This window comes from Nyctibius grandis, chromosome 29, assembly GCF_013368605.1.
Source record: "Nyctibius grandis isolate bNycGra1 chromosome 29, bNycGra1.pri, whole genome shotgun sequence".
Taxonomy (NCBI): Eukaryota; Metazoa; Chordata; class Aves; order Nyctibiiformes; family Nyctibiidae; genus Nyctibius; species Nyctibius grandis.
The window spans coordinates 4,567,911-4,712,089 of record NC_090686.1 but is presented as its reverse complement, the minus strand read 5'-3'; the positions used below and the strand labels follow the sequence as shown (position 1 = coordinate 4,712,089).

At 43.6% G+C, this 144,179-nt stretch overlaps 1 protein-coding gene across 1 annotated transcript; it reads right to left on the bottom strand.

Moving 5' to 3' along the window:
* Window positions 1-47,276: 47,276 nt before the first annotated feature.
* On the bottom strand, window positions 47,277-132,081 carry FBLN2 (fibulin 2). The gene is made up of 17 exons (XM_068419862.1): window positions 132,049-132,081; window positions 124,064-125,526; window positions 82,421-82,532; window positions 78,150-78,279; window positions 73,484-73,670; window positions 72,591-72,797; window positions 70,107-70,220; window positions 69,559-69,660; window positions 62,269-62,403; window positions 59,969-60,106; window positions 59,512-59,655; window positions 55,728-55,856; window positions 55,085-55,210; window positions 54,324-54,440; window positions 53,376-53,504; window positions 49,086-49,209; window positions 47,277-48,218 (listed from the first exon to the last, which is right to left on the bottom strand). Exons 2-17 carry the CDS (start codon window positions 125,442-125,444, stop codon window positions 47,861-47,863), a joined length of 3,633 nt encoding a protein of 1,210 aa, XP_068275963.1. The 5' UTR covers window positions 125,445-125,526; window positions 132,049-132,081; the 3' UTR covers window positions 47,277-47,860.
* Window positions 132,082-144,179: the final 12,098 nt, after the last annotated feature.

The following is a 144,179-nucleotide window of genomic DNA, read 5'->3' as shown; positions in this document are numbered from 1 at the left end:
ATCAGATTTTAATACAATACCCCCTGGACTCTTCACATCACTCCTGGTTTTGAGCCTTTATTTTCATGAAAACCAGGAAAGCCACTGCCTTCTAAGTGTAAACTGAGATCCTCTCTTAGTAGCAGGAATCCATTGGTTATGATCCTCAGAAAACAAAGTATCTAGAGAGTTTCAGCCAGACCTGTGATTTTTCTTACTAAGTGATGGAAAGTTCACATTTAAACAGCAGCCGTGCTGCTTTGCCATATAGCTCTGCTACAAGAACTGCCCGTGAGCCTTTATCGGTCAGCGTGTTAGGTCCCCCTGAGTCCAGAAACCTGTCAGGATAAGGAGACAGTGCCCCTGCCCATCACATCAGCTTAAAAATTAACAAGTCAAACCTTCTTCCCCTGTCCCCAGCATTAACCTGTGTCATAAATCCATAAGCTGGTTTCTAAATAATAAAGATAGTTAAAATACTCTGTCATTTTTTAAACCTCTAAATCACATTTTCAAGTCCTTATAACACCATGAAATCTCTAACTCTCAAAATACCCAATTTCCTATGATTAAAAAAAATTCAAATGCAAAGAGAGCAGTCCATGTTAGTTTGTTCCTTGCCATTAGGGACACTTTACCTGCTGAGAAGGAGTTTAAATAAGAAAAAAGCCTGCATCGTTCCCTGAGCCACAGCAAGTAGATTAATGGTAATTTTTTTCTACACCAGTAGTATGGGACCTTCGTCCCACTTCATCAAAGCCTGGGAGAGTACTGATTTTGTTCTGCAGAATAATGGGGGTGAAAGAGAGTCTCTTCCATTGGAAGCTTATGAGCTTATTGCTCATACTACCCAGCACTGTGCAGCTCTCTGAAAAACAAAATGCCACAGTAGCATTCAGCCTACGTCAATACTTAAGTAGGATGTGGATACAAACTGTTCCTCTGCTGACCAGGTGGCATTAAACACCCTCCACATCCATATGTTCTTACTTAGTGCACAAAACAAACCAATTTAGTGTGGAGGCCCCATGCCCTGGTTTTCCTTCCAGCTTCTGCCACTCACTTTCCATTCGAAGCCTAAGCAAATATCTTAGTGGAGTTTTAGTATCTAAGGCTAAAATTACGAACCACTCCTTTCCCCTGCATATTAGCTGCCTCAATTCCACAGCTACTGCGTTTTTTTACGTTAAAGCTCCCTGGAGTTTCATGTCAGATGGTAAAAACTGAAGTGACCGCAACAAAGGGCCGAGACAGAGGCTTGCAGCTCTAATGCAGCAACAGGAGATGGGATGAAGTTATGAACGTGACTTTGAGAAGCAGACAGACATAAAAATTCTTGTGCCCAGAGCTTGTTCTAATGAAACAGGCCATCATTTCTGCTCATCGTATGGAAAACAAACATGCACCTAATGAATGGTTGAATAGACAGTCTGTATAGAAACCAGAAATACGTTTCTGGGGTTAACACAGCTTTTCCCTTCAAAAGGGAATGACCAAGCCTTAGCCACCCCTGCCTGCCCAAGAAGTCCCAACGTTACCAAACATATTCCCAATTCCACAGGTGAAAGCAGGTTTTCTGCACAGACAACAGATACCTGGAATGAGACTGATTTCACAGTTATAATTGATATAATACGAACAAGTAAGCACAAAGCACACATGAAATATAACAGAGGCATGGCAACAGATACCCAAAAGGAGTTAGAGTCCTATATACCTTTGGAGCATAACTGTTGATACGTGGAGGGCACTCCAACACCACGGTGATGGACAGTACTAAAACAAAAAATTCTTGAAAGAGGTCAAAATCTGTTCTTGTTTTACCTTCTATTTCTGAATACTTCACTTTCAAACAACTGAATTACACTATGCAAGATTTCCTCCATGACAGCACACCGAGCCGGTTCAGCTGAAGTCTTGCTTAGGCCCACACCACAAAGACTTGAAATCCATGAGTTCAGCTTTCCTCTCAGTGTCACCAGAGTAACTGGAATAATAAAGGGAGTTTCTCTGATCTCACACAACTGACTACAAAGGGAGGGTGGCCTTTGGCTCTAGCTGAGAACATTAGAACATTTTGATTGATCCTTGTGAGCCATTAGGAAATGCCATCAGTACCTGCGTACCGACCCAATTGTTGTTTTGGGTAAACTTCTGTTGTGCCCGGAACCAAGATTATACAATATACAATAAGAAACAGAGAACAGGGCACCAGCTTCCCATTCCTGTCCCACCACATGACACACTTTTTTCCAAAGGGAATGTTTAAACATTCTCTATTTAATGTTTAATCACAGATGTGCAGAAAAAGGGAAGGAAAAAAGGGAATTAATGATTATATTACTAAAATTAGTTATAACCATCTGCAAAATTATTGCCATCATTTACCATGGTAAGTGGACATGGAGAGGGAGATTGAAGCCATTTTTAGTAATTTTTAATAATTGTTAATAATAATCTACATTATTATTATTATTGTGACAAACTTCCAAAAAGCTGTGCTGATCTTTAATATTAGTTCCTCCAGATGATCAGAATACTTATTTTCTTAATATAATAGTAAAAACCTATAATCTGTGCAGTTCTCACAAACTATAAGTGTTCTGCCAGCTACTGAACTGATAATTCTCTTCTAGTTCGTTAGTGAATCTTCTCACTCCTTCAATCAGAATGTCTCGGGTTCATTTCCCATCACTTGGTATTACGAAAAACAGCCTGGCATTTAGTCAAACTAGGACAGCTTTACTGATAAAGCCAGAGGGGGAAGCAAATAATTTGTCAAATCTCGCTACTCCTAAACATAAAGAGCACTGCAAATCAATACACGGAAGTGTTCTCAGTTTGATTCCGCCTGCAGAGAGGAAAGGGCAGCTCCGTGTTCACTGTCTCCATGCTAATTGAGTGAGAGTGCATTCTCCATCATATCTGCTTCTTACCAGAAAGGAAACGTGCAAGATACTGTGTGAAACTCAAGGGGGGAAAAAGGAGAATTAAGAAAAGATTTTTGGAATTGCACCTTCTTTAGGTGAACATCCCCCCATAGCTGACTACACATCATCTGCTGGATGAAGTAGAATTCAACAGTTTCCCATCAACAAATCCTGCTAAACTTAAATTTCATATCAAAGTATCTATAAGTAGGCTAGGAAAATACAAATCCACGGTGATACCTTGAGCTGCATTTATCTGTTTTCCTTGTTATCATTTGACCTGGCTATTATTTTGTGACATCTGTATTTTTGGAAACAAATACTCAAACCGTGCATGCACTCCATTTGCCAAATTAATGCTCAAGACTCCAAATCTTTTCTAATGTCATTCATCAAAAAGTTTATTTTATTTTTGTGAAAATTTGTATTTGTTACTACAGTGTCTAGCCTACCTGAACTTTAACCAACCTATGTGCTAACACTACAGCCTGGAATGTTTACCCACCTCCCAACATTGAAGTGGTCAATTAAAATATGCCCAAAGACTACGCTGAGAGCCCTCGTGTTTGTGAAAGGGCAGTGAAGGAGGTAAGCTGCTTGCAACTCCGTCGCTAGCAGATTGGCACAACTTGTTTAGGTTTGTTGGCAAGTCAGTAGTTATCTGAAAGAGTTCCATTTTACACTTCCCAGGAATACTGACACCGAGAATACTACTGCAACGTTATGACCGTTGTATCTAGATTTATTTTCATCTAAAACTATGCAGTGAAGAAATCTGACTTTCATGCACTTTTGCTTCCCCTCGATGTCTCAGGGCTGACACTCATTATCAAAAAGGAGCACAAGTACATTCTTTCTTGTGACGACGGCCTACAGGAAAAACAGCATATATTTTGCTCAACCCCTTTGTATATCTCACATGGGTTTCATGCTTTCCAGGCATGTACAAATCCTGCGTACAGACCTCTGTCTGGCTGAAGATTTAAGATGCTCATGCCTCCTCTTTGTGATTGGTTAACCTTTACACCAAAGGCTCATTTCTCAACTGCTCCAGATAGTTTGCCTCCCTCCCCTTAAGCTACTCAGTGCTACCCTCCTATTTCTTTTCATCTTGGGCTGGCTCCTAAGTTGTAGGACAGCAGCCACAGCCTCTCCTGCCGGCCCCGGCCTGGCTGAGGGCAGGACGCTGCATTCCCAGGACTCCATTCCCAGCACGGGGACTTGTATCACCAGATACCTTTTGAAAGATCGACGCAGGATTAGGCGGGTTTGTATTCCTTTTGCATTAGTTCACTCAGCCTACAGCCGGTTCTGCGGCCAGGGTTATGTAACTGGAAATGGGCAGCCTGCCTGAACAAGACAGTGCTTATCCAGGAGAGGCAGGATCTACACAATCTTTCAACATTGAGAATAAGCCAAATTAACACAAGCCCTTTATCTCTCATGTTTATGGACTCTGCTGTTACCCTAAAGCTTCAGCAATAACAGTGTTACGTTTCTATCTTTTAGTACGTGTTGAAAACATGTACACGAGCTAGGGAAGCAGTGTGCATATATGAAATCCATTTCACTGGTTCAAATGTTAAAACTGCTGTACAAACCGCCATGTCTTTGCCCCAGATCCTTTGTTGTAGCAGTGTGCAATATATCAGAGCTTATCGCCTTTGACACGACAAAGAATCTCCCACTGCCAGCATTCTCAGCTCACAACCAGCCAATTAATTCTCATTCCACCATCAGGGCAAGTACTCCAGAGTTAATAACACACTAAGGAACACCTTCTTAAGGAAATTCTCCCTTTCTGGGATGTTTACACTCGTATTCTGAGAGGTGAAAAAAACCCGAACACCTTTTTCTCTAAAAGAGAGTGCATGAAATAAATAGAAGGATCAGAGACACACGGTCTAGTTCTTTTTAAAGCAAACAATAGGAATGAGAATTACAGCAATTCTTTAAGCACCTTAATACCCTGGAGCTGGCTGAACGTAAGCTGCTGTCTAGAAGGTAAGGGTATCAGTATGGCATGATGACTGACGTAGTAAGTCCCATATCTACACAGCTCTACACCCAAGATGGCTGATCTTTGGTCTGTTTGAAGAGCAGAAATACAGCTGTGTGCAGGTACCCAGACATACCATGAAAATTAAATGCCTGTTCAGATGTCAAGTTGTTTTTTACGATCCACTACAAGAACAAGAGACTGCAGATGAGTCTCTCTGAGACTAGGAATAACTACATAGAACAGTACCTATGCTTCATTTCAGAGTAGACACACAGCTGAACACCAGCACTAGATTCAACTAGATCCAAAAAGGATACAGCAGTGTAGAAAGTTAGATCCCCAGAGTGAAAACCAAAACTCTAAGCTGGGTTCACAGATTCTGTATGTGGTACAGGAGCTTAAAAATTCACTGTCCAAACTCAGCCAGCAATTGAGCGGGAAGTTGCCTAAAGTCATGCTTGGTTCATAGTTACTGATAACAGCGCAATAAACACTCATCTCAGCATGTCTTAAATCCCAGCTCTCCCACAACACGTAAGATTTGCACTGAAGTGAGGGTATCCACTTAAAAAAACACTCCAGAACTTTCTACACATAAAAACGCCTACCCCTTTATCCTCAAAAACCTGAACATGACACTTTGTTGAAAGTGGAGGTGGAAATGCAAGTGGGTAGACCACTCATGCCAGCCATGATTCTGCTCCAGTCTCCGCTTCTCAATCACAGCACCATGCCCTAACCACCACCTGGCAGCTTATTCTGAGTGGTCACTCACCTCCCTTCTGCTAGAGCCAGAGCATTATTCAACAATGACTTTACCGAGACAGCAAGGGACTATGAGTGCATAGCGCAGGGATTAGAGCACTTACCTGTGAGGGAAGAGTCCTGTGATCTGAACTCTGTCTCCACGGCTCCTGCTATGTTTGATACTTAGCACTGTAAAAGGACAGAACTAGTGCTGGGAGCGGGGAACTGAAATCTCTCCTCCTAAATGACTTGTTTAAGAGTCATGCTCACTCCTTCCCCTCTATCTGGCCTAACGAAAATTATTTACTACAGAGTTCAGCAGGAGTGGTGAGGATTGCCCGTGCCCAGACTAGTCTGGCAGTTTAAGCATTCTCCTTCAAGGTGGGAGTTGAGGATGTTAATGCAACCAGACAGAGGAGGGAATTCTGTATCTCTCAAGTTCCTGACAAATCCCCTAGGACATTGAATAGCAGGCTGCAGAGCAACAAACTTTAAAAAAAAAAATACCTGTTGCTCTTGCATTTCTGCAGGAAGCCTGCTCCTGTCTGTGCCACAGAACACCTAAATTGTCCAGGTCATGTTTCCTATTTAAGATGATATTTTCTTGAACATGACAATGACATTGGCAGTAACACTTAGGATAGATGCTGTTTTCTAGGGCAGAAATGGATTATCAAATCATTTAAATCATAGTTGAAAATGATTTTTTGGAACACAAAATCACTCAGTTTCACCTACGCAAGACTAATCTCTTAAGACTGAATGTTGCTTGCCTTCAGCCTTGACCAAAGAAACTTTTTGTTGCAGCATTGCACGTTGGTGGAAATGTCTGGTAGGTGGAACTGAGACATCAAATGGCTGCTTGGAGCTGCATAAAGACACTGAACATTGAGACTTATGTTATAAGGTAAGAGAAGTGGTTTAGTGGGCACAGTGCAGATGAAGCTGCCAAAGAGCTATATTTAAGACCGCTTCATTAAATGTTTTTCCAGCATCATCTGTTGTATATTAATTGTATGGAGACATTTCGTATTCCAGATCGGTAATTCTCTCCCCCCTGAGTTCAAGTCCTCCCAAGACATGAGAATGGTAAGGTTTACATTGAAGTGGGAATGAGTGATATGGATCTAGATAGTACCAGGTATAACTACCTAGAAATACATTTTTTCAAACAGAATAGGTCAATTAATATGAAAGTATTTACCACATCAGTGTACTGATCTAACCAATGTATAACAACGGAGTGCAGTATGGCATAAAGACACGTACCTTACAAAACTGTCTCCTTTCTGAAGCCATATATGACACAGCATCCCAAGCAGAGACTCTATAAAGAAAAACGATGCTCATTTACCTCATGTCAGTAAAATTATTACCCATGTTATATTTAGCTAACAGACAAAAAAGTTACAGGGCGTGAGCAGACTTTTGCGGGAACATCCTTTGGCAGCTCATTCACTGACAGACATTGACTGTGGCCTTGGGAGGGGAAGGCTGCGAGATTAGCTTTTTCCTCCTGGCGGGAGGGAGGCCTGTTGCCCTGCTGATTGCAACAGAGGCAGAATAAATGACGTTAGAAGAGGTTGGGGGGGCATTAATACATGCCAGGAGGTATCACATTCACATACACCAGACGAGGATTGGGTAAGAGTCATGGATGGCTCACCTTATCTCTTCAGAACTATAAATCACTTCTTTCCTGCCTGCTTGACCTCTTCTGTCCTACTTTGCATTCGGGAAGTGCTAATACTCTTCACGCACCCATGCCCAGTGTGTGAAGGGTACGCAGAAAAGAGCTCCTACAACTTTGCTCTGGCAGTGCAAGCTACGACATAGTCCTCTGTGTGACTGTTAACATTATCTGCACTACACACAGACATCTGGGGTGAAACATATTGAACAGAGGAAGGGAGAAGAGATGATATGTGAGATGTAAACAAACATCAATGGATTCATCAGTCCTAATTACCTAACTGAAAGATACAATATTCTCCTATTCAGTTACAATCAAAGAGAAACTATTTGGGGGCAGGGGTGTGGGGGGAAAAGTTCTGGGCTTTTTTTTTTTTTTTTCCTTTTTTTTTAAAAAAAAAAATCAGGAATTTAAAGGTGTCTCTCATGCTTTCAGATACTAGATTGTTTCTGGCTGAGCATAATCACTTCCAACTGCATTCCGATCTGATAAAGTGAGATAATGTACCCGCATCTCTAGTCAATGTTTCTTTTCCCGGAGCACTGTAATGCAGCCCTTTGTCTTAATCGATACATCGCAAAGACACATCACAGTTCCAGTTACTGAGGAATTACAGGTGACATTTTTCATCTCCAGTTTATGTATTCAAGAGAGGAGCAAATGACGCACACCACAGGCCAGATTGACTAGCTGCTGTTGCACAGCATGGGCATGGACTGATTATAAAACTCCAACTCACAAGCCTCTGCAGCACAGCCCTACAGAATACCTGCCAAAGCAGCACAAGCAGGCAACAAAAAGCAATCATTTATTTAAATGAGAAGTAATCACTCCTTTGAACAGTGTTTCACACAAGTGTGTATGTGTGTCTAGAGTAACATATATGTATACACACTGAATTGGGGACATATAATTGTTGCTAAAATAAAGAAAACTAGCCTTGCTCCTGCAAAGCCATGTTAAAGTCCCACATCTGCAAGAAAACTCCCTTCCTGTCCTTTTGCAATCAGCTGACAGAGTTGGTTGGCTGCTTGTTCAGCTAGTGATTGCCATTCACAGGAGCACACAGCAGTCTTGGTCCTGTTCAAAATGAATGTTTTCTTTATAACAAAAAAGTTTTTACCTTAGTCTTTAGCAAAAAGGAGAAAAAGCGCTTTCACCTGAGACCTGGACCTTACGACACATGGGGTTGCTATCTCTGCTGTCAGATTCAATGCTACAGTGTAGAGCACTCTTAGGGAACCAGTTATTCATGCCCCCAGGCAGGTCTCTGGAGCCCTGAAAATGGCTCAGGGTTAAGTAAAAGGATTGGGCAACATCCCAGCAACAATATACCCGGCTTCCCCAGGAGCACTGGGTTCCCATTGTTTCCTAGCAGTATTTTCCATTTGCTTCCTAAGTGTTTACATCTCTTGTACCCAGCAGGCTCTTCAGGATACCCAAGTAATAGAGAACACTCATCAGGAAGTCTCAGAGCATGGAGGGTGAAAGACTACAATGGCTTTGAGAGACAAACTGGGCCAAGATATGCAGTGCCCAAAGCTCGTAATCTGCCTGCAATTAAGATACTACTTACGCAAATAAGCACGTCCAGTCTGGAGGACTTAAGATGTAACTGCCTGAGAGGAGTCGTCAAGAAGGGAACCTTAAAGAAAGATTCTGGATGCAACTGCTGCAGGTGAACCCGCGCAGATGAACTGCTGGGAAAGGGCTGCTTTGTCTCATGTTAAGCTATCCTGGACTAACAAAGCCAGATGTTTTCTTCACTGGTAGAGATTTACATCCCGTGATGGAGCTGAACCCAGTGGTTTAATTTTTTACTTCCTTTCAGTGCAACTGAGGAATTTCTCAGAACACTAACTTTTCTCACAAAAGCCTGTAGGTAAATAATTTGCAGCATTTCTCCAATAAATACATGTGGAGTATGCCTTCCTGTCCACACTTATGTCCAGTGGTAACATTTGGGGAACTCCTTCGGGTCCGAGTTCACGGTCAAGAAAGGGAAGGATGAAGACCACCCTTATGATAACTTTAAAAGAGATTCTGAAAAGCATAAATGGAGCCACTTGGCCCCACTCTCTAACTGCCATTTGCCCTTCTGCAAGCTTTCCCCCATGAAGATCAGGCTGCCCCTGAAAAACTGATGAGGAGAATTCACAGTGGGGGTGTTTGACAGCAGCTTCCACCGCCAAGTGAACACACTTCCAAGGGTGATGGCCAGGACCTGGGCAAAGGAAGGAAGCACTCACAACACAGCCAGTCTCCCAGAGTCCAGCACATCTGGTTTCACAAGACAGGTAGTTAGGGAGATCAAACACACCCTGCCTTCTGCTGGCCCTCGTGTCCCTCCCAGTGTCCCAACTTTGGAACTTGCCTCAGCGAGGGGATAAACAATTGGTGATCTGATGATGCTGTCTACCAGCTCATGTCAAACACACCTTAGATGCCAAATGAGCTGTAGAACAGAAAACCTTCGAGAGAGAGTAGATCGGTCAAAATTAAAACCAGCACAGACTAGAGCAAATGAAATGGGATTTTAACCCAGGGACAACATGACAATGGACAAGCCCCATCTATAAAGCAGGCTTTGGCAATGAACAGATACCAGCGCTACCGTTTGCAAGGGGATGGTCTGCCGTGTATTACTGCTACTGAGACAAAACAGAAGGGGATCCTGGGGGGAGGGGGTAAAGCAATGTATTATGAAAAGAGGGTAAAACAATAATATTATGGAAATGCATGGCAAAGAGAAATTAAATTACACTGTAATAAAGGAAATTGAATTAATTGTTTTCAACTAGTTATGATTTATTTTTAATGATACAAAAGACAATGATCTTGAATGGAACGTACAATCCCATATATATATCAATGTCCAAGTCCTTTTCACACCCTTTCCTATATTTATAATTAAGAAGGAAGTCTTCTGATGACGTGCCTCAGGAAGAATGAGAAATTACTTAGGTAAGTTAAATAGCAGTTTCAAGTCCTCCTGGAAAACGAATTACGATCAGAGGTCATATTCATCAGTAGGTCTGAACAGAATGAGAAGTTCTTTGGACATATTATCCATGTGTAAATTATCCATGTTTATGTGTAACCAACATACAGCACATAAATAGCAGGTGACTTAAGATGGTGGGTTTCCTGTGAACCGCTTTTACACAGGTACTGAGAATTTGCTTTTAAAGACAATGTCAGAGTGTTATTTTGGTTCCCTGATGAGCAGAGATCCTAAAATAAGAGTATGGCTGCACAGAATGGCAGCTTTGAGTATGTTAATGAAATTAGAGTCTTTAGGGTTTGAATAGTGTCTTCAGATATAAATAAAAAATCGGTACTGGCCTGATGCTGGCCTGAGTGAGGTCAGCAGAATAACTGGCTGAATGCTGTATGTATGCAAATCTCCACCTGCTCTAAACTCAACTGCACTTACCTGGGAGCATCCTCCAAAGGCTCATGACAACTCCTCACTCACAAGATCTGAATGTGGAGCATGCACGTAAATATCACAGCTGTGTACACAGCATAGGTGGGTAGAAGGCTAGATTGTCTTTTAACTGAAACACTCTAAAGCACTTTAATGCTGCAAAAGTGTCACCCAAACTTCACTGTCACTGCTGGTGTGGGTGACTATAAGTCATTATAAGAATCTATATGATTAACTACTCTGTTTTCATCTCTTAACCTCGTACAAAGGTTTGCAATCCAAACGCTTACAATCTGTTTTCCTTTTACTTCTTGGATACTGAATCTTTTACCTGTATGAAGAATTTACTTTGCTGCTCTTAATGCATGCTGAGTTTTGTAAACTACTTAAAGTCTTTTTGAGGACTGCACTTTTCTGGATGAGAGCACAGCCATGTGGGAAGGTTGCTTCTCCCCATAATGAGTAGCTTTACTTCTCTAAATGAGCGTTCTTGGAAAACACAATAAAGCCAAGTTGACCTTGACAGTGTGCATTCCTCAACCTTCCCTTTTTCATACACAGCTCTAAAGATCCACTCATTTTCTTTTCTAGCCTCCGAGATCTGCCCTTCTCCTGCAGCCACAAACTAAATTATGGTACTATATACCATAGGATATGGTATCTATATGATATGGTATCTATGGTTTCTACATATCATATAAATATTTGGCTCCATATTTGTCTAGAATTTTATTCCTTGTGTACCCAGCTTGCATTTATCCATAAGAGATAACCATTTCCCTTATGTAATAGGTCCTGCAACTCTCACTCTGGAAAAAGGCAACAAGAAAATAATATTTTGACAAATGGAGAAAATGCAACTGAAAGAGCAAACTGCTGGGAACAGGTGGGCCAGAACATCCCTGTTTTTCACCTACATTGTAAGGTACTGCTTTTGACTAGTCCAACCTGAAACAGCCTGGGACTGACCCACCTGAGTTACTGCTTTTCTCCTCATGGCTTCTTGCCAGAGTTGCTGAACCCTCTGATTATAAGAAAGCAAGGAATGGGTGTTCTCTGGGTGGACTCCAGGATGCTGGAAGTAGCTCTTTATCTTGGCCCACACAACTGAATTTGTTGCCCTGCTAGGCATACTGGGAATCAAAAGGTTTGAAGCAGGTCCAGTTCTGCTTCCCCCAAAGATCCAGCGAAAAAAGGCCTGAAGAGTCTTTGAGCTGTCATCATTCACCCACTCCAACCCAGGCTTAACAATACCATTTTGTAAGATAAGCACTAAGCGGGAAGGGCAGGCACTGACAGGGTGGGTTCATGCAGCAGGGTACTGGCAGTCAGGAACAGAGCCCAGCACCTCTCCCAGGTCAATATGCTAAGATTAAGATAGTGGGCATTAATGAACTGAACAGTACCAACGAGTTTCTATTTGTGTTGTTACTGCTGAAACTGACTCTCTGCATTTGACACCTGGAATAGCTTTGAACTTGTATCATTTTGAATGGACAGATTTTTATTCAGTATGAATCTGGGCGAGTAAAGATTGCATAAATGCTGGAGGAAGTGGGCGCACGCAACTGGCTGGTTGTCACCGAGACCACGCGGCGTGTCTGGGTTTGCCTGTCTTGGAGCGACTTGTGAAACCTCTGACGTGACTAGATGTAATCTGGCTTGTTCTGGTGATACACGCTCACAGGTCACATCTTGTGCGTAACACAAGGTGACAGTTTTAAGGAAGCAGGACATATCAGTTATCCCGAATCAGCGGATTTAATTTTTAAAGTTTATAGTGAAAGTTTCCTTTAGAAATACCTCCTTTTTCCCCCTCACTATTTTCATTTGTTAGTGAAAAAATTATGTGCTAGGGTCAGCAGTGTACTTGGCACATGCCTGTTCCAAGGAAAAGGATGAAGCAATTTTACATGCAGCCTCACAACACGAAAAGTACCAGATTACAGCCCAATTCTGACAAGACCTGTAGGGCCATATTCCTCTGAGTCAAGCATCTCTATGGCCAGACTCATTTATGCTAAATTTACACTATTTATAGTTAACACTACAACATTAAAAGCATGGATAAGGTTGAAAAGCGCTCCAGAAACACCAGATGCCTCAGTCCAAGTCCGTGTGTTATGGCAGCTGTTGCACAAGCCAAGGGAAAAAGATCCCACTGGTTTTGGTGGGGTTCTGAGGCGTATGGTTGTGCGACAGCATAAGGCTCCCACTGCCTTTGCCCACTCCCGTCAGGGCAGGACGGTGCCTGCCAGCATACCTTCCCTCAAATCTGTTCGCCTAGGAACTCTTTTAACCATTCAGAAGGTAAATTTATAGCACCTTTTCTCTAAGCTCTTGGCTGCCCGTGGCCCTCTCTCTCCCGCTCCCCAGCCTGGCCCTCCCATCACACAGCCCTGCCCCCCCGCCATTCCCTCTGCTCAACCCAACGTCTGGTCATTACCTTGTGTGCTCCCAGACGAGGCCTCTCATGTCATGTCCCAGCTTCCCTCAGCTGCTCTCCACAGCTCCATGGTGGCTCCTGCCGTGTCTGGTATTCCCTACCCCAGCCCTGCACTGGGCAGGAGTCTCTGGTGGACAGCCCAGAGGAGCCTGTCCCACACTGACCCTCTGCCCCACACTGGGGGGAACACAGCAGCCCCAGTGAGGGGGAAACCCCCACTGAGGAGGGGACACACCACACCACGCTGAGGGGGAACACCCGGCCCCACACTGAGGGGGACAGTCCCCACTGAGAAGGGGACCCACCACACCACACTGAGGGGGAACACACAGCCCTCGCCTGCTTCCCACCACCTGCCCCTTTCCACAGGGCGCCTTTCGGGAAGGGTTTGGAGGACCTTGCCAAACATCCCAACCCACCCGCTGGATCTGCCTCACCCCTTCCTCAGCCCTCCTCCTCCTCCCCCCCCGTGCCGGGCTGCAGGCGCCGTGGCCAGGTTCCCATTTCCCCTCCCCTCACGCACCTCCGCCATTTCTCAGTGCTGGTTCTTCAGCCCCTCATCTCCAGTCCCAGCCTGGGGGGGTGTTTTTGCTTCACTTTCCTCACAAAAAAAGGTTAAAAACCATAGAAAGTATCCAAGAAAAACAACAAAAAAAACCCCCAAACAAGACAAAACAACAACAAAAAAGAGCCAAAACAAACACCAAAATCTCCAAAAAAACCCTATTACAGAAATGCATATTTTGAGGGCTTAAAATCACAGACTTAGGATAAATACGATATTCTCTGTTCCTTCCTTTTAAAAATCTACAAAAGATGGCCATGTGAATGGCAGGCAGGTGACCCATCCTCATCACCGGTAGGGAATTACTGAGAAAACCCTGCAAGGACAGAAGTTAGAGGTGTCAGGCCTCTGCAATAATACTACAAACCACTGGATGTCATTGTTGATGCATAAAAAGCAAAAAATGGTCAGTTACTATTTTAGCTGAAAACGCCTTACTGTTTTAAGAAAAGTTACTGCCCATAGATGACAACACTATTAGAGACGAGTGGCTTACCAAGGACATTTCTCCATCCAGGAGTCCTGACCATGTGTCAGACAATGCAGTGCTTTTGCCACCTCTGTAACCCCACACAGGTCTGGGAACAAAGGCTAAAGAGTTTTGAGTATTTCTGAACTGGCTTAGCTGAATGTGTTCTGGCAAGACTGAGATTATCACTCAGATTTTAGATGGAGGCGGTTATCAGGTAAAAAAGAAACCTGTCTTCCTGGGGTTTGAAATCTCAGGTCTCAGGTACTTAAGAGCAGATTGCCTCTCCTTCCCTAGCTGGGCCCTGTGCCACCTACACCCCCCTCCTGCCATCCCAATCAAACATTTTTTTCATTTGTTTAAATGAGGGTAAGCACATATTCCCCCAGGGATGCAAGTTACATCAGGGACGCTGAGGAAATTATTTTTGATTTCTTCTTTTCTAGAGTACAGCTGAGGAAGGGGACACTTGCAGAAACAAGGTTTCAAAAAGAGCCCAAAACTAAATGGCACATCTATGCCCCAAGGAGCAGAGAAGGAAAAAAAGAAAACAAGGGGGAAAAAAAAGGAAAAACAAAAGTTTCAGGGATAAAATGAGAGACGAATAGTGCTGAGCAGAGAGGCAGGTGAAAGAGTGAAAGCAGACAAAGTGATAAACGCTAGCAACTCCTGTGATGTTTTGACATTGGAAGCAAGGATAAGGTGGCACTTGATGTACCTCATGACAGTGAAATGATCCAAGTAGTAAAGGCTAAGACAGGCATCTCAGTGAGATCAGAATCTACCACCTAGGAGAGAGATCTGCATCTGGAGGCTAGATGTGCTTGGAAAGAGGGACAGGACGATTCCTCTATCTTCCTGATAAAGAATGTGAGGAAAAGGCAGCAGTGGCAGGGAAGGGCAGAAGCAGAGCTTGTGGGGATGGACAGCTCATAGGAGACCAAAGCATGGACCACAGGTCCAAAACAGAGGGGGAGACTGGAGGAAGTGGAGGTCACCTCAAGACAGTCTACAGAGAGAAAAAAGGGTGAGTCAAAATAAGATGATGAATACAGGTGCTTTCCTTCACATACTATCCACCGAGGAGGGGAAAACAGAAGGTATGCCCACAAAAATGGGCATTTTCCTGTACAACTGAAGTGTCCACAGTTACAAATGTCCCAAGCCCCAAAAGCTAAACTGGTATTGACTGTGAATATCTCCATCTAAGAAAAGACACAGTACCATTTGGGGTAACAGGTCTGCTGTTTCTACATAAGAAGGTCCCAAATTGGTTTTAGTTCTCAAGCATGGGGGGCATCCCTGAAGCAATGAAAGTCTATTGCATCATCTAGAAGAGATTCTGAGAGTGGTTAGGTGCACATTGCTTTAATAAGAACTCAAAGCAAAATATTCCTATTAATTGGAGAAAACACATTAAAATTCATTGTGCAGAAAGGGACCAAAGACCTTTCCTATATTTGTTTACACCTATAAGTCACATTAGTGGAACTACACTGATATAAAACTTTTAAAGAGAGAACTGGACTTGTATTTTGGCAGCTTTTTTTCTTTAAGTTAGATTTTTATGGCTTGGCTAATTGTTCCACTTCCTGTTCTCCCCTGAAGAATCCTGATTGGCTTCACATTAATTTGCTGAAAGCCAGAAATCTTGTAAAAATGTAATTTTACCCTTGCTAACAGCTGGAGAACCAAAATCTATTTCAGCAGCTTGCTGAGTAATGAAATTAGAGGACTTAAAACTGACAGAAGCCTCACATGACCGAGTTGAAGGGCAGTGCCATCACTTTTATTTCACCCCCTGATGCAGACACCCTTCAGACACAGCTCAGAAGGCAGCACTAGGCATATCTTCTTGATCTGAAAGGATGTTTCTATTTAAAGAAGATGCAACAGTAGATTACAGAAAGCCTGGTTTGAACTAAATTATGAGCTAACGCACAAAGATAGTGGATAAGCTGTAATATCTGTACATGTACATCAGCCATCTGCACAGCTCACACCTATTCTAGGAGTAGAAAAGGTTCACTGGGAGAGTTAGTGGTACTCACCAGTGTCACCTATTAATTTGGGAAGCTGCCAGAGCAGAGTTAGCCATTTTTAAAGTTAGTATTTGCATTTCATTTTTCCCCAAATTATTTTAGAACAAATTGTACAACCTGTACCATCGTTAGGCAAAGTTCAGCTCTGTTGGACACTTTCCTAGAGAAAGTTCCAAAGGGATGCTCCTCTTACAAGACAACTGATTTGAGTGAAACACCTCTCACAGTCACCTTCCAGCTATCACTGGACTTCCTGTTGCTGCTGACCTACCACCCTCCATAAAGCTCATGAGAAAAATTGCTGAATTTGCTATTCTGCAGTCATCCCACAGTCTGAAGTTAAGGATTTGTCCGCAGTCACCCAGGGCTATAAAAAGACAGAGAGTGAAAATATCCCACTGAGCAAAGACAAAGCCATCTCCATCACTGATTATAGAGTAATTTTTTTAAAAACAGACCCATGTTTTGCAGGTATTAGATCACTGATATTGTTGCTACCAGGTATACACATAATTCCTCTGTTATTAGGGAAGGCTGGTGTTCAAACCTGTGATCTCCATTTTGCAAAGCTGCAAACTGAGCTGAGGGCTCTTTAAATGTGTGGGCTAGAAAGTCAACAAAGGCCTTTGTTATTGTACTGCTTATTTGGCCACCCCCTTCCACCCAGAGGATCCTAAAGCCTTTGAGAGGACGAAGTGAATAAAACTCTCAGCTGTTTGAGACAGGAAGATACATGAAAACCTGGCGAGACTGGCAGGACCAAGAGGTGTTGCTCGTGTCAGCAATGCCTCCAGCTCACAGAGAATCACTCTGCCATGAGCCTGTTAGAAAATGAGAGCAGTAAGACATGCAGGTCGGAGGCAAGAATGCAGGCTGGGCTCTCTCTACCTTCCTGAGTAGAAGGACTTGATAATTTTTCAGCGGGTGTAAGAAGGTTTATGTTTTTGAGACACTGTCGGTGCTGGGTGGTGCAGGCCTCTGTGCCTGCGGCATCCCGACTAGGCCTTGCTAACAAGGGGGCTGTGCCCAATGTTAAGAAAAGAGCCACTGCCTTTAAAAGCATCTCAAGTACAATTCACTGGAAAAAGGGTGCTGAAAATAATTAGTGACTTGAACTTTTGTGCCTTGGAAATTAACTGAGCTTTAAAAAGTACTGGCATATTTAATATCTTAAAGAGAGACTACACAAAATGGCTGCTGTAAGGCTATGGCCTATGTTACAAGCACTGCTCCTTTCCCTTCATGATATCCTTCCACATAATAAGGAATAACGGGACATCCAAAGATCATTTTTTCTTCAGCAAAGAAACCCTTTAGAGGCAGCAGTTAGCACAATGGTGCCCCCTTCTTGCTTCCCCTCCAAACACCACAGCCAACACCACAGCAGCTCAGCTCACGTGGATGACAAGACGTGCTCTCTGCCATTGGTAACAGCAGGATTACCAGTGTAAGGCTTGGTTTTATTTTATCCTAACTTAACTGTATGTTACCTCACTCCCTGTCCCCAATTCTTCCCTAAATTATATGTTTGCCATTTCTGCAGAATAGATGGATTCCTAAATCCTCCGAGCTCATCTCCTGACACTAGTGCACACAAAGTGCATAGAACAGCACGAGCTTTATGCTGCTCAGAGTACTGTGCTCCTCAAGGTTCATTTTCCCCACAAAAAATAACTTCAGACACAATATACCTGAGGTTAGACAGTCAAACAGACCTTGAGAGACTGCAGAATATGAGATACAAATATCAACTTTTTACTGCAGTGCCGAATCTGATCAAGGAAAAAAGAGCATGAGGTAGCACAACCCCTTTGTCCCTAACAAAGGCATTGGAGGCATCAGGATATGATTTACCTGCACAAGACTAGGCTGCCTGGGGTACTAACCATCTCCACAGTGAATGCTACTACGCAGTGACAAGCAGAATGCAAACAAGCTGATTTCTCTTTACAAAACAGCATGAAGTTCTGTGCAGGCTCCAAAATCCTTCCAGGACTTTCTGAATACAGACACATGTGACTGACCTGGATGGAGCTCCATGCTGCTCTGATTGCTCAAGCTGCCCAATTTGAAGCTGGCTCAGGATTAGGGGCATATGTGGCAGTCACGCTTTTGACTGCAATTTAAACTTAACTGAACTATCCATACAGTGTTTAACACAACAGAGGCCCAGTGTTTGAACTCTTGAAATAAAAACATTGCCAACAAGATCCTGCTTTCATATAAAAGAAGAAAGAGGATGTGCAGTTATAAGGAAAAGAATGTTATTCTTAAAGCTACTCACCATCTCAGCCTCAGTGCTTTCTCCAGCCTAGCTCCTGCCTGTCTCCTTACTCCAACACTTTCACCCCTGCCCTTTGCTTGCCCATATTTGTGGAAGGAGGGCACTGCTCTTGGTTTATGCCACTAGCAACACCAGTCTCTTGGAAAAAGGCCTCTTGCTCTTCCTGGAGTTTGTCCTACTGTGGAGAGGAGATTCAAAACTAATCAAACAAAAAACCCCACCTGGCCAGTGCACCTGGTCTCATGCCCTGCCTCTACAGGGAGAGAAATGGGGCTCTAAATGGAAAAATCAGGTTTTAATCTAAGATACAAAAGCACAGAAAAGTGCTTTCGCCCTTCAGTAAAAGCACTGAGCCTGGTACAAAACAAAACCCTACTTGAAAAACTCTGGCTTCAAAGAGAGAGTGGTCGGGCTACTTTCAATACATAGTTTAAAACTATTACCAAGTGGTAGTTTACACTTGCATTAACTTCATGTGCCTGGAAGAAGAAAAATAAAGATATGAAAAATCACTCTGAGGGGTATGAGAACAACTTTGCCATGACAACAATAGTGATTCTGTCTCAATATCACCAACAGAAATCTTTGCCTTAAGTAAGGAACTCAGTCTCTGGGGCATTTCACACACACACACAGCCAAAATAATAAAACACCAAACCCACCCCAACAACAACTACAACAAAACAAAAACAAACCTAGAAAAAAAAAAAACAACAACAAAACCCAAAACAAAAGAAAAAAAACCCAAACCAAATACATCACACAAAACCGAAAACAACCCACCCCCCCCCAAAAAAAAAACCCCACAAAAATATCCCCAACCCCAAAAAAAAACCCACCCCAGACAACAGGTTGAGGCAGTTAAAGCTAAGGGGGGAAAAAATAAGTAGAATAGAGTAGAAGTGGGAAATGAAATCAGAAGCAGCATGTAAGTGTTTATGACTTTTTAAAGGGGTACAATGCACTCAGATATTTCTTTCAGACATACCACCATGCCCTTTCTGTATTTTAATGAAATATTCATTCTTTGTAGGCAAGAATGTGCTACAAAATTTGGGACATTTTCCCAGTCTAATCCAAACCATCTCAGCATTTATATTTGAAATTTTTTTTTTTTTCAGGATTGATGCAGGTGTATTTATTGTTTAACATAAAAAAAAATCATGTAGGTAGAAACTTGACATTCTGGCTCTCAGCCCAGGAGCTCTTAAAAAATGTTTAAAAACAAGAATCCCTTGACTCTGTAGGTTATAAAAATGTACAAATGCAGAAGTTTACAAATAAAAATGGAAATCTAAGAGACCTTTCTTCAGAAAATTTTCTTAAATTTTTTTTCCTTTACAATAACAACCAAGTAACCAACAACTCCCTGAGACAGGCACAGATTCTCTGTGGGATTTCTTTTAGCAAACTGGTCTGTGGAGAAACATGGAGTAGCTTCTGGCATACAGCAAATCCTCTTAGTTTTGAATTACTGTGAGGGTGGGCCTGCAAAAAATTTACATACCTTGTGTACTATGGACTTATGGAGAACATAGGTTGTAAATGGGCATTATGTTTTTGTGAACATGAACTTTCCAGTCATTGTGATTTAAGCACGTTTTAATATGCATATTTGAAAATTTTCCAAGAGGAAGCTGGATTAATTTTGCTCCATTTGTCATCCTTTGTGCATCACTCACTCCAGCAGCCAATGTTTGCCAAATTTTAATCTGCCTGGCATTTTGAAAAATAAGTATTGAATAAATAAGTAACTCAATAATCAGATTGGTTGGCTAATGTCCCAAGGCATGATTAACCTCCCTAAACCATGAAGCAGAGCTCAAAGTGCTGAACTGCATTCTGCACTGGTCTGATCTCCTCCCAGACCTGAGGGAATCAAATCCCCCTCAGGAAAATCTTTCAGCAATGAGAATATTTAGGCGGCTTTTGTTTAATGCGTTCATATAAATTCCTCGTCATCTGAGCATAAAAATAAGTGTGCCTTGTGCCTCCTTGTGTCTCAGAGGGGCATGTATCTCAGCCCATCCTCACTCTTTAAAGTACACTTTCAGTATAACTTTTAATTGGAAACAAATGACCAGGAATGCAGGTCTGCAGTTAAACCACACCCAATTCATTCCTCTGTTAGGTAACTTACCTTGAAACATAGTTAAATCGATAAAGATTTCAAAGTCACAGTCTAGGCTTTCATACCTTGTTTTGCTACTGATTCACTACGGCCCTGTGCAAATCACTTCATCTCTGTGGCAATTTCCCATCAGACTCATCTAAATAAATCTGCATGTCTTTAGGACCAGGACAGTCTCTAACCATCTTTTAGAGATGGTTAATAACCTTGCCTAGTTATTACAGATTTTAGTTGATAATGAAGTTGTAATCCTAATAAAAAGAAATGTAGTAGTACAAAATAATCTTCCACTTGTTTGTAAGGAAAAAAAAGCCTTTCCAAACTGTTCTAAAGTATCTTAATAAAATATTTTCAGTGAAGTCTGATTTCAGAAGCCTTTCACATCGATTTGTCAGCTTCGCAGCTGCTGAAGTCAATTCTGTTTTAGCAGTGCGCTACAGTAAATAGCCTTCTCTTCCCTTTCTCATTTTTCAACAGTTAACAATACCTGTAGGATTAGCAGACAGTCCTTGCTACCCTGCTTCTGGTGTTAACGCACCGCTTGAAGTCAGAAACCATCCTCTGTGCCCCATTCTGCTTGGAGCAATGGAAGTGACTACACACATGTAAGCAGGACATATGAACACATGTTTAGTGCTAAATCCATCCAGTCTGGAAGTGGCCCCTAGTCCCTAAATGAAAAGGTCAGAGTGTTTTTTATGCACACTGCATAAGGTTGTAGTGAAGTGGGAGTCGGCCTCTTCTCCCAGGCAACTAGCGATAGGACAAGAGGACACAGCCTCAAGCTTCACCAGGGGAGGTTCAGGTTGGACATTAGGAAGCATTTCTTCTCAGAAAGGGTCATTAGCCATTGGAAGGGGCTGCCCAGGGAGGTGGTGGTGTCACCATCTCTGGAGGTGTTTAAGAAAAGACTGGACGTGGCACTTAGTGCCATGGTCTAGTTGACATGGTGGTGTCAGGGCAACGGTTGGACTTGATGATCCCAAAGGGCTCTTCCAACCTGATTGATTCTGTGATTTGCTCGGTACCAGCCTGCTTTAGGCCAGGTGTTTGTCCAAGTCTCTGGGCTTCTCAAGATGATCATGTGTTCATAGGACATGACAGTAATCTGTTTCTGCATTTGGTTTCTGGTGTGAGGATTTTTTTTCAAAGCATTTGAAATAACATGCCTGTCTTGCAGGCCACAAGTTGTGATAGCTTTTTGGCATGAATCTGAATGTGTGTGCTGTGTGCCTTGCATTTGAGGGTGCAAGTCTTTCCGGAACAGCAAGGACTGTATAGGACAGAGAAAGCTAAACCTGGCCTGGTCTCCTGCACACTGGGAAAGATTCCTGCAGTGAGATACCCCCAGGCCTGCACAGAGAGTCCATCTCAGACAGAGCTAAACGTTTCACAACAAAAGCAGCACCCAAGAGTAAATACATGCATGAGGGAGTAAGGACCTCAAAACAAACCAGAGGATTAAGATATCGCCTGTACAGACATTCCCCAGTTTTGTGTTGATATACTCCACAAACATGCAAGAAGGTGCAGTATTCATTCACTCTTCATATTTATAATCTCTGTTGTAGTAACCTCACAGGTTTTGCACCATCTGTATTCAAACAGGTAAAGGACTGATAAACACAAAAAAATAACACTTATGAACAAAAAAATAGTTGTGATGGAAGTATTAGTAGGAGCACATTTCTACAGAGATAAATCAGATCTACTCATGAAAAACCCCAACACACATATGCCCTTGCAGTTCTTAAGTCTCCTAAAATGCTGCTGCACATAGGACTGCTGCTGCACGGAGGACTGAATTTTTTTTCTTTACAATTCATCACGATCACACACAGCAAAACAAAGCAATTCTGTTCTAAGGACGGGGCCTTTTGAAAAGCCCCACAGTAAAGCGAGACCATTTGAACGACCCTGTGCAAATATTGCAGCTTTCTGAACACAGCAGTGAAATAAAAGTGTTCGCTAGGTGGTGGTGGTGACCCACCACACAACAGCACAGCCACACGCTTGATGAGCTCCAAAGCACAGGGGAGAGAGGAAAAAAATGTTAAGTGTTTAAAATAATAACATTTAGCTGGTAGGTGTAGAGCTTTATTTCAGAACTCATTGTACACACTGGTGAGTTTGTCCTCCCCAGGCGCCTGTGTGGATACCACACTCACCAGTGCCCCCCTACCTGCCATGCAGGAGGAAGGGTGGCTCAGAGGCACAGGGCTCAGGCATGAGCCCTCAGGGCTGCTCGGCTGAGGAGGGTCTCCAGGAGGGATCCCAGGCCCAGTCTGCAGGCACTGTCTGGAAGGAGAGGAGGCACATGCTCTGTGCATCATCTTTAAGCTAGCAGCTGAAAGCTCCTCCCTGAGCATCACAGCAAAGGTGATAGTCAGGGGTGAGGGGAAGAAGGCGGGGCCTTCTCTCCACTTCATGGCTATGTGGCTACTGAATATTATGAAAGAAATGCTGGCATGGTGTCTGCACCTGAAGAGGGGTTACACAGGGTGAAAACCCTCTATCTCCCACAACAACTGTACATAAGCTATGTGTTATTATTTTCCCAGAGGCCCTGGTTTAGGAGGGAATAGACTCAGATTTTCACTGGATCCTTCAGCCTTTCATTCAGAGTAACAAACTATGCCACCTTGTCAGGTAGAAAACAATTTTTCCACCATCAGCTTTTTCACACTGGAACGATGCTTTTTTAAGATTACTGTATAAACCTTACATTCTTCAAACAAAAAATTTCTGGACCATCCTTGACAGCAAGCCCTTTATAAAACCTTCTATTGTCTTCCTATTTCTAGAAGCAATGTGTTTTAAATAAATACTTCTCCCCAACTCCTTTGAGCAATCAGTCCAAGATGAAAAAACAAAAAGTATGGGTGGGAGCAATGCAGTGAGACTGCAGCATAAAGTTAAATGACAAAAGCAATCTGTTTGGCTCAATTTAAATTTCAGTCATCACATTAGAGACAACAATAAAGCTGAAGGTCAAGAGCTGATAAGCACTGCTGAAGGGCAACCGGAACCCTGTCCATCACACACCAGCCAGGTTAAAACACCAAAGCCATCCGTCTCCATACCAGCTGGCCTGCTTTAGTAATTCCAGTAACAGAGACAGAAACTACACCAGAATGGGAGATTCAGGTACTATCCTGAGTCACCCATAATGGTGTATTTCAGCCCACTCTTTTTCTTCTTTTCTTCCCTTCACGTAGCTGATGTATTGTCTTTCAACTTCATGGACTGTGCCCCCCGCTGCAGAAGCTTTTACTTCCTAGCCATCTGCCCACTGAAGCCAGCTGAGAAGACAGCAGACATCTGGATGTCTCAAAGCCCAGCAACTATTTTCAGCAAACCAGTTTTTCACACATTCCTAGCCTGTCTTCTGATGAAAGAAATTCTGAAGCAGAGCCCGTTTAACAGCAGGAGTAGTAATGGGAGTAATAGGGTAGTGCAGTGCTAACTGTGGCGCTTAGTGACTGTGACACTGTCTGACATTGATTGATTAAGAGGCTGAAACTCTGACTGTGGCACTGGGCTGTTAAGAATAAAATGAACTTTCGCTTCTCATTCATACACATCCATCACCAGCAGCCAAGCGTTAGCTTTTGTGGGAAGGACTGCAGTTTCTTTTGTGAGAGAGAGATACAAGTAAGAGATGTAAATGCAGTTTCTTCTGTGCTTTCAAAAGCATTTTAATTCATCAGCATTTTTTGAAAGGATCTTTAAAGAAGAAATAAAACTCTGGTAACGCAGCTGGGTTTCAGCATGTTCAGCATCTTGGCTATCAAAGACTCTTCCTCATTTGGCTGAGAACCTGGCTAGAGATTTTGAAGTGAATGGCTATCTGCTGTTGTTCCCTTGAGGATGCAGCAGTCAGTGCCCAGTGCAGGACAGCTGTCAGCACCTACAAAAACACCAGGGTCTTGTCTGTGTCTTCAGAGTTAAGAATATTCTGAAGCCCTGCCTTGAACAGAGGACATACATAGACGCTATAAAGGGCATCACTATGGGATTAGCTGGTGCATTACAGGGTGCTCTCATATTTCTCTACCGCCCTATACGTACATCTCCAACTATTTTGGCTTCAGGATTGCCCGTGATGGTAAGTATATGATTCAGGGCCCGGCTAATGAGAGTGCAAGTGAGAAAGGTCTGTTTATTAGACCTTGACGGATTAAAAAAAGATAGAAGGAGGCTCCCCCTTACTTTGGCTTCTGCCTTTGGTCTTGGGGGACCCTCATGCTAACAGTTCTTCCAGTGACGCTACCGTGGCCATGGGCTGTTGTGGGAAGATGCCTGAAAACTTCTTCAAGATAGCAGGTCACAACGCCGAATCAATAGAAACAAGTCAAACCAAGCTTCTAGAATCTACGGATTATCTTTGGGAATAATGACACCACCACAAATTTCTGAAGCGGTAATTGTCCTCAGCAGACACTCAGAAGACAATATTACAAAGTCATTTGATGCTGTGATTTGAAAGTTTCACTAAATATAGACAGTGGGTATGAAAGCACAAAGATCAGCTCAGCTAAATTTTTAAACAAGCACATAGTCATCAGTTGAACCATATACTGCCTAGGCTGGCTCATATGTAGGTGATATGCTGAACCAAATCTCTCAGTACTGTTGGCATTGCCACGTAGGAACCATATTACCATTTCCCAGCACTGATCTCTCTTATTCAGATCATAAATTGGGTTCTTGCAAATCTGTTTCACATTTCACTCATCTGTATTTGGCTCCAGTCTACTTTGATCTCTCTCTCTCTCTTTCTCCCTCTATCCCAACTTTGGCCTATCTTCAAAAAAATATGCATTTACAGTATGGTCAAATTGAGGCACATTCCAAAATTTGCCATTTTGAGGTATGGCTTATTTGCCTTCCCAATAATAGCAAAAATCTTCAACAGAAATTTCAGGAGAATTTCATCCATCCATCCAGGACATTTCAATTGTTTGAAACATTACATGCTTCCAAACTCCATCTTGCTCCTCACAGTGCTACCGCAGCATCTATGTAAGATGATGGCTACTGAAAAAAGCTGCTTGAGGCTACAAACAACTGCAACATCACTTGCTTAGTTCCCCACGTCATCCTCCTCAGTTCCTCCTTCAATCTGTCTCATCCACTTACTGTATCTTGTCATAACCTATGCTCCAGCTGCTTCACAAATGAACAGCCTGTCACATAATTGCACATCATCCGATATTACGGTGTTCTATAATGCTGCGGCTGTACCAAAGAGCACGTGATTGTCACTGCCAGTGAAAAATGGAAGCTCCCAAAGGTTAAATGCTGTTTCATTCAGACCTTTATTAGCCTCAGATCAAATACTATACAAATGTAGACATCAACTAACAGCATTTGAATGATTAATTTGCCAAGTTTTACTATTGTACTAATGAACTACCCAAGTAGGTAATAGCAGCTTCGATTATTCCCAAGACATACACATTGCTCTAGTTCCCTAACAAGATGAGCAAAATTTTTTATATTCTTGATGAAAACAGACATCAAAAGCAAAATTAGAAGTCACCATTTGCTGGTGTCCATGCTTCCAAGTTAAAATTAGTTTGCAGTGAGCATACCCACAGCAAAAAAAACCCTTAATGCCTATATGTTCATACAAGGGGAAAATACAAGGAGGGCGTGAGCATAGCCAGAGCTAATCCATTCAAAAAGTTGAGCAGCTATCTGCAGAGTACTTTTTTTGGAGTAGTCAATCAGTGCAGACAGCTACAAGGCTTTCCTCTTCAAAGAATGCCAGCCTTTCTTGTAGGCTGGCTTTGTGCATAAGGAAAGTATTTTTAGCAACTCATTGAATGATTTGACATTGAGAGAACTGAGGGACATTGTCAAACCGGGGAAACTTGGATTGTTAGTACTTGTCTTGTACTGAAGACTTTCTGGGCCTAGAGAACAGCTTTCTCCTCTGGTACCAGTCTGGAAGCATTCATAGACACTATAGTTATTTACATTTCTACATAATGCATTTTTAAAAAAAAAAAAAAAACAAATAAACTCATACTCTCATAACATTGTCCAGTCTTCCCAGAGATTGCTAAAATATTCCTGTGCAGATATCCCTCCTCCTATTTCAAATTCAGGATTTAGGTAGACACAAGGTCAAAGATACTGGAACAGGAAACTGACCTGGCGCTTTAGTGTGTATGAAACACGAACCAAAACCTAATTTGTTTGCAAATATAACCCAATTGCCCAGGGAATACAGAGTCAGCTCAGCAGCTGCACCCGTGTGGCACCTGCAGTCTCTGGAACCTGAGATTTCATAAGTAAAAGTGGTTTCCACAGAAAACCTCTGTTCCTTGGTCATCCATATCGCAGGCAACAAACCTTTGGAGCCATAGCATCCAGGTAATTGATCTAGTGAGGGCAAGAAACTGCCTCATCCCAGCAGCCTTGTGATATGGAACACAGAAAGGTGTGGCTGGATGGTGTCCTTCCCTCATTGTCCCCGCTGAGCACAGCTTCCCTGTACCAGAGATACTCAACCAGTGCCTTGAAGCAAGCAGATACCACAAGGATAACACTACACACTGATATTATTCCAGTCTTAAAAGGAGATACCAGGGAAACGTAGACAACATCTACAGTTATAAAACTGTATTTTCACCTTCGCTACCAAAGTTTTTAGCTATCACAATATTCTACCACTGCAACCCTGAATTCTGCACGTAGCTAACTAGGAGCCAAGTGTTATCTATACCATATAAAACAGATCGGTGCTATTGCTTGCTATTACATGATGAAAACCTTACAGTCCTTAAACTATTCAAAGCACAACATTCTTAATGTCTAACTGAAAAATAAGAGAGAACTAATCAATATGCACAGCCTTTCATGAACCAGAAGTCTTAAATTATGACTGGTATTAATTTTATATAATTGAAATGATAAACTCCCAAAGATAAATCATATCTCACTTGTAAATCTTACAAATATTTTTTCCTAACATTTATAAATAAGTTCTCATTCATAAGCATTTACAGATTAATGCAGAGCTATGGATGTAATTTCTCTGCAAATGAAGTTATGTCAATGTCACTGTTATTTATAAATCTCTTGACTCCATTTTTTTTAATCGCATGTAACAGGGTATGAATCAAGGGATTTTTTTATTGTTTGGTGTATAGGCCTTAAGAATCACAAACAGGCTCTATAATTTAATTTCCCCAGAGATTATGTAACAGAAGTGATAAACTTATAGTTAGTACAGCAATGTTTTTGACAGCCATAATTTTTCCCCAGAAGAAAGTCATTTGAATTTAGATTAAGACACATCACTATAGTTTTCCTTATAAACTGTTGGATTAAGTTTCTTGATTGCCCTGTATGCACATTTGCCTGAGTGAACTAAAATGTGTAAATTAAAAATGTAGGAAGAGAGGAGCTTATGCATTCCATTGACCTTTACATTAGTTAAGCATTTGAATTTTAATATATGTATGATACATACTTTAATTAAAGTGTAAATCAGAACTCTGAATTTCTCAGATTTATGAGCCATGTATCACCGAAGCTTCATTCTCAAACCGTTCAGCCAGCAGGCTCCTTTATGGCAGAAGCACCTCTGCCGTATGACACACTGCGAGATGCCGACAGTACAAGAGTATGCAAGTTAAAGGTGAGAACTTCTGGCCAGTTCTTTTTTTTTTTTTCTCCTTAATTTAAATTTCAATATGAAGGCAATCAGAAGAAAAAGTTAGAGAGAGAAAAAATCCTAGCTGGCTGTGTAAATTGATAGTTACAGAGGAAAAGAGGTCTTCTCTTTCTGCCTGTACATAATAATTTATAGTATAGTCTGCCTGTGTTTTCCCCCAACCATAGGGTAACACACACATGTTCATCTTCTTAATGTAGAGAGTTTATTCAGTTCTTAGTTCTACACTTAAGTGTTTTGAAATAATAGGGGGTCTGCTGGCTTCCCTGCTGCCGTGGAAAGGAAAGGCTATATTCCTCCTACTTTCAACACCATTTCACAGGAAGCTCTTCAGAAAAAAAACCAAACAAATTAAAAAACCCAAACAAAAAACACCAAACACACACCCCACCCACCTCCACCAAAGCCCCCAACCCCAAACACGCGCCCTCAGTAGAAACTACTGTTGAGTATGTGAGGCTCAGAAAACCTGCCTACGTACAGATTTTATAGAAGTGGAACACAATGAGTACATCTTTCACAAACAACCACTCTGGAGGATGTTAAAAAAAAAATAATTCCTCAGATGGGCTATTTATTACCTTCCCTCACAGATCTTTTGAAGTAAGTTGTATATTTATAGCAGCTGGAATACATTCATCACAATTACCATTACTCACTACAGCGTTTCCAGCGTGTTCCTTTTCTCTCCTACCTTTTGTTGTACTGCAAAGCTGCACAATTCTAGAAGATGCTAAAAATTAACTCTGTCTGAGGAGATCTCATTCAGCATTTCCATTGACTTTAATTAGACTACTCACATGAATAAATGAGTTCTAGGGTACCAATGTGGGTGAAAGAATTCCAACAAATTGGTTTCTTGTTTGGATCGCACCTCTCAAGACAACATCCAGGCTTACTCAAAATAGACCACCCCTGTAACCCCGCTGCTCCCGAAGAAAGGATTGCATGGCTTACATAGCCCCCAAGGTCTGAAGTACCCCTGTTTGAAAGCCCTGCGAGTAACTGTGTTGTGTCAGGAAAGCAGGATCACAACAAAATTAATCTCTGATTGGAAAACTTCTGGAAGTTTGATTCTGAAAGAAATCCTTGAGGTGTGGGATTTTGTATTGGTTGTACTTCTCTTCCTGGGTACGGTGGTGGCCCATCATCTTTCTGACTATTCTGCTGATGAATGTAATGTAGTGATGTGAATTTTATCTAGTTTTAGATCAGCTGATGCTCCTCTTTAAGAAGAGGCCTTTATCCTCTGAAGCTGAGAAACGGTTCTTGCAACAATTTATCATGAATGACAAAATCTCTAACAATACCGTTCTCGTTCTGGCCTATCTATCTATAATCCTTAGACGTTGTTTCCACTCAGAACAATGTTATCTGAAAAATGCAGAATCGTTTGGCTGTAGTGCTGTGAACGCACATAGAGCAGCTGAGCCTCACAGCCTGTCTGCTGCCCGCAGGCAGCCTGATCCTGCCTCTAAGGCCATGAGATGGGCGCGGGGAAGGGACAACAGTCCAGAAGGGAGAACTTTAGGAATGAAGGAAATGTATGGAAACGAGAGGCTACCAGTAACCCTAGAGTTAAATGAAAACTGGCGATTTGCACTGCATGTCATCTTTGAAAGTTATTTGTTGCCCCTTATGCATCCTGTTGCCTGCTTGGTTCACAAAATAATATTGGCTCAGTGCACACCGTAACTTGCACATTGTTCCATCTCAGTGGTTTCATGCCTTCTTTTGCAGCCAGGCTACACTGGTTCCATAAATTTATGCCATAACTGAAGGCAGTGGCTATTAACCATGCTCTTATTTTGACTTGTAAAACCAAAACCATTAGCACAGCCAGAGGGAACGATGAAACCGAAAGGGGAGCGACAGCTGTAACGTTGCCTTTGCATATTATTGTGCAGTACACGAGCACGCTGCAAGAACGTCACTAACTGCCCACTAAAACCAAACAAAGTCTACCTCAAGAGTTAGTGCAGCATCAGTCGGTTTGCAGAGTCTGATTTAGCACCAATTTATGCAACGCAGCGAGATAATTAAGCAAGGTCATTGTGGGTATAACTCTCTAAAGGCAGAGGATTACATCAGGAATGACTTGGCCCCAGTGTAAGTGGTATTGGCACACTCCAAGCCTGGCTGACTAACTGACTGGGGCCGCAGCCAAAAAAGGTGCAGGGGTGCAGGTGTGGGATGCAGTTCCTGTGAAAGTGCTGCAGTAAGAGAACTGCTAATTAATTCAATACCAAAATACTTGCTTAGGTAGAAGGCCGCTTCTGTAATCCACGCAGACTGAAACAGCCAAATTGCAGCTGTGACATTGCTCTGAGGTTTGCGGTACTTTGCCGAAAGTCTCCGGGATTTTAATCTTAGCAAAGGAGTGAGATAACTGCAAATCAGCTCTCCTCTCAGCCGTATGCGGTGTACCCCCGTTCGGCCCACGCAGCAGAGCTCCCACTCCTGTCCTCACAGCTAACTTATCTTTAGAAACTGTCCTGCTACCCATCTCCCTCCTCCATCTCATTCATGAGAACCCCTCCAGATTCCCATTCTGAAGGGAGCAGAAAACATGAGTTGTCTCTTCACGTGTCTGTGGGGTAAAGACCACGTCATTGCCACTGGTTGATGGTAAGCCCCTCGGAAAGTAAAATAATTTGAGGAGCACTGGCATGCTCAAAGCCTTGGAGAAGTTGCATTTATTTTATATAACAGGTCTTAGTTGTCTCTCTTATCTCAAGGGCAGAGTCCTCTTTTCCCTGGGCAGGTCAGTCCTCTCCCCTGCTACCCTGCTCCTTCCTTCCTGCCCACCCAGTCTGCTTTGCCTCCTCCGCTAGCAGAGTGGTCCCATCTCCCCCCCAGCTATGTCTGCCATTTCTTTCTTTCTTTCCAGTTGCCATAATCCAGTTTTGACCTGGAAAACACTGGGTAGGCACAGCTGCACCCATCACCCCTTCAAGAGCTTAAAGAAAAACACATTAAAAAAGGGATTTCTTCCTAAGTCAACTCCTCTTTCCCCACACTACTGCGAAAGTACAATGTTTTGAAAGGGTCCAACTCTGGCATAGTTGTTATTCCATTTCAAACAGAAAGGGACGAAAACCAGTGCAGTGATGGTGCAGGGAGGTATCTGCACTCCAGGAAAGCGGAGCTGCAGCCTGGGGCTGGTCAGGAGCTCCCCACAGCAGCTCACCCCCGTGCTTTACAGTACCAGCTGGCTGGGCTCAGGGTTATGCAGAATCAACTGAAAGTGCTGAAACCCAGAAAACACCAAAGACTTTTTTCAGTTTTCCACTTTACTACCTATTAATGCTTCACACAAAGATGGACTTTTGAGAAGTTAAGGCAAAACATCTAGCAAGCACCAAAATTTTCCTATGAGTTTTTGAAAAATATCTGACTTAGAGAATCCCTAAGGCTGTGATTGCAATCCGTTAGTTTGGGTATACATTTTTATTCCTTATTACTATTAATTCCACTTCTCTTCTATAGAAGATGGATAACATAAGATTGAGCTCTATTATGACTGTATAATTCTTTAGCTTAACATACAGCCTGAATGTATTCTCAAAGCACCTGCATGATACAGAAGAACATTATTACATTTCACTGTATGTCTGAAATACAGGCTGATGGACCTGACAGGCAACAAACACTTTTCAGTCTGAATGTTTTATCTAATTTAGGGGGGCTGGGAGAAAAAGAAAGAAAGAATCTACCTTGAAAATATTCTACGACCATAAATTGGTTGCCTAAGATTATAGGATGTCTTCTGCAATAAGGAGTTAAACCCAAGTCTCCCAAACCTTGTGAGCATCTTGCAACATATCTAGCCTGACAATCCTCTACGTATAGAGAAAATAAACACACTTACTGCCCTAACAGCAGCCACACCACTAAGGGACAACATTTAAACGAGAGAAGGAGGGGGGAGGAAGAGAGGCAATTGTGTTCTTTCCTTACTTATTCCTTGAAAGAAAAAAGCGGCATCTCTTCCACGTTTTGCCCATCTGTTCTGAAATCCCCCGTGAAAGCTGCTATTTGTCCTTGATAGCATATGAGTTTATTTTTGTTTCAGCTTACCCTACTCCATAGCTTACACAGGGAGATCAGTGACTGCTCTAACTTTGTTAGTCTGGATGTTGCACCTATCTGGGAGCAGCAAACCTCACGGCAGTGGCAATGGTCTGCATAAACGTATGAAGATGGTAGAGTTTACTGTTTGTATTTAAGTTTTTACTTTATAACAAATTCTTTCTAGAGATTCTGTAAGTTTGACACAGGAAACACAAGTTCTGCCAAAACTGGAGATGGCCAACATTGTCTCCAAGAAAATACGTACACTTTCTGCATTCCTCAGCTGCAGTGCCTGGGGAGACAATTGGGATAAAGCCCATGGTTCAGGAGAAACTGGAAGGAGGTGAGGGACAACAATCCTAGAGTACCAGAAAAGGTTAGCCTGACCCAGTCCTCTTCTAACAAGACTCATGTCTTCCAGCAGGAAACTGAAGAAGGAAAAAACTAAGCATTCTTGTTCTTCAAATATATTATGTTACTCTGCATGATTATAAAGACGTGATAATAATGCCAGTTTGTCCATTTGCAACTTGACATTACCCAGTGCAGCCCTAACCCTGTTCTCCCAACAGCTTTGGTAGGATTTAAAGACAAAAATGAGGTGGGGGGGGGAAGGTTGAACAGAGAGCTCCTGCAAGGGTCCCAGTTGCCCCAGTAAGCCTAACCATACTCCTGAGACTCTGTTTTTGAACAATCTTATTTAGAAACATCCCAACATACAGCTTACATTAAATGCATCTAAGTTAGAGCATGAATATCTTTCAATTCTTCTGCAAATAAATCGTTAGATCAGTATCCATCATTTACCATCCTATCTCTGCCTGTCCTAATAAGCAACACATCGCATTTATCACCACTTTCTGCCATCATTTATCATGGTGTAGCCCATTATCATCCTTGGACAAACCTCAGCACTGAGAAGCTTCAGGATTTGGCCCATTTAAATTTAATAATAGAGGCAACTTCTTTCCGAAGTCTTTTCAATGTTAGTAACTCAAATGGTTTTCTTTTTTTAGATTTGGGTATATTGCCTTGTATTTAAGGCTCAGATAATTAAGTAGATTTATATTTATATTGTCTTACTTATTCAGTCGTGCCTGTTACTTAAAACCTAATAACAAACAACGACATTATTACTCAAGTACTTAGGATATCCATAATCTAAATTAAGATCCACTACAAACGACTGCTTATTCTGACTTGATGGATAAATAAACATTCAGCAGTAAAAACAATGAGGACAGCAAAATAAACTCTTACTCTCCCATCCTCTGCCAAGTGGCAGGACATACAGCATTAAAGGTGGGTAAATGCAGACATCAATATCAAGTAAGGAAAGCAAATCATAGTCAAATCCTACTAGTATAATTTTGGACATGAAGGTCTTGGGATACAAGCAAGATAAGGTTTGAGGGAAGAGATAACATCTTTGTTGCACGTAATGATAAATTGGTAAAAAAAAATAAGCATTCAGGCTCGAAACACTTTTTCAGCTTGCACGCTCTGAAGTTGTCTGTTTTTTCCAAGTATATCATTATATCTCAGGAATGATATTATCTCTCCCTGCAGACTTTATAGTGCTTAAAATGTCAACTCTTCTTGAAGATGTCTGGTTTGCACCTTCCATCTGTTCCCAGAGATGAAGCTGCTGCCCATCGCTGCTTCTCACCCCTCCCACAGCAACGTGGGAAAAGGTATGCTTTTGTAGATAAGAGTTTCCAAAGAAATTATGGCTTTTAGATGAACATTAACCTCATTCCCATACCTAAAACTAGTGGCAGAGACCACAGAGGGTATTATATGCTTGCCATATGAAATTCTATTTATAGGACCCAGCCCTCAGAGTAGGCACAAGAAAAATTACCAGTTGTTTCAGTGCAATATGTGTACAGTAAAATCACTCTGAAATCCTGAAGAAAAATCTTGTACCAGAAAAAAAAAAAAAAAAAGAGTTAAGGGGTAGTTGGTGGGAGTAGCAAAATTAGTTTCAGTTCTTTCCAAAAGAAATAAGAAAAACTAAAGCAAACAGAAAATAGCCTAAACTCATATTTTAGATGCTTAGGTGGCATTTATTTTTATTAGAACTGAAAAAAATAAATAAATCAGTCTTTTGTGTTCATTCAATGTGGATTAAGGGACAGAGTATTTCCCACTTTGGAGAGGAAAGCAAGGCAGAGGGAGTTTAGCCCAGTCCCATCAAGTCCATAGCAGCACAGGGAATTAAACCTTGGTCTCTTCCCGAGGAGATGCCCATACCACAGCTGGCCTCTGTCCAAAGGGCAGAGCATCCCCATGAAGGGCCAAAGCCAGAACAGCGCTCTCAAGTAAAGTCCCACCATGTTTTTACAGAGGGCAGAAGAGAGTAGAGGCCTTTCAGCCAATAAGACATCTTTTATACTTTGCAACATTCTGCCAGGGTAAGGTGGCCTTACAGTGAAGGTAGGTACTGTTTATATCCACTGAAATTCATTTATACACTGCTAAGTTGCTGCATGGTGGCCTCAGCATCAATGAAGATGAGGCCCAAGAACTCAGTCGCCGTGTTCTGGGCTGGCCTCCATCTCAGCAGCATACAGGCAGTGCCACCATCCAGACATAAGGGGACGAGGTCACAGACAAACGCAGTGACGCCTGCATTCCCAGGAAGGATCACAAGCTTTCTGCCAGGCACAGATGGCAACGATACAGTCTCCTGGCCGTGGCTGCTACCTGGGGCAGCCCTGTCTTTACCAGCCCGCTCACGCTGCACACTCACATTACAAATGCCAGCCACGCTCGCATAGTCAGGAGCGCCAGCAAGAAATCCACCCACTCTTCTGGCTCCTTTCTTCAACATTATGTCAGTCTGTTATACACCAGCGAAGCCAGCTAGCTCCCCCGTCAAAGCCCTGCACTCATATAGTCAAAAATATTCCTCCCTTCTGTTCCTGCCAGCTTTCAGCAAGGGGGAGTTTTGCTTTGCTCTGTTTTTTAAGCCAGCCACATGCCATACTGCGATGACTTCATGCAAGTCTATAGACTGATCTTGCCAAGAACCCAGAACTAAACTGCATCCACTGAACCATGGTAAACCTCAGCACTTATGGTTTGAGGGATGTAATTCCTGGCAGCGATGTCCTAAAATGGTGCTTTCCAACTCCAAGAGTGGAAACCCTCCAAAAGCATGTCTGTCCCAACATTCAGTCTCCAGTGTGTAGGCCACTGCGCAAGGAGCTGGTGCTGAGTGGTGAACAGCTCATCCCTTCTGTCCATGGCTTTATTGATGTGCATTTCTCCTCTCTATGTCTGAGAGAAGGGGGGCACAGCAGAATGAATGGAAATGCCTGGAGGTGTGCTACTTCCCTGGCTGGTACTAATTAAAAATACGTTATGAACCATCCAGTTTATTGTTTTAGGGTCCTTAAAATTTTACACTGTTAAGGCTACTTTTGAACATTTATTATGCCTGCTAGCTGATCATTAGCTGACAGCACGGCTGGGGTAACTGCAACTACTTCAGTCATTGCTTTTACCAATAGCACTTAAAAGAAAGTCTTATTTTTTCCACAGGTGACACCCTCTGGTTTTTTTTTTCATTTTTATGTGGTTCTTCCATTTACTCCTTTATGATGGTCCTCTCTGGCAAACTGAATGCATTCAGGTAAAACATCCCAGGGAGCAATTTTTCTTCCTCTGCCATTCTTCCACACACCAGGGAAAGCCAAGATTGAGAGTGCTCAGAGATCCAACCCATTCCCAGATGTTTCTGCTTTTCCTCTTTTTAAAGCAGAAATACTGCAATGATTTCATCCCTGTCACGAGTTTGTTGACTTCAGCAGTATTGTATCAGGAATGAGTTTGGCCCTGGGCTTTCCCAGGATACCCACAGAGGAACATTCTCGTTCATACACACGAACGCAGGCCACAGACACGTACGCAGGGCTGACTGTCAGCCTCTGATCCCCTGCTGCTTCTTGCAGGGGAAGATACAACTGTTGTTCAGGCCACAGCAAAACTGTACCACAACGCTCCAAAGAACACAGGAGCCAACCACGTGTGGGACAGGGCAGGTATAGAGAGTTATAATAATCACAACTGAAATTGAGTCAGGCCATCAAAACTAACTTCCTCCATACTCAAAGGAAAACATTGTGCCATCTTCAATCATCATGACTATTTCAGTGTCGTCTTCTCTTCCAATAAGTTTGTATTAAGATTTTCACTTTCCCCCTTTTGTTCTGCGTAGTTGTTCACTGTTTCTAAGATGGCCCTTCAGCACAAGAATTAAGGACAGCAGTAATTTCCCCAGGAAGCTCATAAAAATTCTCTTTTAGTCTATTCCAGAACACTATTCCAGGAAATAAAGAGCAAATCACAGCATCTCCCACATTTCTGGGAGTCTTCACATGTATTATGGATCTTGAGATGATTAAATGCTACTCAAGTGAACAGGGAGGCTTCTACCAAAAAAGCCAAGCTTCGTTTGAGATAAAAAAAGTTATCTTTCATCTCAGCATCAAATTGAAATGTGAGGATTATCAAAGATGCCAACATTTCTGTGAAAATGGTGTTTATGAAATCACAAGGAAAAGGTCTGCCCCGCACATAGGCCATCCCACACCTTCAGTCGGAGGCTGTACTGCTGTACTCATCATCCCAGCCCAAACGTTCTCTGGGAACTTCAACCCTCCCAGCGACTGCGGTGAGCTCCTGGACCTTTGCCACTCAGTGCAGGATATTCTTGGCAACAGTGATAAGGGCACTTGTTCCAAATAAGGAGAAATCTAGAAACTGGTTTGTCTCGGCACTCTTGGAGCCAAGCAAATCCGCCAAAACTCATGGAGCCGGACACGGGAGGGGGAAAAAAAAAAACACAAAAAACCCAAATGAAGCAACAGAGTGAACTTGTGACTGTCTGTCTAGCCAGTACCAGCAAAATCTCATTATCGAGCAACGATGATGAAATACATTGACACTAAGTGTAACAGATCTGATGAAAGACCTTGAAATGTTTATGCTAATACAAAGTTTTAATTTCACGTTCCTTACAGGCGTTGCAAATAAGAACAGTGCCAGAAAACACGGAAAAATTACCTTAAGTTTTACCTTTTTTTTTTTTAAAAAAAAAAAACAACAACAACAACCAAAAACCTAACACCAAACCTCCTGCTCCCAGTTTTTCATTACAGCCTGTGTGATTTGCAGGACACGTAAAAAAAGGCTTTCATAGTTGGAAAAAAATGCTTCAGCCTGCTTGTGAGACAAACCTGCGTTAGAGCTACACGCTCCTTCAGACCTCAGCGTGGCCAAAACCTCCGTTCAGAGTTTGAGAAACAACGTGGTCCCAAGGGAGCAGCTGGTAGATGGCAGCACAGCTGCGCGGGCATTGTTTTACACCATGGAGGAACTGCCCTACTACCTTCACAGTTACTACACATGTATTCACCAGCAAGACACCCGGACGCAGAGAATGAATAATTTAGCACTTTGAGAACAAAACAAAAACCCCAAGAAAGCTCTAGTCCTGGTTCCACTCCAAACATCTATTATTTAGTCTGACTGCCCCCATTCTATTTCCTCCACTTTGATCAACTAATGGCCAAGAAAAGCAATTACCAGCATAAGAAAAATATATTCCTGCTATCTTTGAACTGCTGTGGCAAGTGTAAATGCATTACTTTCTGTGAGAACAGAGAAAATATTTCTTCAGTGGCTAGGATGAGAAATGAGGGGAAAAAAGGTAGGAGGCAACATGGAGAAACTATTATTTTATTAACTAATTAGATAAGTGTTAAAAGAAAATGAGCCTGCCTGTAAATCTCTACATTATTGATTCTGAAGGCGAAGCTGTAGTATACAATGGAGATAATGAAACACCTTGATTTGCATTTGCAAATGGCTAGCCTCGCCTGGACGGGGGAATAGAGAGATCTGCAAAATGATCTAATTAGTGAAATGAGGGAGCGAAAAAAAAAAATAATCACTGCCAACTGGCAGGTTTGGGGAAATCGCAACTGCAGGTAACAACTGGTCTTGGACTCTGGTTTTCAAAGTCTTCCAGTGCCAGCACGTGAAAGAAAAGAAGAATCCCACCATTCCTTTAGTTCGAAACCCCACTATTCCTTCCGTTTTTGTGACCATCTTATGAACCAACTATGACTATACTACTGCTTTCCATGAACATCCCCATGTTTGCTGTTCTAGATGGTTGGCTATGCCACCACTAAAAATAAAACCAGAATAAAACCAAGCAGGTCTGCAGCCACAACAGGGCCAAAACTGACTCAACTACTTGAACCCAGGCTGCCCAGGGAGGTTGTGGGGTCTCCTTCTCTGGTGATATTCAAAACCTGCCTGGACATGACCCTGTGCAACCTGCTCTAGGTGCACCTGCTTTGGCAGGGGGTTGGACTAGGTGATCTCCAGAGGTCCCTTCCAACCCCAGCCAGTCTGTGACTCTGTAACCCCAACTCTTGGTCAAGCCAGAAGCTGCCATGGCAATGCCCACCACGCTGCCCCAGGCTGTCTCATCTGTTGGCCTGTAGTGAAGATGATGCTTAAGGACATAAACTGAAAAATCTAACACCCTTTCAAAAAAAATTGACATGAAGAACATGTAGGAACAAATATTGAACATTAAACTCTACATTTGATTTCTTCAACAAAAGCACTCCCAGAAAGAAGGAAACACAATGCCTTAAAAAAAAAAAATTGTGGAATTTCGGAAAACATAAATCATCTTTTATTAGTGATTTCCCAGGGCACTCATTCAACAGCACACTCTGCAAAGTCCCAGAAGTGCACAGAACAGCTGCCTCCCAAACCTGCAACACAGTTTAAAGCCATAGTGTAATTATAGAATAATATTATTCTTCAGGCTCAGGGCTGGCAGCTCAGTGGTAGTGCCAGCAGATTAGTGAGCTGCTAACACTGGTGCAGTCAGTCTCGAAGGCAGCAATGAAAAAGGGTTGATGGATTTTTGGATGTTTCTCTTTTTGACCTGTGCCCTTTTAAAAGGGCAAGAAGTGATGAAACAAAAATCTCCTGGCCATGGGGTAAAAGCAATACAACCTACAGGAGGCAGCTACAAAGGAGGAGAGGCTACAAGTGGAATTCATAAAAGGAAGAGATGAAGATTGTTGCTGGGTTAAAAGTACTGAAGTTATCAAAGTGTGAGGCAGGGCTGACGGGGGCTTTCGCAGTCCTGGGCTGGTAAATACCACGTGCCAAAGGGCTTAGACTCTACGCAAGTGACGTGCAGGTTACCTCCACAACTACCCGTGGCAGAGATGAACACCCACTACCTCCTTCTCTGGACGTTCACCAATCCCAATCAGTAATCACACAAATAAAACCCCCCAAAGCCCAACTGCCACCAACCAAACTCCCCACACACCATCTTCATCCAGGGTGTGAGACTGATGGAAGGCTGGGGGGAGTCACACAGTGCACAGTCCGGCACCTCTGACACTGTCTGTTGGCTTTTGAGCGTCCTTCTGAACTGGAGGCCTGGCCTTCACCCTCTTCTGATCACTTGATCTACAAGCTGAAAGATATGTTTTTGAGCAATAGTATATGTACTGGTACCTATAGGTACCTATATGGAGTAATCATATTCTTAAATGGCCTTCATCATTATATATTTCAGAGGCTTCCAGATGTGATTCAGGCAACTTTACAAGAATCTGTCATGTGTCTTTGTTCCTCTCCCCTGAGGAAAATTAAGTTATGATTAAAGCTGTGTCTTCATTGCACCTAGACCCCTCACTTCAGTGGAGCTCTGCGTCAACAGCTGTTGGGAAACTAGAAAACCCTTTCTTATGAAAATTAAGTATTTTTCTTAGAAAATTATTATTTTCAAGGTTACTGAGTTTGGGTTTTTTTGTTGATTGGTTGTTTTGGAGTTCTTTTAGGTTTTTTTAGTGCTACTTGAGTTAGCAGAAGATGCCTAGTGGACATGGCCCAGCCCACAACAGCTGTATGTGTGTCACACCTGAGAACCCACTCAGCCTCAGCCTCACCCCCTCTAGCCACCCATATCACTTCTGGTGTCTGGTATGGGAGATCCTCAGGTGACAGGGAGCAAACAGTCAGTAGGATTTATTCCAGCTTCCAAGATGGTAACAACAGATACATGTCCACAAAGTACCCTGTTGATAGTACTCTTAGAAGGTGAAGTAGAGAGTTTATTTTATACCTCTTACACTGGATGCAAGGATGTGTAGAGATTGTAGCCATGTGCATCACAATCACTTTGTGCCCAGAACAGGCTCCAGCTCTTCCAGATCCCAGTCGAGCACTCACGCCTTCCCAGTTAGTGGCATTACTTGCCTCAATAACTGCTGCGTCTGTATAAATGGAGAGTGCAGACTCTCACCTACACGAATCGTAGTTCAGAGCAGCGTTGGCTGAGATAAGGGAAAACACAGGAGGGTCTGTCTGCTCTGGGAAAGTACGAATCTGCATCTCCTGTTCCAGACTCCCCTGGTCTGCAAACGTAACAAGGGTTAGGCTGACTTTGGGAATCCCTAAACTTTGTGCTTAAACTCCACACTTGTGCCCTCCCAACTCCAGAGATAATCAAACGTGAGTCATTACAGGACTCTCTTTTGCTCTCATCAATACCACAGCACCTTCATGTCCACTTGTACTGGGTTAAGCATTACAATACCCTGTTATATTATTGCATACTTGCCCTAAATCTAAATACCAACAATGTAGAGGTCAGTTGTTACGACACGTAGCTGGTGATTACACTAATGGCTAGGCACTGTCCTTCCCCTACTCATAGTAGTAATTCTAGACTACATTGTATTGTTACTATAGAATTACTTTTACATTAGTCAACCTGAAACTGTCTGAAACATCCCTGGTCAATGTGAAAGTTATTTCTCCAAGGTGCAACTGAAGGACAACAGGATTAACTGCAACAGACCTCTGCAACAGGTAAGGTCAGCTGGGATTACTCTTTTCGAAAACTACTGTGAAGAACGTCCATAAGAGAATGGCTGCAGCACTGGTGTGGTACAAGATGCTCAATCTCAGCTACAGAACACTCTCAAAATTTCCCATTCTGACAGTATTCCACGTACATTTTTCTCTCCTGGCCACCAATGCTGAGGAGGATCTATCTGCTTCTATGGTGCACCTGGCTGCAACCAGTAATCCTGTATTCACAGTGGGTCAAAAACCCCCTCCTAGAGTGTGGCCCAGTGGAGTTCGTGTTGCCGTAAGGCACCCTCATCCACTCAGAGAATGGCATCTCCACCCTCCCGTTCTCTCCAGTCACTTATGCCTCCATTTTGGATGTGTTTTCCTTAAATTGGATCAGCTGGTGTTACTAACATGTTTCATAATTCCTTTCTAAAAATGGTGGCATGGAGGAGAGTTTAGTACTCTACACGCTTTGCTATTATTAAAAAAAAATAGATTTTAGATCTTTCTTTTTTCCCCCCCATTGCCCCCCCAGATAGTATTCACCACATGTTCTATTGAGAACAATTTGTTAATCTCCGACTCCTTCAGACGGCCGTTTCCATAACCCGTGTTTCTCTTTAGAAACTTGTTATTTCTCTGCGAGATTTGCTTTAATGCTTTAGTTATAGACCGTTACCACTGAAACACATCTCCAGGAATCCTGGACAGAACTACTGTCCATCTGCCTTCCCATACGTTGTACATTGACTAACCCAGCCCTGGATCACTTGTAAGTACAAGGTGTCTCACCCATGGCCAGTCCTTTACCTGGAGTGAACCCAGGGTTACTTCCCCCCGGGGCTGCTCTCGGTCTGTTAGATCAGCCTGCCCTTTTTGCCGCAGCAGCTCCCCCAAGCCCAGCAACACCAGTTCAGCAATTCCAGCCCACTGTTACCATTACACCACCCCAAGCTCCAAGCAATTAAAACATCCTGCTGTGAATTTATGCAGTTAGAACAATTCTTGGCTACCACACAGAAGAGTTGCTAATGTACAAAGGATCTCCTCCTATTCCTCCCTTCACAGTTTGTAGGGCACCACAGGGGAATCCTCTTCCTCTCCAACCCCAGCTAAAATAAGAAAATTCAGAGCAGATCTCAGAATCTTTAGCCCCACCATAATGGGAGCCTCAGCTCACATGGAGGCAATGTCACCTCCTTCCCAGGGAAGCTGCCTCGTCTGAGCAAGCCTCTGCACTGGGGTGCGGCTGGAAGAAACTGCTGTTTGGGAGTTGGACTCGATCATCCTTATGAGTCCCCTCCAACTTGAGAGATTCTATTTCCACACTGCCAGCAGTGATGAGAAGAGCCTGCAGGGCAGCCTCTTGACAAGGAGTGACACCAAGCTGGCCTGCTGCTGCCAGCCAGCTCCTCCAGCAGCACGTACAGGAGCCCTGGAAGGGTGAAGCTTATCTAAAGGGCTCCAAAGCTCTGGAACAGTCCTACACATTGACTGCTATTTATAGAGAACATGCAAGAGAAAGAATAGTGTTTTAGAAGACAAAAGGCTCAAGTTTGTGACTTCAGCTTCGCATCACTGAAACTAGATATAATTAAATCCTGGTTTTCAATAGCCACTTCAAAATGAATGTCTCTGTGATGCAGAGAACACTGAAAGTGGGAAGATACTTTTTATTTAACCTCAAAATCTATTTTTACTCCAGAATCCTAATTCTCCCCGGCTGGAACTTTCTCCTCCTCCTGGCATGGGTGGGAGCAATGGAAAGACGAAGAATAAAAGAGAAAAACGAATGGAGAAGAACAGCCAGGGCCTCTCACATCAGCTATAGAGAATGAGGAGGAAAAGAAAGAACATGCAACAGCTTCCCTGTATCCTGCAAACCAGATTAAAGCAACTCCTCACCCTGCAAAGGTCTGAGGGGAAGTACAAAATTTACCCACCCACAAAGGTCACCAATTTTAATCACATACTCAAGACTTTACCCCAGGAGCACAAAAACCTAAACTCAGCACCATAACCACCCATAACAGAACCAGATAACTGTAAAATCTTACTTGGTTTTGTTGCTTTATTTTATTGCTTTTCTCCTCTGCTTTCCTTCTCGGGCATGGCAGCTTTCAGCACTCTTGCTTCTGGCTGGACTGGGAAGAGCAGCATAGGTCAGAGCAGTGCAGTCCCCAAGGCCAGGTGAGTAAGCAAAGGTGCAAGCACCAGTGGGTGCAGAGGACAAAAGGCTCCTCGTGAGGGGCCCAGCTCCACCCAAAAGCTGAGTGCTGCCAGGTGCTGCCCATCTGTCAATCCTTACCAGCTGCGAGACCTGGGGGCAGCCTGTCAGCTCCATGATGCCCCCCTGCTCCCCAGGGCAGCCCACCATGTGCTCCCCATCACCGGGAGGCAGGTGCGCTTCTGGCCAGCTTTCTCCTACGAAACGTGTCTGCAAGCGAGCAGCCTCCTCGAGCAAACCCTCCTAAGTGAAGAGGGGGCTCAGCTTTCCCCTTGCTCTCTGAAACACCAATATTTGTGCTGGTAGAGGCATTTTGAATGGGACCTTTGCAGAGGAGACTATCTTATGCTCTGATGTTAAAGCCATTATTGTAGTATGTCCTTACTACAGCTTTAACCTCAAGGGATGATCCAAACCATAAAATCTATGTCTGAAATCTGCTTCTGTCCTAAATCACAACACTAAGGAATAACTGATATAAAGGAGAAGAAAAAGAAACATAGTCTGGTCCTCTGGTGCGAGGAATCACAGAATCGACTAGGTTGGAAGAGACCTCTGGGATCATCGAGGCCAACCTTCGACCTAACACCACTGTGTCAACTAGACCATGGCACTAAGTGCCAAGGAGGAGAAGGAGCAAGACCCAAGGAGAGCACTCCGCTGCCTTTTCTCTACATAGGGCTCGCAGAGGAATGCCAGCACAGACTAGTCAGCACCTGCAGTAATCCACATCCATGTATTTTTTACATACAAAGAGACTGGAAAATACTTCCTCCCTGGTGTGGAAAGGAAACAATTCAAAATATTAGGTAAAAATATCTTTCTCACCCATCTACTGCTATTTCAACTATATGTTACGTAAATCCCAGTCAAAAGAAAACCTGATGTCTCATTCTGTAATAGATCCATTCAAATTCCCAGCAAACACGCAGGTTTTCATTTCTTCTTCCTTCCAGTGATACATTTGATCTTCCTCAGTCTCTGGGATCACAGGATCTCCCAAGGAATACAAGAGCCAAGTACAGAAAGGTCACATTTCATAGGGGCAGGAGTCAGTGACCTGCAAAGCTGAGCAGAACACGCGTTGTTCAGGCAGGTCACATTCCCAATTCTAGGAACACACTAATAATCTGAGTTTTTATACATGTATAATCATATGCCTCAAGTCTGCTGTAATACTTCATTACATTTGCAGCTGTTGTCTTCCTCAAGAATTTATCAGCTTGTGGAGTTCTTAGGTAGCTGTTCTTAATTCACCTCAATCAGGCCAGGGGTAAGGGGGGCCATGAAGAAGCTAAGGGAGAACAAATAATGCTACTTAACTCACCTATTAGAAATGGAGAAAGAAAAAAAAAAGAAAGAAAAATATGGCTGCTGAAGAGAGAATTCAGGAAAGCTATTGATGTTTTAAGAAAGGGTAAGAGGCCATGACGGTACAGTGCAGGCCTGAACTCTTTTCACTGAGACCTCTCGTGTGTAAGTGGATACACACACTCCCATTCTGTCTAGGTCACCCAGCCAAATAAAGCAGGAGTGTTACTGAAGACGGGAGCTGGGCCTTCTAGGAGCTAGACCAGTTGAAGGAGACCAAAATTCCAGTCCAATGCCACTGCGACCCCATGAAAACACGTCCTCGCCAGTCAGTGGGTCTTTGGTGGACATGTCAGTTCAAGTTCAGCCATTAGCACTGTCCTAAGAAAAAGCAAAGAATGCCGTGCTAACTGACCCTGGGCTGCAGCTCCTACTAAAATGGACAGGGAAACACTTTGGGTTGGTAAGAGGTAAAAGATTCCTCGGGTTATTTTTGGAACAGAAGAATGTGAAATTACCTACCACAAGCCTTGCCTTTGCTTTGACCAGTTGCACCGAGCAACTATTTCTAATCTTTTTGAATGCCTACAGGACACAGTGCTGATGAAGACCTTTCTTTTTTTTTAATAACACAGCATTTTACTTATAACAGTATGCAAAGCTTTTCCTAAAAGTTTCTTCATCAATTACCTGTCTAGAAAATGAAAAGTCAGTGTTACAAACTGCCAGATCCTTAATATGATTGACTCTGGCTGGTTTTAGTCAGCAAAAGGTCTCCAAGTAACAAACGGCTTGTCCATTCGTTCTCTGACAAGAAAGACTGTCGAGGCTTGAATATCATTTACGCTCAATCAAACACTAACGCTGATGGAAAACTCTGGGTTTTGGTGACTCTTGATGTGCCCCACCGGGGCATGAAGAAATGTATCAACACTTAACACGTCCACTGCATAATGGAGCTGCGAGGCTCTCCTGCTCACTGCTGCGCCCACCTCTTCGTCTTGCCAGGCCTGGAGCTGTAAGATATGCATTAACTGAAATAACAAATTGCATAAATGTGTGTTTCTCGGTTGGCACTTCCCTGCTGAATGCTCATGAAACTGTTCACGATGGAAAACAAAAGATGGATGGAAGACCATCACTTTTACAAAATGATTTTTGTAGAAAAAAAAACAAAGAAAAGCTTGATGTACCCAAACTCACAGATAGCCCGTATTTTATAGCTGGGGAACAGCAATAATTTGTCCCTGGTAATGGGCCTTTATGATATCAGATACAGAAAGATTTGCACTTTATTATTGATAAGAGAGTCCAAATTAAAGAACTAACTTGAAGGGGTAGAAATTGGCCTTGGGATATAGTGAATACAGAACATCTCCCCTCTCATCACCATACAGGTGGTGTTCACTGGATTTTAAGATGCAGTTCAAACACATATTTTATGATATAATAAAATTGTTGATTATGGCATAAAAAGCTATAAGATTTGATTTCTCTGTTTTTTTTTGTGTACACACTGGTCAAAATAAGATCGACTGTAGAAAAGAACAGATTATTATTTTGCCAAGAAAGGCTGGACCAGACGATCCTTGAGGTCCCTCCCAACCTGGCACTCTATGATTCAACGATTATTAAACTGCAGTGTAGTAAACATCAATATATCGTAGCTACGTTTTTCCTTTAAAACATTTTGCAGAATAATTATAGCTGGAACAAAGGAAGCTCAGAAAATTTCAACACTGGAGCTTTCTTGCTTTTCTTGGGAGGAAAAAAAAAAGAAAACTGCCATAGAGAAGTTCTGATATTAATTTCTGAATTCTAATAAATACTTTGATTATACTATGCTATGCCACATCTGGCCTTCAGCTTTGGGCCTCATCCAGTTTCCTGTGGAACTAGAGGGAATCTAGCTCCAACCTTAGGCTGTGTTATTTTCTAAATGGCGAACACAAACCCCCAATTCAACCAGCACTTTCCTCTGCGTCGTTTAGTAACACGACTGAAGCGACGCTCCTGAAGAGAAGCAGCTCCCCTTTCTGTTTATTTAAAATTGCAAGTAATTCCTCGGTGGCACACCCAAGCTTTAAAACAAGGAGAGGTAATTGATTAGCTCATTATTGCCATGTTTCCTCTTGGACATTCCTTGAAGAGTTATAAAGCATCCAACCTGCACTTACCTAAAGAGAATGAGTCTGTACAGGGAGGAATCCCAGCACCTACAAAGACAACTACTAAAACTGGCAATGTGAGTTTTGCCCTAAAGCATGACATGCTCTTAAGGCCTTGGTCTTGCAATTATTTAGCATGTGAGTAGTCCTACTAAAGCAAGACTCAATCATAGGCTTTTTCACTGGTGGAGTTTTCTTTTATTTATATATATTTTTAGGCAACATATTATGAAAGTCGGAAGGAGGAAAATAAACTGGTAATATGAGGTGAGCTGACCGTCAGTGTACACGTACGGCCTTCGACAGAGCATCTCAACACAGAGAAACCTCAGTGAAGTCAGTGGCTAAGCCAAACCATAAGTTTATGTAACAAAGAGAAATTGCTCAAGGGTTTTTCCCTCAGTGGAAAAACCAATACTCCCAAGTGAACATCTTTCCTCTCTAGTGCAACACCCTGCAGATGTGACTAAACCTAAAAAATAAGTTCTAAGAAAAGGTTCCAGCATTTAACACAATGTACGTAGTGCCTTTCTAACCCTTCCTTCGCTCATTGTCAAATGATGACGTAAAGAATTACATAAGAAAACAAAAAAAAAAGATAAAAATTAACTTAATTTACACAACCAATAAAAAAGTTTAAAGCAATGATAGAAAAATAATATAAAGGCTAGATACATTAAATGCCAGTTCAACAGTATTAAGCTTTGGTAGAACAGTTAAAGAGCATAGCACCAATAAAATCCAATGTCAATACATGCTTCAGTACGCATGAGCTGTGATGAAAATGTAAATTTTGGCAAGAAAAGTAGTGTATGTTCCCTGACGCCACAGTTTCATTTCAACATCCAACAAAAAGTCTTTCGGCTCCTTCACTTGTCGTTGAAGATAGACAATGCCCGTGTACGAGTTCAGCCTTCGAGTGCTGAAGTAGTTTTCTTCATTTCCCTTGTTGATAGTAAGGATTATGTTGTCTCCAGCATAGGCGGGCGATGGTCCAATACGGAAAATATGAGCTGGGACCACGATATTGGTTTGGAAGTTCAGCTGGTAATAGGTAATGCGCACCGGGGTATTTTGGCAGTCCAGATAATTAAAACAACTGATTCGTTCACACCTCCTAAGAGATGAGAAATGAAGCACAGTCAGTGTCCACGTAAGAGCAGGTAAAAATATATGTATTTCAGAGTATTGCAAAGGTATGAGACAAACAGGAGCCCCAGACTTCAGCTGTGTAATTACCAGCTGCTCGTTCTGCTTTTACAGTGCCCAATAAAGCATTTGTAAACGATGTCATTGTCAGAGTACAACTGTGTAAGAAAAAGCTCACGGACATGGAGAGCTGTGTTGGGAAGCTCCTCAATGAAGAAAGAGCCAGAGTCACGCTGCAAAGCAGCACAGAGCTTGGAAGAGGAGTCTGTGATTCATCACTGACAGCACGAGCCTGGGACAGGGCTCCAAGAAAATAAAAGCAATCACACTGAAAAAGGTAGCTAAACATGGGAATGGGAAACAAGCTCCTCAACTTGTAAAGCTGCTTGGTTCTATAAGGCAGGAAAAGTAAGGTTTAAGTCATAAGCAATTCAGTATGGCCTCCCAAAGCACTGGAAACGGGGACGGAGATGGTGGCAGTCCAGAGCCTCAGCTGCTGAGGAGCTGGGCGCTGCGGGGACGTGCCATTCTCAGCACCCTGTAGCCTGACAAGCTCATTACCCTGCTCCCCCGCAACATTTCACCAATCTCTGAGGAGCTGCAATCTGGCTGCTCTTACAGCAGCAGTTGGAGGGTAAATGGGGGCTCCAGGGCTGGGGAGAGGGAAGAGGCAAAAATGGACACAAAGTCTATTTGGGGAAAGTCTCTGTGCTCCAGGTCCCGCAGCATCTTCTGAGAGCCCCGAGCGCTTACACCTGCCCACAAAGTAAAGCACTGCGTAACGCCCACAGCCACCGGACAGGGCTGTGTGCTTTGTCGCGACGGCGATACTCACATGTCGGATACTTTTCTGTAGTTGGAAGGGCACTCGAAGGACAGGCAGCGGAAGCTGCCCTGGATGTTATAGCAAGTCTCTGCAGCCGAGCAGTTATGGGTTCCTATTGCACATTCATCGATATCTAACAAGAAGAAACACAAGGAAAAAGACGTGCTAAGTTCCAAAATAACAAGTAATGACAATTTATGGGCTGTAACATGCTTATGAGACTCTGTGTGCGTGAGAAGCAAGAGGAGGCTGTGGGTTTGGCCATGCAAGCTGAGGGCTCTTCTCTTCACCGCTCAGTTGCTGTGTCACCTCTCCAGTACCTGTGCCTGCCGCCTGCACACCAGCACTGCGAGAACCCCGGAGGAAACATGTCGGGTGTGAAATGCACATTCAGGAGAGGTGTGTGAGTTCATCTCTGTGCACAGACACTTTTGGCACTTGGAGTGACAGGGTAAATCATGTTGATTTCAACTCTGCTAAAATTCACGTGTCTTCTGTGGAAAAAAAATTTCCTTCCTTGACATTATCAGTTAATAAGACACGACAGTACCGCTCGCAGTGTGGGCAATGAACAAGGGAGCCCACTCTTCCATACAAGCAGCTTGTGATCCTTTTGGTGCCGTTTGATAGTCCTTCCCCTGCTTGGCAGAGCGCCGGCCAGCTGCAGCCACCCAGCGCAGGGCCAGGGCTGGCTGCCCGCTGCAGGGAGGTTGGTCCCTTTACCTGTACTTTGCCAACACCGGCACGCTCCGGTGAGCCCAGCTCTTCTCATTCCAAACGCATCTGATGTGACACAGGGTTTGACTTTCAGCGGAGAATAAACACGAGAAGGAAAAAAGTTCTCAAACCCCAAGATCCTCCTGTCTTGCTACTTCCCACCGCAATAAAACCCAAACATGAACATCTAGACAGAATCACCTGTGTTGTCATATTCTCCCTTGCTCCTGCGGTGTCAGAGATGTGTTGTAAGTAATATTATAAACCAGGCTGAAAGGAAACAGAATAAAAGAACTAGATAGCAGTAGCGTACGGCAGTGGAACCCTGAACTTCTCAGACCAGCCAACCTGCCCAGCCCCGCAGCTGCTGTGTAAGCTTTCCCCAGCTGTTCTGATTGAAGACAGGTTTTAAATAGTTTCCTGAAAGCGATGGGCCAATTTTTACAGCTTCACGGGTCACTGGTACTCCCTGACCCACAGTTTCATGCTCGGAGCTAGCCTGTGTCATGTGAGGTGTTTCTAAACAAGCGTGGTGCTCATATGCTGTTCAGCACGTGAGCACAGTGCACGTGTGATAAGCTCAGGAGCTGGGGAAGCAGCAAACTGTTTCAAACAGCAGAGCACGTGCACACACTTGTGCATGGTGTAGACACCGGGTGCAAGTGCTGGAGTATGAGGGACAGTCCTTGATGAGAGGTGGCCACTGCTACAAATGGCTCATACATTGCATAACGTGTGTGATCGCAACAGCTCCTTCTTCAGGGACAAGGCTGGAAAATGCCCACGTCTCAAGCAAACAAACATCCCCCCATCACCCAGTCTGCAGAGGGGCCTTCCCCTCCCCACAGCAAACACACGCAATGGATGGAGGGACACCCTGTGTCTGCCTACACATCAGCCATTCACAGCCTGTCGTGACAAAAGCTATCCCTCAGGAATAAACCAATCCCACCAGACTATAACCAACCCATGTTAAAAGCCAACAGGACCTTCTCGCTGCCTGAGAGCTGAGAAAGCTGGGCTCTGTCAGGAGAAGAATCTACCTACGCATGAAGGTTGCTCTGCATTAAAGCAGGGGCAAATAGAAGGCAAAGTACCCATGGCTGTACAGCTGCACGATGCAGGAGATGTAAGCTCCAGCAGACTATTAGGAAATAGAGGAACTTCAGAACAACACTTTAGAACAAGGCACATATTTTTTCAAATTTAAGTTAAATATAAATATCTCCTCGTAATGAGAAGTAATGTTGCAGAAGACAAAAAGGAACATTTAAAGCTCAAAGACACTTTATGGCCTAGGGCATAAACGTGGTTACCTAAATAATACACATGCACAAGCCCAAGCCATGGACCATAAAATGCTGAAAACCAGATGCAATAACAAGGATCCAGCTTGAACAGAAAATACTGGCAAAGACCTCACAGTCACATTGTGTACTCCCAAATGTCTAGACAACGCACGGAGGCTTTAAAATGAAATAAATGCTAACAGACAAACCATGTGGACTGTGTAGGGCTCTGCAGTTCTGCCAACTGTCACAGAGGAGAGAGACTCTTAGAGCAAAACTATAACCTCCCACTCCCTCCATTCCTCTGGGATGAGAGCTGATCTCATACACTGCACCGACTGGTTTAAAAGCCTTGCAAAGAAAAGTATACAATAGGAAGTAGGAGAGAATAAAAAGTAAATTAAATCCCTTGCTGATTCTCAGAAGTGCCCTTAGGTGAAAAGAAAATTTCTTCCATATTGCAATCATGGTCATGAAAGCACTCACTTCACCAGCTTGGCTGTGCTGCAGAATACCATGCGCAGTTTCTCCAAAAAGATCCATATGTTGAGACGCTATTACATGGGATACAACCCGTCTGCTTGGAAAAAAAAAGGTACAACGAATGTACCACCAGTAACTCTTATGAACTGGTCAGATGATGAGCAACTGGAGCCGGATCTTTAGCTCAGGGAAACCAATATAGTCTTCTAGAGTTTAGCGCAGCTGAGGTCAATTCAGACTGTTTCTCTGACCACGTTTTCAGAGACACCTCAATATCTAAGCCTGCCCAAACTTGTAACTACAAACTGGCAGAGCCCAAAAAAACAGCACGTACCCAGGGGTTGCTTCCAGCACCTGACTGAACCCAGCGCACCCGGCCACGCACAGAGCTGCGTTCTGCAAGAGGACCAACTTCACCCCCTACGGAGGGTGCGTGACCAGGTGGCACAGGTACTCCGAGAAGCTTTTCCAAGCGTTACTGTCCAGCTCCATTGGCAGGGCTAGTCCATCCAAGGGGAACCCTCCCCACACAGGGTGAGCGTGCAAGGAGGATTCGCACCACACAACCAACGCAAGCGTGATCCATAGCTCTGTGTGGCAAACCTTCACCCTCCAGCGCCGGCGCCTGGAGCACGCTGGGTGCCTCCGGCTCGGGAGAGCTGGGCTGGCCGATGAACGCAGTGACTCACGCTGTTAACTCGGGCAGACACGGCCTCAGCTCAGACCTCACTGCTGGCAGAGGGGGCAACCAACATGCCAGCACTCAACGTTAGCAGGGGGAAAGAAAAGAGCCTGCAGAGAGTTATAGCTGCAGTTTTCTAAGGTGACTTTTACATGAGAATTTAAATGCACATGGATATAACTGTGTTCTGAAGTCATACTTAAAAACACATTTAAAAAAAAAGCTTTTAAAATCTTTAAAAAATATTTTCATTTTCATTTAGTCTGTTTCTCTGCTCCAAAGTGAGGATCAAGTACGCGCATACCATTCATGATTTACACGGTGTAAATTCACTGCCATTACCACTGCGAAGAGAATTAAAGCATAGGAGGTACAAAACCAAGAGTTATGTGGAGGGTTCCTGAAAACCCAAGAGCAGGAAATGCCTGGTAGTTAGTGTAACTGACGGCAGGAATGCATGTTGAGTACTTAAAGGTAATCAGATCTTCAATCATCATTACACAGCCAGTGCATCCTTTGGAAACGGGGGATTTTGACTTCAAAACCAGACAGCTGCGCACCAGATGAAAAACCCCAGACACCCAGAAGACATTTCTATGATTCTGGAGAAAAGGTGTGTGTGCTGGGGGGGGATATTTATACTAACATTTACTAATGCCAACATATTTAAGCTTAGGTGGCAGACTTCTGGATGTCCAAGTCCCCATTACAGATCCCACATTCACTCTCCCAGTTTTCTGAGGCAGGAAACTGCAACTCAGAATGAAGCCACAGATTTCTACATCTGGCACCTCTGAAACAACAGATCACTTACTGCTGCGCCAAGGTGCACATGCAGCTCATACAAGTAATCGAGTGCCCCCATTTGAATTACGAAGTGGGCTCCCTTAGGAATTCATTTAGAGAATTAGCTCACATTGACAGCTGAGTTGCCACACTACACTTTCTGACACAGCACAAAGCTGACATTGCAGACACCAATATTTGGCAACTTTGTCATATACTGGCTTTTTAACAGTGACTAATGTAAAAAAATGGGGACTTGAGTGAATAACTACAATGGCTTAGCTCATTCCAACAATTAAAGCATCATAATATAATCCTTTCAGTTCCTAAACTCCTCATTACCTCGACAGGTTCTTCCATTTGCTGCCATGGTATATCCCTGCTCAGGACAAGCACACTGATAACTCCCAGGAACATTCACGCAGCGGAAAGTGCAAAGAATGCCTGCACTTTGTGTGCACTCGTCGATATCTGGGGAAAAAACACAATTACAAACATATGAAAAAAAAGAAAAACAGAAATCTGAAAAAGGAGGCTGTAGAACACAAGGAAATTCTTATCGGAATCATTTATAATATATTCTTAAACAAGAATGTAACCATGAAAGTTTGATATTGCTCTAGGACAGCTGATGGTGCTTTCTGAAATGCTGAACACAAGATTGCTCCCAAAAATACTGGCTGCAAGTAGTATGGACTTATGGAAAAGAACAATAAGTCTAGGGCACATCTGAGTTTGAAAAACTCTCTGGTACCTCTATAATTCTTCTATGATTGCTTTGAGGGCTTCCTTGTGCTAGGAAGAACGTGGGTTTCTTCACCAGGTCTTAAATAGAGACTCTCCAAAGTATATGTCAGTATTGGTGACTTCAAGAAAACAGGTAAAACCCTTCCTTTCTCCATTCTGATCACTCTACTCCTCATTCACCCACCACCAGCAGAACTTAGAGCAAGCCTTCACTCAACTGTGGCTGCGTGGAGGCTTTAATTGATGCAACATAGTTAAACATCTCTTCCCTCCTAATTTTTTCAGTCATAAGCTCTAGCCCTATGAAACAATAATCTCACCGGTTCTACGGTCACACAAGTGTATTCCAGCCCCAAGTAGGAGGCATGAAAAACTGATTTTTCCAATAGCTGGCGTTGCCTCTTGCTGCTTCTGCAGCCGAGTATAACTCAGCATCATCCTTAGGCATGACCTGCAGCATTAGGTGCTGCTAAGAGCTCGACAGCACTGACTGTTGAAGAGCACACACATATTTAACTGGACCTGACGCAGCAGCAGCCTTACCTTTGCAAGAATGCCCATCTTCTGCCAGCTGGAAACCTTGCCTGCAGTAACACTGGTAGGAACCGTAAACATTGGCACACTCCTGGCTGCAGGGACTAGTATCGCATTCATTCACATCTGTATCCAAAAACAAACCCACAGACATTGCCACAACGGTTCAGAACAGTATCTTCCACCGTTCCTTGCTCTGAGAACAGCTACCAGATCCATCTGGTCAGAGTCAATAAGGATGGACTAATTTGTCCCAAGAAGATGTTTCTGCTCCCTAGGCAGAATGCCAAGACACATGAGGATGTCTGTTGCACCTGAATTTCATCTCTCTATATGATAATGAAAACTTATACACATGGAAACACGTTTCAGACCTTATAATCATACAGTGAACTAAAAATATGGAATCATTGCCTTAAAAAAATAACGGACAACTTAAAAAGTTTCCATTCAATTCAAAATCAATTTTTTCAAGTTTTGTCACTACCAAGTTTCATCTTTATCAAAACTTGACTGAAAAGTCTCCTATTCTAACTTTGTTATGTCCTCCTTTTCTCTCATCTGGAAGGAAAGGAAAAAGTATGCAAGGGAGGGAAGAAGAAGAAGAAACTTGTCTGCTCTCATCTGAGAGCGAGTGTTCGATTGGATATCTGCAAATTTGAGCACACATAAATCATGGGGTTACTGTATTTATATTGCCCCTCAACTCCTTCTCTAAAGTCCCTTAATTCACACTGCAATTTCTTCTTCATGGAAAAAACGTCTGGTACCTTCACAATGCTTCCCATCGTAAGACAGGCGGAAACCAGACGAACAAGTGCAATGGTAGGAGCCAGGGGTGTTCTCACACGTGTGCTGACACAGGCGTCCAGGGTAATTCCAGCACTCATTTATATCTGCCAGCATAACAAGAAAAAATACAATCAACTCAGAAACAAAAGCATCAAACAAGATGCAGGAGGATATTTTTAAAAGTGTCAGAGATTAATTTGCAGAGCATGAAATGCTGCAGCCTCAGATTTTATGCTTTGTGCTCTAATTGATGTACAGGAGCGATAAAATACAAGATGCTGTATCACAGCCTCTTACAAAGAAAGTTGTGAAATCTTCAGAAAGGTAATTTTCTAAAGCAGCAGAAGCATAACCCGTAGGAAAGTACTTTGGAGATGACTGTAATTGATAACCTGCAGCCAAACCAAACCAAGGGCACCTGGTCTGTAATCACAGCACAGAGGGGCAGAGCTCGCAATGGCCAGTCACACTGAACGGCGGCTGCTTTGGAGGAGATTCCGTTCTCTTTTGAGGCACTGCACTGCAGAACTGGTAACTGCACACTGCAATGGTGCTAAACGCTGCCTCGAGGTCCAAGGCTCAATCAGTCACTCATCTCATCTCACCCTGCGCCTCACATACCAACGCAGCTTCTGCTGAACGCGTCGTACTGATATCCCAGCTTGCAGTCACAGCGATAAGCCCCAGGAAGGTTGTGACAGATCTGCCCTTCGCCACAGCGGTGTACACCGGTTTGACACTCATCCACATCTGCAGAACCACAGAAAGCAAGCAGTTTAAATACAGTTTGCTGAAAATCAATGTTTACCAAGCAAAACAAAATTAAATAACAGGAATAGAAACTGTTGGGGCTGTCCCCTGGACAGAACGAAGAATATCAGCTTTTCCCACCATGCTCTTCTCAGAGTCAGCTTTACATGTCTCTAAGTCAAACTTTTCCAAAGCAACACATTATCTGGAAAGTGAAAATGGTAACTGTAACTGCAGTGGAGCTTTCCCAGCACATTCTGCATTTCAATGTAAACCCATTTTGATTCTGATCAAACCATGACATTTAAACACCCCGTTCTGATGTTCTGCCATTACGTGAGTCACGACAAGCCATTTAAAGCAAACCAAGAACAAGCCAGAAATCCTGCTCATCCCTTCAATTAAAGCAATTGCTATTTTCATCGCCTGTTGCCCTTTCAATCTCGCTTCTGCTGTCTACCTTTTGCTCTCTCCCAATGTTGATCTTTTTTCTTTTCTCAAGCAACTCACATTTTGATACTTCTCATGGCCTCTCATCCAAAATCCAACACCAACAAATCAGTTGCTTCCCCACTCACACGCATCACTTCCAATCTCATTATAAAAATCCTCAGATGAAGATGAGAGTTTTCAATACACGCTGATTTACAAGACTTGCAACACGACTAAATAGCTCATCAGTATCTAACAAATCCCTGTTACCATCTGTGACGAGAAGCATCAAAAAGTCTGATTAACCCTCAGAAACTTGTATTTCTTCAAGTATTCTGAGTTCTGCCATTTCCTAAGCCATCAGATCCTGCTTCCTTCCTATTATTCACATCTTCAACTACTTTTACAACCCAAACCCCCATTCATGTAATATTAATTAGGTTGGGAGTCAAAGGCTGGAGGTTCTCCGTACTGCCCTATTTGAAGTCATAAATTTGAGCACTGTTTCATTTCAAAAGGTTCCTGGGCAGTTCTCCATCAAACAACAGCCTTGGAGAGTGCTCCGGAAAGCAGTCGCTTGCTGAGAAAATGATAGGGAAGGGAGAGCAAGTTACACATCACAGAAACCTGGATTTGGAAAAGTGGAGATTACACCAACCCTGAGGAGAGGCGCTGACAAATGCTTTGTTCAGTATTTCAGCACAGATCCCCACCTACACAGTCCCTGCTGGCACCGGGGTCAGGCATGGCAGGGAATGCCACTCGCCAAGCAAGGAATTCCTGACAGGCTCACAGACGGCTGCTCCAGTGCTGTCTCCTCATTTTCTTTTAAGGTCAGAGGCAGCATCAAAACAAGGAAGTTTCTAATGCAGATACAGATTTGTAAAGCAGTGGTTTGATTTGCAATGAATTCATGTGTGCAACCATTTCATTAGTTTGTCCAAAATTATATATCCCATTGAATTCAGACTTTAATTAGTTCTAGGGCATTACACGGTCAGAAGTGTGCTATATTTCACGACAGCTACAGTAGTTTTCAGTTAAATTTAAGAGGTAGTTTTTAATAAGTCATTTACTAAATCAGAAAATATGAACATTTTAGAGAGAGATGAACCCTCTAAACAGAGACGATGACCACACAAGCGTAGTTCTGCTGCAGAAACGTGTGCAGATGATGTATTTACTACCATGAATAAATCTGAATCAGGAATCTAATTAGCTATTGTAATGCCTTAAAGAAACTAGTCTTTATCATAGAGAGGGGAAATTAGGACCACATGCTTTTCTTTTTTCTTCTCCATGCTCTCTGCCTACTTAAAGAAAGTCATGCCAAAAAAAAAAACCCAAAAGACATAGACTGCAAACAGAATGCACACAGCAAAGAGAGAGAAATCATCAATTAACATTAAACATTTGTTTTCCCAAAAATCAAACTAGAGAAGCTTCCTGATACCTGCTCCTTAAAAGCATTGTCAATCATGTAAAGTGGAGACAAAGTATCAGCAGTAATTACAATGCATTGTGTTATCTCATCGTGCTTTAAAGACATAAATGCTGTATGAATAACGGCAATTTCCTCCTCTGTCACATATTTACACACAGTCACTCTCTTTCAAGAAAAATTGGGGGAAAAAAGCTGGATTCCTTCTATAAATCATCAGTTTGAAATTCAGGAACACAATTTGCCCTAGCCATTAGCAGGGCTTGAAAACAAAGGCTGTTGGCACTACAGCCAGGACTTCTGAGCTGCTCACTGATGACTGCTGACTTGCGAAAAAAATGGCATTTGTGGAGACGTCGGCATGGTGGTAACCCTAGAAACAACTTCAGAGCCATCACGCTTCCAGTGGTGCAAACATACCTAGTGCAGTTGACTTCACTGAAACAGCACTGACTGAAAGCAGCTGAAGAACCATGTCTTCACAGCAACTGAGAGACAGGACTTTTGGGCCTTCCCTTTGCAATGGCCAAAATATTTCAGGCTGCTATATAATAAGACAGCAAATGAGACTGCACTACTCTGCCCCGAATTTATGGAACACAACCCCCTAGAGCTGCATTAGGAAGCCTTCTCGATTCCCTCAGTTACACACATAAGCTGTCCCCATCTTCTGCTACTTGCAGAACTTCCCCACTTTCTCACTGGCCAAGCATGGTCTGGATAGTCCTGGGGGTAAAATCATGAAGGGAGACAGAGCATAATGAAGAGCAAAGAGGGGAATGCAGGAATTTATGCAGAAATGGCATCTATCTATGCCACTGTTTTCCACTACAAGTTGCTAGTCATGACCAAATTAATAGACAGCTGCCAAAGCGGCTTCCACTCCCCTGTAGTATCACAAAAGCATTTGTTTGCTTTTCATCCTGCCTTTATTCAAAGGGAACATAAGTAGAAATCATGAGGATATTGTCACTAACCAAAATGTTGATTTGTCATTTCTTTTTTTTTCCCCTGCTGTCATTTCATGATTTCCTACTTCGCGTAACACAGAACGCAGGGAATTAAAGAATGCACAGCCAGCCTTGCCTTGGGCACCAAGGACCAAGCTTTCGACTCCTTTGTGCCTAGAGTGCTCATTGACAGAACAAATGCAATAAAAGATGAAATCTGCTATTCTGAGCCAGTAACTCCACGAACACCTTGGGACAAATACAAATCAGTACCAAGCTGCACGCCAGCCATATGAATATCTCAACATTCTTTTCACGAAGAAAGTAAGAAATTATCCTAAACGTACACACAACTGGGTGTGCATGGGGAACACCACTTGTAGCACTACAAAGAACATCCAGTTAGTGCTACTCTCGTGAGGCCACAAGCTCCGTGCTTCTCGTTTGCTGCATCCCATGGCTGCAGATCATATTGCTTACAGTGAGATACTGTAAAAAATAGCAAAGGATCACGGTTTTGACTGACAATGGGAGTTTAAAAAGTAACTAAATCACATTCACTCCAGAATGGAAGCCAGTAAACCCCATATGCAGTCAAAACCAATGTCACCCGGTGTGACGTCGCTGCCCTCCATGCAGCATTCAGGCACCAGTGCAACGTCCTGTAGTGCAAACAAATCACTGAGCTGCTCAAACAGCAAATGCATCCAGCAAATTCCCATTCCTCAAATAAATTTACAAATCTGGAGGCAACTCAAAACCTCTTTGTAGAATTGAAATGTACTTTTTCCTCTGAGAGGGCACCTGCCCAGACACTGGAGTCCGACCTTACCGATGCATCGCGTTCCCTCCTCGTTGGAGTGGTAGCCTCTGCTGCACGTCAGCGTGTTCCTTTGGCACGTGTAAGACCCAACGGTGTTGATACAGTTGAATCCCGGTTTACATGGCTCGGGGAGAGATGTGCATTCATTAATATCTGATGAAGAAAATGTATTAGAACAGTGAGAGAAGCTGTTTAACCCTTCTAGTCTGTTTTCTTCCAGTTGTCACATTTTTTTCCTTCATGTCAATGTATTGTGCTACAAAGATAAGGCCGAGGAAGGTCTGCTGGGGTAACACCTTCAAATTCAATATGCAAGCACGGATATCTTTAAAAGAACAGTAAAGTTTAACTTACATTCACAGCAGGATTTAAGGAAAATTACCTGTGGTCAATACACATCCCTTGGACAGGCTGAAAGGAACAGGAGTTGGCCAGTGGTGCTGCACATATTACTGGTCACACTTACCAACACAGTTTCCCTCGGGGTCTTGTAAAAATCCATCCATGCAGCGCTGCTTGGACTCACAGTAGAAAGATCCTTCTGTATTCTGACAAATGAAGTTTACTTTACAGCTGTGAGTTCCTCTCTCGCATTCATCAATATCTGTTAATCAGATCAAAACACCAAATTGTGACCCATCAAGCTGTAATTTTCAATAGTCTTCACCACTAGTTTATAAATTCTTTTCTCAGAAAGGAAGTCTGGAAGCATCATTTAAACCTGACAGCCAACATTGCCGTTGGGAAATCTCAGGTTTAGGTGTGTTTGCCCTTGGACATCCACTTCAGCACAGGCTGAGGAATTTGTCAGGTCCTGCAGCAAATTCCATCCAGGTCCCTACTGCTGTGTTCACAGCATCTCTTGTAAGCCACAAACACTGAGACATCTGGAGTTTTAAAATTCTAAAGGCCCAAATTTAACCTAGGAATAAGGTACACATAATAAAATGCGTACCAGACTCTTTCAAAAGCAAAATGGTCTCTTAGTCCTCATATACTTCAGGAATTCTAGGTAGAAACCTACCTCCGCTGAATGTGATACTTAAAGGGCACCTCATTTGAACAGAGCTGGGATTTCACTGTGTACACAGGCACATGTGTATGCATATATGTACTTAAGTACACAGAACACTTATCCAATTCTGAAAACTATTCTGAAAAAAATCTGAATAAGAGGAAGCAGTATGAGTAACAAATTTTGCTTTTTTTCTTACTCTGCAGCCAAAGCTCAACACAGCTTTCTCATTTTTCATTACATATATGAAATTATTTCTCAAATTATGTTCACCAACTTGAGGCTTGCTTTCTAGGCACACGGAAAACACTTCCTGCAAGTTTCAAACTTAGAAATTTACACCCAGCTGATCTGTGTTGAGTAACTACATGGATCAGCTGGTACAGTGGCATTGCTTCCATCTTCCCGTTGAAGAAACCCCACCTAGGAACAGACTTCAGCTATAAATACGTTCAAAGTTCAGTTTCTGTGAATATTTTCAAACGCTACTTTAACACACGCTGGTTCCTGAGGAGAATGCTCTCCCCATGATGAACATCTTTCCTGGAAGATAAAGAGAAATGGAGGAAACGCCACAACTGAGGAGTCTGCGCTCCTCCAGGCAGACAAGGGGAGAACTGCTGGCACTTCTCTTTCTATCCTAACCTCTCAGTTAAACGTTAAGGTCACGAGGGAACACCACCAGTCTCCAAGGACGTATTATATTAACGTCTTCCTACCATATTTATTGACTGAGACAAATAAAAAATGTGGAATCCAGTATTTCATAAACCTCTGCAAATTCAATAGTTATCTGTAGGCAATTTTACCCAGAGTAGTTCTGGAATTTTAGTCTTTCTTATAAGTCATTAATTTAAAGGCTACTTTAAAACAATTTTATAAGATGCTATAATCTAACTTTAAGATTAGAAAGCAATTTAGATTAGCAATAAATGTTAGAAATGCTATCGAATCAGACAACAGAACAAGACATTCACAAACAGCCTCTTCGAGTAAACCAGGGCTTACTTATGACAGCTGTATATACAGCAAGACTTCTGATTGTTTCTATTTTATAACCTTATGTTACATGTCAAGAGCTAAGTTCTTTCCTCAGGCACCTCTTACTCCAGCTGTCAAGAAACTCTTTGTGTAAAAAAATTCAGGAGTAAATAACACCGACTTTTGCCCTGGGAGGCTGGGCACACGTGTGTCCTGCATACTCCTGTGCTGCAGAGGAACTGCTATGCTGTGACTACTGATGTTAGCTGCTCCATCAGACCTCTATATAGACCACGGAGGGGGAGATGAAGAATAGCTTCTTAAACCCATGGCCATTCAAAATGTAAATAAGTGCAGACAGACCTCCTAAACACAGGAAGGACCGGACTGAGTCAGCCCCATGATCCATTCAGGCTGTGATTTCATGCTCAACAGCAAACAGTATCAGTCCCTTCAGAGAAAATCAGGGCTAGGCAGAGGAGCGTAATAGGAATTCCTCCGTCAGTGAGATCTCTCTCTAACCCCTTAAAAGCAGGGTAAATCCTAACTCATAAGCTTTCATCCATTTTCCAAGTTATTTATAGCTATGGCTGGAAACTATTTCAAATAAATGAACGTACAGAAGGGGCCTATGAAGCCAAACGCTTCCATAATGATCAGCCTTTTTTAGTTACAACCCTGATATCACAGACCAGCAACAATAAAATGCTTTGCAACCCCTTCCCTTCCCAGTAACACCAACTGCACCAGCAGCAAAACAGTTGTCTTACCAACACATTCTCCATCCTTAAGCTCGTAACCCGGCTGACAGCTCAGTTCCTGGAGACATTTGAAGGATCCCATCGTGTTGACGCAGTGCTCTCTCCGCTGGCAGCTGTGCGTATCCGTTACGCATTCATTAATGTCTGCAAGAGATAGTTAAACAATTCAGTGCCTCATATTGATCGAGTGCTCTGCCTCTTCCTGCTCTTTTGGAAGGAGTCAAAAGCTCAAGTGAAACCATTTCTTCTGAGAAAGAGAAGTATAGAGTTTGCTGCAGTGTTCTGATGAAAGATGTCTTATTCCAGGATCTTTTGTTAACATGGAGTAACTCTAGAGACACGAATCACAGGGAGGTTTCCTTCTCCTCCCTGCTTCCTCAGTGTGCAGTGGATGGTGCAGGCATTGAGGACAAGGGATGGACAGAGCTGACTAAATGCAGGGTGGGCAGGGGATTGATAATCAGCTTCTGGTTGACTGGATAGAAACCTCCTGGACAGCTGAATGAGAAAGTGATTAATGCTTATCACCAGGTTTTCATAGCTCAGGCTACATATCAGTCCTGCTGCTTCGGGCCACAGAGACAGGAGCTGCTGGTGTGGAACTGCTGCAAGAGAGGGGTACTGAAACTACCTGCCTCGCTGCAGGTGGAGTCATGGAACATGCTTATTTCCTAAGGAATGTGTCATTAGAACTGGACACACAAGAAAATATGGAGAGGAATCCTGAAGGCTCACTCATGACCTGATTTCAGCAGGTGGAGTAGTAGAAAAGTTGAAAAAAACCACTTAAATACCAGATTGTGGAATGTAGGACACAATTTGGAAAGGAATATGCCAGACCTTTAAAATGATACGTTTTGATAGGCTTGGATGAAATAATCTCAGCTTCAGGTTTTGCTTATTTTAATAATGAAAGCTAAGAATAGCATGATGAGCAAATTCTTACAAGCAACAAAAAGGGGCAGAGATGGGAAGAGAAACTTTCTTGCCATTCTCCACATCTTACACGTTCACAGTTCTATATAAAGCTAAGAAGTATTTCTAGAGCTAACAAAAGCCAAATGTGACCATAACTGTAGCCAATCATTCAGCTTCTCTGCTCATGAAGCTGTTTTTATACTACACAATAAAGCAAGTATTGTTTAAATCAGATTTTCAGTTTGGCTGTAGAACCTCGTTCCCAGATAAGTACAACATCAGATATATTACTTCCCCTCGTGGAGCATGAAAACAGGAAAAGCCCTTTTAAAAGCCTTTTGTCTTAGAGAACGTGCCAGCTTGTTTTCTAGCAAACAGATGAAGACGAGCACCAAGAAATTCCAGTTCCTGCTGAAGTCAGCCAAGTGGTGATGAGCGCTGAGTTCTGCAAGACCAGTATGTTCGCCTGGGGCCATTTCACTTCTCATTTATTTGTGTTTTATTGTTGTTTGCCATCGCTGCTCTTCACATGCTGTGTACTTGCTTTCCAACGCCAGCTGATTAATCCACAGCGAGGTCACTACTGGCAGATGGATATCTTTCTGCCTGTCCCACTTGGTGTTTGTGTATTCCCACTGAGTGGCAGGTAATTGCCTACCCCAGAGTTGTTCAGGGTTATGTCCTCCTAATGCTTGTACAATTTCCCTGTTTCTTGACGTGTAAGCAGCAATATTCTCATAAGTGGTCTTGGAAAAAACAAAACCACCACCACCACCACCAAAAACCAACCAAAAAACCCCTCACATGCTGGGAGAAGCATATGAGCTGCTGTGGTGGACTCCTCCCACCCAAGTAGACTTAGTTCTTAAATAAATTTGAGGGTTTTTTTTAAATTGGCTATGGATAGCCACTTAACAGCACCCAAACCAGCGCAAGGCTCTCTACTGATTTAAGAGGCTACACAACAGATCTGAGATTATCTTTGCTTGCAAACCACAAAAAGCCTTCTCATATAAACACTCAGCACTACACTGCATCACATGAACTTAAGTCAGTTCAGCACGATGTCAAAAGAGCCACTAGAAGGACAGCATGTTTGTCTGAAACACTACCCAAATAAGGCAGGAGGTATTCCACCTGACTAGCAGGTGTAAACGGGTACAAAGAAGGGTAAGATTTCACAGGGGGAAAAAAAGATCTACTGTAATTCCATGTTTTGTCTATATTTTTTGATACAATTCTCAAATTTCTGAGTGCTTGAGAAAATAAGCATAGCTGGCCAGAACGCATTTGAGGAAATCGAGATTATGGGAACAGGAAGAGCACATGCAGAATTTTTGCTTTCAATGGAAGTTTTGTGCACAAGTGATTCACTGATTATCTTTAAAGTCTAACGAACTGTGACCCGGGCTGAGATCAAGGCTTAATCTATGAGCCACGCAGTATGCAAGGCGGTTCTCTGTCCTATCCAATGTTAGGGCATGAACCCATCAACGCCTATCACAAAGCAGTGTCCCTTAGCACGAGCGTGAGGGTGGGAAAAGGCATCTTTGGGGAAGGTCCCAGTTTGTGCTGGGGCAGCACACGAGTGCCTGTGGCAGCTCTGCTCAGCCCCAGCTGTACGACGTTTTGCTCTACCATTATGGCACAAAGTAGAGGGGAGTGAGGACTGAATGTATTTTAATAAAACAGGACAATCTCTCTCTCTCCTTTTTTCCTCTCTATTGATTATCCATAAAATCAAGAGGGACCATAACCTGTCTCTCTTCAGTACTAGAAACCAACACAAGAAGTCAGTAGGATGCTTGACAGAGCACTAGGAAAACTCTGAGTTATGTTTCCAGTTTGAAACAAAGTTAATTCCCAACATGGGACCAGCTGTGGTCTTCCTCCAACCCAAATAAGACTGTGAGGCAGGGCAAGATTACATTTATTAAAAAAAAGATGAAAAAAATTCAGTAATATATTAAAAACAAGCCACACAGTTAATTTTTGAGAAATCTACTAGGTCTATGTGTGTGGCAACAACATTCCCCACTTTATGTCAGTAAAAACCAGAATGAAATGTCATCACGTTATATCTCTTTTTTTCCCTGGAATTGTTGTTGCAAACAGCAACATATACATGACCCGTGAGCATATCTGTTGCATCTGAGAAGATGACATTTTTGCAAAGGAATATCAACATTTACCTACTGCTATTTTTTTCAACACATACTTCAACATTAAATATTTTTTTGTGCACTTTTTATAAAGATGTGAAGTGCAGACTTTTTTTGTCCTGCATCTGTAGTTTCTCAATTTTTTTCTCTTCAAATTACTTCAGCTCAATTTGTTTTATGGATTACATCTGTTTTATTTAGACCCGTTGTTATTTTGCAACCACCCATCCTGTGCTCACGCACAGTCCCAATGGTTCAGCAATAAAATGACCACTTACTGCTCACTCTGGCAGGAGGGAAAATCGAGATGGGAGTAGCAAAGAAAGTAGCAAAGTAGTCTCCAGTCAGTGTGCATGTGGGTGGTGGTAATGACTTTGCCTGAAAGTCACCAGGAAAAGCAATCCACATTAAAAACATCCAACCTGGCTCTTATCTCTGGAGAACATGGAGCTTTCAAGCCTAAAGACATTTTAATATCTGTTCACCAAGTTACACAAAGCTGCTGTGTGCAAGCTATTTAAACAGCTGGTGACTCTTCATTGTGCATGGCTGGCTTTCAGGAATGCTGGATATGTGCTTGTGAATGTACCTGGAATTATAATCTTTCACAGTTTGACTAAAGGAAATTGAACAGATAAAAGGTTATCAGCTGTTTTGTTGCTGTGCAAAGATTCTTCCTCCTGTCCCTAAAATATGCAAAGAGTAACATCATTAAAACAACAATACTTTGCAAACAAATTACCAAAGCTTTCCTGGTCGTGTTTGAGATAGCTCGAGATGGTGCACAGAAGCAGTTAAGCTGGAAAGGATACCTTAGGTGAGCATGGCTGCAATGAGGCTGCTGAACAAAACCACAGCATGCTTGTGGCTTTCCCCTTTGACTCAAAAAGTAAGAAAAATGTTAAATACAGCAAATGTTCTCCAGGCACCACACACAGAGCAGAGCTGTGTACGAGCAGGGAGAACACAGGGTATAGCTATCCAAAAAGAAAAAGAAACTTCAAAGTTTTCTGGATTATTTACAAGGATACCTGTAAAAATCTGACTTGCATTAGAGAAATACAGAGGTTTATTATTTAGTGAGGGAGAAAAGGGTCTTTTATGTTTACAATGAGAGCTGTATCTTTCGTTTTACTAGTGATGCCTGAGGTTTATCTTGTATCAGTCACAATAAAACTCTGTTATAATGTCATGGGGTAGAGGACAGGAGAGGAAGATAGTGAATAAAAGGAAGCACATGGCATCTTCTGTAGTACCTTCTGCCAAAGTCACTGACAAACGTGCACTAATTTAGTTTCAAAGCGCTCCTGGGAGATGCAGAAAAGGACAGACACATCCCTACTGCGTAGTCCAGGGAAAACATCAGGGGATTAAATGGCAAGATTTTTGGAAGCAGAAAGCAAGGTGAGGCAGTTCCTTCAGCTGCTCATACCAGACCTTATATTCAGAAGTGTGGCACATGCAGCAGGCTCTGTGAAAGCCATGAAACACTCCAGGCAGCCTGTGGCCAACTACAAATACCACCTCCTATCTCATAGTCTGATATTCTCTCTGTAAAGGCATCCACCCTTCCAGTGGTGTTCTCTCAGCCGTTTAATTTAAACTAAATAATTTCATTAGCTTACCAGTATCTCTGATTTCAAAATAAATAATAATAATAATTTTTAAAAATCCAATTTTGACAATTTAAGGAAAATCCAGAAGACAGTAAATCACATTTCTGCTCTAAACTATGACAGTATATAAACTTGCCTCCTCAAGCCCTCACGCCGTATGATGCTCATTAGTAAGATGAGATCACAGAGCTTTAAGAGATAGGAACAAAACCAAAGCTGTGATGGTCAGAAAAACAATGTTATAAATGTAGAGAGAAGGACAGGGGTGGAAGAAGGTGAGCGTATTCACACATGACATTATAGTCACAGGCACTGTTGCTTTCAGTAACGACTAGAGGTCTCCAGGTGCCCCATTTTTCCAGGCGTTACCACACCACACTGCTGCAGCTCGGGTGCCTCCCAGACCAGCCTCTAGAAAAGCACCCCAAATAGAAACTATTTCAAAAGCTCAGGCCTTGGCTTTTTGAAGCAAATTAAATCCTCATAACTACACTTGTAAATACAGATTGGTTTCTTATATGAACTGGAATAGCAGGGATGATACAGCAGAATTATGATGCATCTTTCACTTTTACACAAAGAAATTTGTGCCAGAATCAACGAAGGACTAATCTGCATTTTAAAATTCCATCACTTTGGAAGGGACCTTTTCCACCGCCTGGACTTCTGCAGATTTCTTGAGCTGTATTTATGAAGTTTTGCTGTTTCATGATGTCTGGGGATTTGGCAGTATTGACACTGTCCAGAAAGACCAACTGCTATGTTTTCTTAGTCCAGTTTAACAGTCATCAGTACTGCTGTGGTCATCATACCTATGAACTTTTATGACTTTTGAGCAAAGTTATATGTATCCTGAGAATGTACTGCTAGGGAAAAAGCCAAATAGCATACAACTCCTGATGTTAAGTGGCTGAGCAAATGGTGCACATGTGTTTTTACTAACTTATATTGAAATGTCATATGCAAAGATGGCCAGAAAGCCTTTTAGCACAAATGGTTTAAATGCACTGCAGAGCATGAAGAGTTATGATGCTGTGGTGAACGGCTTATACCTATCACCTTACCAACACATTTTCTACGCCTGTTGAGTACAAAGCCCTCTGCACAGATCACTCTGTGGTTGACACAGGAGAATGATCCCAATGTGTTCACACATAATTGTCCTCTGGAACAAGCGTGAGCACCTGTGAGGCACTCATCCAAATCTGTATCAACATGTTGCAACCAAAAGGGAAAAACAGAATTCTATTAGAACCATTTCTGAAATGAAACAAAACTTCTTTCAAGCTGGAGATGTCTAAATGAAGTGTGTTGGAGCTACCACATCAGCACCGTGCTATAATAGACACAGTGTTACACTGAATATAGGGTGGAATAAACCCTCAGAGATCATCTAGCCCTTGCTTGCACCCCTACACTTTTGTCATTCCAGAAAGAGCCATTCTTAAAAACAGGCAGTCACACAGAGGCCACGCACACTCTTTGCAGGAAACCTGTTCCAGTGCACCACCACCCTTACCATCAAATACTTAACTTTAATACAGGTTATAAATGTCCCTTGCTACAATTTAAACTCTCTGCTTCCACTGGCATTTCTGAAAGTTTTCACCTCCTGTAGCAAAACGATTGCCTTGAAATGCCCCTTTTGATTCTGACATTAATTAATCAAGTTAGCTTCCACCACACTTCAGTAAGCAATGCACAGTGAATATTTTATCTGGTAATATTAATTTCCCATTTTCTTCACAGACTATCTGGAATTTCACGAAAATGATTTGTTATTCAAAAAGATCTGAGATAAAGAAGGATGTGGATCACTTGTAAGCAATTCCGAGCATCAGAACCTTGCATTTCACTGCTGGCAGTTATTGCTCCCATACTTACAGATTTATAATTAAGGTACGACACGGGGCATTGCTTCCGACCCCCAAATCTTTCCTGGGCAAACACCTCCTTTGTCACTACCCAAACATGTCCATTTAAAATTTATATAATGTGAACGACCATGATGCAGCTTTGGCATTCACTGTCCATCACCGTGCAGGCCTGAGCTTCTATGTCAAGTGAAACACACGGAGCTGTACCAGCTCCCAACGGCACGTCCTGCCTAGCAGTGAAGCCTCATGGACTGCAGGTTTTCAAGGCAAGCAGAAATAAACCAAACACAACAGGGTAGAGCTGTAGCTCTGAGGGGGTTACTCAGGACAGCAAATATGCTCACACCCTGCTAGCTGCTCCCACTCTCATGAAGAAAAGCTGTGCGTCCATAGCTGAGTAGACAGACCCTGGGGCAGAACAGTAGTGGGAAGAGAAACCAACAGGGCTGGAAAAAAGCCTGGAATGTCAGAGCTTTCAAGCCCTTTTTGAGCACAACTGCAGGCTTGCCTTCACCTGAAGTCCCCAGGTAACAGGCACACTGGATAGACCTGCTCCAGGAGTTATCCGTGAAGCTGATGCAGTGTTCCTTCTGGCAAATAGTCTCTGTACTGCCACTTGCAATTCACAATAATGAACCCTTAGAGAAACACCTCGGGGTGTGAGATCAATGAGATCTATATAAAAGAGTTTTAACCATGTCTCTGTGGTGAACTTGAACCACTTACCTTCACAAGAAATCCCATCAGCCATGATAGTATATCCAGAGGAACACGAGCACACAGCATTTCCTTCCACAACGTTGCAAATGTGCTTGCAGGGGCCATTATCTATACAAAGCAAAATTGCAAAATACATTAGCCTTCCCAACACAGACCAGCTGAAGTTACAAACCTCCAGGTCATCCAAATATAATCCCAGTTTAGGCAATGGGGAAGGCAGTTTGTAAACAATCTGTGCAGACAGCCCTAATCACTACTTACAACCCTCCTATTACACAGACACACACCTGTGCCACCCCGGCCTGTATTGCTGGCATTATGCTGCACAGCTGCACCGCTTACCTTAAACTAAACAGCAGGTGTGTAATAGCCCTGAGATCAGAGTATAGCCTCAAATTACTTCCTCGGGTTTCCCTTGACAATTCCTTATGCCAGAGGTAACAAATTAAGGATGTGCGCTGAAATCAGATCGGTGAAGGGACGTGTGGGATTTTATTCAGGCTCTCTAAAGATTCCTCACACGTCTGCATCTGCAGTTTACACCTCCAACATACCTTTACACTTATCCTGCTCTTCTAAGGACATGATGAGAAGAGGCTGAGAAGGAGAGGCTGCTGGAGGGACGGTGGCTTCTGCTTCCAGCCTTGTCACCTGTGCTCTGTCAGGATCTGTAAGGCAAGGGAGGCAGAGATGGATCAGGGACAGCATCATCTCCACCAGGCACCCCACGGCAAGGGTCCAGGTTCTGTTCATCCCACTCCATCCCGGTTTGTAGGAGGAAACATTTTGGTGACCTGGACAACCATCTATGCACAGAAGTGCAGAGTCAGTTTTGGAAGCTGCCATCTGTTTGATATGAACAACTGTCTGACAGCATGCACACAGAGTGCTGCACGCTAACGGAGATGCTCCCAGACATCATGGGTACCCATCAGGGAGCGTGGCTGAAAATAACTTCTGTACAGTAAAATACTGCAACCTAATGAATCAAACAAAAAGCATTAATTTCATTTTTTAAAATGCTGCTATATTGTAAAGAGAGTGGCTGTCTTTCATTTGGTGCATGATAAAAAAAAGCAGAACACAAAACAAGTCTTTAAACTTATTCTGTAAATCCTGTTTCAACACAGATGAAAAGCAGACGCTCACCTCTACAAGCCCAGGACACTCTGGAATGACTTCTACACAGCCAAATGGACAACACGACAGCTGCTAGCTGTCATTAAGATTTTCAACAAACAGTAATGTTAAAGGTATCAGAAGAGTTAAAAAAAAAAAAAAAAGCTCTGTTACATCAATAAAATTAATCCAGTTTATCAATATCACCAAGCCTAAATCCATAAGTCTAAGTTCTTCCTTACGAGGGGAGTGTCCTATTCCTACTGATTTGAGTTCAAGTGTCACCTGGAGCAATGTGTGAGCCACCAAACAATGACAACATTAAGTGACAAAGTGTGATTGCAATACAAGTTTGGGGTATGGGAAGAGCAATTTCACTTAAAAAACTATATGAAATCACAGACATAGGATAGGCTGTGACAGAGGCAAATACAGGACACCTGCTTATGGCACATCCTGAATGATTTCCCCAGGAAGAGAGCAGAGAAGCGAGAAGCAGCTTTTGAAGTTTCATCAGTGTATGCTTTCTCCTCGCCTCACAGAGCCACTGCAAGGACATCACTTTTTCCAAGCCTCATGAAAAAGTGGGACACGTTTTAAAAAACAAAAGTTAAATACAAAAACATTCACAGTCCAGCAAAGAGCAGGAGATGTACTGGGCCAGGTACAAATACAAAAGCATTACATCTAATCACAGGAGTAAAAATTACCAGCAGTCTGAGATTTACAACTGCCTGGTGTGGGTCTCCATGCACAGACCACATGACAGAGATGTGCACACACACACAGAGGAAAAATGGGAAATAAAAGGCCCCTGTGCCACGTTGCCAGGCAGAGCACACACGGTTTAGCCCAGTGCAGTGAGAGGTGCCCTGCTCTGCCACCTCCCTTGCCCAGCCTTTCACTTGACCCAGGACTCCCCAATGACAGCAGCAGCCCTTCCTCACCTCACTCTTCCTATGTCTCTCAGGTGTCTCCCTCGCAGTCCCCTACTCTCGTCGCAATCCCCCACCCCAGCTGAGCTCTGTAAATCCCTCTACCCGTCCTGGCACAGCCGTAAGCACAGTCTTGCAGACCTGCTGAGAATACCCCCTACCCAGATACAAGATGTATCAACCCAACCCTGCACTTCAACAGAGTTCATAACGGGAGAAGCACAGCAAAGCAAACATACACATAAGCTCCAGGTGAGTAATCAAGCCAAATTTTGCAGTGCTAAAATAAGAACCATTTCCTTCACCTCTTTTGGGTTAGGCTCCTTCCCCAGAATCTGAACATAAACAACAGAGCAGACAGCTGCCGGAGAAACACCATCAAACACATCACTGATGTGAGCGCCGTAACATCACGTCGAGAAGAATGACATAATGAATGCTCATGGTTTGGCTTGGGCAGAAAGGATTTGGAGTCTAAGGAACTTTGTGATTGGATGGCAACACTTATTTTGCTTGTTAAATAACTGAAAGCACGTGTAACTAATATAAGGTTTCAACTTTTCGGGCTATCTGATTTGAAATCTTGCCATTGGAGAACTCCAGACATTAAAACAATTACAACACAATAGACTTTCTTTTCAAGACTTTCACCACACTAGATATATTTAGGTTTTATATCACTGAAAGATGTTAAAGATTTTAGATAAAAACCAAAGTTCAGGAAGCAATGCTGTCTGACTGAACTGCATACAGTTTATCTAAAGGAAAGCTAACTGTGAAATACAAAATGACTCTAAGAAGAAAAGGTATTCCCTTAAAAATCTTTAAAAATTCTCTTGCGAAAAGTGAAAACAGACTTGATTTGAACATGCTAAATACCACTCTGATCGCATGCCACCAATACACAAAAATAAGGCAGAATTAAGTTTCCTAAACTTAGTTTCCTAAACTGTCGTTCATTGTGTTTCCTGCCCATTTTCTCACCTGGAGAGCAGCTGGTCCCATCATCTTGCAAAGTGAATTCTGGAAAACACGAACACTTGTAGGACCCCACAGTGTTTATACACAAGTGCTGGCAGAGTTCCCCACCGTAGATAAGACATTCATCCAGGTCATCTCCAGGCAGGCTATTTGACAGTTCAGCTTCGTTACTGATGGACAAAGCTTCATTGTGATCTTCTGTCTCTGAAACTACAACAGAGCAACGCTTGCTGGTTCTGGAACAGGTGTTTTGGCATTAGGACTGTACTATATGGAGCATCTGGTCACACACACTCCAGACACAGTCAAACCTACCCAAAACAGTTTCTCCAAGGACAAGAGCAAATGAACCCATCCTGAAGATAAGATCATTCAGGTCAGACCTTCAGGTCCACCACCTCCTTCCGTAAGGCTGGGGGGACAGACGTTTTACAGGAGCCACTGAGAAATAGCATGACCCTGGGAGGTCACAAGCTCACAGAAACACAGAATCAACTAGGCTGGAAGAGACCTCTGGGATCACAGAGTCCAACCTTTGACCTAACACTACTGTGTCAACTAGACCATGGCACTAAGTGACACATCCAGTCTTTTCTTAAACACCTTCAGGGATGGTGATTCCACCACCTCCCTGGGCAGCCCCTTCCAATGGCTAATGACCCTTTCTGTGAAGGAATTTTTCCTAATGTCCAACCTGAACCTCCCCTGGCGAAGCTTGAGGCTGTGTCCTCTAGTCCTGTTGCTAGTTGCCTGGGAGAAGAGGCCAACCCCCACCTCACTACAACAGGGAAGGCAACTGTGCTCCTGTAGCATCACTCCTTCCAGCACCTCCCCGTACAACTGTGTGAGACAGAGACCTTATCTGCAATGTCTTCAAATCATAAATGGACACTTACCCTTCTCAGGTGTCACTGTTGGCAAAGGTTCAGGATGCCTTTTTATTTCTGGATGGATAAAGTGATCTCCCCCTTCACAGCAGGACAGCATCACATGACTGCAGGGGTAGCCCAGATTTATGTTGGACTCACAGGTTTTCCCCTCACTCCTTAATCGCAGGCCCAGATTACAGCAATCACAGCATTGCTGCAGGAAGAAAGGAGACTATCAGTGACAAGGATTTAACACAGGCCGCTTCAGGGAAGAGCCCGCGCACACACCTGGGACGTATCTGCACTTTCTTTAACAGTGGAGCATCTGGGAGAGCACTTAGGGTTTAGACAGTTGCAAACATCAAAGCTTTGTGCTTTGTTTTGGTCATCCTGCACAAACGTCACAGAATCACAGAATCAATAAGGTTGGAAGAGCCCTCTGGGGTCATCAAGTCCAACCGTTGCCCTGACACCACCATGTCAACTAGACCATGACACTGAGTGTCATGTCCAGTCTTTTCTTAAACACCTCCAGAGATGGTGACTCCACCAGCTCCCTGGGCAGCCCCTTCCAAAGGCTAATGACCCTTGCTGAGAAGAAATGCTTCCTGATGTCCAACCTGAACCTCCCCTGGTGAAGCCTGAGGCTGTGTCCTCTTGTCCTATCGCTGGTTGCCTGGGAGAAGAGGCCGACTCCCACTCCACTACAACCTCCCTTCAGGTAGTTGTAGACTGCACTAAGGTCACCTCTGAGCCTCCTCTTCTCCAGGCTAAACACCCCCAGCTCCCTCAGCTATTCCTCATAGGTCAGACCCTCCAGACCCTTCACCAGCTTGGTCACCCTCCTCTGCACTTGCTCCAACACCTCAACATCTCTCTTGAAGTGCGGGGCCCAGAACTGGACACAGGATTCAAGGTGCGGCCTCACCAGTGCTGAGTACAGAGGGACGATCACTTCCCTAGACCGGCTGGCTACACTATTCCTGATACACGCCAGGATGCCGTTGGCCTTCTTGGCCACCTGGGCACACTGCTGGTCAAACGCAAAGTCTCCCTGTGACAATGATTTCAGCAACTTTTCACGCAAGGAAGTAGCGGTGCTGCAGATCACCTCTTTCTAGCTCTTGCACACAGCCACTGCTTTGTATATAGTATATTATAAGCAAAGTAATGCAGATCTAGACCTCTTCACATCAGATCTCAAAAAATGGTTAGTTGTTTGAAGCAATGTGAAAGCAATCGTAAGTATCTTGCATGGACATGAGGATCAGCAGCAGCATCTGAGCTCTGTCAGACAAAAACTATGTTATGCTTTACGCAGTCACACACAAACCTACTGCACAGTCAGGCCACAAGAATACATCAGATAAATTATCTCAAATTCAAAAGTCCATACTGTGTATGCCTAGGGGATACCTAATCAAGCAAGGAAGCTGAGGAGCTGTAAGTCTCTGCTACATAGACATACAGGGGTCATATGTGAATTGATGATGCCTGTCTGGATTTAAATGCAAGTGTCCTGACATCCCTAATATATATATTTAGATGCTTCCACTGACAGAGTAGTTATAAAATGCAGAATCTCTTTGCCTCTGCAACTCCTTTGATCGTCAAGACATCCAGCCCAGCAGCACTCATTTATAGTTTGCAGCTACAGGGAAACAGCCTCTCTGAACCAAGGGAAGCAATTTCAGTCTATTCAAATATTCAGTCAAAGGCGTCGGACACACAAAATGAAGGTCATAATTCAAGCTGGCACCAGTTAGCTATGTCAACAGAAAGTCCAAGGACGGAACAGAAGAAAGCTGAACTAAGCTCCCACTTCCCAGGAGAGAGATCTCTGACCTGAGGAGAACAAATCAGAGCAGCAGCTTTGTAAGGGCTGGACGCAGTACGGAAATGGAAAGGACTCACGTTTCACCATTAGCAACCCTAGATGGGCGTTCACATCAAACCAGAGCCTGTCTCCACTGGGAAGACGGGGAAACTTGTCTGCTAACAGCTCGATCTGCAGGAACTCTTCTGCTGAGTCACCTTTTTCAAGATTCAAACGCTGCAGCTTTAGGGTTTCTTGAGAATTTCACACGCAATATCTATCCCTTGCTTGTTCAGCCCATGACTACAGCTCACGTTTCTGTCCCTCCTTTCTAACCTGAAAAATCCCCAAACACCATAATTAGTAGATGTTATTCACATTTGCAGATATGCACAGCCGTGAAGTGTTGCCTTTATGTGCCCAAATACATGTTTGTGAAAAATTTACAGGACACGTCCTGAAGATGCTGAATTACTTTTGACACTAAATGGGCTAAACCATCTTCTCAAAAGCAGTATTAAAAAAAAAATCTAACTATAATGGATTGCGGTCATGCCAGAAAAGAGAAAAATCCTTTTGTCATCCTCCCCATAGCCAGAATCCCCAAATTCAAAATTTTATGAACTGAAAATTCTACTTTCTGTAAATATTTTTAGTTTTGGTACAATCTTTTCAGCTTCAATATGCAAAATAAAAGAAGTTAAGGATAACACATGTTTTTACTGAAGTATTGTAAAATATTGGACTATTTGCCTTGAAAAATACGGCTTTTTTCAGTTACAGTTTTGATTCACAATCTATCCCATGTGCAGGCATCGCAGGGAGTATTAAATCAGTCATACACTTTTGGGTTCACATATTTTCCAGATGGATACAAGTGTCTCATTTTCTAGTGGAAAAACTTGTTCGTTGAAAAGTTCCTTCTAAAATGCAAAAACTTGAATGTCTTGGTCTTCTATTAGCTGCCTTTTGAACAGCACCAGAATTCTACAACTGATTTAATAACAAATACGACTATTTTTACATTACAATGGAGAAACATACCTTGAGAACCACTGTTTGATTCACGACTTTCTATGTCCCTCTCAAAAATATCTTTGCTGGAACCCAGCATAATTGGATTTACCATGGTGGCTTCTTCATTGACTAGGAAAAAGTCCCCAAGTATGTGCTTTTTGTATTAGAGAAAATAACAACTATAAGCAGCCTAAGATTAAGTTGAATTGAACACAAGCTGAATACCTGAATCTAAAGAACTGGCACTGCTGCGTTCATCTCGAAGCCAAAGTAAGGACCCCACATCTAAAATGCCTGAAGAAGACCTATACACATTTGCTACCTGGAAGCAACCCCCCTGGCTTTTGGCAGGACAGTGTAAACATCTTACAAAGTCTTTGGGGCAACGAATTTATCTTTCCCCATTCCAGACAAGCTTCTTACACTTCTGACACCCAGACACAGCAGTCACTAATAGCGGAGTGGATCGGGGGCAACACTGCTGTAACTGTCAGCATTTTCTGCCATGGCACTTCTGAAAGAATGTTTAACTATAATAAAATTAGAAAGCCTTCCTTAAAGTCTCAACAGTCTCAATATTTATTAATTTTTATTATTTATTTCAAACAGTAGCTGCAATGGCTAAAGAGCTAAAGGAGCTAAGGAGGAAGGCAAAGCTGTCCTTTCCATAATTTTCCCATTTCAGACGGTTTCTCCTGAAGGAAAACTTTGCATTGGAACTGGCACAAGGAGCTATTCCACGACAGTATTTTGTAACTTGTTTCAGTTTAGACAGGAATGATGAAGTTTTCCCTCTCCACTTCTTTCTGAGGAATGGCATATGTGATAAGACTTACTCGACGGTTGGTGGTTGGTCTGGCATGCCAAAGACCCATGGTAAAAACCTAAGAATAATAATTCTGTCCCACTTCAGAAATATTAATCTTCTCACAAATACACAAATTCTCTTTTTATTCTAACGGTAGACTCCAGACTCAAGTAAATAATAGTTCTGAAAATGACAAATTAGCATAGCTAATTAAACGTTCAACTCCGCAGCAGTCGTCCATGCGTCTTGCTTTTCCAGTGAACAATTATCTGCAAGACTCACCGACGTGTGAGAACAGACAGAACTAATCAGGTTCCTGCTGAGACAACGGAAGCTGCACTTAAGCTTAGATATAGCTATGCAAATGATTATCAGAGGGAAATGAATGCTGAAATGCACTCTTCTGGTAAAAACAAGACAAGCGAGCGAGCAAGATGCTGAATCTTCAAACTGGTTTAAATTGGTTTGGCTCCACTGATTCTCATAAAGCAAATCTCATTTATATAAGCTGAGGCTGTAGCTCCTGATTTGCAATTTGAACCATTCGTTAATGGGCTGCCATTATTTATGAACAAAAGCTTCCATCATCATCTAGGATACTTGTTCCTGTAGTCCATTGTTTTGTTTAACTGAGAAATGAGGCTGCAGTTCAACACTGTAGCCAAGTAAACTGTTCAGTAATGGGTTTGGCGTTACATCTTCGATTAAGTTTTGCTCTATCATTTTCTAAATGCTTCTACACCGTAGATATAAAAACTAAAATGGTCTTTTCAGCTACTTCCAAAGTGAGGAAGCAAAAGTAACACAATAAGTTAAATCTTAAAAATGGAGATGGAAATAATTCAAAACAACATTACTGTGAAGTTTTAAAAGGGGCTGCATGACGAGGCAACTGAAACCTAAACACAAACAGTGTCATCTCCCTGACACATGTCTGCAACTTTAGAATTTTCTGTGCTCCATAATATGTATGAAGAAATCACTGCTAAATGCAGGAAATGAGGACACCTCATACTCAGAACAAAACCTATAGAAGCATCAGAGCACCTTACCTTATACGATGACCCTCCACAGGGATCGCTTTCCTCCGGTCCGCACGCATCTCCTTCCTTCGCAGCGATCATGCCGGCCAGGCAGCTGTTCTCCTTCACGGTGGAGACGCAACACTGCTTCTGAGCAATCCTGCAAAGGATCACAGAGGTCAAGCGTTCACCGACACTCAGAAGACATCAGGATGGGATGCAAAACCCCCAGACCTCTTGGATCCACAATACATTCCAGAGCTTTGGTCTCTCTCTGACACGTGTGCCAATACTACTCTATTACAGACAGTACCACTGACCTTTGCAGGATATATTCTTTTCTCATTCCTAATAAAAAGATGTGCTGATAAATGCTCAAGAAGTCTTGTGTTTAGGTCACTGTCTCTCAAAGTCTGGTCACCAATATCCCTTACAGCTCATCCACATCTGTGCAATAGTCCCTCTTCCCCATGTTTTGCTTCTCAGGACAGAAACAGAAAACTGACAGAAACCTTCTTCCCTGCAAAGTGGGGAAATGCACCTCTACACACTTACTTCTTCACCAGCCAGAGGACTGAAGCTCTGGACAGGACTTGAGGAAAGTGTCACATCACAAAACCCCTATAAACTCTCCTTTATAGCCCCACAGAATTTAAGCTTTCCTCTAACTTCAGTTATCAAAGAGGAGGTTACGGGTGACCTGATCGCTGTACTTAAGGTACTTTGGAAACGTGCATTTCCTATATATGGCTCTTCAAATCACACATCTTAACAAGATACACTGAAGGCTGAAAAGAAACACTACAAATCTAACTGGCAAATTCCTAAATGAGATTTAATAGATGTTTATTGAAATAATAAAATACTGTTCCCTACTATTTTGAAGTCTATAGTGGATTTCCCCCCAGCCCCTTCAAAGAGGTACCTGCTTCTTCCATTCATACACAAAAGGGCAGACAAGATCCCACAGTGCCTTTGGCTTTACTCCACGACCCTGGCTCTCAGCCCACACAGCGTGGAGACCAGCAGCACCCCAGGAGGGTGCGTGTCTGGTCCCGCGATGGGGACGGGCCCCCATGAGGGGGAGGGTGAGGACAGAGAGCTGCAGGCCACAAGGATTCTCCTGAGGGGATTATGTTGAGTATCTGACGTGTAGATTGGGCATATGCGACACAGATGAACATGTTAAAACTCAGATGATATGTTATGAGTAAGGGTAAATTTCTGTTCTGGACAGATTTGGTGGCATGAAGGAATTAAGCAAAGTTTTTTCTTTTTCCAAGAATAACCCTGATGTCTAACTCTCTTTTGCTGGGGCAAACTGCCTTATGGGGTACCCTGGTACCGATCAATGGGAGGCTGATGCATTTTAACAGCCAGTGCCTCCTAGCAAAGCAATTTTCCTGCAACAGAAATATTTGCAAGCAAACAACTTTTGTCAGTCAGATACCATTATTACTGCAATAAAATACAACTCTCCTAGGAAACAAACCCTTTTCTTTTCTGAGAAGAATGTATTTCCAATTCACAGCTTTCATCCTAATGCTTCAATTAAAGAAAAAAAAAAAAAAAGGAAAGGAATGTCTCTTATTCCAGTAGAAACCAGCCAGTGACAGCCACTTGGCCACCTTCCCCGATACCAGTGGCCTGCTGTGTCAGCTTTACGTTAATATTTTTATGCTGGATAAGGGAGGTATAACCAGGAAGCAGTGGTTTGAGTTCCGTTACAGGAAGGGGATTACCACCCCCATATGCTTTGTTTTCAAGGAAGTTAGTTTGCTAATCCAGTGTTAATTGCCAACTGGAAAAATACAATTTTTGGAGCAATGAATAGCTATTACCCAAATATATTCAAGTACCAGTAATTTAACTATTATTACTTACATAAGACACTCAAACTTTCATTAAAAAATAAAAAAAACCCAACTAACTGGAAGTTATTATCATTTGTAGAAATGACAAAATGCTACTAGAAGCATTTTTATATTTTTTTATAAGTGTTTACTGTACTAAAACACTGAAATCTTTATAGATTCATGTTCTTCTGAAATGTGACATTTAGCCATGAGAAATTCCTTTCATGCACGAAATACACAGTAGAAACAGTTCGTCTGGAGCACTGGAGTATCACTGGCCATTTTTTATTTTAGTATTTCTTTACCTACCAACTCAGCTCAGTTTCAGCTACTCTATTACCAGAAAATGAACTGGGAACAGTGTTAACCACATTGTCTTGTTTCTTCTTCACAAACCTACTCTTCGCAGACCAGATAGATGAGTTGTTGGTTCATAGAAGAGCCAGAACGTTTTTGCTTTAGGGAAAGAGTTAATGAGCTAAGATCAGTGAAATGACGTCAATGTATTGAACTGATGTGAGTCTCTAACTGGGACACAGTGTCAGCAAAAAGCAAGATTTATACTTGTACAGCTGATGTAAATGCCACCCAGATAAACACTGCTCTGTTATGATAAAACACATATCAGTTATGAGATAAAAACTACTGTCCTGGGTCAGATGAGATTGCATCTAGCCTAACATCCTATTTCTGACACAGCCAGGGGTACAAGCTCTGGGAGTATTTTCACATCTGGCTGTCAACTGACTATCTAAGGATTGTCTGTAACTTGCTTTATTTTAAGTTCATCCATTTAGTTACCGCACATGATCCCTTCTAGGCAGACCCAGTTCCCATCCTGCAGCTAGTGGTGGTGGTCACTACCCAGAGATAGGCCAGAATGTCCAGAGACATCAAGATTAACAAATAGCTTTAACATTTAAGTTTTTGCCACTTGAAAACCCCAAAATGGCGTTTGGAAACCACAGACACCTCAATCTGCAGCCTCTATATAAACACCCTGCAGCCTCAGCAGACACAGGGAGGCTTCACTCAACTGCCTCAGCTGAAAAAAATAAATCCTTCAGTGCAGTGATGGGCACTTGTAAAACCCAGGTATTTCTAGACAACTACCCCGGCAGAACACAAAATATGTTTACAATTAGTATCTATCTTCTAATTTTTAAAATCTTTCGATACTCAGTCAATTTAGTGGCAGCCTCTGGAGCTTGCACTGCTTGCAGGCATGCTGGCACACAACCGTGCGCTCGAGGTTGGGGCACGTGCGCGGTGACCAGCTCTGCCCACGGGCACATCTCCCAGCGGGAGCAGTAAGGTTCTGTCTATGCTTTCAAGGCTCTGAGGCCACAGGTTTGAATACTTCTTTCAAGAAACTTTTTCTTTACACAGAATATTTACAGGTGGTTTTAAATCTTTAACACAGGGACACAACTGAAATTCTGAAAGGAAAACAACTGAACTCCTGATCTCCTCTTCTTTCAAATCCCAACAGATTCACAGGGACTGAAACATTTAGGATCTGGCTTTTTCATCTAAACCCAGCCTCAGATGTGCAGGTGCTACTCATTAATGTATTGGATTTGCACCTACTTAGGCCAAGGCTGGAATTTTTTAATCTGTCTTTACTTCATAGACAGTTGGTATGTGTCAGTTATGTCATGCCAGATCCCGAGGCGGGGGGGATTTTAATCTCCCAGTAACTTCAGAAAGGTGCAATGATATTAACTTTGATAAAACCAATTATGCCAAACTTTTTTCATGCTGAAAATGGTGGGATCACTCTTAGAGAAATCCATCTAGCTTATGTGGCACCGTGTGAGTCTCAGATAATTTTGCCTTCATCCCTCCCAAAGTCCTGTTTCAGACTGGGGGGAGGAGAGAGAGCTGGGATGAATTGCAGCCAGCGTAATATGTTGTCCACGTAACTCTGCACCCATTTTTTTCTTGCTGTGCAGTTTGAATCTGGCACCCTCACTCAGACCAGATGCTACCGATACCAACAGCACTATCAAGGCGTACGATCCCCGCTCCAGCTGAACACAGACAGCGGAACCAGCAGCCGTTCATACTGGACAATAAACACGGCGTTTAATGATACGGATAATCACTGCGTTTACACTTGCCAAACGGAAGACAAACTCTGCCCTTAGATTTATCTGCAACGCCACAGATGCGCATAGAACTGGGAAATAAAAATTTGTGCTCTGCACATGAGAGAGGAAAAAAACCTTAAAAGGTTTTTGTTTAGATTTGATTTTGGGGGAAAGGGAGGGGGAAAGCCTTCCATCTGATTTCCCATGACATATTGCCAGTCTACCAATAATTTATACACTGAATGAAACAGTTCCCAGTCTCCTGGACATCCCATGAATTGTACAATCATTTGATTTCTTCTAAGGGCTGCTCTCTACGTTAATCTAAACCGCCCGGGTTTGCCTTACGTACCTGCAGATATCACCATCCATCCCACTTACAGGGATCTCTGTGCACTCCCCGTTGTCTATAGCCCACTGTTGTCCAGCTCCACAGCAGCTCTCAATCAATTCCTTTGTGGAACCTGTATAAAACACAGACCCAGAATTTTTTTTGTATGGAATGGATTGGTTTTAGCTCTGTCTTCTTAACTGAGAAGATCTTTAAAATAACAACAGTTCAGCTTTTTCTTCTTTTTTCTTTTTTTTCCTTTCCACATTTAATTAGGTTACATGCAAAAAAAGAAAGAGGCAACTGGTACTTGTAGTATCTTGACATAGTCGATCACCTGGTAACGTCTTTCTAGGAGGAACAGCAGAAGCAAAACAGAGTTTTAAATACAATAAAAGACATAACTGGTTTGAAGACAACTCCACTTTTGACATCTCTGAACAAAAAAAACCCTGAAAAATCATGCTTGGCCACTTAACGCAAGTGGATTTAATAAGTCATTACGCTGTTGGAACAGCACGAGCTGGGCTAGCAGGAAGGTGTCCAAGTGCACAACAAACAAAATACACTACACAGAGTGCACACAAGCTTGGCGTATGGCACACGCCAGCCCCAGTAGCTGTAAATTGTAAATATGAAGTTTCACTGATGAGTAACAACAAACTGAAACACGTTCCTTGTCACGGTCCCCTAAAAGTTCTTAGTATTTAGCAAGGGTGCTTTTAGTAGGTTTGACATGTGTAGCATCAAGAAATTGTTTCCATAAGACAGACTAAGAAATTTCACTCCTCCGAATAACCTCGAGCACATACACCTCAAGTGCCCTAAAGCTGGATTTGAGGGTTCAGCTGGTTTAAAACCATAATCTAAAGGTTTAAGACACACAACTCTGCTAACGCAACTTAAACCAGTGGATTTGCAATATTCTACATACCTACGGTACAGAACAGACTCAGGTCACATCAGGCTGGGCAGAAACAGTATTTTTTTGAGTCTGTAGAGAAGTTTACTTCATGATGGGACATTTGCCACGCTGCTGGGGTGCGAACACCGAACACACACCAACACAGGCCAACTACTAAACTGATGCCGGAGCGCGAGGAGCCTGCTCCGTGGCAGCAGCTGGCACGTGCTGGGCTGCATCACTAGGAAGATTTCTCCTGCAGCTGCTCACGCAGTGGCTGGGCTCCATCGCACAAAGCACGTGGTACCCCCCTTACCAGCTAGCGGGTCCGCAGCAGGAGCTGTCTGCTCTGGGAACAGTTACACAGAAACCAGGTAGGAAAATGATTAAGAGATGCCTTTTAGAGAGACATGAGGTGCATTACAAATGCTTGGGGGCTGTGATTTCACAGTATTGATACACATGTCACTACACATAATAAAGATGGTCTATCAGACCACAGGGCTCTGCTTTCTCCACAAAGAGTCAATGGCCCTGTGCCGATGAGTTGAAGCAGCACCTGCTCTCTCCACTGGCTCATCAGAAGTGCTCCCATTCCTTTGAAAGCCATTTATATGGATACAAGGAACATTTTGTGCCTTTTATTCATACCTCCAGGCCAGTCTCTGGCATGGTTTGGTGTTACCATTAAGAGGAGACAAGACAAAGCCACCCCAAAGTTGAGTTGTAGGACATGCATGGGTGCAATGGACCTTGGGTAGCTCCACATCTGAGCACTCCTTGACCATCACAGAATCACAGAATCAGTCAGGTTGGAAGAGCCCTCTGGGATCATTGAGTCCAACCATTGCCCTGACACCACCATGTCAACTAGACCATGGCACTAAGTGCCATGTCCAGGCTTTTTTTAAACACATCCAGAGATGGTGACTCCACCACCTCCCTGGGCAGCCCCTTCCAATGTCTAATAACCCTTTCTGAAAAGAAATGCTTCCTAATGTCCAACCTGAACCTCCCCTGGCGAAGCTTGAGGCTGTGTCCTCTTGTCCTATCACTAGTTGCCTGGGAGAAGAGGCCAACTCCCACTGCGGTACAACCTCCCTTCAGGTAGTTGTAGACTGCACTAAGGTCACCTCTGAGCCTCCTCTTCTCAACAACAATCACCCAGCAACCCACACTGCAGAACAATATATTTTCAAGACCCCTCAGCCAGTTTTTAGATAAATCCCTCCTGAATCAGTTCTGCTTACAGCAGGGAGGGGGACACACCTCTTTCTCTACAAGGATTTTAGGAAAAATGCCATTGCTGCAGAATGACACTGCTGAAGGTGCAGCGCTCGCCTGCCAAGACTTGGCAACAAAGCCAAACATTTGGAAGCCAGCCGGTGCTGGACGGGCCTTGCACAGTTTTGATCTGACAGGGAATTGCATTCAGGTTGACAGGAGGGACTCTGCAGTCACCCCCTTTGATCTGAGAACCCTCTCCTCCTGCATGGTCACAGCAGGGTTAGATGGCAGCTTCTCCAACAGGCCAGATTTGATGAAAAAGTTAACAGAACCCTTTATTTCGTCTGCATTTAGTAAGTGGTATCAAGTCAAATAATTTTCCTTTGCAAAACTGCAACACTTAAGTGAGACATTTTTAGAAATGGCTACAATTCAAAACATCTGGGTATCTATGCTGCACAATTCAGAAGAAACAGAGACAGCCCACATTACCAGCACACTTCTGCTGTCATGTATTTACAGCAGTTATTCTATGTTTCAAATCATAGTTGAAGAACTTTATATAGTGTCTTGTAGAGCTAAGAAGTCATTAGATATTAAGGGTAAGAAGTTTAAGTGCAGTGTAATGCCATCTTCAATGTTCAAAAACATTGGCACCTACACAAATAATACAAACCTCCTCAGCAGAAGACTATTCCTTCATACTTGTTACAGTTAATTTAGGAGATAGTATTACACTTTGGAAACTGGGAAGTTCTCATCACCAGCATGGCTTGCTTTATGAAAAGCAACTAGAAAAATTAAAAACGCACAAAATACAGAGTTTGCGATCAAGAAATATCTGCTCATGAGAAAACAACTTTAAGAAGGTGTATCTAACAGGAGGGGAAAAGAGGGAGAGAAAGAAAGAATACATGTCCCATTGCTGACCAAGATCTTGCAGGAGAAAAATTACCAACCTGCATTTCCTGCTGCGTTCTTTGATCCCTGATACGGTCATTTCACACGCTCTACAGCAGTGCCTTAACAGACCTGAGTTTGACTCAGCTGAGCAGTGCTGGCCGCTCCAGTAGCCAGGTGAAATGCAGTTTGGGGGACAGTCTTGCAATATGATTAAGCCATGGTACCAAGGACAGGAAGGATCGCCCCCGCTCCTCCTGCGGGTCAGCTCGGGGCCCAGCCTGACCTGCGGAGGGAAGGGGGCTCTTGGAGGGCCGCTGCCTCACAGCTCGACTCCCGGCCGCGCCGCCGTACTGAGGGAACTTCGCTTCCAACACAGAGCCCGTGCTCGTGGGCGGACGGGAACATCAAGCATCTCCAAACCACACCTCTCGGTGAAAACATTTCATAGAATCACAGACTGGTTTGGGTTGGAAGGGACCTTAAAGACCATCTAGTCCCAACCCCCTGCCACGGACAGGGACACCTTCCACCAGACCAGGTTGCTCCAAGCCCCATCCCAACCCAACCCCCTGCCACGGACAGGGACACCTTCCACCAGACCAGGTTGCTCCAAGCCCCATCCAGCCTGGCCTTGAACACTGCCAGGGAGGGGGCTCAACTTTTTAATTCTGTTTTTCACTGAAAAGCGAAAATAGTCTGTGGAAAAACACCTTCTTCATCACTAACTCGGATGGATGGGTGAGGGGAGAAGATTACAGCAAGTGACAAGACATGGCTCCTCACAGCTGCAGCCACGTGTGCCCAAACCAGCAGCAACCTTGTGGCCTGGAACATCAAACCCTGCACCACCTGCCACTCAAGTGCCGTTCTGCCCCAGCCCGTCCACGTCTTTTGTTAGTGCATCAACCAACAGCAACTCCAAAAAGTAGTAACAGGTCTGACAGCTGACACTAAGAGGGAGAGAGTTGGGCTTCCAGGACAAACCCATCCTTTTTGTGCCCACAAGCCCCAGTTGTGGGACTCCATTAGGTTACGCAGAGAAGGGGAGAGGAGTCGTGGCAAGTGAACGCCGCAGAAAAATCACATGCACAGTGAGGACTGCAGATGAGCCCAGGGCAGGGAGAGCTTCATCTCTACCCTAAGTCCTTATTTATATGTTGGAAAAAAAAGGAGTGTGGGGGGGAAGAGCGTGCGCTTCACACTTGTGTAAATTTTCCATTATTTTCTCTAAGGCTTTGGGGGGAGACAACCCAAACCAGAGCTGAAGCCACTGCCCCCTCACCCTGTGCAGCCCAGCTGCAGAGGGGTTTTGGTGACCGAAGCCATTCCTGGCCGCCCGCACTGCCACATCCATGCTCACACACACGGCACACAGCACCACAACAAACCGCAACGCCACTTCAGCCTAGGCAATGCTGTCATTTTACGCAGCATATTAACAGTGTTAACAATATACTTGAGTCTTGAAAGCTGTATTATGTGTAAGAGCTGCTGTATGACATGAGCGGGGGGATATATGCAGTTAAACTAGGCAGGAAATACATCTGGTACCAGAGAATTACAAAACATTGCTATAAAACAGTTTTTCAACAGAGTTTTAATTCAGTCCCTTGGTGGAAACTCCATTCATTTTACTAAGTGCTGAAACACATTTGTTGCTACAGTATTGCTAGGTTTAAAACACAAGAATACAGCAGAATTTACTAATCTATATTGCAGAGATCTACACGATTTATAGTTCAAATAAAACTAAATTACTCATTGCTCACTAAAGATTCAATAGCAGACTGCTGTACTGAAGTGCCATGCTATTAAGCAGTCATATTTACAAAATCTATTGCTTCTTGTTATGATCTTATGAATAATTAAATCTAGAATGCAGCTATAATAAAATGAACAAACTATTGCATTTTATCTCAATCAGGAATCAGAAAAACTGAATAATTCTTAATAGGAGTCACAGTCATTAGCATGGATTAATGATATCTTGATTGCACATTAGAAAGAACAAATATACACAACTAGATACATGCACAAGACTGAAGATCACAGAGCTTCTACGCTGGATGGAGACTTTAAGCTGTATGTATAACAGACTTTGAAATACTTAAACATTCAAACAGGGCTTTGTTTATATGGGGTTTTCATTATATTAGCAGATTTAGAAATAGATTTGCATCTGCTCACGGAAAACAAAGTCATTATATTTGAGAACACCATAATCCTGAATATTTGTTATACTGTGTGCATCTTTGATACTTCACAGAGTCATTTAACAAGACACCTGGCAACAGATAATCTGCTATTTATGAATTTCTTCACTAGGGAAAAAAAAAAGTAATTTATTTCAGGCTGTACTATAAACCAGCATCATGTCTCCTCACTTGTTTTCAATTTAGTAACTTATCTCCTACAATTATCACTCCACATCACTCTGAAGATATGAACTAAAGTACATTTTGGCCTAATCTCAAAAGTTTGTGTATTGTCTTTTAGAGACATTTGGAATTTAATTCAAATATTTAGAGAAACATTTTCCCCCCAGAGAATTTTAACTCATCCTTGACTGTGCCTTAAAACATCCCGTTGTCTCAACGCCTGGTCTAGCGGTGGGATGGCCTCCCACTGACCCAGGGTCACATCAAGGTTTTCCATAGCCATGTGATATCCATGCAGCTTTTATGCTGCTACCCAGCAATTTCATCTTTCAGCTACAAAAATCTGTGGGTGTCTGTGTGTGTATTTTAAAAAGTTTAGCTGAAGCTCCAACATTACACTGAGGAAAATACACAGCTAAAGGCTATTAAATTATTTCTCCCCACTCACACAGTGAACCATGTTTGTTAGAATAGCAAAGGAGATAAGAGGGATTTTCAAAGACTCTCCTCCCCTTTTTTCCCCTCACTGTTCACAAATTATGTTATCCATCATCCTCCTGTTTCTTTTGTCTAAGCAGAACACGGACAGACAAACCTGAAGACTTCAGCACTTCCTCACGATGGGAGCGGTGAGCACTGACCCGTCACACTAACCGATCCATCCAAGCCTTCCACCCACGTGCAGCAAGTGATGGGTTAAATCTTGGCCATTAGCTTTAGCGGTACCGAGATTTCATTCAGTTAAAATAAACCGAAAAATCTATGAAATGAATTTGAATGAAAATGAAAAAAATGAAAAATTAAAAAAATGAAAAAAAAATTATTTTCCTTTCTACTGAAATTATTACAGGAGCCACGACGCACTAAAGAGTCTTGGATGGTAATTTTTATCTACAGAGAGACCCATGTAGGCAGACATAGTGCAGGGGCTTGGATATAACCATTTGATCCAAGCTATAGGTGAAGCTCAAAACTGATACTATTCCCAAACAAGATTACCTATTAGCCAGGGAAAGTCAGTGCACTGTGTTCCAGATGAAGCATCACCGGGAAGACTGGCATTTCAGGGGCACCGTGATGTTGTCAGCCCGAGGCAGCTACATCTCTTCACTGCTGGCTTTAATTTAAGCTGTTAATTGCTGGATTGCCACTCACATGAGGAAGAGGCAATGTTCATACCTCCATAATTGAGCTGAGCTCTTGTTCTTCTAATGAAGCATGCTATTCAGTTCCTATACCTAAGGAAAATAATTTAGCTTCCCCAAAACTATAGTACTTACTCTTTGGGTGGAGGGGGAACGAAAAACCAACAAACACCACAGGACCTTGCAAGGAAATGAGTTTGTGCAGTAAGGTTAATTTTTATGTGGAACCTTCTAGAAATGAGGCACTCCATTAAGACGCATCTTCATTTTGAGGATCTCATTGCTCATCCACATGGCAAGCTGACAGCCATGACTCTCAAGCTATACCATAATTTTGAAAAAAGCAGCTGCACAAACTGCCCAAGTGCTGAGCTGGCACAGATCAGCCCCCCCCCAGAGCTCGAGGAGCGGCCTCGCAGCCCAGCATCACCTGCAGGAAGGCAGCAGCAGCCTGAAACACATCACATTAACGAATCGGCCTCCGAGAGCAGTTAATGAGTCTCCCCAGCAACACCCATGGCAGATTATGACTTCCCAAGTACAAAGCATGAAGGCTGACTCCTGAGGAACTGGGTTACACCAGCACCTTTTCACACCGTAAAGGAAAGCTGTCATTTGGTCTAAAAGCTGATCCAGTGGGATAGGTTGCTTCCACCTGCTGCAACCATCCCCACCTACCAGAGATGAGGGAGAAAGACCAGAAATGGCACTAGAGCAGAACAGGAGCAGTTTCCATCACCTTTCCATGAGCACACGTGGTCAAGGAGGGATCAAAGCAGAGTGCTGCTTTTCCTGTCTAGTCAGTGCTCATGACTTGTTTCCCACTCCCTTATAAAAAAAAAAACAAAAAGCACCTTGAAAATATGTTTATAGTATTACATGTGTGTCTCCTTTTAAAGGAAGGGTATCTAGACCTGCAATGCACCCAGCACATATATTTCACAAAAATTGTTTGCTCACACTGGAGAAAAAGGTACTGTATTCCTTATCACATACCTACCTGAGAACATAAAGCTGTACATTATGGCAAATAACGAAGAAGAACTTCAGAGAACAACAATTAACTTGATGGACTTCTTCAAATACCGAAAATACCTGTTTCCTCTGGGTCTTTTTTCTGCTCCAATCTCTTCATCATTTAAAGCTTTAATAAATAAAAGTACTGTAGCTTTACCCCTTAATAGGTTGTCATTTCTTATCAACAGTCTGAGAGGCTTTATTAAATTCCCTCATTGAATTTCACCATTTAGTTGTGCAGTGTAACATGTTCTTAACTTGATTTAGCTGAATGTCTACAAAGACATTTTAATGAGTAAAGGTAAAGAGGAGAAGAACATTTATCTTGGCAAAGACAGGGGAGGGGAGAGTGACAACCCAGCCCCAAAGCCAGCTGCTTTCACTTGAAACTGAGCTATCACTTACGTCATTAGGACTGGTTAAGCTTTCTTCAAGCCCTGTTCCCAGATAAATTAGCGTATGGTTTATTCTGTGCAGGTTACTGCAGGCTCCTCAAAGTGCCTCAGTGTTCAGGAGCACATTTGCCTCTAAATCTTACTGAAATGAGAGCAGCGCTCGCGTGTTTCCATGATCAAATCCTCGGTTAGCTCATCGCTGGGGAAGGGGCTTTGACCCACGTGCACTCATTAGACTTTTAGGCTCCTCTCATTGGAAATAACGAAAAAGCAGATTGCAGGAGAAATATAGGCTGAGAGTTCAACACACATCTCATGGCTTCAATCCAGTCCCTAATCCTTCTCTCCTCTTTTCCAGCATCCTCTTCCATTCCTACTGGACTCAATTTGCCGTGCCATCACCACAGCAATGCAAGGGAGGGCCGTCACACTTGCAGCAACCTGCCTTCATTTTAAACTTCATACAGCAAAGCATTTTTCTACGCTCTCCCACTTCCTCTGAAGTCACCTGCGTCTCTTTAGAAATCCATCCCACCATTCATCCAGGACAAGTTCCTGTTATATTGCCTCCACTCCTTGGGAGGCATCTGCTTTCCATTTCAACCTGAAAACACTCTGTTTCCTACATTATTCTTTTTTCATAAATTCCTTATGCTGGCTTGCTTGGCAAAATACAAAGAGCTGTGTCTGCCCTAAGGCACAATGAAAAACTGGATAAAACAAACTGAATGTTCTCATTTTACTATGCACTGTACGATAGAGACATACATCAACATAACCTCAGCCAGGATTGTTTGGCAGATTTTGTTCAAAGTGTGAATGAATAGCAACCTTATATTCCCTCTGGCTTTAGTTCTGGATAATCCTTGTAAGTCAAAACTTGTATTACCTATGCCAGAGGTCAGATAATTTAGCCTATGTTTGGTCTTTAACGTTTCCATGACAGCACCCTTTATTAGCTCCAGATTGAAAGAAGGGGAGGGGGGGAACAACTGAATAAATCCTTTAACCTTTTTCACCAACTAAAAACCTAAGCAATTTCTCTTCCTGCCTTTTAAAAATTTGGCTCATTTGGATCTATCCTCCTGTCACTGAGTTTAAAGCGAAACAGCTCATACACAATCATCCTTCTATCAGCTACAATAATAAATCAAAGTAGGCACAACGTTTCTTGCCCTTCAGCATAGTCTTGGCTGTATTTTCCCCCTCAACTTTCCTTCCCCAGATATTGCACACAGTATATTTATGCTGTCTATTAACTTTCAAAAGAGCTGAGGCTTTGCAAAGCCTGGTTCCGATTACCCTTGTAATTCCTGTCTGAAGAATTTTATCTTGGGGGAAAGCATGCTCTTTGCGCGCTCCTTTTTGTGGCTAGGTAGGCTCCTCTCTTCAAAGCTGGCATTTCCACCAGCCCTGTTTAATTTTAAAGTTAAAACTGAGAGGCAAAGTGTTTATCAGGGGATGTAGTCAGAGCACTTGGGAAATTTAGGCAGGATCACTGAATCTGCTGCAACTCCAGCATTTAGTAACATAAGCACTTTCAGTATGTGCTTAGCCAGTGACAAACTGAGCCAAGGCTGCAATGATAATTAAATTACAGAAATAATATTGCTTTTTATAAAAAAAAAAGGCAAACAAACATAAAGAGGCAAATGGATGTGTGTGTAAGGCCTTAATTTAGCTTAAAGAGGCAAATGGATGTGTGTGCAAGGCCCTAATTTAGCTTATGTGCTCCCCTTCTGTGTGTTTATCTACAGAAAAAAATGCATTAGTTTCACCATGTAACTATTCAAACCCACACACTGCAACATGAGGGACAGCCATTCATCAAGACATGTTACTGCTTTAATTTTTAAGAGTGCAGCAGTGAAAAAGGTCTTTGTTTTGGACTGGGAATGTTGATCAAGGACAAGCCAAGCTATTGTGCCATTTTGGAGTTCAACTGCCTAACAACGCTAGACACACCTTGAACATGCAACCCACATAAATATAAAATTTGATCTCATACCAAGCACAGCAGAAACTGTACTTTTATTTAAAGTCACAAAGGAGGATTGTACATTTGCATCTGAATCATACCTTCACTGGGGCAAAGACTACTGGGTTAGAACCGCACACACACGGGCAGAGCTAACACGTGAGAGGGAACTGGTTATGAACAGTCACACAAAGCCAACCCCAAAGCGCGCTCGTCTTTCAGGTTGCAGTTGTGAGCTTTTAGGTATTTGAGTTTTGCTACTTTGGTAACTGAAAAAAAATCCCAAGCGGATGACCAGTGCTTGATCTGCTTCGATCAGTACAGACTAAAAATACGCACCCTGAGCTGCACTCTAGGAGAGCCCATCCAGAAATTGTTCACAGAAAAACTCTTGAATCATTTGGGGAAAAAAAAAAAAAAAAGGCCATGATTTTCTTTCTCTTCAATTCACACGAAGTAGAAAAACAGTAAAACTCATCAGAGAAGTTATTCACTGTGAATTGAATGCTCATCTCTATTCAGAACATTACTGAAACAAACTGGGAAAATTTACTCACTGACTCATCCCCAGCTGCTGGTGTCAGCTCGTTTTCTCTGCTACATTTCTCACCACAACTTTCGAAGTAACTCAATACCATATGTTCACAACAGAAGCAGCAGCCCCAGCCAAACAGCCTTGCACACCTTGAAGAGGTAAGAAAAGGCAAGATGACACGATAGCATCAGCCAGCGACCCGCACGCCCCACAGCCTGACCTGTTCCCGCAGAACTATGTGCCCTCCAGCTCTGTTTGCACAGGGCTGAGGACTGTGGAGCAAACAATTCTGACCATCCGAGGAAGGAAACCTCTGAGTTTCATTGAGTTTCTAATTAGCACAGAGGGATGCTTAAAATGAAGAGAAAAGTTGTTGTAGGGCTCCAGATCTCCTTATTTGGGTACCCTACTGTACTCCTTGCTAGTCTTTGTCAGGTTTATCATCATAAACTGCATTGTTTATTTATTTTATGATGTTCTGAAGAGCTCTCTCATTTCCTTTGGCTTTTCTTTATGAAGTTCTGCAATCAGTGTTTGTGCAAGCATTTCAGCAATAATGATTGCAGCCCAGGGCATTTCCTGGATTAATGACAGGCTGGAGGAGTTGATGGCCCATGGTGCTGCCTTGATCCATCAACCCCGAGGAGGTTTCAATTCTCCAGGAAGCACCCAGTGCCAGAGTAGTTATTGCGAAGGAAATTCAGTGGGATACTTTAGTCAACGGCAACAAAACAAACTTCCTTTTATCCCTCACAAATGTAGGAGGAAATATTAATTTGAATGGGCCGACAATGATGTTTGGAGTGTTTCAGGGGAATTTAGCCGCCTCTAGCAGGAAGCACAGCAGGAAATTTCTCTTTTGCCATGCAGTATGCAGCAGAACCAGAGCTGTTTGGAAACGAGGTCTTTCAATTCCCTAACAAATTAATGATTTGGCGTGGAAATTAGGAAAATGGAGTTTTAACTTCTAAATGAAGCATCTTGTTTGACACTGTTACTGTGGTTTCACACAGGAGGTACTGGGTGCCTCATTCAGCTCATTTCCACTTCAGATTTTACCTCCAGCTCAAACTATCTGGTCTCCCACGGTACAGCTCAGTGTAACCCCACTGGAGCCTTTGGCCACGATATAGCAAGAGAAATACAATGACATGAAGTGTTTGATTCCCTAATTCCTCCCTGTCAAAAATCTACGCCACTCAGATCACACACAAAACTCATGTTTTGTTTCAACTCGTTGCTCCTAATTAAAAGGAGCAAGTCATGCTTGTATGTGTTCATCAAGCTTAACGATACTATTGTACACTTGCAAGCGCTGTTACTGGAGTCACCTTCAAACAAGGCAACCATCTGCAAATTAGTGTAAACTGTGGCAGAGTGGATGTTCTCACCTAAAGCCAGGCTTTGAACCATGGAAGCCTACAGCCCCCGTCTGCTCCTTTACTAACAATTCATGCACAAGGCCCTTGAATATGTAGAATAACCATGAACATGTGTATATTAAAGCAAGTTCAGCAGCAGTGTTGGAACTTAGACATGTGCTGAAGCCCTTTGCTGACTCAAGTCCTGGGTGAGGCGCAGTGAGATCAAGTAGGACAGTGCTTCCTACAGGGAACATTCAACAAGGAACATCTGTCTCCTACAAAGTATGAAACAATCATAAGGATGTTGTGAAAAGATTAGCATTTCATTAGCTGACAGCTTGTATCTGTCTCTACAGAAACTATTTCTTCGGCGATCTCAGCACTTTATGCTGTTTGTAAGCCGCAGAGACAGCCGCAGCACTTCTCCTTCTCAAGCTCTTACACATACACCACTCGAAACAAGCACGACTGGAAAGACAGAGCCATGGTCCAGCTTAGCCAGGCACTCCACACACAGCTAGGAAGATTTCTCTCCCCGAGCCTGACCAGCCGGAGGGGAGGGCTGGGTGCCACAGCAGCGCCGGGGCAGGCTCCACCACCCCGCACACACCACCTCAAACAGGCACAAGTTAAATCTCAGCTGGAATCCGATCTCCCGCAATGGACTCTGGCTACACTTCCTACTTGGAAACTACACACTGCAGCCAATTTTAGAGGAATTTACATTCCTGAACATATTTTACTTTGGAACCAGAGATGAAGAGAGAGAAAAGGGACTGACTTGTGAAAAGCTCCAACTCTGTGATTTAAATGTGTTTTGGAGCGTTTGGGCTAAGGCGGGAAATTCTAATGAAGGGTGGAGGAGTCTCTTCATCTCTCCCACAAAGGCTCATTACAGTTACTGCAGGAGACGTCTGAAACAGAGTAAAAGAAAATATTAAAAGAGGCAGAACTTTACATCCCACTTCATCAATATGTTTTGAAAAAACAGGTTTTGTTATTTGTATGTAAAGAGTCCACTGCTCATTTTCTTTCTTTTTTAATACTCAACCACGAGCTGGGAAAGCAATAGCCATTTACACACAGCACCTCTTCAGGCTGAGGAAACAGGAGCTGGATAAGGGAGGAGATGATGGAGAACAGAAATAACTGAAAAACAGAGCAGGGAAGTGGTTTTAGTGCTTCGCGTTTAAAGATCAAATTATAATTGAATGATCAAAGTATCAGGATGGTTCAATTTTGAAACTTCTCATCCAGGTTTCTAGTTCAAGTCAGCCTACTACAGCTAGTAATAGGTGTACAGTCTTAGCTCTGTACCGGAGGCTGTCACTAAGAAGATCTGTACAAAGCACTTCGTGGCAACAGAAACCTCTTGGTGGAATACATAAGAAAGGAACTAAGTGTCTGTACGCTTAAAGCCAGAAAAGTCTGGACATAGCTGCAAAATGAAAATAACTTGCCGAGTCATTGTCCGTGAAGTAGGGATCCAAGTGGTTGAAACACCAAGCTGAGAGGTTTTGGAGCACCACCAAGTTGTACAGGCCCACGTAGACAAGCGCAATGCTTAGGAAGGCCAAGGTCCTCTACATTAGTCTCTGAATTTTAGTTGTCAACTGTGCTCCATTAGCTGAGTTACCCAATAGCTTCAAAGGGACAGTGTTTGTTTACAGTCTTAGGCCACAAAATGGTGATGCAGAGTCAAGCTTTTTAATGTTTACATGTGTTCAAAATAAAAGTTCTTCTCTCACCCCTCTTGAGTTCTCAGTGGCCTGTTGATTTCTAAGTAAATGAGCACAAGCCTTGCATCTTCACTTAGAAGGGATCTGCCCTTTTTTTCTGGAGAAAGGAAAAATACATTCACAGCCCAATAAAGCATAAATTTTATCTTCACATAGGAGGTAATTGCTTCATACAGAGCTGCCTGCATGCTGAAGAGCTACAAACACAAGCCCAATCCTGGTAACTACTGACACGTCGTTAAAAGCATGGTTTACATACTCTGCGGTCAGTCTAGAGGTGGCTTCACAGCCTGAACCCTGTCCGAAGCGTGTGGTTTCCACCTCAAACGTGTTTCAATAATCCAGCTGCATTTCCACCCTTGAAATCAAATGGATACATTTATATCCTGCACAGAGACCAAAATCACTAGGCAGATATTTTTTTTCGGTGCTTTTTTCTTGCGTCAATACACCTCATGAAAACCAGATTCTTTAAATAAGGTCAGAGAGCCCTGAGAAGATGCGTGAAAGGTAAACTCACTCCCTCTGGGTTTTTCAATAGATCCAGGTCAAGAGGAGAAATATCCTAGTGCTGAGTTGCCATATGCTATCTATGCACATTGGTTGTACTACTTATGAACACGGACATCATTCTGTAAAAGGGGCTGTAATGTAGATTTTTAATTATGTAGCTGATTTAATCTGATTTCTTTTGTTATTTATGCACACGAAGGTAAATAGCACAAACCAAGTCTTATAAACTACCCCACAGAAGCAGGACTCTATGCATAGTATTTCATCTCTCCAGCACTTTTAAATGATGACTTCTAGCGGAGATCGAATTTGGGTTTATTTGGATTTGCCCATTACACCTTTCTATGCTGTGTCCTCAGTCTCGGATGCGACACGGATCTTTAAAAGCAAAGTACAACACTAGAGAGCATCCACAGGCAACTCACAGATCTCAGTGAAGTGCCAGTGGCATCCCCTCGTTTTCTTCCCCTCACTTTCCTCATGAGATGCAACTTCTTCCTATTGATCTCCAAAAAAGCTTCTCTTCCTGAGAAAGGCCTCTGATGAACCAATTAGCACATCCCAAATGGGATCCTGGAGGCAGGAAAGGAGGCAAGTTCCTGTGGGAAGGACCCTCCTTACCTCTGCCAGGCTCCGGGTCACACTGAAACCCAGTAACTCAGCGACCTCAATACCTAACTCATGCAAAGGGAAACCCTCTCTCTTACAGCACTAAACCTCAAACACTTTAAGCCTTCAGAGATGAAATACGACATAACGCACACATGAACTCCAGAACAACGTGCTTCTCGATGACACCTAAGAGGTAAGAGCTTCTGCGCTTAGCACTAAGCTGCATTTCTGCAAGGTCCAGAAGCTGCTACTCTGCTTTCCACCCTCCATCGCCCCCATCACTGATAAACTTGTCCAGACCTCCGTGGGAAGGAGAAAGGGAGCGACGTGCGGGACAACACAGAACGGTACAGCACGTTCTTGGCAGTGGCCAGGCACTGGCCAGATCCCTCCCCCAGCAAGAAATGCATCTTTCTTAATCAAGGGAGAGGTTCAGCTTTGAACTTGCTGCTTCTCCCAGTCAACAAACACTCTTTGTTAGCTGCCAGCTCTTTCCTAATCACTGTGAGACATCAGCTTTCACGTAGGACAAGGGCCGCGCGGGGGTGAGAGGTGAAGAATTGTTCCCCTCTACCATACAGTTAGAAATACGGGGTCAAAATCTGACTTCTGGTGTCTGTCTCTGTAGAAATCTGCAAAGAAAAGGAAGAGGACTGGAGAGACGATGAGGTATATATGACTACAGCAGAGTGTCAGCCCATATATTCGCAGTGTCTGCAAACCAAAATGAAAGCCAGAAATTCTTATCACATCAGATAGATGAGTCCTTATAAAAATTTGAAGAAAACCGTACCTGTTTCCAACACAGGAGTGCTTTGGGAGGCCACCAAGCCAACTAGCCCAAGCTGCAGATACTGAGGATGCATTTTGCTTTGAAGGATTTTCCTCTATCCTGATGAGATAGAAAACTTTCTAAGGCCTAACACTGTCCCTACGGCTCTGACGTTCAGAGCAAGGGCACGGGAGAAGGCTTTTCTGTAACGGCAGCACAGCTAAAGGTCAAAGCTGCCGTGCAGAGGGAGCTCCAAAGCTGCCGGGAGAAGCACCCGCTCCGAGCCGTGCTCCCTTCGGCAAGGGTTAGGACCACCAACAGAGTTTATTGGCAAGGCTGCTTTTAGGGAGGAGTTGTTTGTTTTTAAATTCAAGTTAAATGCACTGCAACCACGTTATAATGGAAGATTGGCTATCTGGCAAAAGACAATACAAAACCTCTTGGGATCCCAAGCTTTCTAGGCAATTTGTTACAAAACTGTCATGTCAAATATAAATATTCAGCTTTCACCAGCAGAGAAGTACCATCCCCATGTTTCAGGTTACGACCACTCTCTTCAACCTTCTTGTCTCACCCAAAGCACACCGGGCCAAGGCAGTGCTGTGCACGCCGCTGTGACCATGAGCCGGGTATCACTGTACCACACCGATACAAGCATCAGGAACCCAGCTGCCGGGGCAGACAGAAGTAACTACAGCAGCCACAGCCTCCTACAACACTAAGCAATGTCATCTGTGTCCAGCTGGCTTCCTGTAGCTCTCACCCTGGAAGGTTTCTCTGGTTCACTGCTGGTTTTAGTCTCCGAGTCCCTTAGTCTTCTCCCTTTGCTACCTGCACACATTACTCCTGTTTTTCTTGACCCTTTTTCCTTATCTCCCCTCAAATGCAATCTCTTTTCCCACATCTTTTTGGAAACTCTCTAACAGAAAAAATCAACCCCCTTCCCTCTATGTTAGGACACAAAGCGACCATCCAGCGTGCCCACAATACTGATGCTACAGTTACTGGCCACCGCTCTGCTGCTATGGCCTACGTGCCTCCCCTAGCCCTTTATCAGTCTTAAACCTTTTTGCACATTTGCTCACTGACTCAGCAAAGCTGCTGATTTCAGTCAGGACTCAGTGTATTCAAAGTGCTCTTAAAAGTGCTATAAGCCCTGAGCTCGTGTTCAGCAGGTACTAAAGGTCTGAGGAGATGCATTATACTGTTGGCAGCATCAGCACATACCATCTGCTCTGCACCACCCCACTGTACAATTCCTGCTCACAACCACCTCAAGGCAACGGATGAAATCAAAGTAATATCATCCTTGCATTGAATTCCTACAATTGGAAAAGATTTTATTCCTGTGCAGCGGTTCGTTGCCTTCTATATGACTTTTAATCTCCAGTGCCTGCACACGAACTGACTGGCACTACAAGCGAATGAATAATATTTCAAGAACTTGAGAGAACATGGAAACCTGAGTTAACAGTTTCATGCATTCATAATGGTATTAAGATGACTTACACTTACAGCATATGAAGTTTATAAAGCAAAACTGCCCGGAGTAGCGTAACAATTTGTTATTGAAGGCTTATTACTCTTCCACACCATCATCTGTTAAAGTAATAATTAGTGCAACTCTATGCACTTGATCTGTGGATTGAAGTTATTTAGTGAGGAAGTAATACTGAGTACTGAAAGGAGTGAAAGAAGCCTTCTAAATACAACTTTGCTTTCCACATTCTCTTCCTCTCTACAAATTTTCCCATATTATAGTTGCTTCATTGCCTAGGAGCAGGGAAACTGTTTCGCCACTTCCAGCTTCCCAAGGCTTCATGTCAATTTACATCTATGACACAGAAAGTTTAATGACATCAATTGTCAGGGACGATCAGTGATAGAAAAAAGGTATTTTACAAACATCTGTACAGTGGGGCTGGCACATGAAAAACAACTGCAAATGAGGAAAATACACTGGCATTTAAACACAGAAGGTTACAGTCATTCCCAAGAGTCAACATCTGGCTTCAAACAACATCAGCCCAAGACCAGCAAGAGCCCAAATTGCCCAGTTCTCTGCCAGCAACGGATAGATCCAACTTGCACAGAAACAGCACCGACAGGTGAGACTTTCTAACTGCTATTTCCATGGAACCGTTCCAAAACACTTCATATGTTTAAGTCAATTGAATTTGATATGTCTGCTTGACATCCAGTGACATTTGCTAAAAAGAAAGACTTAACATTTTTAACTCTTGATGTAATATTTTCACAATCCAGTCCAGTATAAGAAAACAAGTTACAAGTTGAACTTATGAACTATGTACCCAGAACCATCCATTACCAACTCTATTGAAGAAATACAAGTGATCTGAAATTTTACAGAGATATACCTACAATCAGCAATTAAAAAAATGATTATTGATTATAACTACAGTCACAGCTCCACAAATGCTCAGCCTCTCAGGATTTTTCCCCATTGCAACATGTCCACTTTCTCAACAACTATTTTTATTTCTTTCAATTCTGAGGACAGACTGACCTGACGCTAATTAGAATGACTTCAAGCTGAGGATACTTTCCCTTCAATATAGCCATAAATTTAAATCCCAGCAAACTCACAATAACCTCTCTTTATGCATATCTTGAAAATCTTCTCGATGCCTCAAGAACTGTTTTGGCTGCTAGAATGTTCCCATCTATAAAGTTATGGCTGAGGTCATCTTCATTTCATACACATCTCTTGCTCAGATGATTTCTTCCTTCCTTGGTCACCTCAGATAAACAAATGGGTCCATCACACATCACCTTTACAGAATGAATTTTTTTAAAGTAGGATCCAAGCTAGCATGCAATTTTTAGACATATTTTTAACCACCTTATCAAGGTATTTTTCCCTTAATAGTGGTAATCTTCGCTTACCAGAGCTGGTGCAATACAAATCCCCCTCCCAATCCTTCTTCCCCCATAAAAGAAGAGATTATATGATTTTTTTATGTTTTATAAAAAAACACATTCACTTTCTTTTTGTAACTGGCAGGATTTGAGGCAACTAGGGTACAGGGATAATGACAACAGATAAAAACGCGGCGGGGCTAACATCCCCTGGGCTCCTGACGACAGCAGGGAGGGACGGACTCCTCCAGACAACAAGGCAAAACATTTAAATTGAACTCCTGCTCTGTCACTCTCTCAAGCAAAGGCTGCCAGTTCTCGTGCCCAAAGCCTTCGCAGGTGCCACGTCACATCAGCTGCCGAGCCAAAGGGAGGGGAGGCTGCAGGCATGGCTCCTGCACAGGAGGTGCCAGCAAATTCCCTCGAGCTGGACGGAGGGACTGGCACACCCGGGCCCTGGGGTGACGCTCCAGCACCGAACGGGAGCCCCGTGTGCTGCTCCCATGGGCCAGGACCCCCATCGCTGGTGCCTGGTCGCAGTCCCATTGGCAGAGCCCCGTGCCAGCCCAGGGCTGCGGGGTACTCCAGGGCCACTGGCTGGCTGTGCTCTAGAGCAGCCCGTGTTCCTCCTTCATGCAGGGAAGGAGCCAACAGATCAGCTCTCTAGGCTGAAGTTACCCTTTGCGAGCAACCCCCAGCTCTGCTGACAGCGAGGAGTTCATGCAAACCCTGTGCATTGTTCACTTAATTTCCTATAACTGCGTAATGCATTCCCGCCTGCCCCAGGAGACTTGGCTCAACTAGCTCCAGCTCACAGGTATGAGCAAGAAAAAAGAAAAAAAAGAAAAGAGGCCAGCCATATGTCTCCCTAGATCCTGAGGATCACACTTTCTACAGCTTAACCTGACATCATGAAAAATAAAGATCTGCCTTGTCGCAGAGTACGGGGCTTTCGAATGACATTCCCAAGGATTACATTCGTAAATAAGTCATAACTGGAGTACGCTGAAGAACACTGGGGAAAAAAAAGCAATGTCCTGGCAAGAAGCCAAGAAAAAATAAGAACTACGTGTATTACTGATTTTCTTTCTGACTTCCTTAAAAATGGCTAAGGATATTCACCAAAACTCCCCCACACTTTACTTACTGCTCTGTGTTCCTTTAAAAATATCTGAGAACTTGCAGTGCCAAATATACCCATGTCTGTAAAACAGAGACGAAGCAGCAATTACTTACCTACTTCTATTACCCTGACACAATACTCCTTTGTCTTTTTTTCCCAGAGGATTTCACAAACTACAGATGACAGAAGTGGACTTTTTACCTGTAGGGATTGGTGCTGCTTAGCACAACACAGCACCCAAAAGTAAGTCACGTTGTGTATGCTGACTGTTCATAGGAAGACCAGCCCTAAAACTGTAATGATAGCTGACGTGGGGAAGCTGAGCACATCTTCACTCACCCCAGGCTCTATTCTGAAAGCCTCACAGCACCTTTAAGTCCTGTGCCAGATGGTAAGAAGAGAGTTTGCGTTTTCCTTGTTCCTTCCTGCCCGAAGACCCTGGGTGAATGACCTTACATTTGATCGTGCCTCCTCGTTACTCATCGCTCCCTCAGCCCACACGTCACCTACAGGCTTCATCAGCAGTGACTTTTAATTTTAAATTTCTGATTAGAAAAAGCAAAAGAAAAACCCTAAATGCTGTTCCGGGACCCCACTGGAACAGCATGTAGGTTCTCCTCAGCTCTTCTGGCTTTTTCACTTTCACAGCTCACATCAAAAAGAAATGCCCCACAGACTGCGCGTTACATGTCTCTAACAACTTCCAATCTCATATATTTTTTAAGTTGTTAGCCAGACTTCCAGTTGAAGTTGCCAGAAAGATAGAGATACCAAATCAAGCTCCTGCAGACGCTGCGAGGCTGGCTGGCCCAAGAGCAGAGAGGCAGCCCGACGGCGGTGCCCCAGGGAGGACCAGCTTAATGCCAGGCAGGACCTCACTGCCGACACACCAAAACCCTCTCCGGGGGATTTTTTGAAATATCTGCCCTCCTCAGAGTCAGCTTGCACAGCCAGCGCTTAGGACAGCTAACACCATATCTAAGTGCAAAATAGGCTTTGATCTTTTCAAAACTGGTAGATCCACACCTTCACACACACACATTTTTTTCAAATTTAGAGCCTGGAAAAGGAAAACCAGCTTTGCTACAGTTTGAAATCCACCCCCCTGGAGAAGTTTCCAAGCTCTGACAAAAGGAATGGTTGAACTGAAGTGGTTTGGCCAGAATGGAGACAATACTCTCTGGATCTGCAGCAGAACCTGCAAGTGCCCAACACTGACTTACTGCTCAGTAGGGTGAAGCACCGAGCGCCCAGGTGCTGAATTCACCCCCTGCAATTCAGTTCACTTCCCTCCCTTCCTTTCAGAAAACCAGCTGCACATAGGAATTGTTTCAGCAGCATTAAGTTAAATCACAGCTAGTTCATTACTTAACTAAAACTATTTTTATTTTCCACGCAGACACACCATGTTCTGTTGCTCACCCTCTGTTTCAGTTGCCAAAGTCCTTATCACATAGGATATGTCTCTGTTTGCCTTGGCCCTTCCAAAGACGGGTATTACAATGTCAAAGGCCTTCCTCTCCTCTCAGTAGTACAATTTCATACCAAACCTCTCTCAGCCTGGAAGAAGCCCAGGGCAGAGTTACCCCTGCACATCAGTGGAGCCAACCCTGTGTAAACCCTTCTTTATTTGGGTACAGACGCGGTGCAGCCACAAAACTTTCATGTCACTTAGCAAAGCAGTGCCATATTTACTTATTTCGTGCTTCTCAGCACACCTTCAAGTGCTCTTTTTGATGGTGACATGGTGACATTTCACTGGTGATGCTGCAGGGCCAGGTGGATTTGCACTGTGTTGGAGCTCTGCTGTGCAAGAGGCTTTCTTGGACCACAAACTCTGCTGCTCAAGTCATAAGTACAGGTCCAGTGAAGAAAAAGTTCAAAATCATTACGATAAATAATATTATCAATATTCAAATATAGATATATTCTTAAATTTTCTTACATGACTGTTTCTGCAAACGGCAAAAACAATGACAAAAAACAACATACAGATATTCATAGCATCGGGAATTGTTTAGGGGTTCATTCTGTCTGGACCAGCTCCATCAAGTATCAAATATACAGTAAAAGAAATATCTCTAAAGCAAAAGAGAAAGTTTCTTGTTCTTCTTTCAGCTCATGGGGGTATTTAAAATCAAGCTCCATTAAAACCAACAGGAACTACCACAACAGCCTGCTACCTATCCAAGAGACAACTATTTCCATCTGTAAAAATGCAGCCCTGAAGCGACAACCCAAAGTTTTAGGGTGACAGAGAAACCTGCTTATCTGCTCATTAAAAGACAATTCAAAAATAAATTTCTCATTCTGTTGAATCAAATTACTAGCAAACAGACAACTATTAAATGCTACTAAATACATCTTTGCAAGCCTCAGACTTAATTTCTTGATTGCATGCGTAATAAATACCAAGAGCTTGAGGTAATACAACATGCAAGAGGACTGAATCATTTTTTGGCCATACAAAGAGGAGATAATTTAAAAACTTTATGTAATCTTAACAGACTGACAGCTGAGGTAACCACCTCAAATGACAGCTATATCTAAAGAACCATATGAAGCATGGCACTCTCCCAAAACTCCTCTCGATCATCACTCGTTGAGTGAAAGCTATTGTCAGTGTGCAACTTTTACCAGTAAAACTTGTTTTCAGTACGGGAAGAAAACCTTTACCCAAATATGACCTGAGAAGCTGAAATAACCGCCAACGATACAAGGAGGGGAAAAGTCGATTAAAAGCAAAGATGATCTGCTGTCATGAATCGCGTGTCCACCTCGCAGCACAAGTGACAAGAGGATAACTCCAAGTAGTACAATGGCAGTGCCAACTCAGAGTGTGTAAGTTAAGCAACGAAAGCCCTAGAAATGCAAAACAAATCATTTATTCACTGCAATGCACTGTATATTAAACGTCTGATCCCATTTTGCTCATAGGAGGATGAGGGTGACTTAAAAAAGGAAAAGAAAGCTTACCTCTACGACTCAGTGCTACTAACGAGCTGGGCAACGAACCTCCTGACCAGTGACCCAGAACAACACGCAGAGGAAACACTAAGAGAAGGAAAGACTCATCTGTGCAGGAGGCCTTCACTCGCTCCCTCCACACATCCCCATCACCCACAGGACTCCTGGCAGACACTTCTGGGGTTGCTTCAGGATCAAAAGTTCATTGTAGCCTTAAAGTAACAGCAGAGGTAAGTCTTACATGCATATTTACAGCCAGGTAATTCTAACAGGAGTTAAACCCTTATGATACCTGCACCTTCCACTCCTTTAGCCCAAACTGCAAAGTGAGAGTCACAAAAGGATCTGCTGTACACCCCAATTCTCTGAATCCTGTGGTTTTGTTGCTTAGTACACTGTCCACCAATTGCCTTTCTTAAAACTTTATATTCACCTATGAACTTCAGGAACAGAATCTCAAACCTTGTTAGAAAGTTGAACTCCAGACAGACCCATGCACCACCCATCTCTTTTAACCCCTTGAAATAAAGTTTAGCTGAAGTTACAGGATGCACAGATCACACTGGAAATTTATTACCCTGGCAAACCACTTGTAGAAAATCTGAAAGGCAGAAAGATTTGTTCCTGTTACAGACAGAGGTAAGGACTGAGAGAGGCACACAGTTTTGCAATCTGGGCTTCTCAGCTGCAGATTCAAGACTTGAGACAACCTGAAAACACCAACTGTGAATTTTTAACTTACAACTTTCTTAAAACTCGAGTTAAATTTAAAAGCAAAGCCAGCAGCGCCAGGCATTTTTGAGCTGGAAGGAGAATGAAGTCCTCAGCGAGGCGTACATTTTCACAGCACACCAGCGACGAGAGAAGATGCTGATGATAAATAAGCTGAGTCAGATCGGGAATAGACAGCTTGAGAGCATCTGCAAAGCAGAATGGATGAGCTCTCTGCTGTGATGAGTCACCAGAGATATGCAGGAAATGAGGATTACTCAAAACAGGAACAGTTATCAGAGCAACATAATGTTTTTTAATGGGAAATTAATGTTTTATTCAAGCGATGTTTGCTAGATGTAATTCCTTGTATCCAAGCAAGTCTAGAGCTCCAGCTCCACCTTTAAGACTTGGATCTGACTTTCTGCTCAGTTATGAACTCCCACGATTGCACAAGCCTCTCGAACGACAGCCTGTGCCTTTTCACAAGCTGGGAAGCTGAACGGTACAAATCGGATTTATCATCCATGATGTAACATAGACATGGATGAACGGGGAGATTTTTTAATGGATAAAAGCTCTTTGGGAACAAACATTTATCCCAGTATATGGTATAAAAGATAAACAAGCCCTATAAAGTCTTCCCTAGATTTTGAGAAAGACGGAACCACAAAGAACATTCAGCTCCAGCCTTACCCAGAAATGTAAACAGTTCAAGGGGGCTGGTTGTTGTCCACAGCCTGCAAGTAATTAAGCACTAATTCTCTACCACCTACCGAGCAAGAAATTGGAGAGGAAATATGACACAATGTTAAGTATGCACTTTTCAGGCCAGACTCCTCTGATGTATTCTGGGCATCTCCACCATCTTCACTGGACCAGTACGGTTTTGCCCTCCCCATCTAAAAATGGACAGATGAAACCAGAAACCTCCAAAGGCAGAACGACAGATTTTTATCTCAAAGTGAGGGATTTCCAGTGTCAACTGAAATTGTCCCGATACATCCAATGCCACCCACAAAGCAGGAGGACAGGGCGAACTGTTTCCAATTCCCTTAAGTGGGGCTTGTTTGTGATAACCAAATCCTTGAAAAGACCTTCATACATTTCACCAAAACATTTTCCACTTTATTTGCAGATTCTTTTTCACTGAAAGAAGATGAAAGGCTTAGTTGTCTTATCTGTAATTAGACACACATTTGCCACACATTCCTGGGACAAACAAACTGAATTCACCTTAATAGGATGCATTTATCCAGCTGAACTACTTTAAATTTGCTGCTGCTTTGTTGCACAGTAACATTTAAAAAATAAAAGTCAAACCCAGTCCCAGGAAAGCAGCATTCCATGGCATTTTTCCGAGCTCTACAGACCTCCTGGGGCAAAAAAAGGAGGAAAACGTTTGAAGCATGAAGGATTTTTCCCTTCCCAGAGTCTCCAGGCCCATGCGAACCCTCGCTGGAGCCGCTCAGTGACGTCAAACACATCCCCATCCTCTGCGGCGCGGCTGAATCACCGACTGCGGCAACGCAAGCTCCGGCATGACTCCTCAAACCCACTCAGGTTTCCTCACTCAGGTCCAAGTTTTGCTTTGGCAGACCGACTACAAGCTCGGTCCAGACCTCTATTTTCAATTCAGACAAGTATCTATGGCAACTACGATACTATTTTAAACGACTCCTATTTAGCCGCCTCCAGGTTTAAAGTAAAATAGAAAAAATACCAAGCCCACCCCATCACCCACTCCTCTAACAGCTCATAGTGTGCAACAAAGTAGGACATACCTGTCTGCTCGTCTCCCTTCCCTTGCTGAAAATTTCATCAGGGCTCCGTTTTCCCTTTTCAGTGATTTCTGTGGGTCTCAGCAAGAGAAATGCCTTAATTTGGCTCTCACACGCCGAATTTACCTGGCTCCTCTTCGGTTCCTCCTTGCTGCAGGGACCTTCCTATGAAGGTGCTCCAAGCGCGCCATAAGGATTGGTGCTCGGAAAGACCACCACAGCCCCTGCCACCACACCACCCCCAGAGCCTGATGGCTGGGGCAGGACTGCAACAGGGGCTGAGCACAAACACGTACACGTTGGAACTCTTTGCATTTGCTGTCTACTTACGAGGTGGGGTGGGGTTGGTTGGTTTGTTTTCAAACACTTGAGATTTAGTTTCTCTCTTTAAGGAAGGCTGTGTGGCTCTCCTACGTATTTTAAAATAAAATCTTTTAAATTAAAGGTGATGTTTTTGGGAAGCCACGTGACTCCTGGAGATAGAACCTTACAAATAACCTCAAATATCAGATTATTTGAAACGTGTTGGAGGATTTGGCAACTCCTTCCTTAATTTTGTAGGTGATGTCCAAGGCATTGTGAGGGTGGTGAGACCCTGGCCCAGGTTGCCCAGAGAAGCTGTGGCTGCCCCATCCCTGGCAGTGTTCAAGGCCAGGCTGGATGGGGCTTGGAGCAACCTGGTCTGGTGGAAGGTGTCCCTGCCCATGGCAGCGGTTTGGAACTAGATGATCTTTAAGGTCCCTTCCAACCCAAACCAGTCTGTGATTCTATGATTCATACATTTCCATGCTGGAAAGTGTTTGTTAGTCTCCTTTACAAGCATGTAAAGTGGCACAACACTTGACAAGCAACTTTACCACGTACTAGATTTTCACTCTTCCTTGTTTTGAACATGACTTGCTACAAAAGGCAGAAATTTGGCATATTAATCAATTTGCATAACTGGCAGTCATGGAAGAAAAGCCAGGCAAGTCTGAGCTGTGAGAAATGTTGCAGTTAGACGTGAAACCAGGTGAAGTCTGTTTACATATTCTTGTTATCAAGCTACGGCCAGAAATGCATTTGCTGTGTTGTGTTTTGCAAACCAGGACCTACTTTGCATCACTTTGAGGATTTTCTGAGCCTTGGGGCTCACCCACCCAAAGGCTCCCTGTCTCACTAGCGATGCCTTGCAGTATGGCTTAGCCTCCAGCTACCAAACCCATGGGGCTCCCTGCAGCACTACACTTTTAAGGGACATGAATAAAGTTTCCATTTGTCTATATGCTAAGTCTTTACATTGAGCTAGCAAGCGTTCCTACAGCACCCTGCAAGCCTGTGGAATCATTTTGCCCCTTACACACTCCTGCTTACACAACTCCTATTTTCAATTACATAAACTGTGGCAATGGCCATCACTACTGCAGAACTCACTTCTCCCCTGCCTGACAGATTGATTCAGAGAACATGTTAGGAAGTATTTTAGTGTCAGACTGAGGTGGTTTTTATAAGTCGTTAAAAGTTGCTCAGCAGTTTGAAAGTTAGTAAGCAAGTCTTACTATCAGGGAATAAGAAACAAAGAGGGCAAGCAAGAGAAAGGCATTTTACAGTCTTATCACACAGCTCCCCAGCACCCAGGTGGAAGTTACTTCGCACCTTTTTTAAGGCATTTGATACCCACCAGAGTCACACACAATCGGTACATCGGTGTTGGCTGTATTTACGCATTCATCCTGCATGCTCTCTGTGTGTACCCTGTGTAATGAACACCAACTTTACATTCTGTACTACAGCTCAGCCTGCACCTCTATGCATGCGGGTACCGCCGTCTCCTCACTCCCCACCAGCTGCAGCACAGACAAGCCCTGGTCCGCAGGGGTCCGCATGTAGCATCTTCTCCCAATTAAGATTGAGATAGGGCACAGATAAAGCCTGAACTTTACCTTTTTAGTCCCATGAGAGGCACTGCTGAACAAGCCTGCACCGTACCACTAGCACTACAGCAGAGAGAAAGAGATGGGTTATGAAAGCAGATAACCTGCTTTCCATTCCTGGGAGCACGCACAGATAGAGCGACACATACCCACGGTACTGAGGGTGCCATGGGCCACGACACCAGAAATATCGGTCCTCAACACCCATTGCTAACTTGCATTCTCCTTGCACTGCACCAACAGTTGCTGCTTCTTATTTGTCATCAGCTTTGGCAATTTTCAGGTTCTGAAGAGTCTGGAGCAGATTCAAGTAGCAGAAGAAAAATCTTATCAAGGTGGCAGCAAACAGCCAGCCAAAACAAACAAGCCGGGTTTAGAAAAGCTCTTGAGTTCATCTTTGAGAACAGAATCAATCACCATTTCAGCAGTGTGGTTCTCTGGCCTTCCAGGGAATGGACTAATCCCTTAATCTTGCAGCGTACAGGTATTTTTGTTTCTTGCCATTAAAGAATACAAAACGTGGAAGTGCTGTGTAGATTTCTTCACTAGTACCAGGGTCTACCTGTGTTGTGACTGCGCCAAAGTAAGCAAAGATTTGCTCCAGGAACAGCAATATTCTGACCTGGTACGAAGGCAGTACACAAGGACAATTCTCATACTAACATATTTTGGAGACAGTGCAATTACTCTGGGTTTATAGAGTAGCACAATAATTAATTGATCTCTGAAAGACAGAGCTGTACTCATCTACAAAACTGACCATAATCCAGACACTTATGGTCAGGTGCATGATTAACTCCCTGGGGGAGTCTGGACTTTCCTGTGTCACATTTGAAACACAGCAGTGTGAATCTCAGTTCTGTTATACGGGCATGGATGGGGGAAGCACATCCATCGACCAACACCAGCCCTTTTTTTCTCTCCAGGAATGTGCTCTGTGATGCTGGATCAGTAGGCATCAAGCCCCTTCCTGCCTGTCGTGGGAAGAGGGGCTCATTCCTGACCCGCAGCGCCGTGTCGTGCCGTGGGCTCAGTCAGTGCTATCAACCACATCTCCATAAACACCCACTACCCAGACATTCAATTTGGGGAATTTACAAACAAAGAGACAAATGGCTATATTAATGTATTTGTATAGCGAGCGTACGTTTTATGAGGTAGTTGTTTACTATAAATTAACTGTGAGATCCGGGAGAGGAATTTGAGTCTGACCAAAAAATAGAACAGACAAATAAATGAATTTTTTGTGACAGCAAAGAAAGCCTTGTGAAGTGAGATGAACTGTTGTCTGTTCATGTAAGACGTAAGTTCTTTCTCAAAGATAGCATTTAATTGTTAGAATTTCTAATGCTTTACCATTTAAAAGTAATAAAGGAGGAAGCAATAGGGCTAAAATGAGTGTATATTCATTCTGACCTATGAGGAACGGCTGAGGGAGCTGGGGTTGTTTAGCCTGGAGAAGAGGAGGCTCAGAGGTGACCTTATTGCAGTCTACAACTACCTGAAGGGAGGTTGTAGTGAAGGGGCAGTTGGCCTCTTCTCCCAGGCAACTAGCGATAGGACAAGAGGACACAGCCTCAAGCTTCACCAGGGGAGGTTCAGGTTGGACATTAGGAAGCATTTCTTCTCAGAAAGGGTCATTAGCCATTGGAAGGGGCTGCCCAGGGAGGTGGTGGAGTCACCATCTCTGGAGGGATTTAAGAAAAGCCTGGACATGGCACTTAGTGCCCTGGTCTAGTTGACATGGTGGTGTCAGGGCCATGGTTGGACTCAATGATCCCAGAGGGCTCTTCCAACCTGGTTGATTCTGTGATTCTCTATACCTTACTGAAACTAATGGGGTTAATTTGGCACTGAGAGGACAGGATTTGACCTTCAAAGTCTTTTTTCAAGAAATGTTACTGACTCCATTTAAAAGCTGAATAACAGCGAGCGACCGCTTTGAAATATCAGGGTCAGATTCCAAGGCTGCGTAAAGCTGTTCACAATACCAAAATGGGACTTTAATATTCCCTAATAAAGGTCATATCCCACAATTTAAAGGGCTGCAGACAAAGGGTAGTGCTGATGAAATGTTCTGCCTCTGAAGGCCCTGACGTTACCTCACCCACCCGCTGCTCGCTCTGCCAGCCCGCACGGTCAGCGCTCACCAAGGGGACAAGGGGGACTCAGGACTGAAGGTTAAAGGATGCTCAGTTTCAGCCCCAAAGTGTTAAACTCCTTTAACCTTAGCGCAGGAGTGTCAGCATAAATAGTAAGCCTAAGCTGCCCTCTCTGCCACATGCCAGAATTTTTCAGCATGCCAAATTATTCACACTGAAAAGCAAACGTAACTGGTGGACTCCAAAAGCTCCTGTTCATTTTAGCTGGTTGGTTAAATTCATCAAGAATAAGAAATCCAGAAGTATAACCCTTTTTTCATCTGAATTGCTTCATTTCACCTAATCCCAAGGCAGTGAGAGTCCCCACCTGTCCCACAACGGATTCTCGGTCATGCCACAGTACAAACCTGCTCCCGTTGTCCCTGGGGCCAAGTACGAAGGAGAAGGAGTGTAGCCACTACCAGGAAAATTGCTGCCCAGGGCCACAGGCCGAGCGAGGCAAAACTCCATATTTCAAGCACATGTAAAGCACATTCATTAGTTTAATGCAACAACCGAAACTTGTGAGACCAGTGCACAAGATTTTGGAAAGCCTCCATATTTATTTTCCACCTCACTTAAAGATAGAAGCAAAACCACAATTTGCTTGTGGCTGCAGTCAATCCAAGCTGATTGAAATTAAACATTTACGTAACCTGCTAATGTACAACCTACTCATCGCTGATGTTTACTATACTTTTCTTTTGATTTCAACGCCATGAGTTAAGACAATGCTTATCAACTTTGATCCAGAACCAGTAAAAAGACAAATTTTATCATTATTACACAAGACATTACTTAAGTGTACGTTATCTTCAATGAAAACAGTTCCTCAGAGTAAATCTCTTACAAAATCATTTGGCTAGAATACCGTAGTTTTGAATCTGGAAAGGAAAACTCCCAGCAGTTGCATGCAAGGCAATTCCAACACAAGGAAAATTAATCCACATTGCAGAGGAAGAATTATTGGATAAAAGGGAGAACCATACTAATCTTCAGCTGCTTATAGGCCATAAACAAGATGTTTTATAGAGGTAGCTGAAGAATTACAACTGGGTCTACTAACTTTTAGAGAGAAAGAGCCATCAGCTGCAAGCTTGATAGCCAAATACTGACAGCATTTGGCAGAGTGGTTGGGTGGGTGTAAGGCTTTGCATGCCACCAAGAACACAATGGATTGACTTAATACTCTTATCTAAGAGTCCTCCTCCTAGTGATTTCTCAGAATCATTATTAAAAAACAAACAAACAAACAAACCCAAAAAAACGACTCCTTAAACACCACTAAACTAGCTGAAAGTTTCCCATTCTGCTGGTTCAATGCAAAAGAGCTCTTGAACCTTATGGAAAGAGCCATAAGAAATGACCATTATATATAGTAAACTCCATTTCCATTAAGAAGATATGTTTTTAGTAATGAACTTTACTTTTTTTAATGACAAACTAGACAAGTTTGAACACGAGTTCTACCAAAGCCATCCTCCTAAAACACAACGCCTGTATCAGGCACACCACGCTATCCACTTTCACCTCTAAGCCAGCTAGAGAAGATGACACGCTTTTCATTCCAGTGTTTGCTTTTCAGGAATTCTGTTCCCCACTGAAGCAAGGTTTGTGTTTCTGGAATTTCTTTGGCGTGTGCCACGTGCTATCGGCACACAGTAGGTTTGGTATGAAGTATAATAAATTCTATGTTACCAACCACTGACAGCAAAATATAATTGTTTCCTAAGTCTCTGTAGGATGTACGTATACAAGAAGTAGTTTTGATGCTTCACTTCGTACTAGATGTGTAACTCTATAAGATTAATCAACTTAACTCGTGCTCAGAAAATGATTCCAGCAAGTAGCACATACAATGTCTTTCAAAACTCAGACAGAAACTAACATATAAATAGTGAGAGGTGAGAAGAAAAGGAAACTGAAGTATAGCCAGATGTTCTTGTTGCAAGAGCTCATTCATTTTCTTCTCAATTCTGTTCCCTGCATATGAGCCAGCTCCAGTCGAACTCCAGCTCCCCTGCTCCAAACACAGCTGATGCTGTTGCTCACGATGAATGGAAGGAGGAGGTGAGTGCTGTTAAAGCGCAGTGCCAGACTGTAGCCCTCACACAGTGCTATTGAGCTTATTAATCAAAAAAAATACACCAAGAGCATCTCGGTGACATACAAAGACTGGACCATATAGCATAAAACTGGCTTAAAATTTCTTGGACTACGTACGCTACCCCTGGCAAATGCCATTTTCTCCCATCCAGTTCTCTTCTGTCCCTTTTTGACATTGCTCACTGATGATCCTGTACTGAGCACTTACTCGCCTTTCCAGTTTATTTGGGTTTTGGTAACCTGTTGACTTCCCTAACACCACTGGAGGCACGTCTGCCTCCATTTTCCTGCAGCTTTCCCAGAAGAGTTCCTGTACTGGTCCTCAGTGTCTGGTGGCCGACACCAGGCTGCAAGGTCCGTGCTGGGCTGCAGCCACCCACAGCCATTGCAGCAGCCAGGGGCTGTCAGGCCACCTCCAACCTGCAGCTATCAGCATGCCCCAGAGTGCTGACTTGAGGTGAAAGGAAACGTGTCCTTAACTGCAAAGCCACAAAAGTTGGCTCCTCGAGGACTGTGGGAAGGGGAGGAGGAGCCATGCAGCAAACGAGGAGTGGGAAAATCCACAATGAGGTCCGGTGACAGCCAAAAAAAAGCAGGGAAGGCAAAGGTGCAGCCCAGATGGCTAACACAGGAGAGAGGATGCAAATTATTCTTCTTGAAATAAAATTTCTAGATAGTGACCTCATACAAAATAAAGCTTATCCTAAGCACTTACCTTACTTATCCTTGAGACATACTCATGTGCCCAATTCAAACAACCTTAGAGGAAAGACGTACAACACTGCCTACAAACCTACTACTTGTGCAGCACCGGTCACTGGAGATGCAAGCGATGACTTGCCCTATGAATGGTAACAGTAAGGCTACGAGGTTTCACCTGATGATTTTCATTATTTTTAAGATGTATATTATACACAGGGCAACAGTTCACAAAGATATCAACTTTCACAACATCTTTTAAAAGTTACTGATGCAAATCCTCCCCTTTCGTGCAACTGTTTATACTGTTAGAAGGTTTTAAACCCGGAGTTGTTGGAGCCACAAACATTTATTTCAGTACCTGGTAATTCAAAACTACAGTCAAACAACTCTGAGCCCTTCTGAATTGGAAGGGACTGCCCAGGGAGGTGGTGGAGTCACCATCTCTGGAGGTATTTAAGAAAAGACTGGACATGGCACCCAGTGCCATGGTCTAGTTGACATGGTGGTGTCAGGGCAACGGTTGGACTTGATGATCCCAGAGGTCTCTTCCAACCTGGTTGATTCTGTGATTCTGTGAATGCAATCAGCATCCCTGTGGTTCACAATAACAACACAAAAGCAACCAGCACTCAGCAGTGAGGGAGAAGGAATTATTGTGCTGTGTGTTTTTCTAAATTGCTCCTTCTTTGGTGCATGAAAGGTTGAGTAAGTCGCAGCCAGAACTGCACGCAGCATGCCCAGGCTGCAGATGGGCAGACAAGGCACACGGAGCCTCAGCACATCGCACTAACCCCCCACTAGCCCGAGACCCCCCTGCTCCCCAGGCTGTCTGCAGAGAGCGGCTGCCTCCCTGTAACACCCCACAGCACCCGCGTTATCAACTGCTACCACCTAATGAGGTACTCCATCACCATCAGCGCATCCCAGCGATGGAGTAAAGCCCAGTTAATTCCACCAGGCAGCGAACAACTGCAGACCCAGAGGCTCCGTAACGTTGCTGCTTACAAATTCACTGGCTGCAGCGTGCTTGGAGAGTCACAGCCACTCCGTACGCAGTGTCAGAGCAAAGGCGAGTGGCTCCGGGGAGGCTTTGCAGCTCCCCAGGCAAAGGCAGCAAAGGGGGAAGCCTGCCGTGGAGGTTTGCTGGTCCTACAGACAGCTCAGCGACTTCTTTCCCCTGTCCCTCTCTCAGACTTTGGCTCAGCACCAACACCACCAGCGCTTTGGGATGGCCGTTTAGGACTTCTTGGTGGCTTTGGAAGAGAATTTGCCATCTCAGGCACAGCACAGACTGGGAATAGTCAATAAAACATAAAACCTGCTCACACATAAGGGGATCTTTATAAAATTCCAATTACTGCTGGCTTGTTACCTAAGAATCCCTAAGAGGTAAGAGAGATTGCTCACTGTGAGGCCCGGGGTAATGAAATTACAAATGCTTTCATGAGTAAGCATATGCTAGAAAGCTACATTTGTTTGGCGTACATACTTGAAACTGCTCAAAAGGTTATTGTCTCACAAAATTTGGATCAGAAACTACTATTTATATTTCCCTCTCCCTAACAAGGAGCTATATTCAGGATCATTTTAAATTCCTCAGCGATCGATTAGAATACTACAAACACTACTGCAAACAAGCCTCATTCAAATTCTGTTTTCTGAAGAAGTATCAAACGTGCATTTAAAAAAACACTCTCAGATACATACTATAAACAAGCAGCAAATGCAGTCCCCTTGAGAAACCTGGTGAGCCCAACAACCATGTCTTTTCGAGTGGTTAATTAATTTGTACAAGAAAACTCCCATCTTATTTCCACAGTTTGTCTCCAGCATGTTTGAATTTCAGAACTGAGATCAAGTGTTCTTGTTGCAAGCCATGGATGGAGCTAACTTTTCACGAATGATGGTATTTACCCTCTACAAAGCAGGTACACGGCATGGGTTTCCAAAAAGATTTTGATGCCATCACAGGTTAGGTGCTCAACTCCAGCTGAATTTATTATTTCAACATATAAGATTTAAACTATTTTGGTAACTAAATCCCATGAGGTTAAAGACAATCTGAAAAACCCCAGTCTGTGATCAGTGTCCCACGCAGACTCTGCCTTCTGGGCTTGTGCCAGTGCCAGCAGTGCCACGCTCCTCCAGGGCTGGATGGGACACTGCCACTGCCAATATACATTCCCCAGCCAGCTGTGAATGTTTCATCCTGTTTCACTTTTTCTTCAGACATCTTCTGCACCTTCACTTGGTGCCAACACTTAACAATGAATTTCCTTATAAAAAACTGCTCCAGCCAACTGCATGAGTAATAGTCCTCATGCTGGAGCGAAAAGAACTCGGTGTATAAAATGCACTATCAGCAGATGGGAAATCTGACTGCACCACATCATCGCACCAGGTGCTGGGAAAATGCCCTTGCTCTTCAGGGTGTATTTAATGAAGGCAAGACTAGCAAGATCTGAAGGAACAGACGTGTTTGTCCCCCCTTGTACTGCACACTGTACCTGCTTGCCATGGTCCCCAGGGATTCATAGCCTGAAGTGAGGAGCTGTGCTCTTCATACAGAGCACCACCTTCTCAAACATCCCCAACGTCTAGATTGGCAGGTACTGGGGTTTGAAAAGAAAAAAACCTCAAGACCTGAGAGTTTCTGTAAGTTGTTTAGGCTCTTAAAAATCTGCATACATCTGACTACGACAGGTTATGCAGACGGTTTTTAGTAAAGCATGGCACTGAAACTTGGCATTCTGCACACCGGGCTTGTGCTTGCACCACTTCACGGATCTTCACACCTTTACAAAAGATCCTCTAAACTATTTTCTCTGTTTAAAGATCATGAACTCCTGGTTCAATATACAGCTACCATTTAAAATACTCTTAAGAGTTAAGGACCAAAACAGCACTGTAAAAGCCTGACACAAAAGTATTGCTAACCAGGAGCCCGCAACCTTTGGTTAATATCTCCATTTTAGCAAGGAGATGCACATGATGAATGGCAGGTCTGCGGTGAGAAGGGCTTGGGCTCCCCAGGGCGATTCTTGCAAAGAAAGAATAATGCTCCAAATTCAGAGCCCACAGCTTTGAGAGGCACACTGAAGCCCAGCCAGCTGGAAAACCAGCAGCAGTGGTCTGACCCATAGCAGTTCCCAAAACACAAACAGGCAAGCAGGAGTCATGCAGCAACATGTCCAGAGAGATCATCTAGAGACAAACACCAAACATTCAACACTGACCCCAAAAGCATGCTCCCGGGTAGGGCAAGCCTGGATACTCCAAATTCAACTGCTGCCTACATGCCTAGGCTGGCAGGCTGGATCAGCCCTCCTGATCCGTGTCAAATTCCTCAAGTGGGACTATTCAAAGCACTTGATAGAGACCTAATGCTGCATCCACTGAAAGCAAGAGCTTTGGAAGCAGAAAGCTAGGCCACATCTGGCAGCCCAGTGCCTGGCTACTGTTTATTTCAGAGTCTGCAAACAATTAGTCTGAATACACTCCCCCATGTCGCTGGGGCAGGCTTTGGGTTTCCTTGCACCCTTCGCTCACGAATTCGTGCCACCAGCAGTGTTCAGCGCACACACTTGAAACTACCGGCCTTGTTAGAACGGACAGTGCCAAGAGGGCCCACCCCAGCACGAGTGGTTCCCTTCATCTTGCTGTCCTACCTCAGCCCCTGCTTATGCTATTAGATAGTGGAAGGAAGACAAACAGAAAGACAGGGAAACACAACTGTGGTGACTACTGCACCTTGGGCAGGTTTCCCTCCACACCTTGCATGCAGGGGAGCAGACCTTGCCGTGTCAGCTGGTCTGAGAGGTCCCTGCACAAGCTGCTCATGGCCTCACCACCAGCTGGGCCAGCAGAGCTGGTCACAGCTTTGGGGTGAGCAAGGCAAGGGGTCTAGGAAGAGCCATGAGAAGATCAGCCCCCCCACCCCCATACATGGTATTTTTTAATTAGGAAACAGTTGCATTTTTTCTTTTTCTCCTAAACTAGCATCTGGCTACCTAGTGAGGTATGATTGCCATTTTTGGCAGAACAGATATATCTATTTTGCAGCTGACTCTTAAAACACTTCTTAATTTTACAGTATTTTAGTCTTCATCTTTCTGTAAGTATCTCAGCCTGCCTTACACCCATTCACGCTATCTTCCCCTATAATCTTACTTACTTTTATTTCAGAACTTTAACTACCGAAGAGACAACCGAACGCTGTCACCTGGGGCTGTAATTCATGCTGATTCACACTTGCTGGCCCAGAGGCTTTTTCTCCCTGCACCCCACCCTCCTGAGGTTTATTTTTATTCCTCAGTTTTCCTAGTTTGAGGGCTCAAAGCTGATTTCTTCCTGTTGCAGAGAGACCTGGGATGAAGTAGACAACATGGGATTAAGGCTATTAAGGTAATTCAAGCAAATGTGAAAGAACACTTCACCTGATACCACAAAATACAAAGTAATTGAAAATAGAGTGTGTGTTTCTGAAGCACCACCCATAGCATTCTCCGACCTCCAGTGCATTTTACGGTGGCAATAGGAGCGACAAAGGGTCGGTGGGCTCAGGGAGCACCTCAGAAACCCTCGCTGCAGGTCTGCTTTATGCATCTCGTTTCCTATTTGTCCTCAGTTCAGAAATTCAAGTTCACCTTTCTTCATGAGCTTCAATATCAGCAAACATGCAGATGGGTTGGTTGAAATCTCAACTACATCCTTAGAAAGTTACGCAAGAGCCTCCCAGTACCTCCTACCTGATCAGGATTCACAAGCAATAAATGCCACTCTCCCATCCACTGATCTCAGCTCGCAAATATTTACTTGGTGCAATTTAGTTCAGTTGGAAAGCAATTATCCTTAACTCTAAAAATGACCACGATAAAAAAAAAAAATCACCAGTTGTGGATGAGTTTAAGTGGAAAAATACCTCCGTTCTGAAACACAAGGGTTCCAGCTAGACCCAAATTGCTCTTCAGCCTGCCAAAATCAGAATGCTAATCACAAAGCATCCACAGCCAGGCTGTTTGCTACCCGAGTTACAGTTATCCAAGCAGCAGCACTCCACTGGCAGAGCAGGGGGAAATGGAAAAAAGTGGGGAAATCATAACAAAACTTGACAATAAGATCTTTAAAGATGTTTTATTCAACCCTCCCATTCAGGGCATTTTTAGCATGTGGAAATAGGAAACACAGAAATTAAAACTCCTTCTGTTTGCTGCTCTTACAGTAAGTGGCAGGATAAGATCAATGTTTGGAAAGAGACTGTATAAAGAGAATAGCCTCCATCAATCTCATCCCTTCCCTTGGTGAAAGTACTTAATTTACACTTTCTCAGCTGAGTAATTACCTCTACTTTACACTTACAGCTCCTTTAGGAATGGAGTAATTAGCATTTGCCACAGCAACTTCACCAGGTCTGTACGCTGCTGAAGAAAGTTGCTCACTAGTCTATAGTCAGGTTGTATGACAAGTGCACTCCTGGAGTACAAGACAAATGTCTCCACAGCAGGGAGTGCTACAGGCTGGCACAGAGCACGAGGGTGGCAGAAACCCCTCAGCAGCAGCAGCCACCCCCGTCCGAGGTGGGAAAGCACCTGCTGGGCCCACACAGCCCTGCAGAGCTGGTGCTGTGCTGCCCACCTTGCAAAGGGAGAAACCAGCTCTCCAGAGGCACCACTCTACCAGTGGGTTTGCAGCAGGGCCCATTTCTGGGACTGCAGCAGCACCCACACCCTCCCTGGGGGTCACCTCCGATGGCCACCAGGAAGGGCCTGGCCTCACACAGCACCCAGAGCATCAGCAAAACGGCTGGTCCGGAAAAATCTCAGAGCAACTGAAAGAGGAGAGGGGAAAAAACGCCCCAAACAAATAGCAATTCACTGGAGTCCGCGAGCGAAGACGCTTTAAATAGGTCACTGAGCTGGCTGATGAGAAATACAGTGCAACACTACCTCTTGGTTTATAGGCTCGTGTCCACAACAGCAGCTTTTGAGATGCAGAGTTACGTCCCTCCCCGGGCCGGGCAGAGCTCAGACGTACCCCAGGGCAGCCTCACCAGGATGGCAGGACCAAGCCGTGCCTGGGTGAGAGGGGAGCAGCGCCTGCAGCCGCACAGAGTCACACCGAGACACGGGTGAAAAACGAAGCACAAAAGGAGAAAGAATCAAAACACAGAATTAACCTCTCCCGAGCACCAAAGCACTCCACGTTGTTTCCACCGTTAGATTACATATGAGCCATCAGAGGTTTGGGAGATGAAAACTCAGCTACACATAAAACCAAAGTGAGATACATAAAATATAAGTAATGAAGCCAGGTTTTTAACCAAAGGCATCAGGGATCCAACCACAGCTGAGTTCTGGTGCCAGGATACAGCTAATAGGAAGAACAAATGCAAGAGCCATCTAACTTGGGCTGAATTTTTAGTGCAGCAAATGTTTCTGTGAAGCCTCCTAAACTTCTCTAAACTCTGGAAAAAAAGAAAGACTAAAAAAAAAAACAAAACCACAACATTTACAATGTCCCTAAAGTCACAAAAATATATCTCTCAGTGACTTGGGAACCTAAATAAATGTATGTTTCCAGCAAAAAAGCAATTATGATGATATGTTAATAACCTTATCAATGAGTTCAAGGAAGGAAAAACACAAAATAAAGAAAATCCATCCCTATACACAGACTGATGAGAAAAACAGGAAAATTCAGTTCAGTGCAAGAACCCCAAACAACCCCCTAACCCAGCCCTCCTCCCCGAGGCAGCCGCTGCTGGAAAGGCACAGCACTGTGACCCTCTGCCTTAAAGACCATCCAGTTCCAACCCCCTGCCACAGGCAGGGACACCTTCCACCAGACCAGGTTGCTCCAAGCCCCATCCAACCTGGCCTTCAACACTGCCAGGGAGGGGGCAGCCACAGCTTCTCTGGGCAGCCTGGGCCAGGGTCTCACCACCCTCACAGCAAAGAATTCCTTCATAATATCTAATCTCCCCTCTTTCAGTTTAAAACCGTTCCCCCTTGTCCTATCACTCCATGCCCTTGTAAAAAAGCCCCTCTCCCGCTTTCCTGTAGCCCCTTCAGGGACTGGAAGGTGCTAGAAGGTCTCCCCGGAGCCTTCTCTTCTCCAGGCTGAACAGCCCCAACTCTGTATCTGAAGGCAAAATTAATTCTCCTTTCAAGGCTGACTAATATCTTCAGTCACCTTCTATCACTGACTCAGGAGTCACCAGACAGAAGATGTATGGGTTTTATTACTTGAAACATATGGATCTACTCACATGAGTCACAACCACATCAATTAAAACAATAACAAAACAAGCGAAAATACAGCAGTCCCGAGGCACGAGCGCTGGCGCTCGCCATGCCAAGGCAGATTCCTGATTTTTGGAGAAGGTCCCGTAGCTCCTTCACAGCCTGTACAGACCTGCTTCCACCAGCTACTCCTACGGGAATGGTGGAGTGGACAGGGGGACACGGGCTGCCTGGCCAGGCCCCGCTCGCCAGCGGCTGGGGGGCGATGCATGCGGTGCAAGGACACGGCGCTCGCTCCCAGGACGCGCAGCAGCTCCGTGGGCCGAGCAGAGCACCAGCAGCCTCGGAGCTGCACTGGGTACAGCCAGAGGGCTGTGCTCCCAAGAGATATTTATTTTCATTTCTACTTCTACAATATTTAAAGGAAATTGTTTTTCTCTCTCTCTCTAAGGCAAAACTGGCATCCAGTGATTTCCTAGCTTCTCTAGGCTAGACAATTCATGCCTGACATGACATCCATCACATTTTGCTGCTATCCCACAGGCACCCCGACCTCATCTAGACCCCAATCAGACCTCTCTCAGCCAAGCAGTTCCCAGGAATCAGAGACTGGAACTCACCCCAGGAGACTCTAAAATGTAGCAGTAACTCTGCTGCTAAACACTTTCACCCCAATAGACTTTCTTAAACCCACTCACTGAAAATTTCAGGATGGTCCACTCATGTCTCCTTTTTGAGAGAAAAAAAAAGTCAATTTAATTTTAAATAGAACGTTTTTAAGTTACGTCAGAAAACAAGTTATTGCCTATTAGTCCTAACTCAGACCCATGTATTATGCACAGTCTTGATGCACAGCTCAGGTCAGATTTTGTGGTAGGCTGCAACAAATACAAGGGAAGAGCTTTGCACTTAAGCTGCACCGTCATACTAACCAGCGTAAAATCTGACTAGAGATGAACTCCATGCACCATGGAAGCAGATGCTTTTTGCCACTTGCATTTGCACAGAGCAGATGAAGGTGTCATGGACAGATCCTCTCGTTCAGGTTACACAAACTGGGAGGCTGGAATCCGTTCACTACTCCCTTAGGATAATCAGCCAGTCACCCCTGTTTGATTCATTTTTCATATAACAAAAGGAGCCAGAAGAAGTAAATATTAAGTAAAGTAGAAGCAGAAGTAAAAGTAAAATAAAACAAGCGTCTGTGAAGGGAAGGTAGCGCAGAGGTAAGGTTTGGAGCACATTAATTGTCTATTAAATCACTTTTGAAAGTCGACACTTCCTAACGGCATCCCTCCATGCTCAGATAATGGTTTCTCATCTCAAGGCATTGCGTTCGAACACTGCTGCCTGGGGTACTGCCACAATGCAGTGAGGTTCTTCCAGTAAGACTGGTTTCTAGAGCATTGTTTTGGTGAAGCCAAGAAATCAAGGTCTGACTCAGGTTATAGCTGCTATCACTAATTGTGTGGTCAACATTCACAGTAAAAACGTAAGTGGAAGTGAAAGAAAAAGGCCACCGTCTCCATTCATGGACCTTGTAGTCTTTTGTTCAGTAAACAGTCATGAGGTGCTGTTTGTGTTGGGACCTAGAGTCCCAGCTCCAAATCTGCTCTCCTCCTACCTCCCTTAAACATCTTGAGCAGACGGACTAGGCAGCTCGAGATGTTTAAGGGCTACTTAGATAACCCAGGGAGAAATACCACTGCCTAGGGAGTAATCAGTATTCTCTACTCAGACTGCAAGGATTATATATCTGAGTCGCATGAGAACATTTTGTGCCACGTCTTGAAAAAGGAAATATTACTCTTGATTTGATGAAAAATGAACTGGAAATATGAGCTGTATATGTGCTAATTTATAGCGATGAAGTTTGCATTCATTACAGTAATGAGCATTGCATAAAGCATATAATCAACATCCACTGCAGATGTCAAGAGGAATCCAGAGGCAGAGAGGAAATACCTACACTTGCCACAGTTGATCATAAACATCATAAACTTCCAGCCCCCAAAAAACACAAAGCAAGAGGCAGTCTTTACTCTCCCTACTAGCCCTCTGGGGTATTTGAGTGTATCTATCAAGTTCTTGTACTAATGAGCTTAGACAGCCCTTCAACCATAGGATAAATACTACAACAAGCACTGTAAATATTTTCATAGTAGAAGCACAACTGTTTCACTTCCTTCTCCAGCAAAAGACAAAAGCTACAAATGTGATTACATTCAGTTGGTAACTGGAGGATGCAAGCAGATTAATTAAATCCAACTCCTTTTGTGTAGAGTAAGACGTTTCTCTATCATCACATTAGAAATTAAGAGCAAGCAATGGAAGGAAAAGGTCGGATTTTAACAAATCATCACCTGAACTAAAGTTAAAATACCAGAAAACACCATCCACAGGCTGCGAAATCGAAGCAAGGCAGGCAACAGTGAAATGGTATCTATTATGTCAAATGAAACACAAACCATCTTCTGAAAGAGATGAAAGAAGGTAACTGGAGGTTTGCTTGATTTCAGGCCCATGTGGAGCAGTTAAGAAGAACAGAACAGCAGACATGCACCAATGTTATTACGAGTAAATGTTCTCTAGACACCTACATGGAAGTAGTTCTTACCTTCTGGCAACCTGGGGTTAGCGTGGATAGAGTTGGGATCCCCATCTTCCTCGGGCTGGTAACGATAAAGCGTCTGTGACTGCTTTTGGGATGACTGGCTGCGGTCCTCCTTCAGAGCAACAGGAGGAGAGGTTGTCGCACTGAACTTTACCTTGGGGAAAGTATTTCCCTCACGCGTTTCATGGGAAGATTTTGACCCATTTTGCTCTGTTAAATTCACCTCTTTCAAGCCTAGATGCATGCTGTTCCCTGGGTCTTCTTTTCTGGCATGCTTTTTCATTTTAGAGTGGGGGGCTCTTTCTTGCTCATGCCTCTCTTTGTCCCCTTGCTTCCCCTTTGGTCTCCTCTCCAGTTCCTCCAGGTGCTTGGGTGTCTCAGTGGTGGCCGTCGTGTGCTGTGAAGGAGCACTGGTGGTTACTGGTGCTTCTTTCCGTGTCACTTGCTGGAGGGATGCTGCAGTGGTGCGAGGCACCCTCTTTCGCTCACTTCTTTCTGTGGCACTGCGAACTTCAGAGGGGACGTTAGGCACTGGTGTGGTGAGCGACGCAGCCACCTCCTCAGTGTATGGATCGGCTGGAGCCAAAGCTGAAGGAGCAATGCTGGCTGGTAGGTAGTCGTAATCCTCGCTTTGCTCTTGGCTGATGCTCTCTTGCTCGAGGTGGGACGCATAACTCCTGTACTTTTTTGGAGACTCCACCTGGGTGTTGTCTCCTTCTGGTGCCTCCTGGTCGTAGCTGTACGGATCGTCGTAGTGCCTCTCTGGTTCGCTGTCTTCAGCATCGATTGGACTCGCGGTGTTCAAGGCGAACGTGTTACAGTCTGGAAGCTGGTAGCACATGAGCTCACCGCCAGCGTTCGGGCAATGGCAAACCTTGCAGGGGGGCATGTGGAAGGTGTGCCCCGCTACGTACTTCTGGCCCTCGTGCAGGCAACCTATCCTCCCACACTGAGGACACCCGTCAGCTGGCACCACCGCATCAATGCAGTTTGGGGGCAGCTCTGGGCACAGCATGAACTGGCAGCTGATCTTGCCTCCTCCCTTGGGGCACGAGCACTCAGTGCTTCCAAAGTCCACGAAGTAAGACTGCCCTTCGGGTACTTTGCCGTTGATAAAGCCCACGTTGACGCAGTCGTAGTACTGGTAGCCTTCACACGTGCAGCCGTGCTGCAGGCACGTGGCACAGCACTCGCCAGGCTCCAGCACGTCCTCGATGCAGTTGTCCAGGGGCTGGCACTCCGCGCCCGTGCAGTCCCTCTGGGCATGGGAAATGCCGGTCCACAGCAGCACAAGGAGGATGGCATTCAAACAGCTCAGCTGCCAGCTCTGGTACCTATCCATAGTCTTCCCAAACAAATACAGCTCCAGTCCAAACTTGCACATTTAATTTCTTTTTTTTCCTAGAAGGCTGTAGATTCAGCTCCGAATCTGCCGTGTTTTCTCGAGTTACCTTTTCTCATAGATCCTAGAGTTATGAAAGAAAACTCTGTTAAAGACTATACTCAGCACATATCCTGTTAAGCATTAGAGGTCTTTAAAAGTTGGGACAAAATCCAACATCTGGAATCCTAAGTACGAAATTAATCATAATGTCTTCCAAGCATTGTAGGCACTGAGTTTGGAGTTGCATGCTTCCCCTCCACTCCCATGTTGAAAAAGAAAAAATAAAAAGGTTGTGACTGTTCTCTTTTGAATCTGTTCACAAAATTTATATATATTTCAATAAAAAGACCTTTATACTTCAATGCCTTTTTGTTAATCTTTCTAGCTAAAAAGAGAAAGATTTTTTGGCAGATAATAAGTAAATACGCAGTTCTTCCTCTGAAGATGTAAGTTTAAGATAGTTATTCTTTATGTTTTAATTACAGAGACCCAAATCTTAAAGATCTTTCTTAGACAAAACTTAGCCTTAAGACGTGAGAATTTGTCTGTACAGATATTAACTCAAAACAAGAAGAGTTTTTTTCTGCCTCCTTCCACCACTTAGCAATCTTTTGCACTTCAGTCTTCAGCATTAACAGATATTTTTTTGTCCCAGCAGTGCTAAAATAGAACTTCTTTGTATATTGTGGTTAAACATCGTATTAGCTCCCCTGTAATACATATCAGAGGCCGGATCCTCAGCTCACCCGAGCTGGCAGAGCTCCACAGCAGGCCTGAGGCGCACAGAGGGATGGACTCTGACTTCCCTACAGTTACAACTGAATATGCAGCGATATTTACACCAACCGAGGATGTGCCACTGTTGGCAACCACTTCTTTTATTTCTGACAGCACCAGTAATACTTTATAGTGAACTACTACACTGTGAACAGAATATATATAAAAAATAAATGAATTGGCGTAATAACACTTTGTTAAAACGCGTTGAAGAAACCAAAGCTGTTTGCTTTTTAATTACTAAACCCTTAGACCATAGAAAAGTTTAAGAGTTGCAGTAAATCAGCTGTTGTCCTTTATATCAAAAGCACGCTCAAAAAGCTACACAATTAACATGGAAAAGTAGTTACAACAGGAAAAAGTTTGCCTATAGAATTTTATAGAATTAGCAATCTGATTATTTTTCCAGAACCCCTCCCATCACCAAAAAAACAAAGACCCTAAAACATTTATCTAGGGGATAAAATGTAGTCACAACACCAAGAACAATAAACCACATACGCAACAGGAATCCTGCCAGAAAATCCATTCACAAAGATTACTTCTCCCATTCAAACTGGGCTTCCAACACGTCTGCTTCGGTGCTGCTGGAACGCGGCCAGGCCGTGGGGAAAGCGTGCCTGTTCTGATAAGATACGGACAAACTGTGCTCAGAATTTCCACAGTTCTGCCCTGGAATTTGAATTACTTCACTACGTTGTACAGAGATATAACTCTTACAAATGTAGATTTTCTACTACTAAATTGGGTTTATTTTTGAGTATGCTAAAGGATACGGATTAAGGAAAAGTAACGTTTTCAGAAAGTATAATAATGGCTTGGAAGAATCTCACTGTTTCAGAACTGCTCTCAAAACTAGTTGAAGGATAATTTTCAATTTGTGGTGCTGAAATTAATTCTTCAGAATCCACCCTGGGAATTAATAATTTATCCTACTTTCAGCGGCTTTTCCAGGTAATCCAAATTTGTAATTATTACATAGCTTTAGCTGGGAAATAATGAATGGAAGGACAAGTAAAGATAAGCTGCTTCTGTAAGGGTCCCACGGCAGGATCTTGTCACCATCCCCTCCCGTTGGCACCTCCTGGCTTTAACGCTTCAGCGCGTGTTAAGTCCCTTGGTCAAACCTTGTGCTTGAGCACAGCTCTGCCCTGGCCCGCTCCTCCCTCTCCCACGGTCAGAAAGCCCCAGGACCCCGAGGGGGGCCACCTGGGTGCCACAGCCCCAGGTTTGGCCAGCCTCTGCGTGCACGAAGGTAGGGCCCAGCACTGCCGTGGTAATCAGCACCCGTGGGCCATGTAAAGAGCAAGCTTGTGTGTGTCACCCGCTTCGTACCCAAACAGCAACTGCTCCCAGTCACCCACCGCTGTCCTGGTGCGGCACAGCCCGTCAGGGAAACGTGACAACGGAGCAGGACACCCCGTGAGCGGTGTCTGCCCGCCCTGCTTGGACGTTCAGGCTTCCCAAAACAAGCACTCCTCAGGCACAAACTTGAGCTCCCCCAAGAAAACCCCGAATTACCCCGTATCCTGAAGCAAGCAGCAGGAAGCCAGTCACACTTGACATTGAGCACGCCTGGAAGTTCAAGCGCAGCTGAAGGTTTATCATGCGACAGTCCTGTTTTCGTGAAAGGAGCTGCTCGACTGCCCTCCTCTGTACAGCCACCTCCCTCCCCTCCTCATCTACACCCCCTTTCTGTCTGAGGATTTGTTTGCTTGTCCTGGTCACCCCCGGTTTTCCCCTGTTCCTCTCCTTGCTGCCGTGCCTCTCGCCCACGGAGAGGCCCGAAGAGCTCGCAGCCCCTCTCCCACACAAGCCCTGTCCCCGCTCTGCGCCTCTCTCTCTTGCTGCTCTGCCTTGTTCAGTCCCTCTGTACCCTTTCTCTTTTGATCATTTCCACATCCCTCAACAGTTGGTTTCTCAAGCTACCAACCTCAAACTGATAAGGTTGAAATCTTTATAAACCCTTTTTCTGTCGATAACACCACGATCTTCCCTATCCTCTGGCTCACCTTCCTTCTTCAGAGGCTCCTTGTTTCTGGTGTAATGATTCCAACAAAAGTATCTCTTTTTATTCCCTTAAACCATTGCATTTTCTCTGTGCTTTCTCCATCTGTTCCCCGCACCACCACCACCACCCCCCCTAAACTTGTATATCAAAGAAACACTCTCTACTCAAGGCACAGAGAAAACCAGCTCTGAGTGAAGTGCACAGACACAACTATTGAGCCCCACTGAGCAAACACATCCCTCCCAACAGAGTGTGTGTACTGCTGCCAGCCCACGCAGCTGATGTGCAACTGCCTCTGGATCTATGCCCTTCCCCAGCGCTGAAACGATGCTCTGGAGACTGCAGCTAATTACTTGGTAATGGTATCAAAAGCTGGAGCTGTGAAATAAAGGTGTCTACACCAAGAGGGGAAAAAATGCATCGTCTCTGAAGAACAGGGAAGTTTAATACCAGTAGATACTATTGTAATAACTTGTTTCCATTACCTATTTTAACGCTTTCTTTAATGTTCTTCTACACACCTGGGACAATACACAAAGGCTTCACCTAAATGAGAATCAGGTCTTTTTACTCTCAGCTCTGTCCTTCACCCAGTCTTACCAATGTCATTGACTTTCGCTGCTCAGTTGGGTGAGAGGTCACAACAAATTAAGCCTTGCACACCTAAAATAAAGGCCTCTCTAAGTCTCTGTTGAAAGCTTTACAGACCTCTACAGCAAGGTAACCCAAGTGTCACCCCAGTCCTCATGCATTGCTTCATGACCCAGAAGGCTTCAATTTACGTCCTTTGTGGAGTTTCCTAACCTGCTGTGCTGCGTGTCCTGCTCTGCTTTGGTCGTACTGGGTCACTGTTAAAAGTAGCTGTAGTCAGTGTGTCCTGAGATAGCACAAGTGCCCACGCAAGGGAGGGCCAATGCTCTGGATTGGGACCAAGTCCCTCAAAGTCAACAGAGGTAAATCTGTGAGGTAAATCAGCAGTTCAAGAAGGACAGGGAACTGCTAGAGAGAGTCCAGCACAGAGCCACGAAGATGATTAAGGGGGTGGAACATCTCCCTTCTGAGGAGAGGCTGAGGGAGCTGGGTCTCTTTAGCTTAGAGAAGAGGAGACTGAGGGGTGACCTCATGAATGTTTATAAATATGTAAAGGGCAAGTGTCAAGAGGATGGAGCCAGGCTCTTCTCAGTGACATCCCTTGACAGGACAAGGGGCAATGGGTGCAAGCTGGAACACAGGAGGTTCCACTTAAATTTGAGGAAAAACTTCTTTACTGTAAGGGTGACTGAACACTGGTACAGGCTGCCCAGAGAGGTTGTGGAGTCTCCTTCTCTGGAGACATTCAAAACCCGCCTGGACGCGTTCCTGTGTGACATGATCTAGGTAATCCTGCTCCGGCAGGGGGTTGGACTAGATGATCTTTCAAGGTCCCTTCCAATCCCTAACATCCTGTGATTCTGTGAAATAGAGGATGGTCAGACCACAAAGGAGTTCCTTATTCCTCAATTCCTTCTTCAGAAATGATTCCTAGGAAAGGCAAAGCAAAGACACGTTATGGAAAACCAGTTTGAAAAAAGCAGGAGTCCAAATGACCATGAACTACAGGCACACGTCTTCATGGAAAAGGAAATGAGAACGCTTCACGTTGCAGATGAAACCAGTATCTGTGTGACAGGACATCCAAGGCTAACAGCAGCAACCATCAACATTGTAACCAGCACTGGCTGAAAACCATCACATTCCTGTCTCCTGGCAGGGGAAGTGGGTAGAACAAAACAAGATTTCAAAGTGATTACTTCAATTCAGTTGGGGGCCAAAAAGTTATAAATTCTGACATTTTTGCAAAACAATATACTCAGAGTGATTTACTTCAATCAAAGCCATAACATAAAGTCAAAAGGAAGAATGCTGACTTGATTAAAACAGTTCAGCTATATTACTTGAAAACGTTGATGAAACCAGTGTGTTCCCACAGAAGATCTAGACATTTTAAATGTGCAACTTCTTTAAATTAAGAGGAGGATTTTATTGAGAGATTTTTTTTCCAGATGGTTTCATTTCAGTGCTGAACCAGAAAGCTTATTCTAGGTAAGCAGAGGTGACAAGAGGCGCTTTCCTTCCAAGACTTCACACGAACATCATCTTTCTGTGTGAGGATTGCCCCAGAGACGGCAGAACAACTGCAGAAGGTGTGCATGTGTGGAAGAGATACTGCAGGATCAAGAGCATTCTTTCAAATGTTCACTGAATAAAAAGAGCAGACACTTATAAACAAAAAGCAATAACCAGAATAAATTCAGCCCACTGCAGATGACACCACCTGCATGAAAACCCACTGACTTCCAGCTTTGAAGATGTACCTGCGATTTAACCAGCTGCAGATCCCTGCTAACATGTTTAGATAGAACAATTCTTTTCTCTGTCCTGCCTCTCAATTCCTCACTAACTTGCCCTTTGCAAGGATCATAAAAATAGAAATGCTGCTTTGAGATACACCTTCTCCTTTTGAGCAGCACGCAGGGCCAGAGGCAAGCCTGATGTGAAAGCTGTGTGATCCCTCCTGTGCCGTGTACTGGGAGCCCACTCCCTGCTGGGTGGACTGTGGGATCAGCCACTTAGTGGGTCCATAACCTACAGCCAGGTTTCATGCACACAAAGAAAGAAGTCTGTCCATGCACTAAGCTGCTGGAAAGCAAACGCAGCAGTGGCACTCACCACCTGCGCACAAAGCCAGTTCACTAACCCACAGAGCAGTTATGAATGCTTCTCCTGGTCTCCCAGTGCTACCCAGTCCAAACTGGCTCTCCTGGCTCAGGCTGTAAATGACCAGGGACCAAACACTGCCCTGGTCCGTGAGGTTGAATCTCTTCTCTGTCACACTGGTGAAAGCATTGCAAAAAGCACAGTGGTAGGCTGGAGCCCACGTGCACACCCGCACTGAACAACAAGGCCAATGTATCTCACCAGTCCGTATTTTAGCACCTCTCCCCAGCCAGACCTCTCTGGGCTGCTGCAGCTGCCAGCAGCTCTTAAATGCCTGCGGTCATAGTTTAGACTAAGGGAGGAAGAAGGGAGGGGACGGAAGGAAATATCAATTTAAAAACAATCCCTTTTAAATGCAAGAGAAAATGGGAATTTGTGAGAGATCATTCTTGTATGAAACCCAGAAAAAAAAGCCCCTAAGCCCGGTAAGTCCTGCCTCGGCTGTGCCAGCCAGCGGATTAGCTCTTCCTTTCACACCCTCTCAATCCGGAAACTTGTGATCTCACCAAGCGCTGGAAGGGGTTGCTGCTGGCTGCTCCCAGCCCGTCTCGCTAGCAGAGGTAACTGCAGTGCTATTCACCAGAGGGATGAATGAAACGCAGAGAAGGGTTTCCTTTACCGCTCTTATGCAACACAGAGTGCACAGAGCCAGTCATTTCTGCCTGCTAATTAATGAAATTTGAGTGAGCTGGAGCCAGCCTTCTCTTTGGGAGCACCTGGGTCGAGGAGAAAGAGAAGAGGGGTAGGATCAGCCCCAGTGTAAATCCACATTCAATGAGCTGTTTTTTCTTATCGAAAGTAAAGCACGAGATGCTTAGTCACTTCGGTGTTGTCAACACTCCAGTTCTTGGCAAAATCAGCCCATTTTCAGCAGTCATAGCTTTTGCAGGCGGTTTTCCTCAGCTTTATTTTCAATAAGAAATCAGTTACTGTTAACCCCCTTTTCATGAAAAAGTTTAAAAAATGGACATTTTGGAGTCTGGAGGGTCATTACTTAATTCGACAGAGAACTCAAGAGTGGGACAAACAAGGAGCAAGCAGCACGGGATCAAAACTCACGCGGTTTCCCAAAAGCGGCTCCGATAAGACCTCCCTTCCCAGCAGAAGCGCCCCCGGGCAGAGATGCTCCCGACGCTCTCCAGGACATTCCCCACGCTCAAATCCAAACAGGAACCCGACACGCTGCAGTAATGGAAAAGCATCACCCAAGGTATTTCAGCTGAAGTGGCCAAGCATTAGCAACAGCGAGCAGGCAGCTCTAGGACATCTCCTTCCAGAATGTGCAGCTTTTGAAGCCATTTTTGAAGTCCTGGAGAGTGAAGGCAGCCTTTTTCCAAGTAAATGACAGGGCAGAGCCGAGGAGGGGAGAATCATGTCTTGGGTCTATTGTGTCAGTGCTCCCCCTCGCCCCAGACCAGCCCAAAATAACAGGGCAGGTACTTGGCTCGCTGAAGAGTGAAATTCTGTGTCATTGGGAGTCGCCACTGCAGCGGATCCAAAGTGACTCAGCGGGAGGGTGGCAGCTGCGGAGGAGCGAGAGAGGAACGACTCACATGGGGGAACGGAGGCGAAGAGAAACACCGTCCCGCCCAGAGCACGGGGCTGGTCCTCGTCCCAGCTCTGACACGCTGGCAACCGAGAGCTCAGCAGAGGGGCTGTGCACGGACGGGGGGACCAGAGCAGCTGGAACATGCCAAGCGTGCTGCCACGGAGCCTCTGTCAAACCAACTAAGAGTCAGCTTCCCTCAGGACGATGCAAGTGCCGTGTCCACGCACAGGAGGCTCAGCATGTCCTTGCAGCCAGGCCAGGGTCACGCAGCCCTGCTGCAGAAGGAGGCCAACTCTTTCTTTTCAGTGAAAATAAATGTGTATTGTATTGATACACCTTTTTTTTTTTACATCACCAAGTTTCAGGTGACTCTATGCGTACCTCAAAAACACAATTAAATAATCCAGCTATTTCCACGACAGCCAAAAAAAATCTGGGAAAAGATTAAAGCAAACTCAGCAACAGCCATTCAAAAACGTTTCCCAAGGCACAGCCAACAAAAACTTGTCAAAGCTCATAAGTTATGAACTAATTTGCACAGAGAGAGCTCTTTTGGCAGCAGGCAGGCAGAGCGTGTCCTCAGCTCCGCAGCACCTCGAGCACACGTGCAGACAGCCTCCGGAGACGTGGCAGCACAGCTCCAGTGACGGCCCTGCCCCAGGTGCCATCACCAGCTCCAGTTCAATGCTCTGGGCTCAGGTGAACACTATGAATACTGGTAGCTGCTCTGACGAGTGAAGGAAAGAATTTTTTCTCATTTACTTGAGAAAAAAAGAGCTGCACTCCTCCCTTCTGTCTCAGGAAGAAACAAATCCCCAGTTTCCACAGTGCTCCCCATCTAAAGTATCTTATTTTGTGAGAAACCGTAACTAACTCAAGCAGAACAGACCCCCATTCGGTCTCATAACCATGCTCCTCAAAAAACATTATCTCAAGGTCCTGGATTACATTTCCCTCCCTCCTCCTTTCTTTCCCTGATCTTCCTCCAGGATGCTCCAGTCCTCTGCCCCTTCCCAGTGCTCCACAGAGCTCATGTATTTGCAGGGCTGCTGCCGACTCTCACCAAGGAAAAACCAGCTGCAACCTGAAGGACAGTGACGTGTAAAATCTGAGCATCTCTTTTCCACTCCCTCTGCGATCCCCTCTCCCTATTTCTTCTTTCCTCAATGAAATGACTACGATGCTACTTAGAACTTTCTGCAAGCAACAGCTTCAAGCTTTGGGTTTGTTCGTCTTCTTAATCCAGTCTTCTACTATGTCCAAGTCCTGCCAGCACTCTGAACCCCGCTGCCCTACGCGGTGACAGTCAGTAACACGGATCTCCTTTTGTTGGGAACCATGTTGGCTGGAGCACCTGGGCATTCCAGAGCAGCAGACCTGGGCACTATCCACCTATTTCAGGGCAGCCCTTGTGGAACAGTTGAAAATGAAAATTCCCCCACTCCCACCTTAAAATACAAACTAGGCAAAAGAAAGCCTCAACTGACAGCTTAGCAAGTGGCCTTTCCTGCCCTGGGCCAATTCGGAAATAATTAACAACTGTTTTCACTGAGGGAAGGCTGGAGGGAACTGCAACACAGTTTTCCACAGCCTACCTGTGAGGCAAAACTGCTCACCAGCCAGAGGAGCGGCGGGTCCTCCTTCACCCGAACGTCAACGTCAGAATTGAGGAATTTGATTTGAGAGTCTCCAGAGCAGCTCAGAGGGGTTTGCTTCAGCGTGCCAATTAATTCCAAATGGATGTCAAAACAAAATGTCAGTCCAGTAAGTCTGTAGTAAATAATTTTTCAGTAAATGTGTCCTGGCCTTGTCATTGTCATGATTAATAGTGAAATTCTATCTGCTGATGAGGTGAAAATAACACATATTGGACAGTGAACATTCTATAGTCTCTTACTAATTTGGTTCACGGTTTTTCCACGGCTTTTATTCAGAGCTCTGTCAACATACCTCTTTTGATCCACAACACGTACAGTCGCTGTCTGCAATCAGGATTTCCCTAGGAGTAGGCTGTGAATCTTGACATGTTCCCCTCAAAAGGCACAAAGAGTTTTCACAATCTAGCAAAATCCCCAGAAGGACCCAAGATCAAACTCTTTTCCTTTATGACTCAACAGCATCCAAATTTGTCCCTCAAGAGAGTAAACGTGCTCTCGGTAACCAACTGTAGCAACAAACCAACTCCTTTCATGAGCTGCACTCTGCTCCGCAGCTGAGAAAATACATCTTCTGCTCCCCCAGCTGCAGAACGCACCTAGCTGAGAGTCGCACAACAGCAGGTGAACTTCTGCTCACCCACTGTCCTGCCTGTGCTCTGGCTCTTAAATAAACAACACTTAGAGACAGCACACAAGGCCTTTGCTGTCACTGTTCCACACAGAGAAGGCATTTTCTGCTCTGTTCCTCTGGATAAAGTCTGGGGGGAAAAACTGGAGAAGGAAGACTCCATAGTGTATCTGGTGGATAAAATGCCAGCTCAAATTTACCCATCACAAGCACACTGTAGCTCCACTTCACACTTCAAGGAAATATTTGTGTCTTGAGTCACAGGGATTGCACTTTCTTCGTTGCAGTAAACGTTCTCACAATTTTTCATTTACAAAACTTTCAGCCTTGTGTAGCCCTGAGCACATTATCACTGCTGGAATCACCCCAGGTTTGCTAGTTCTGCCCTTGACAGTGATCCCGAGTTTGCTGTGCTCTCATCTGAACAGAGAGTCTTCCTGTTAGAAGGAAGGGACAAGAATAAGCAGTCCTGACCACTACTCTACCTCGAAAGCTTATCTGGAGTAAACCTGGCATGAACCAAAAATCTTGGAGCTTCCCTGCAGGACAGGTTGTGTAGGAACTCTACTGCCAGAGGCCAGTCTGTGTCTGAACCTGCACACAAGAACCACGGATACAGGATGAAATGAAGGTGTGAAAAATGCAAGGGTGGATGCATCTCCCAACAGAAACTGCTACCAGTATCACTAAATAGTCATCTCCTTTGCTCTGCCACCACTCAGCCCCATTTCTTGCTTTCCCAGTCCTGGGTTTTCTATAAGCCATGAAGAAAGAGATCGGGTTGAGAAATCAACTCCACAAAGACAGGCTGGGTTAAGGATCCAGCCTTTTAATTTTGCATTGAAAAATGGTCAGCTAATTAATCTGGTTGAGTATCTGCCCAGATATTCTTTGGTATGAAGAAAAGGAACTCAGATTTATTTCAGCACTCACATACATGCCCTCTCTCCACCCACACCATGAGACAATGGACTGCAGACAGACCATATCTGTAGTAAGTGGACTGGATGTACCATGAGGCATATTGCCAATTATAAATTAATGAAGTCCAGAAAAAGCAACAATGATCATTCCTCAGGAACAGTTTCCCCTCATATGGTGACAAAAGAAATTCCCTATCAGAGTTATTAAATATACCAATTAAATTCTTTAGCTAAAGCAAAAAATTATTATTTTAATGGAGGAAAAACTAGAACATTTGGTTAAAATGTTCTCACAGAAATGTTAATTACCACAGGCATTAAACAAATGGAAATCAAAGCCTACCATTTGTTGAGCACTTTGAAAAGTTTTAATGCAAAAAATGTGCTGGAAAGAAACCTTCAATTTTTCCTCATGAATGAAAGCAAATCCCTGTAAATGAAGCGACATCTATCATGCTGCTAATCAGTCAGCAGCCGCAGATGTAACCCATCAATCAAAACCGTTCCTGCACAAACTTTCCATAAAAGATAATGGAATTAATTTGGTTTGTTGGATACCAAAATGTGAAAAGATGCCTGCTCTGCTCTTTCAACTCAGAGCCTGTCATTCAGAGACAACAATAACGCCAGATGTAACTAATAGAAGTTATCCTTGCAATACCTCCCATCTTCCACCCTGTCTTTATTCTTCACTGGTCCTCAAAGACTTGAAGAGTTGTGTACGAGAAGCTGAGAGTCACTGTGTGACTCCCATTTTTGGGGTAAATGATTCCACGCTTCACTGGCTGGGCATGAGGCTGGGGCAGGTTTTGCTCCTCAGCAGCCAGCAAGTCCTTGAGGTGATGGGACAAGCAGGTCATGGTCCCATGCACCCAGCACACACACGCTGCCTGGGACCTTTTATTATATCTGCTGCAGCACAATTATATGAACTAAACTTGATGGTGACCAGGAGGATGCCTAGCTCCTACAGACAGACAGATTCAGTGCTCTGCCAGAGAGGGGCTGGATGGATAGTGCTTTGAGCCCTATATATCCTCCAAGAGATGCCAAGGCCAGTCATGCTACCTCACTTACTGAAGATTAAATCCAGAGAAGTGTTTCAGAGGAGGCATCATACTAGAAGTTGGAGAAAGTCTGGTTGGTTTCTTCAGTGATAAGACCTCTTCTCTTCTGGGCAGCAAATTTACTTATAACCAACCTGAAACAGATTTAAAGCTATTTAGAGGCCGTCATAAAATGACGGTATGACTGGTACTTCGAAACTCATAAAAGCAAAATATCTAGTATTAATTATTGCTGAAAGGTTTCAACATAAACTGATACAGAGACATATAAATAGACATACTTCTTGTACTCCCCTGGCATGCTTTTGCTCACTAAGGAAGGTGAAAGTAATGCATAACTCTGTCTGCTGCACATGTGGAACCCCAAATCCTCAACTCTTTCCATTGATTTCAGTAGCTTTGGATCAGATCCAAATGGTCCAAGGTGTAACCTTAATTTGGAGGATAATTTCCTGGGGATAGGAGCACTTCTTTTCTGTATACTGTACAGAATCTCAAACTGACACACTCAGTGATCACAGTTTGCTGTATGTCTAAAGACATTTAGACAACTTCTGCCCTCATATGCATGTAATTCTTGTGTTCATAATGATTTGTGGTCCTGTACCATATTTACCCTACAAACCAGAATGACATTAGAAGAGCAAGTCTTGGTTACTTTGTAAGTTATACGTTACATTTTCTATTACCACAGGAAGCCAGCATGGTCTGCTATGTAAATATGCAACTCATACTCCTGAACATTTTAAGTTATTGATCATCAATAAATACAAGTAAACCCATGATAACTTGCAACTAAAGGCAGAACAATCAAAGGTAGAAATCTTGGCAATCCAGAAATGCTAATACTGCAAAATTTGGCTGTGTTCTAATGGGGAACACACTATGTTTTTAAGATATCTAACCAAACAGCAATTTTACTTTTAACTGCTGCCCAGAACAGAACAGGTCTTATTACTGAAGAAACCAACCAGACTTTCTCCAGCATTTAGGAGAAAAAGGCAGATCCTATCAAACATACTGAAAAGTAAGCTAGCCCCATCTTCTCATATAAAATTTTGGGAAAATTAAAATATTGATGTAAACTTTGCTTTTCATGTTGGGCCACACCCACCTCCTATGCTGGAGAGAGAATCCAGAGCAGTCAGCTGATTACAGTTCTGGTTTTGCATTGTTATGTACATGCAGGTACACTCGCTAACATAAAATGATGACTGAATATTTTTCATATGTCACCTTATAGAGGTGCACATAATTTAAATTCAAGAATACATCTTTTCCTTTGACATCTTGTTTTTGTTGAATACACCAACCAAACAGTAAACTGAGTCTCATTTTCATTGCAATGAATGATACTCAGGGAAGGTGGTATTGGCTAGTGAGTGCCGTTTCTTTTGGTACATTAAAATACATATATATGTTTTGGTCAGTTTTCTCCTGGAAGAGGATGAAGTTATTTTCCAGCTGAAGAAATCCTAAAACTGTAAAGATGATTTATGCAACGGGAAAGAAATCATTAATACCACAGAAGAAGAATGAGCTGATACTCCCTCCCACCACGCTCATTATGCACAGTCCAGCACACGACTGGCAAGAAAAATTAAGATGACAAAGTCACTAATATGCAAACAACAAAGTAAAGTCTCCCAAAATCACAGAACAGCTGGTATGTAAAAAAAAAAAAACAAAACAAACCAAAAAAAACACCAAGGAAAGTAAAGAAAGTGAAATGAGAGGTATTCCCACTTTCCAGCCTTCTCTCAAATTCCTCCGTTAGTGCTTCCACGAATGCAGGCAGAAAGAGGCACCTGCAGAGAGCCTTCCTGTGGCAGGACCTTGCCTCACCCCAGAATGATTTGAAACGCTTTGGCAGCCCAGTCAGACGTTTCCACCCAGCTGACTTACTTTGGAGGCTGGGAGAGGGAAGATTTTCACCAGATTTCCAATCACAGAAATGTGCTACAACTTTGCAGAATCACTTCTGAAAGCAAGTTGCTGACACAGTGATCTTGGGTATCCAAAGTACAAAGAACAAGATTAGATCAAAGGGGACCATGAATATAACTTCTCTAAAGATCATAAAGGTTCAGTTTAACTTCAGTTTTCTAGAAGTTACCTCACTGATGATGCTTCCTCTACAGTGAAGAGGTGGGTAAAACTTCAGAGGGCAACTAATATCACTGATAATCTGTTTCAGGATGGGTGGATTGACCCCTAGATGCGAGCTTGTCTATATGCACCATACAAGGACCTTACATGATCAATTACCTTATTTTCAGGTAGATAAAGCTGAAGAGACCATGCAAAGGAGAACTCTACATGGAATACGAATAGAACGTATAGAATTGTAAGGAAGACAGATAAACTGAAAGGGATATTCATTCACCAGAGGTGGACCACAGAAATGGAAAGGCCAATGAGGAGAAAGCAATCACTGCCCAGGAGGGCAACTGGAAGAATCGCAGCAGAGCTCTGAAAAATGATGGATCCCGCCATCCTAGCAGTGACTGGTCATTCAGAAAGAAAGCACTGCAACTTCTCACACTTCTGTCAATCCTCTGTGTGACTTGTAAAACTAACTTTTATGGAGGATGCAAGATGTGCATCATGATGGAGATGTTCCACTCCGTTCTGTAGGGTTAGCTACATTATACATTGACAGGATAAGGACTGCCAGGGTCTGGGTCTTCATTGCTTCCTCACTATTCTCAGAGAGCCAAAGCTCTAGAAATCAAATAAAACAGAACTTTATTGCATGGAGTCAAGATGAAGACACAGCCCATCTATCTGATTATAAATGTAACATATTCTTGTTATACACAGACTACTGTCAGTATATATTGCCCATGTTATATACTGCCCACTGCCTTCCAAGTCCTGATATATAAGATTTCCCATTTGAGATGTTTAACCAAAATAAATGTTCACCTTTAAAACAATGTTAAGTGATAGCTTTCCACATTTATCCTCCCATGCGTACTACCACCTCAGCCTAGAGGCACTGGTTTTCCTTCAGTAGAGGATTTCAAGTTGTTTGACTCTACTCTGTTTATTTTACACAAATGCTATTCCTTTCTTACAGATGGATATGATCTGTTGAAGACCTGGAACATTTTATCCCATAGCAAAACTCATTCAAAAGTACCATCTGTTCTTCCTGCAGGGGCACGGTAATGCCAGAAACTGTTCAACATTCCATAAATTAAGACCATATAATGGATAGCTCATTGTTAAAGTCAAGCAAGGAATCGTTTGGAACCTGATGACAGACATTTTGCTGGGATTTTGCCTTAAAAATAGCATCCAGTGGATATTTTTGGTTTGCTTCTTTAAAAACTTCACATACAACATTAAACAGCAAAGGCGTGTCACAATCTAGACCATCTCAATGCCTGGCTTTATCCCCACTTCCATCAGTGTCAGCAGGGCCCCTTCTGCTAACTTCAGCGGGGCTTGGACTGAGCCAATGGTTTAGAACAGATTCACTGAAAATCCAAATTCTGTTCTCATTTACCCTGGTATGTGTCTGATGTATCTCTGTGACATACTTCCTAAGAGAACAGAATTCAATCTTCAAGTTTAAGAGCCATTAAAATATGTCCTATTTTATGGATGTTACACTAGTGTATTACACTCACACACACATACACACACACAACACTCCCCCCCACCCCGTTCACTTACTGGTAAGAAACCCTAGCCAGAAATGAACGGCCATTTGCTATTCCTTTCCACATCCAAATGCTAAGACATGCAGAAGTTTAATCAATAAAAAGGCTGGAGTTGAAATCCTGCTATGAGTGTGTACCATTTGAGTCAACATCAGAACAGCCTTCATTTGCCACCCATACAGAGAAACTGCAGACTAAAAATAAATAAAAAAAAAAGTCTACAACAACAACAAAAAAAAAACACAAACAAAACACGCACAAAAGAAATCAATAGCGCTTAATTGGAAAAAAATGGCACTATAAACTCCTCGCGGTGGCACTCTGCCCGCTGCTCTGGGCTTCCTGGGGACACGCAGCCCTCCCCACCATGCAGCTCTTGTCACACGCACCGGGCGCTGCGTGTGAGCTGTGCTCCGGCGGCTAGACCCAAAAGTTACACTTAAACCAGAAAACTACTATATACCGGTGCGTTTCAAACCCCTCAGTGAAACAGATAAGTAGACGACACATGGTCTAAGTGAGAAGAATTATCATCTAAAAATTGAGCTATTTAAGCCCATAAAGTTGTTACTTAGGACTATGTATGTAAGCGTATACAATTATTCTCGTCTCTTTGTGAAGCTCTCACATTGCTATGATAAAATTCGCAGAAGCAAAGCACTTTTAGCCCAACCATTACTGCTCCCAGAGATAATGCATATTTTTTTCCATCAAATCAGATCCTGGATGGTGGGGGAAGGGCAGGAGCGGCGGGGAGGGGGGAAAATGCAACTTGAGAAGTGGTAAGTGTGTCAAAATCTAAATTACTCGGAGATATTTTGCAGCACAATCATCCTTTATGCTTGTGCAGCTCGGCTCATATGGCTCACATTCAGCCTGTCACACTGAATCATTGCTACTTCTTGACTTACATTAACAAAAACAAACCCAACTTTCGCTTCAGTATGTGAGGTAAAACGCTCTCTGAATTCCCAGTCAAAAGGCCAGAAGCGGCATTAAAAATAATTGTTTTTGTAAGAAGCTCACTTCTGAGGAGAAAATAAAAAAAAAGCCCGTGAAGATCTGACTAATGGCACAAACACATGTGTTGCTTATGGAGTATTTTCCAAAAAAAAAAAAAAAAATAAAAAACCCGTACTGCAAAAAGCTTTGTCCACGAGCAGAGTAGACGCGGCTTTAGCAGCCTTAACTAACAAAGCAAACCCGCCCCGTCTACATAAGGCTTTAAACTGCATCAAACAGAAGCTATTTAACAAGAGCTTTAGAGCCTGATGAACAGTTAGAAAGTAAATCTAGAAAACAAAGTGCAAAATCAAAGCGAAACACAGGCAGACACAATCTTTGCAACCAGCAGAACACAAGGCACACAGCAAAGCCAGCACTCAGACAAAGTTACTCCACGCTTCTCCCAGTAAATGTGCACCGAACGCCCAGTTGGGAAGGGTTTCTGCTGACCTGTGGATGTGCAGCACTGCGGGCGCGGGGAGCTCTCCTATCACCTTTTGTTCCCAGCCATGTCAGCTGTGCTCTGCTCCGAGTGCTGCTCACACTCCCAAATCCCCTTTTCCAGCTCTATCTGAGGAACTGCCCAGATTTTGTAGTGTAATCTGAGCAGGGAAGTACCATGTGCCTATGATATGGTTAATTCACTTTTTACCCCCCCTGCAATGCCTAAGGAAGCTGCTTCGCATTTCAAAGCCGTGCCTGCAGCCGCCTGACCCAGGTATGGCCAGGGCAGCGCTGGGGCTGCCTCCTCCACCCAAACGGGGCCGTTAAACAGCTCGCTCCCACCTACCAAATCCTGGAGTGGGGGATTCACGGGGCTGCTGAGCCCTTTGGTTCCCCTTCCCCAGGGCGCCCAGCACAGAGGGGACCATAGCCCCCACGCTAAAGGGCAACAGCCTTCCTTGCTCAGGGCCACCACCACAGTGCTGGGGCCATGGCCACCCCCATGGCCAACACCAAGGCCCTCCACAGAGATAGCTCTGGGAAGGGCCAGTGAGGCCCCTGGAGACCCAGCGAAGCCTGGGCACCTGGTCTGCATCTTTGGCAACAAAGACGTTACACAGGGTGTGCTGCAAGACACCATTCATTCCTCTCCGGTGTTGCCATCAGCTAAGCGAGAAACAATCTCAGTTTCTACTACAAAACAAAAAAAGTGCCTCTAAACTTTCTTATATTAATTCTTCTGTTAATATTCTATTGTTATTGACTGATTTCCGTTTGGTATTTGCAATCATTATCATGCTTAATGATGACAAGACTACACTTCAGAGCAGGAGGAAATGCCTCTTCTTCCCAAATTCTGCACAGGGGAGAGTTAAATCAGCTGTGAAGTGGCCAAACACACATAGATCAGCAAAGGTGCAGAGAAGAAGGGGTAGAGTAGTCCTCAAGTCCTGTCACTCCTGCTCGTCCAGCCCCAACCCCACCATCAGGTCCTAAGTGCCGCACACCAAAACCCAGGTGATCAACAACAGGCACCCACCAGGCGTGGGCTTTTCCTGAATGTTTAGGTCTTGAAAAGGGTGAAGTGCAAACTGCCAATGGTTGTGCTGTTCCCCAACTTTCTTGAAAGCAAATTCCGGGTAATCTCAATGTCAACATTGTCAATGTCTCAAATGCTGCGAAATCAAACTACACAGGGAGGCTGAAGGAGCCCCGCTTGGCAAAGAAACGGGAGGTGTCTGTTACTCTCCCAGCCAACCCTAGGCAGATGGGGGAGCAGCTACACCTGCTTTTAAACAGCTGAGAGAGGGCCCCTAAAGGATAATAAAGGGGAGCAACAGTCAGGTATCTTGGAAAAGGAAGGCTCTAAGACAAAAAGAAGGCAGAAAATAGAAAAGCCTTGGGGGAAGTTTAACTCTTGGCCAGAAGGAGCAAAGCAATTTCATGTAGGAAACCTGCTTTTTAAATCCTTGGCCTTGTAACACCTGCAAATACCTTGTGTGGGATTTCTAACGATTGCATTATGCATATGTGGAGTGTCCTCTTCTTCAAACTCTAGACCTTTGGATAAACCAGTTTATCCTAAAGCAAAGGTGCTAGCTGCACCTTCCCTGTTGTGTAATTAAGTAAAACCAGTTATGTTCAAAATCAGCGTGTGTGTAAGGTAAAACTTGAAATAATGTACTACATATTTCAGAGAAAAATATACATTCTTCAATGATTAATTCAAGATCTCAGCTCGGAAATTTTATCTTGAGCCGTTATAATGACAATTGCTTACAAAAAAGTAACAAAAAGGACACGCCGTGATCTCAAAGGTCAGGAATTACAGCCAACAGACACCTCTCTTGCTGGCTGTCTGCATTTATGGCCACAGCTTGTACCTCTGCCAGGCGCAGGCATCATCTCCACTGCGCCCTGGGCAGCGCTCTGTTGTCCTCACCCCACTAACACAGGACTCGATGGTTGGACTCAATGATCTTAAAGGTCTTTTCCAACCTAAATGATCCTACGATTCTCTGACTCTACGCTCCCGCATCCCTGATTCCTGTCGGTGACGCCTCTGATCTCCACACACCTCAAGCCCTCCAGGTGAGGGCCGGGCGGGGAGGGCTGCCCAGCCAGGGCAGGTCACAGCCAACTGCAGGAAGCCAGCTCTTCGCTGCTTCATTTCATCAGCCTGTAGAACAGACTATAATTTGCTGAAATGATGATTAATCAAATCTTATTTTTCTCTAAGGCAGTT

What these genes read in the sequence shown, in the direction of transcription:
- FBLN2 (XM_068419862.1), bottom strand. Translation starts at nt 125,444, where the DNA reads ATGTGCAAGTTTGGACTGGAGCTGTATTTGTTTGGGAAGACTATGGAT. An exon ending in ATGGATGGTGATATCTGCAG is followed by an intron (nt 78,280 to 82,420) that starts GTACGTAAGGCA and finishes GATCCTTTGCAG; the next exon opens with GATTGCTCAGAAGCAGTGTT. An exon ending in TGATGGGATTTCTTGTGAAG is followed by an intron (nt 62,404 to 69,558) that starts GTAAGTGGTTCA and finishes TATCTCTTGCAG; the next exon opens with ACATTAATGAATGCGTAACG.